This window comes from Phocoena phocoena, chromosome 10, assembly GCF_963924675.1.
Source record: "Phocoena phocoena chromosome 10, mPhoPho1.1, whole genome shotgun sequence".
Taxonomy (NCBI): domain Eukaryota; kingdom Metazoa; phylum Chordata; class Mammalia; order Artiodactyla; family Phocoenidae; genus Phocoena; species Phocoena phocoena.
In genome coordinates, this window is record NC_089228.1 from 76,451,795 (window position 1) to 76,595,973 (window position 144,179).

At 37.2% G+C, this 144,179-nt stretch overlaps 1 protein-coding gene across 1 annotated transcript; it reads left to right on the forward strand.

The window, feature by feature from the left end:
* The first annotated feature begins 10,200 nt into the window (after positions 1–10,200).
* On the forward strand, positions 10,201–114,024 carry CD2AP (CD2 associated protein). The gene is made up of 18 exons (XM_065885388.1): positions 10,201–10,264; positions 44,569–44,729; positions 52,026–52,179; positions 59,426–59,526; positions 62,599–62,719; positions 80,468–80,655; positions 82,818–82,896; positions 83,292–83,386; positions 86,127–86,231; positions 87,654–87,690; positions 88,828–88,890; positions 97,735–97,900; positions 98,486–98,628; positions 105,225–105,337; positions 106,074–106,175; positions 107,258–107,427; positions 110,001–110,064; positions 113,983–114,024. The coding sequence occupies exons 1-18, from the start codon at positions 10,261–10,263 to the stop codon at positions 114,022–114,024; spliced, it is 1,908 nt and encodes a 635-aa protein (XP_065741460.1). The 5' UTR covers positions 10,201–10,260.
* Positions 114,025–144,179: the final 30,155 nt, after the last annotated feature.

Genomic DNA, 144,179 nt, shown 5'->3' on the forward strand with positions numbered 1-144,179 from the left:
GGTGATAGTGTAAACTGTGGAAAATGAATCATTGGCACAACATTTTTGGATGACTTTTGATCTAGCAATTGCACTTCTATGAAAAATTTCACACTAGTGTACAAAGATTTACATACAAAGATGTTCACTGAGGCAGATTTATGGTACCAAAAAATACAAAAACCTGGAAGTAATTCAAATACTCATTAATATAAAATTGGTCGTGAATCAGTAAAACAATGGAATGCACCATTTGAAGCAATGACTTGATATGGAAATAAATACATTGGCATGGAGAGGCGTCCATTGATTAGATAGGAAAAGCACAGTTGCAGAGCAATATGTATAGTGTAGTTATAAGCAATTTACATGTAAGAAAATGAACAAAACTACTGGTTAATATAAACCGAACTGTTAATAGAGGTTGTTCTGAGACATGGGCTTCTTTGGGACTTGCCCCTTTCACTTTACACATTTCGGTTTGTTTGAATTTTGTACAGCAAGCATTTTTTACATAATCAGAAGAAAAGCATAAAAATGTGATTAATATATGGATTTAAGAATAGGCCAAGTTTTTATTTGTACCGGATAAATTTGATTTCAATTTATCACTTCATAAAAAAAGAAAAGCTCATCCTGAGTCATGACTAAAACATTCTCCTCCGAAAATGAATGGATGAATGAATGAAAGAATGAATAATTAAGAGAGATTTTCTCTCAGGCCTTTCATCGTCTGATATTTCTGTCTCTGTCTCTGTCTCTCAAGAAATTTGTTTAAAGAGTTCCTCTTTCTCAGGCTTCTTCCCCTATAAATGAAACTGTCCTCACTGGCTTTCAATTCCTGTCTCTACAAGGTGTCTGCCATGAAGATCCTTTCCCTTTCATTATGGTTTAAGTAATCTTCAAATAGACCCACTAACTAACACTTTCATTTGGGGAAGAGCGATCCTTAAGTGAACTTAACCAGAAATGGAAATTCCTCTGAGGCTGTTTCTCTTGGCATATCATTTCCCTGGGCCTTGGAAAACTGATGGTCTTTTAACACAACTCTGTTGTGTGGTGATCGCAACATCTTTCTGTTTTGTAAATGTTTTATTGAATTGTTTAATCGGCTTCTGAAACATGGAGTACGGCTCCCAATCCTGGGTTCTCGTTTCCACCTGATGTGAGGTGACATCGCACACGGGTGGTGACTAATTTCTTAATCAGCAGGGCATGACTCTTTAACATGTTTCGAGCATGACCTTGTAGTGTCGTAATATCTCGGATTTCTTCATCCTTTGTATACATTTTAGGGATGAGAGGTAAGGTTTGAAGAAGGTGATGATTGCACGTGGGAAAGGGAATACCGTATGCGTGTAAACACAAATATGCGTTTTGTGCAGAGGCGGGGCTGATGAAACCCAGACATCACCTGCGAGGAGTGGCTGCGCTGATGCAGACCACAGGGTAGATAAGATTTTTCCAGCATTTCTCTCACGTTACCAGCATTTATTTCACTCCTCCCTCCCTCCCCATAATTCTTAGAAAAAACTATGACCTCGTAATAAATAGAATGAATTTATCCTGAATATACATCTTCAGCTTTTTTGAAATAATATTTCTACCAAAATTCTGGTATGTAAAAATTAACTGAAAATTATGACAGTTTAACAGGAACTGTCTTCACTACAAAAGATAAGGGACCACTTAGTCAAGCATATACCTAAGTAATCACATCTTGGCTAATCATCTCCAGGAAAAGTTTGCCACAGAATGGCAAATAATCCATTTATAAGACAGCATTCATAAGAAGAATCTGACCAAATCAGTGAGGTCATAACTCCTTGATTTGAAATCTTCAGGATGTAGAGACATAATTTTATGATGTCTTTCTATTGTTGAACTTAGTACACAATTATTGAGAGCCTCCTTTGTGTTAGTGGTTGGCAAGAATGCAAAGATAGGGAGGACAGAGTCCCAGTCTCAAGGCCATCACCATCATAACAGGAAATGCAAGTTGTAGGATAATAGCTGTACTACAAAAGAAAATATACCAAATGTTCCAGGAGAGGTATAAGCACAGTGTTTCTGAGGAAGGAGAGAACACATTTAAGAAAGAAGGGGTCATGTGGGAGGTGGCACGTGAGAAATAATATAGATGATTTACATTGTGTACTTGGGCAATGCAACTTCTTCCCTTAGACCACAAGTTCCATGAGGGTAGGGCCCACGTCTCCTTTATCACTTCTCTACACCCATCTACACAAGCACCTTGTATACCTCCCAGCACAGAGTAGGTCCTCAATGAATGCATAAAGATGGGAAAAGAGATTAGCATCCAGTGCCTACTCTGTCCCAGGCTCTTTCCTGTTTGATCTTTATAACAAACCATGGAAGAAGGATTCCTTTATATCCTTTATATATTCCTTTATATTCTCTCTTTAAGCAAAAAAAGAAATTATGGCTTAAGGAGCAAACTGACTTGAGATAAACTGAAACATTAGCTGTGGAGTTAGCTCTGCGTTCAAGCGTAGGCTCTGCCATTTAATAGTTATGTGATCTTAGGCAAGGTAATTACTGGTCTCAGTTTCCTGCTCTTTAAAATGAGGATGATAATACCATGATTCATAGCATTGTAGTGAGGACCGTACGAGGTGAGGGATATGAAGTGTGTAGGTAGGTCAGTGCCCGAGACTTAAAAATGGTCAGATGCTGTTAGCTGTTATTAATGCTACTTTTGTTGCTAATATTGCAAAACAAGAAATAGCATCACCTAGTTTACTGATTTATTTTAAGGAATACATTGAGATTACGTGCTATTAATATGTAAAAACTTTGTTACCTTAAAACTGTAACAATAAGGTCTCAATAAGATCTAAGATTACTCTGCGAAAAGATATTTGGTGGCCAGGGAGGGTTAGGAGATCAGAAAGGCTACGTATGTAGAGTTTACTAGACCGGACAAACTGGATTGGCAATCAAAGGTCAGTGTTAAGAGAGAGATGGTATAAGATGGAAAGGGTGGGGAAGGAAGAGTGAAAAGGGAGGGGGATTTCATCTAGGAAATTAAGGGTAAAAAAAAGGTAGCTCAAATATAAAATTATGAGAGGGCACATCAGAGATATGACTGTTGAGAGAAAAGAAGGGGACAGAGTCCTGTTAAAGCATCAATTCTAGAATGAAGAAGGTAGGCATGGTGTGCAGGAGATCATTTAGAAAGACTCGGGTTCCCTTCTTATAAACTGGAGGTATTGATATAAGCCTCAGGAGTAAGGAGGCTGAGGTGTAGTATGTGTCACTGGAATTTACCCTCAGATATTTAAGCAGATGTGAGAAAAGGCAAATGCTGGGTGAGGAGGAGTGGGCTGACCAGGAGATGGAGGAGATCTCCTTAGGAGCCACATACAGGATGTGGTGCAGTTGTGGGAGTGGTGACGTGGCTCAGAAACCGGCAGAACGGTATGTGAATTCTCAGGAATATGCAGAGAGGAACGTCTTTTGCTTTGGCAGGTATTTAATCGTGGGTTTCAAAAGAATGTCAGAGGGCTTCCCTGATGGCGCAGTGGTCGAGAGTCCGCCTGCCGATGCAGGGGACACGGGTTCGTGCCCTTGTCTGGGAAGATCCCACATGCCGCGGAGCGGCTGGGCCCGTGAGCCATGGCCACTGAGCCTGCACGTCCGGAGCCTGTGCTCCGCAACGGGAGAGGCCACAACAGTGAGAGGCCTGCGTACCACCAAAAAAAAAAAGAGTGTCAAAGCAGGCAGTTTAAACACTCCAGTCTCAGATGGGACATAACCCTCGTTGCCATCTGTGCCCTTAAGGAAGTTAAGTAGGGATTTGAAATATAGTTTCCGCTTCTTGTTTCAGAAACAATTCATGGTAGATAAGCAGAAGCATAGACATGTAACAGTTTGATGAGTGCCTTTTAGTGTCACATTAGGCAGACACAGAAATGGTATTGCCCAAGGGATAATGATTACAGATGGAGTCTTCTTCTGGATGTTCCTTTGGGTTATTTAAAAAAATAATAATAATTCATTCTTTGTCATTTATAAAAGCTCACAAGTGAAGAAAACATAGATCACTAATATTTCTGTTTTCAAAAATCTCTTTTTTGAAACGTGGTACAGTAACTTGTGATAGGTATAAATATCTTCTTATTTGGGGGAAACAAGTTATTTGCATTTACTATTTAGAATTTGCAAAGAGATCTAAATAAGAATACTAATTCATTACTAAATTCATACTAAAACGAGAATGTACCCAGTTTATTCATTTGTGCCATGTCTGCAAAAAAGGCCAATTTTATTTAAATAAATGTAAGTTCAAAACAGTTAAGCATCTCTTAGCTGGAAATCAGTCCTTAAAGGCAGAGCTGCTGTTTTCACAGTGCCCAGCATAAATAGTGTCTTGTCTATTATGTTAGTTTAAATGTTTTTTTTTAATATTAGTGAAAAACATATTTATTTATTGGGTAGTGGGTAGAGGGTAGTGGGGCTTAATCAATGCTTATAGAACCAAATTTTTTTGTACCTAAATTTTTGAGACATGTGAAATTTTTCCTGTGGCTGAAAGAGCAAAGCAATTGCCTACTTAAAATCCTTCATTAACTACCTATAACTTCTAGGATAAGACCTCAAATCATTTCCATAACACATGAACTCTCTGTGTTTGACTATGGTTCTCCCGGCTTGACCCCCCGCCAAAGGTATCCCAGGCTTTCAATAGTATACCTGCCTGTTGTTCTCGCTGTCTAAATACACTTCCTTGTCCTTATTGAGCAACTCCAATGTACCCCCTAAAGCTCCCCAATACTTGCTCTTTTAAGAGCAGGAACTATTGTGGGATGGGGGTGGTGGGATGAATTGGGAGATTGCGATTGACATATATACACTAATATGTATAAAATAGATAACTAATAAGAACCTGCTGTATAAAAAATAAATAAAATAAAATTTAAAAAATATATGGAAGCAACCTAAGTGTAAAAAAAAAAAAGCAGGGACTATATTTTCTTTTTTTTTAGTATTTATTTATTTAGGCTGCACTGGGTCTTAGTTGCGGCATGCATGTGGGATCTAGTTTCCCCACCAGGGATCAAACCTGGGCCCCCTGCATTGGGAGCATGGATTCTTACCCACTGGCCCATCAGGGAAGTCCCTATATTTTCTATCTCTATATTTATGACAGAGCAGGTGCTGATCTATAATGGGTGGTCAGTAAATGTCCGTTGAGTTGAATAAATGTGTACTCAGGGCCAGAAATTCTTCACATGATATTGTGTATATAATTGAATTGCCTGATATTTGAAAAATGCAAATGTATTTGTCATTTGGAATTGCTTAAAATATCTGACCCTTCAAAGGAGACTAGCTTTAACATTTTGAAAAAGTAATGCTTCTTGAAAGAGACTCTCTTTGAGGACTTAGAACAAGGCTCTATGACTTACCTACCAACCACCAGCTCTGTAATGACACTACCATCCGAATAAAGTACAAATAACATTATTTAAAAGGTCCTTTCAGTTTGCAAAGTAGTGATTCATTTGGATGGGCTCATCATGTTTTTATTTTTTATTTATTTATTTATTGGTAATAGTGCCTATTTTTAAAATTAATTAATTAATTAATTTTGGCTGCATTGGGTCTTTGTTGCTTCGTGCGGGCTTTTTCTAGTTGCGGCGAGCGGGGGCTACTCTTCGTTGCGGGACGCGGGCTTCTCATTGCAGTGGCTTCTCTTGTTGCGGAGCACAGGCTCTAGGCACGTGGGCTTCAGTAGTTGTGGCAGACGGGCTCAGTAGTTGTGGCTCACGGGCTCTAGAGCGCGGGCTCAGTAGTTGTGGTGCATGGGCTTAGTTGCTACACGGCATGTGAGATCTTCCTGGACCAGGGCTTGAACCCATGTCCCCTGCACTGGCAGGCGGATTCTTAACCACTGCCACCAGGGAAGTCCCTCATCATGTTTTTAACTAAATTTTTTCTTATTTGCAATAATGAAAAGTGCTTAGAGAGACCATATGTTTGAGCACATGCCCCAAATTGCTAACAGAGTAGCAGGAGTTTGTTAGAAGCTGATGGGTCCAGTTTGAGCAGGGACATTTTCTAGCTTCACTAACCTCACAGTATAGGCATTGTATTTGAAAGTATTATTTCCTTCAATTATTTTCTAAAGAATGATTTTTAAAAATTCAGGTTATATATTGATGTAATTTGTGCTTAAGTATACAGTAAACTAGCCAAGGCAAAACAAAATAACAATAAGAATGCTGGCTAGGAAATCTAGCTCTGTGGAACTGAGAATAAAGAAAAGAATTAGTTGTCTCTAAGATTTGAGCTAAATCAGTGTTTTAAAAATAACACAATCAAGTTAATATTTAATTTTCTTTAGAATAATCTTCCTGGTTAGAATAGCTTTCACCAGAAGGAATGAAGGTAGATGGTTTTTTCAATATAGATATCTTCTGATAAATTCCTAAGAAAACATCAGGAAGACATGATGGCAGTCTAGAATGAATTAGATTGGTGGAAATTATGTCATTCTCACAGAAATTGTAATATTCTCTTTCATACCAGATCAATATTCAGCAGAAAAAAAAAGAAAGTGAGTCATTAGAATGGTATTAGTCAGGACTTCCCTGGTGGTCCAGTGGTTAGGACTCAGCAGTCTCACCGCCAAGGGCCTGGGTTCAATCCCTGGTCAGGGAACTAAGATCCCACAAGCCGCATGGCATGGCCAAAAAAAAAAGAAAAGAAAAAAAGAATGGTATTAGTTCATTTGTCTTAGAATACAAAGAAGGGTGAGGATATAGATGGATAAATAAATCCTAATTCATTATAAGATAAAGGAAATAAAGACTAAAAGAAAAGGTAATTTGTTTTTAGCTGAAAGGAATTTGAGGTTAAATCTAAATATATGATGAGATTATCATCTCACCATATTTTTTATCATCCAACTAATAGTTACTACTGAGGAAAGCAGTGTTTTGAGCTGAGCAATGTGCTAGTTACATAAAAATGTATAAAACATAGTGCCACACTTTAAAGGCCTCATTGAGGGGGTAAGACTTATAAGATGAAACGAGCTCCATGGAGTAATTAATAGCTAACATTTGCTCAGTACTCACAAATTTAGAACATAGTTTCACATACCATTTTGTAAGTTTAAAAAATATATTTCTAGATTTCATTCTTCCATTGGGATGTCCTTTGTCTTCACCTCTGAAAGACAGCATTAACTCCGGGATTGTGATTACTTCCTAGCTTTAGTTCAGTTTTCTCAACCTTTCTTATTGTCCTATTCCCTGATCTTTCCAATTTCTTTTATGATCCAATATGTCAACGTCACCTCAATGGGGTATTGCCCTCTGAATTTCCAAAGTGATTTTGCTTATTTTAATTTTCAGACTTCTAAAATACATGGTTTATGGTGGAAATAATACAGATCCTGAGATTTCTAGGCTATAACTGATTGTACTGATAGATACTTTATCTTTTCAGATTATGTGACCTGACTTTTGGTTAAAATAATATGTTTACCTTATCTACTTGTGGCCTCACTTTTTTTTTTTTTTTTTTTTTTTTGTCGTACGAGGGCCTCTCACTGTTGTGGCCTCTCCCGTTGCGGAGCACAGGCTCTGGACGCGCAGGGTCAGCTGCCATGGCTCACGGGCCCAGCCCCTCCGCGGCATGTGGTATCTTCCCGGACCGGGGCACGAACACGTGTCCCCTGCATCGGCAGGTGGACTCTCAACCATTGCGCCGCCAGGGAAACCCATGGCCTCACTTCTTAATCGCTCATTTAGTCACTGAAACCTTTAACTAACTTTTAACTTTTCTATTCTATATATTCTAAATATATGCAGCTATATATATTACACATTCTGTCACGTATATTCTGAAGTTATACTTTCAAAGGTAACCTTATTGTCAAATCCAGAGTTCTCTTTTCCCTTCTTCTGTTTGTTTTCCTTACCCTCTCTTCGTTTCTATTCATTGGCCTTTCTTCTTAAAATATCTAGGATCCTAGAGACCAAGGTATTTAGTTCTCTTCCAATATCTTATATTTTTCTTGACCTCCTTCCATGAATCCTCTTTTGCCTCCCATCAGCCTCATTTTTTCAAAGTTTAAATTGTTTGCTTTCTTATGGGTTGCAGGAGCCACACAGGTTTCAGGGATATTCCGTTTGCATTTCCACTTTCACTCCTTCTAGGATTCCTCCAGGTTGAAATTATTGCCTTCCTCCACGCTTTAGTTCAATTTATACCTTCCCCCTGAAGCTTGCCTTGCCAATAGTAATTTTCCTTTAAATTTTCAGGAATTTGACTCTCTCTACCTCATACTGTTAATAAACTATCTGTTCATGTCTCACTTCCTGGTTAGAATTCAAAATCTTTGAGGGTAAGGGCTGGACTTCAGCTTTTTTGGTTTGTTTATTTGTTTGCTTAGAAGGGGACAATTAACATAATAATAACTATTTGTTGACTGAAAAAAGTCACAATATGTTTCATGGTTTCAGTACAACATAGCCAATATGTACATCTTTTTGGGTGTGCATATTAAATATTTTTCTTTTATCCTTTTTGGTCTCTGATTGTAATGGACAATTCCTGTTAAAAAGGTACCCTATGTAATCTTTTTAGAAATAAAAGATTAAAGGATGGCAAATGCAGGCCTATAGGAGATAGTGGAAATGGATATTTACAAAGTTGCTACTATGTGCCAGACACTGTGCTTTGCACTATAAAGATTTCTTTCGACAGACTCAAGAAACTGAAATCCAGCAAGGTTAATTTATCCAAAGTCCCACAAAAAATAAATGGCTGTGCTGAGTTTCAGAAACCCGGGTTTGCCTGGATGTTTGTGAGAATTAAATGACAAAGCTTTAAAAAGCACCAACAAATGTTGCTCTCACACGCATCTGTCCGGGAACTGGGTTTGCTTGAACAGTAGAGGAAAAAAGTTGGCTGAACTTTTTTTTTTCTTTTTGAGCTGTTTGGCATGTGGGTTATTAGTTCCCCTACCGGGGATGGAACCCATGACCCCTGCAATGGAAGCACAGAGTCTTAACCACTGGACCGCCAGGGAAGTCCCTGGCTGAATTAATTATATATATTTCTAACTCTAAGAAAGTGTCATGTCTGATTACAATAATCCTATGCTCTTTTTCATATTCAGGCTAGAAAAAAATGCCAGGCAATCTCTCAAATCATGACTATCCCGATCTGCTCCCCCCTCCCCATCAGGTAACAATTTAAACTATACTTTCGAAGGAGAAAAGGGATTTAGAAAGTGGTCTTCAGCGGACAGAGACTAAAGGAACCCAATAATTTAATCCTGTAAAATAGAATTTACTCTGTGCCTAGGATTTTTTTCCGACTAAGAAATGCTTCTGATTCATGCGGAACTTTGCAAGGTAAGCCGCGGGTTCTGATTGCAGCTGGACCTCTAAAGTTCGAAAGCAAACGGCTTTTCTCTCTATTTCTGTCCTCTTGCATCTCTCTCTCGCGGTCTCTTTTCTTTTAGGTTCCCCAAAGCCTGCTGCAGCAACACTGCAAAGTGGGGCAACCCAGGCTCATTTGCCTATCAGCAAAAACTCTTTGTATCCATCTGAAGCGACAAACCACACAACACGCCTGTCCCAGCAGCTTCGAAGTTCAGGGAGGAGGACCTGTTGCAGCTTTGCCGCACGGCTACCCCATCCGCTCCGCGCACCTGGACGCGGGCGGCGAGCGACCCCTGGCCATGACGTCACCGCACCTGGCAGCCGCCGGGGGCAGGCGGTGAGCCGGAACGCGGCGGGGGCGGGGCAGGGAGGACCGAGGATTCTCGCGAGATTTTCCTCCTCCCGGCCCAGCTCCCGGCACCTTCCCGGCCTCTGTCCCGGTCTCCACCTCAGTCTCTGGCGTCGCGTTAGAGGACTGCAGGCGCCGAGGGAGCGGCGGGGGGGCGGGCTCCGGGGCTGGGCTGGCGCTCCGGGTTGGAGCCGGCGGCCACGACGAACCGGCAGGTCCCACCCCGTGGCGGGAGCGACCGGGGGTGGGGAAGCCGCCGGCTGGGCGGGCGGGGGAGGGCGCTCCAGCCGCCGCGAGTGAGGAGCGGCCGCCGCCTGTTCCTCACGGGTGGCGCGGACGGGACTGGCCAGGGAACGCCGCGGGCGGATGGAGGCGCCTTCTTGCCCCGTCTGAGCTCAGCCGGGCTAGAGCCGAGCGGAGGGCCCGCCTCCTGCCGCCGGAGCGGCCGCGCGAGCAGCCGGAGGAGGAGCGGCGGGCGCCGGGCTGCTCCCCGCGGGAGCCCCCAGCATGGGTAAGGGACTCGAGGACGCTCCCGATTTGGGGAGACGGTTCCCCTTCTCGATCTCGGCGGGGAGGGGGCGGGGGTCGGTCCCTGCGCGGCCACACTGCTCGCTCCCCGCCGCCCCTCCTCGCCCTGCCTTCCACCTTGCTCTTCTGGCGGAGAAGTGCACCATCTCGTACTTTCCTCTCTGCCTCTTTACCTGGTCCCGGGAAAGGTGAGGGGATGGGGGGGGCGCCCGATCACCTCGCCCCGCGCCTAGCTCCGCTCAGCCCCGAACCTTCCTTCTTCCCTAGCCCCTTCTTTCCTCCCCGATCCTGGTGGGATGGGGGAGGGTGATCGAAAAACTTGACAAACTAGCACTTTCAACTTCTTTATCTTCTGTGAACCTTTGTATAGATTGGCCTTTTAAAGCATTTTGTAGTTTGTTCGTTAGAAAAGGCAAAAAATTTTTTTTCCCTGCTAGAACTTCCAAGGGGTGCCTCAAGGGCAGGGAAGCTTGAGTATTTACTCCGTTTCTACCTGGGCAAGTGTGTTGGCACTTAAATATTAAATCTCTTCCTGAGAACTGGATTGGCGTTTGGTAGGATTTCTGCGTTGAGTCCTTTGAGAAGCAGTTTCCTGTTTGGAGTTAGACTTCCTCGCTAGAAGGGGAGAAAAGTACAAGGCCTTATATGTTATTTACTATGTGCTTTAAAGTTTTTGTTTGGAGCTAGAGAAAGAATGTGTTGCAGCCTGGTTTGAAAGGGAGTTTTGTTGAGTAGTGTAACAATGTTTTTGATAACAAAGTTCGGTGTGGGCTAGGCACTATCTCCCTGAATCCTTTAAAAATGAAAAGCAGTTTAAAAGAGAACTTTTTTTTTTTTAAATCAAATGTGTGCCACCGTAAGGCATATGCATGCTCTGTAAGAGTAATCCCAGTGTTGGTTTTGTAGAGCAATCAGAAGGACGCTATCACTTCTTGCAGCTGAGGAAAGAGTTGGTACTGCTTCATCTCAACAAACTATTAACTGAAATTAATAATTCATGAAACTAACAAATGATTTAGGAGCAGGACAAATACACAGTACTGCTGATGTGGCACCTACTGCCCACACACTGTTTTGTGGGAAATGCCTTAAGGATAGCACGTTTATAGACAGTCGCCTAGCTCTTCTTTGTTTTCTTAGACTTTCTACTTCTGTGCTCTCCTGTCTCCCTTTTGCTCTCAGGTAACTTTTGTACACATAGTGCTCTTAAACTTAGAAACAGTGAAACCTTTGCTACTTGGAACTTTCCAAGGAATTTCTTTCTAATTTATTAGTTGAGCTTACTGGGTAATTGAGGGTTTATCCTCTAAGCTTCAAATTATAAAACAACTTTGAGTGAAAATCATACTAAAATTAAATATGGTATTCTTTTCTGTTTTAAGTAGGATGCAGAATATAATTAAATCTTTTGATAACCTAGGGTCATCATTTGTGACCATCAGTTACTGTGGGCCGTGAGGATCTGTTGGATTGTATATAGGACTGTAGATCAGATTTCTTTGCGTTTTGAAGTTATTAAGTAAGCATTTTTCTGCTTCCCTATTGGATGTGCTTGTCACTGTGATCGGTGTCCCCCTTCACCTTCCCACTGGTAATTTTTCTACGCCATTTTTTCCTCCAGAAATCAAATTTGTAATTCTGCATAAGGGTAAAAATGAGTTGACCCTTATTTAGTTGTGAGATCCTCTTTTGAGAAAAGTGAGTATCAATACTTGGACATTGGAGTATTTATTTTGATTGTTCGGAGGCCTTTTCTCAGTGACTTTGCCGTGTTCTGGTTAGGTGAGTTGCCAGATTATCTTGGTCAAGTGTGATGTTTGTACACTCTCAACTTGACTACCCAGAATGTGTTTTAAAGGTTGATTACTTGGGTGCATTTGCAGTTAGTTTTTGAAAGGTATTTGTCAGATATTGTCATATGAGTGTGTACTTTAAATTTATTGGTCATGTATTCATAATAAAATTATCAAAATCATTTAAAGGGAGTTTTTTCTTTAATATTAATCTAACATACTTGGTTTTGCTGTCAGAAGTTTTTATTTCTTATGACTTAAGACGATAGCTTAAAATATTTACATGGTATTTTATCTGGTTCATCACGAAATGAAAAATCTTTAATTTCTTCATTTCAAAATAACTTGGATACCTATTAAGTGATGGTTCTTAACATTTAGGTGGTACAGCTAGAGAGTTAGAGCGTGCTTGGGCTCTGAACTGGGACAGTTTAAGGTCAAATCCTGGCTCTTCTACCTACTAGCTGTTGTGACTGAGCTTCAGTTTCTTAATCTACAAATGGGATAAAACTATCAACCTTATAGGTTGTTAGGAGGATTGAATGAGTTAATACTTGTAAAGTGCTTAGAACAGGCAATGTTGGTTGCTGTTATTTTCATTTTCAAATAAATTTCCCTAAATCTTGCATCAACTTGAAAAAACAATTCTCAATGTTTGCCCTTTGTTAGAAGCATGACATTGTCTTTGAGGGACCGGTGGGATGAGATGATTTTGTATCAATGCAGAAACAGGAAGATAACTTCCAAAGTTTGATATACTGTGAGAAAGTTCATTATTGGTAGTAAGTTTAGGAAAAACTAAGTGGGATGAGTGTTAGTAGAGACTTATTTGAATGTTGTCTTAAACTAAAGCACTGTTTTTAGTTTCTGCATTTATTAAATGTGGAAGAATGCTTATCATAAGGAAATTTGAGGCCTTCCGTGTGGAAGAATTGGGGAGAGCTTGAAAAAGATGGTAAGACAATACTTATATTTCTTATTCCAAAAGTACAGATCTACATTTTGGAGTGGAATAAGACAGAAAGCAAATGGCACGAAGTGTTACTATATATAAATTTTTATTTCTGAAAAAGTAAGCAGATTTTAAGGATTGAATTTCTCTTAATTTTAGATAAGGTTATGAACTTTTTAGTTTAAATTATTTTTTACCACCTCACATATAATAAGTCAACATGTTTAAATTATGAGGCAGTTAATGGGCAGAAATATATACTTGGTTTAGAGATAATATGTGTACTTCTGTAGTACAGTGATTTATTTCTTTTCTTTGATTCACTCTTTGGATAAAATCTTGATTCATACAAATAAGTAGTGGCAACTGGAAATTGCCTCCTGGCGGCTCACCTTTCAATTTCAGGATTTACTTCAATTAAACTAATCCTGAGCATGAAAGAGGAATATTAGGAAATTTTTGTTTCAAAGTTGGATTGGACTTTCCTGGTGGTGCAGTGGTTAAGAATCCATCTGCCAATGCAGGAGACACGGGTTTGAGCCCTGGTCCAGGAAGATCCCACATGCCGCGGAGCAACTAAGCCCGTGCTCCACAACTACCGAGCCTGCGTGCCATGTTTTCCGAAGCCCACGAGTCTAGAGTCCATGTCTTTGCAACAAGAGAAGACACCGCAATGAGAAGCCCCCGCTTGCTGCAACTAGAGAAAGTCCATGTGCAGCAACGAAGACCCAATGCAGCCAAAAAATTAATTAATTAATTTAAAAAAGAAACGAAGTTGGATCACTAGCAAATCTAATAATCAGTTGTGTTCCTTAATTAGTAAGTACTCGTGATCAGATTTTTCCAAGGGTTTTGAATAGTTATAATTCCATAAAATCACATTTAGGGTGAAAATTCACATTCATAATATTTTTTTTTTTTTTTTTTTTTTTTTTTTTTGGTACGCGGGCCTCTCACTGTTGTGGCCTCTCCCGTTGCAGAGCACAGGCTCCGGACGCGCAGGCTCAGTGGTCATGGCTCACGGGCGCAGCCGCTCCGCGGCATGTGGGATCTTCCCAGACCGGGGCATGAACCCGTGTCCCCTGCATCGGCAGGCGGACTCTCAACCACTGCGCCACCAGGGAAGCCCACATTCATAATATTTTATATTTTCCTATAGAAATTAGCCTGAAGTTTGCCATATATCTCTCATAAATGAGGGGTTAGCAAAGTAAAATGATGTCTTATTCACTTAATAAGATGATCTAAATTTTAAGGCATTTAAGATAAGAAAGTTAAGAAAAGCATGAAGTGCCTTCAGTTCATTCCATATTGCCAATTGAAAATACCTTCAGATTTTTATTTATAAGTAATCCAATCTGTGATTTTTTTTTCCCTCCTCTCCTGTGTCATGGAATATTTTCCTCCATTAAGTGTATTTTAAGTATGATACCATTTTCTAATGTATTTAAAAAGTGGTGTCATGTCAAGAGGTTGAAGATAGGCAAAGAAAGGTGTAATGATTCTTGATATGTGTGAGAACAGGACAGCTGCAGAAGCAGTTCCTAGGTAAACTGGTGTAAGTTGTGAAAGATGTGAAAGTTTTCAGAGTTTCTGTTCAGAAAAGAAAGAGGGAATAAAACCTGATATGATGTGATTGAAATTTAGGTAAATTGGTAATCATCATGATGGATCTGTGACTTGGTAGAATTTGATATCCAACTACTAGGTAGGTTTACCTCAAGCAGGATTAGCTCTTTCTAGATGGAGAGGCCAGAACACTGGCCTGGAAATCTGGATGGAGGTACTATGGTAAGCCTCTCAGCGTGAGGGATAAGAGTAGCAAAAGACAGTGTGCAGACAGGTGGAGTTGGCCAGGTTAGTGTGGGAGTGGGACGGTGGTGGGTAGCAGGTACTAGGTAGAGGTTCAGGCTGGCATCTTGGAAAAGGGAGGAAATGAGTTTTAGCAGTAGGCCTTGAAGACCTCGGAACCGGGAAGCAGAACCAGACAGGGTCCAGATTTCTTATGAGAGATACAAGGTAGCTATTTGTTTCCAGGAACAAAAGTGAGCTTGGTTATTGGAATTGTTTAGGATGTGGCAAGCAGTAATATTGACAAGATACTGAGCTCCTAAGCTGTAGAGCCTATATATTTTCTGCTTGGCACTGCGTTGGTAGCTGGATCTATATGTGTGTTACAAGTGGCCCTGGGTAACTGGGGTGAAAGGAGATTCTCTGTCTCAATGCTTGAGGATATTTCTTGCCCACAGTCTGGCGCTCCCTCTGTTTATTTGCTCTCAGGGATTTGATACATCTGCTCTTTGCAGCTATTTATTTTTCACCTGTTCTTCTCCTTTCACACCCAAGGCAAAGCAGATTACAAAGTTTCAGCATACCCTTCTGTTTCAGAAACAAGTGCACAATCCTTAACAGTGTTAAATAGTCATAACTGCCAATATAATAATAAATGGGCAAGTAAGGCATAAGAAACTTGAAAGTTCTACTAATTTTTGATCCCTGAACAATTTCACTGAAGTTGTGTTAGGCTAGTTAGTAGGCTGGTTATTAGAGAGAGCTTTCTTAGTTGTTTTTTTGTTCGTTTGTTTTTTGTATAGTATACCTGCCCTTTTCAGTCCTCCCACATACTCCCCCCACACCATACTACCCACAGCTTTCTTTTAGATTTATGTTCGATAGATGTTCTGTTAGATAGATGTTCAGACTAGTTCACAGGGTCATTTATTGCTACTATTAAGCGGATAGAATTCCCTTCATAATCTTACTAGGGCTTTTCAGACCCAAGATTGTGCTTCTCTCCCTCCCTCCCTCCCTCGGGTCTTCGTTGCTGCGTGCTTTGTTGTGGTGCGCAGGCTTCTCATTGCGGTGGCTTCTCTTGTTTCAGAGCACGGGCTCTAGAGCACGCGGGCTTCAGTAGCTGTGGTGCACGGGTGCACGGGCTTAGTTGCTCTGCGGCATGTGGGATCTTCCCGGACCAGGGCTCGAACCCGTGTCCCCTACATTGGCAGGTGGATTCTTAACCACTGTACCACTAGGGAAGTCCCTGTGCTGTACTTTCAATTTTCAGTTCTAACCTTGGTTTTAGCGCCAAGTGAGTTAGGTATTTTCTTTCTGGGCTCCTAAATGTTTCCTCCTTTGGGCTAAATTTAACTTTACCTCTTTTTTGTTTTTTGGTTTTTGTTTCATAGTTTCTGAAGACCTCAGTTGCCTGAATGTTCTATCCTCATACTTACTCTTTTCTTTCAACTGAAAGTGTATTTATTGGTTGTTTGTACTTAAAGGAGCTTTTATTCTAATAAGAAACTCTGCTTTTTAAAAATTCATTATTCTAAATTGATATCTAGCCTAAAATGTTGATCTAGTGTCAGATATGGCCATGTTATGGACTCTTTTTTTCCTAGAACCTCTTTATACCACATCATTCCTTTCCAGTGCCTCCATAGACTTACATTTTTTTTTTTAGACTTGCATTTTTAATCTTTAAAATTTTGTATACTTTATTCAGCTTTCCATCATGATCACATACTGTTTCTCTACTAATTTGCAAACCAGAGATGACTAACATGGGATCCTGAATTCCTGTATCTATTTTAGTGCCACATAGCTCAGGTTCTTTTTAGTTTTATTTATTTATGGCTGTGTTGGGTCTTCGTTGCTGCGTGTGGGCTTTCTCTAGTTATGGCGAGCAGGGGCTACTCTTTGTTGCCGTGCACGGGCTTCTCATTGAGGTGGCTTCTCTTGTCACAGAGCACAGGCTCTAGGAGCGCGGGCTTCAGTAGTTGTGGCACGTGGGCTCAGTAGTTGTGGCGCACGGGCTTAGTTGCTCTGCGGCATGTGGGATCTTCCCGGACCAGGGCTCAAACCCGTATTCCTTGCATTGGCAGGTGTATTCTTAACCACTGTGCCACCAGGGAAGTCCCTCAGGTTGTTTTTAATGATTCAGTGTCCAGGTAATTCTCAGAGGGTGACTGTGTGGCATCTAATCACTAGGAGTTTCTAGGAGAAAAATACTTTAAGTATGGTAACAATAACAGTTACCACCAACGTTAAGAGAAAGGTTCTATCACAAGGTCACATTGTCAAGGAAAGGAGCTCCGGATGAGAGATTAATCAAGAAGTATTTGCCTTAATGTGAGGAATGTGATTAATGCCATGCTAGGTGCTAGGAGAATTAGGACAAATATAAGTTTTGGTGCCTCAGATAGTTTACAGCAGTGTTGCAGGTTGGGCATATTATTAGAATCATCTGGATTTTTAAAAATTTCACACAGGAGATTCTGATGTAAATGCTCTCATGTCTCCTTACCTACAGTTGTTGATGAGTGTCATCAGAGTGTTGGGATGGCTAAGAGTGTTGTGATAGGAATAAGAATTAACATGGTAGGAATAAAACTTAACATGTGAATCATCAGAAATCCAAATAAGAAAAGGGAACATAGTACATTAAGAAAATATATTCCAGTGTCAGAAATGTTAAAATGTAATAAGAGAAGTATAAGGAAGATCAGGATATAGATTCCTGCATTGGAAGGCAAATAGGATTTGTTCATCTCTAAGTTTGACCAGTGACCTGGTGAGTACTTGGCAGTAGCCAAGATATTTTTTTCTCTGCTCCTGGTACTGTCTTTAGAGTGAAGCACACCTTCATTTGAACTGGTATCTTCAAGATCCTTTTACCTGAAATATTCAAAGTGTCCTAACCTTCTTAGTGTCTATCAGTGCCCCAGTACTGAGGAGGCCAGAACTTCACCCAACACCTAGACTGACCTTATTAACTATAAGAGTGCCATTCCTAGAGTATTTGCATTTATCATGATTATTGTAATAATCAAGTGCCAAATTGTTTGTTTTGGATTATAAGTACAGAAGTTCATATATTTGTAAAATTGAGACCATACAGTCTTGGCTAAAGTAGCATGTAATGTTTTTCGGAAACATATTTCAAGTTCGTCTTTCAAATGTATATTCTTCTGCATGTTTGTTTTTTCTAATTCTTTGTTACACTTTTAATTAGTTAGAAATGTGTTTTACTATCAAAGTTTTTTATTAGACTTTAATTAAAACTCCTACTCTGCTGCAGCAGAATGTACCCTGATGAGTATTTCGCCTTGCTCTTGTGGGGTGTGTGTATGTGTGTGCATATGTGCGTGTGTGCAAGCTATTTAAGATGAAGACTGCATTTTTACTTACTTACCAATTAGAACATTCTTGTCAAACACATTTTATGAAGCAGTTAAAAAAATTACCTTAGTACAGCAGAAACTAACACAACTTTGTAAATCAACTATACTCCAATAAAAATTTTTAAAATTACCTTAAATGATGACAGTAAATCTGTTGAGAGTTCAGAATTTTCAGAATGAATGTCAAATGGAAACCTAAAGGCTATACTTTAAATTTCAAGATAACCTCTTTCCCGCATAAATTTCTTGTATTCTTTATATTCTATACAACCCAACTGAACTTATGATTAAATCTCACAGTTTAAAGCCTAAATAAAAATTCCTTTGTTATTCTTTTTTTTCATATGTAATAACTTTACTTGCCCTGAGCTTATGGATGCCAGAGACCCCATCACTTATTTTATTCTAAAAAAGTTAACACTTTAGTAACTAGCAGAAAATTGGGAGCTTGCTGTGTGTCCACTAAGTCTGTGATTCAGTAATATTTTAATTTGGAGTAATTGGGGTGGATGAGGTCTAACTTTCTTTTTACAGGTACAGTTGACCATTGGATAACACAGGTTTGAACTTCACAGGTCCACCTATATGTGGATTTTTTTCAGTAGTAAATACCATAGTACTATAGGATCTGTGGTTGGTTGAATTTGTGAATGCAGAACCGCCCTGTCCGAAGGGCCGACTGTAAATTATATTTGAATTTTCAACTGTGAGGAGGGTTGGCGCCTCTAACCCCCACGTTGTTCAAGGGTCAACTGTGAACTCTTTAACCCTTTCTGTATGACTCATTGAGACTCTTAAGTCCCTTTAGTAGAGAATCAGTAATCTGGGATATTAAACATCTTGTCATGGGGATCTGCAGATTGCCTACTCCATGTATGTTACATTGATGTTACATACTTCTAATAAATAAAGGGGAAATTACTTATTTTGCATATGAGAGTTCTGTATGATTCTCCAATTTAATCCTGTTAAATAAATTTAGGCATAAAGGCTTAATTTGCTCCAGAAAGTTTGTTTAAAATAACTTGAACAATGTTGTTGAACTGTAAAATTATATAATATTAAATGGGTATCATGAAGCAAGTATACATATGGTCTTTGAGGCATACTAAATTGATAAATTACATGTATAATTAAAATGTTTCTATAGCCATGTTAAATATACAGCAAAGGTGAAATTAATTTGAATATTATGGGTATGTTGTTTTAAAGAAAATACATTATTTCAACATGTTCACTATAAAAACTTATTAGTATATATTTTTTTCTGTTTTTGGAATCTGGTGTGTATTTTACATATATATAAAACATCTTAGTTTGGACTAGCCGTAATTCACATGCTCTGTAGTCACCTGTGGCTGGTGGTTACCAGCTGGGAAATGCAATTTTAGAATGTAAATCTTAAGGGTTTTTGTGAATCTCACGAGAGTATATATTAAAATATTTTTAAAGTATTATGTAGTTAAAATTGTTACGTAAGGAATTGAACTATTTTAGGGTTTGTTAATGGTAAATAAACCATTTTTGGCCTTATCTGATTAGTTTTGTATTAGATATTTAATTATTTATCTTGGATAAATAATTTATTGTAATTAAATAACAAGTATATTTTCTCATGGAAAAAAATGCTCAGTTTAATAGATTGCGTGTAATAAGCTTGAAGTTTAGTTCTTCTTCTAAATAAACTGATTTTTTGGCAGTCGGCCTGTTGGTATATTGGAGAATTTGAAGCTTTTGAATGACATTTGGTTTGACATTTGAATGACTTGAGTGTATAATTTGGCCTTAGTAATAAGAGAGCTGTTCTTTCAGTTTATAATGCTTAACTTCAGAGATAAGTAAGATTTAAGTGTGACATTTCACAGACATGAATGCTGTTGGTAAGAGCTCAAAAGAAAAACACAGACATAATTATTGGGGAATAAGTTCTCAGAAATGACATGGGAAAAATATTTCAGAAGCCTGTCAGTTTTAAACATGTAAAATTTTGCAGGGACCTATGTGATGGCATTGTTCTGGGTAAAGTGTCTATATCTTTTGTTGGATTTTCAGTGAGGTCTGTGATCAGAAAAAAGTTCTGAAGGACTGTTAAATAGCTATTATGTGATTTTTTTACCCCCCTACATTCTAACGTTTCTAGTTTTTTAATCATATTCCACACTAATTGTTTTTTCCATAATAATAATAATTATAATTCTATCTTGTCAGTAAATACTTTGGTTTAAATTGGACAATGTTTCTTGAGATGTCTGTATCTATCAGCACAGACAGAAGCACTCAATAAGAAGGTGGGCAAGATCCTCACACTCCTGTTGCTTAATTGTTAGTTGGGAGATTGTAGTATATTATGACAGGTGTTAATATTTAGTGAATATTTATTAGGTACTTCTGTTTAAGGCACAGTTTTAGGCACTTTATAAGCATCATCTCATTTAATTCTCACAACAAATCTATATACATTTTTGTGTACTGTTATTTTTCTCATTTTACAGATTAGGAAGCAAGCACAGAAGTAGAAAGTAATAAATACTGAATCCAGGTACTCTTAATCACTATAAAATGTAGAACGAACTCCTAACTGCTCCTCTGAGAGATGTCCTTTGGGTTATGGAAAATAGGTATTTCTGATCCTCCTTATCCTGCCCTGCTGGTTTTTTTGGTGTATCCAGGTCCTAGAACAAGTGCCTTTTAGTAGCAGCCACTCCAGTATTTGCTGAATGAATTTTTTTTTTTTTTTTTTGGCTGCGTTGGGTCTTTGTTGCTGCGCGTGGGCTTTCTCTAGTTGCGGCGAGCGGGGGCTACTCTCCATTGCGGTGGGCGGGCTTCTCATTGCAGTGGCTTCTCTTGTTGCAGAGCATGGGCGCCAGGCGCGGGGGCTTCCATAGTTGCAGCACGTGGGCTCAGTAGTTGTGGCTCGCAGGCTTCAGAGTGCAGGCTCAGTAGTTGTGGCACAGGGGCTTAGTTGCTCCGCGGCATGTGGGATCTTCCCGGACCAGGGCTCGAACCTGTGTCCCCTGCATTGGCAGATGGATTCTTAACCACTGCACCACCAGGGAAGCCCTGAATGAATGTTGAGTATGATTATACTTGTGCCTAAATAAGAGGTTGTTTTTGTGCCTAAATAAGAGGTTGTTTTTTGAATATTTATTTATTTATTTGGGTGCACAAGGTCTTAGTTGCAGCATGCAGGATCTAGTTCCCTGACTAGGGATCGAACCCGTGCCCCCTAACATTGGGAGCACAGAGTCTTAACCACTGGACCACCAGGGAAGTCCCCAAATAAGAGTTTAAAATTTTAGACAATGTAATAGCTTTCATTTCAATGCTCCACATAGCTGTTGAGTGCATACTGTATGTCAGGCATTGTGATGGGGTTTGGGAATACAAAGATGAGTGAAACATAGTCCCCTGCTCTCAGTCCTGGCCAGATAGTGTTTGGGGATCATTTGCATTTAGCACTTCTTTGATTCTAAGAATTTAAATTATTGTTTTTTGTATGCATGCATTTATTTTTGGTGAATGCTTAGAAACATAAGATGCTTAGAGATTTTGGTGGATGCTTAGAGAAATTCAAATAATTACTTCATATTTTTTCTTGATTCTGATTATTCTTATAGGTTCTTGCAGTTGTCTGTATAACTTCATTATGTTTTTAAAGTCTGCTTAGAAAGTGAGTAAAATTGTCTTTTATAGCAACTTCCCACTTTTTGGTAAGCTTAATATTCCTTTTTAGCTGATATTTTGTTAATTATTATCATTTAGGAAATGCTTCCAATGCTAGACATTTTATTGAACATTTAATCCCACAAGAGCATTCTGGGGTAAAATATCATTATTCCCATTCTTCAGATTCAGAAATTAAAGTTAAAGAGATTGTTACTCACCCAAGGTCAGACAGGATATGGAGAAGGCAGAATCAAACTTGCATTGATCAAAGCATTTCCTCTTAATTATTTTTTAAAACGTTTTGGGAAAGGAGAAAAATGTTGAGCTAGACAGAGCAAGTAACATAAATTGAAATGATTATGTCTTAGTGTGGTTTAAAAATGAACCTTAAATATTTATTACCTGAAAATTGTGAGTTGGTGTTACACATTGTTCATGTATTGGGGCAACCATTTTCTCTTAAAAGACAACAAATTTTAACTGTGTGTTACACATTGGTCTTTTACTCATTTATCTAGTAGGGTATAATAGGATTCTTTTTTTTTTTTTTGGTGAGTTCTATAAAACTTCATGACAAATATTCATTGCTATTTTTAAAAATCTGGCTTGAAATGTGCTTAAAACTAAGTTCTAGTGTTTTTTCAGAGTTAATAGTGGATTAAAAATCTGAGGAATATTTAATTGAGTTTTCCAACTTATTTGCTTTTTAGATAGATTTTGTATGTTTGTTGGTTTTAGGATTTATTATTTGGGGAGGAGACATTAATCACATGTATATGGTAATTTCTTTGTTTTGGGCTAATTCTTAATCAGTTTTTGTGAGATTAAATCCTTTTTCATTTTTGAACTTTGCTTAAGGTATTTTTGTGGATATCTGTCACCTATTGATCTGATATAGTAATGTTTAAAGGAATGTAATACTGTGTAAAAACTTCCTCATACCACATTTGCTTTTCTTCTTTTTGAATATGTGGTAAGAGTATATGGTACTTTGCAAACTTTCACACTCTATTTGAAACACAGAAAGGAGGGGTGGGTTTTCTATATGATATCTTAAGAATGACTGGATTTACTTATCTCTGCTGAAAAACATAAGAAATGTTATGCTTATCAGTTCTGTGTTTAACAAGCTTGAGGAAGTAAATGACAGAAATTCTAATATTATACATATAGCTAAAAGAACTTTAGGGATGATCCTGTGCTTGTAATTAGTGTTTTGACTAATAGCTCTGGGTAACTGTAGGGGACCTAAATAATGAAATGTCTGGTTAATGACATTAAGCAATGCTCATCAGTTTTTCATTTCTCCATTTATGGTAAAGGTAGTCCTGGAAATAAATTTCTGGTAAAAATTTTTGGTTTATGGTAAAAAAATATTTAATCCTGAAAATAAAAATATTTTTAAAAAACCTTTTTTTAAATAGGAAATAAGAGGTGGAAGCATTAAAGTGTTTTTTATTATTATAACTACTTCTTTGGCAATAAAGCTTATATTGGAGTATATTTTTGTTAATTTTTGTATAACTTTCTATATTTTGACCTTTGCTATAATGAACACCAGTTAATTCTCAGTGGTCTAATGTAACCAGTGCTATAATAGAAATAAGGTGAATTTGACACACCCAATTAGATGCCATTGTGCTATTTATCTGTATTGTATTGACCCAAAACAAAGTAAACATTCCCTAGTGACTGCTCATACAACTCAAACCTATTTGGAATTTGTGTAAATTGTTTACATTATTTTTTCATTAGGTGATATTTCATTATCCAAAAAATATGTGTTTATGAAGGCAGAACAGTCAAAACTTTTATAGTACTGCCATTAATATTTTTGTGCATAATCTTTTTAAAAAATTCTGAATTTTAAGATTTTTAAGCCTGGTTTTCAGACATTTTTATTTTTTAGAAGATCACTATTTTTAAATTAAGTGTTTAACCATAATTCAAAAAGAGTCACCTACCACAATGTTCATTGTAGCACTGTTTACAGTAGCCAGCACATGGAAGCAACCTAAGTGTCCATCGACAGATGAATGGATACAGAAGATGTGGCACATATATACAATGGAATATTACTCAGCCATAAAAAGAAATGAAATTGAGTTATTTGTAGTGAGGTGGATGGACCTAGAGTCTGTCATACAGAATGAAGTAAGTCAGAAAGAGAAACACAAATACCGTATGCTAACACATATATATGGAATAAAAAAAAAAGGTTCTGATGAACCTAGGGGCAAGACAGGAATAAAGATGCAGACATAGAGAATGGACTTGAGGGCACGGGGAGGGGGAAGGGTAAGCTGGGACAAAGTGAGAGAGTAGCATTGACATATACACACTACCAAATGTAAAATAGACAGCTAGTGGGAAGCAGCTGCATAGCACAGGGAGATCAGCTCCATGCTTTGTGACCACTTACAGGGGTGGGATAGGGAGGGTGGGAGGGAGATGCAAGAGGGAGGGGATATGGGGATATATGTGTACCTATAGCTGATTCACTTTGTTATAAAGCAGAAACTAACCCACCATTGTAAAGCAATTACATTCCAATAAAGATGTTGAACAAAAAATTGTGTTTAAAAAAAATACTCCACGGGCACTACCCCCCATCCCTTCCTGCAGCCAATTTGTTAGGTAAAAATGTTTTTTTGTTTTGTTTTAAAGTGAGGGTTAAGTTCTTAGAGTGGCTTAGTGTACTTTTTAAATACTTCACTTTCTTTTACTTGTTTTTCATTCTAGGTTTTCATATTTTTCTTTTCGGTTCTGACAGATACTCTTAATTCTTTGTCTTGTTTGCTACAAATATTTATTCCCAGTTTTCAACTTGTTTGCTTTGAAATTTCGTTTGCTTTAGTTTAGAAATTTCTTTTTTCTCCATAATTTTGATATTCACTTTCATTTCCTTCCCTCCCTCCTGTCCACTTCCTTCCCTTTTGTTTGAAAGTGTGTGTGTGTTTGTGTGTGTGTGTACTGTGTTCTTTTTTATTCAATTAGAATTTGTGGGATATGGTATGAGATGAAAATCTGTATGTAGCATGTTCCCCTTTTACATAGCTTTTCAACACTGGCAGTTTTGTGTTGACATTTTGGGCCAGAAATTACTTGTTGTTGAGGGGCTGTCCTGTGTTTTCATTGGTGCTTAGCAGCATCCCCAGCCTCTACCCAGTAGATGCCAGTAGAATTCCCTGAGTTGTAACAACCAAAAATGTCTCCAGACATTCCAAAGTGTCCCCTATGGGGCAGGATTATCTTGGTTGAGAACCATTACCCTAATATAAATTAGTTCTGAATTTACATGTTCTAAATCTAGTTATCCTGAGAGAAACTGAATTGCTATTTTAGCCTCAAAGCTTATGTTTTCTAGGGCAAAGCTTGAGGTTAAGATCTCATGCTATATAGGCTTTTTACTGTGACGAGAGGGATCTGGTTCACACAGACACACACAAAGGTTAATTTTTATTGAATGCTTATTTTAGAATCTGTGGATCATGTGGTTTCTCGTATTACATCTATTTATATGATAAATTAGATTTTCCAAGATTAAACCTATCCCATGATAAACCTTGCTTAGTTGTGGTAGCTAATTAACTATGCATTTGAATTCCATTTGTTGACATTTTATTTAGAACATTATCTATTTGAGAGTACATTTCTGGGTGCAGTCTTTGGTCTTGATAATATTCAAATTGTTTCAAATACTGATTATTTTAAAATAGTGAACCTTTGTGGGCTTGTTTTGTGTTCTATAGTAGTTTTGAAAGAATTAACCTTTAAAACAAACTATTTTTGGTAACTTTTTTTGAGGTCATTTTTTTTAGATCACTCTCTGATTTTATTCCTGGGTTATTGATCTGTTGATTTTAAAAAATCTCTTGAGTAATTAGTTTTTCTTTAAAATAGAAATTTATCCATTTCATTGAGATTTTTAGGCTTGGAACTTTATAGCCTCTCCAAGAACCAGCCTAGTTTCGTAAGTTCTCACATGCCTCTGGGCTGCTGAGTCTGACCCGACTCTGCAGCATCTCTTTTTAGAATGTTGAATTGGCAGATCTCTTTGTGTATTCTGTAATCTCTTGTGGCTCCAGTTGATTTTTCATTGCTCATCCTGATGAGGCTTCTTTGAAGTATTAAATCTTTTGAGATGCTTTGGAAATGGATTGCTGGATGAGTTAACCATGCAAGTGCTAGTGCCGTTTGAGATCACTTAGCAGAACTGATCAGTTAAATATATAGTATTTCGGTCTTTGGTATTAGGACGGTTATTCATATATTGGCAAAAATAGCCCCAAATATCTAGGATGAATTTATTTTGAAGTTTACTGACTTCAGAAGGATCTGGTTTATTTAGCTCTAATAAGTGAGACGTTAGTGTTTTTTAAATATAGTTTGATTATCTGAGAAAAATTTAAAATAGAATGCTACTCTAACGTATATAAAATTAGCTCTTACAACAAACTGATTTTTAATGAATAAGTTAATTTTACTGGAAAAAACATGGACTGTGTTGAAATGAAAGTTGGACTTTCGAATAAAGGTTTCGTTAAAGTGGATAAAATATATGAAAGTTAACTCAGTATAATTCTGCAAGATGAGCAAAATAAAGAATAATTTAATTTTATTTAAGGAGGAATTCATTGTACTGAACTGATATTTACTGCTGGAACATATTTTTTGCCAAAACTTTTATAACTTACTCTAATATTTTGAGGAAGATTTTGTATAATTTATGTAGTATATATTGTGTATATTGTATATATGCATATTGTATGTGAAGATATTATAAAATACACTGAAGTACTTAACAATTCTTACATCTGAATATAGACATTATAATTAAATAGATGGCTAGGGGCAGATAGCACTTTTAAATTGAGCAAATAGTCAGGAACTTGAAAAACAGTGCATTTGTAAGTCAGGATTTCTTGTTCCGTATGACTTGTTTTATGGAATCTGTGGTTTCTAAGATAATAAGGTGATATTGGAAAATTGGTGTTAACTTTTTTGTATTGAGTTTGGTTTGGTAACAGAATTATAGAATTCTATCAGAGAGTAGGGCGGATGGGATTTATGACTTTTAAATGATTCCTTTATGGTTGAAACATATCCCACATGGCTCTGACTGACTCTACAACTAAGTGAAATGTTTTGGTGTGTATTGTGGGACAAAACATCAGATACCCTCCTGTATCACCTTGGAATGAAACCCTCACTGAGAAAGAGTGACATTACAATAAGGAACACTGTTTTGTATATTTGGGGTTCTGACACAGTAACATTCTGTATATACAGTCCACTATGGGATACTAACGTTAGTGACATCTTTCTGATTATAAAACTGTTCATCTTAGGAAGTTTAGAACATACAGGGAGGATAAAGAATGACAAAAATGACCCATAAACTTCTACAGAGTGAACAGTTATTTTGATGTGTTTTAGGTCTTAAAAAATAAATACATTTTACAGATTTGGTTCATACTTCACATATACAGTTGACTCTTGAACAGTGCGGGGGTTAGGGGCGCTGACCCCCTGCAAAGTTGAAAATCTGCATATAACTTTTGACTCCCCCCAAACTTTACTAATAGCTTGCTGTTGACTGGGAGCTCTACAAATAACATAAAGTTTATTTTCACATATTTTATATGTTATATGTACTACATACTGCATTTTTATAATAAAGTAAGCTAGGGAAAAGAAAATGTTATTAAGAAAATCATAAAGAAGAGAAAATACATTTATTAGTACTGTACTGTATTTATTGATATAAATTTATGTCATTGGCTTACAAGATGAATTGTCTATCAGTAGCTAAGTCAATATTGTCTTATATGATACAAAACACTGTAGATGTTATAGGTATTACTAACACTAGACATCAAAAATGAAAAGATAATGTGAAAAATGAATTCGTATTTATAGGTGTAATGATTCATACATTGATAATAAAGAAGCAGCAATATTAATGCTTTATGGTAGCCTAGTATAATTGATATGGTTGCTTCATGGTAGCCTAGCCTTTACACTAGTGAATGAATTGTTATAAAATGATGGCATACAATATTGCAGTCGTATTCACAATACAGTATGTAAATATTGTTACATTTAAAAAAAACACCTGTGATGATAGGCTAATATACAGTTTCTCCAATTATGAGAGAGATAGATGTACTGTATGGTAATGTAATTCTTTGAAAGCCAAGTTATAAAACAGTAAGAAGGGCTTCTCTGCTGGCGCAGTGGTTTAGAGTCCGCCTGCTGGTGCAGGGGACACGGGTTCATGCCCCGGTACGGGAGAATCCCACGTGCCGTGGAGCGGCTGGGCCCGTGAGCCATGGCCGCTGAGCCTGCGCGTCCGGAGCCTGTGCTCCGCAACGGGAGAGGCCACAGCAGTGAGAGGCCCGCGTACCGCAAAAAAAAAAAAAAAAAAAAAACAGTAAGAAAACTAAGACATTAGCTTTATATTAAATATCACCCATGCCTATGTAAGGACTGGCTCTCTACTTCAATACAAGTCTTGCACACGATGTTCTACATGATGAATACTTAGGTGATGATGATGATGAAACAGAAACGTCTCATACATTTCTTGCTGTACAGTTACGAGATTTTTCACATGAAGACACACACAACAGTTAAGTTTATTAACTGTAAGGCATGATGATTATTTACTGTTCATTAAGTGGAAGTGGATAGTCATAAAGGTCCTTATCCTTCTTTTCACGTTGGGTAGGCTGTGAGGAGGTGGAGGAAGAGCAGTTGATCTTGCTGGCTTGGGTGGCAGAGACGGAAGAGTTGGAAGGGGATGCAGGAGAGGCAGGAACGCTTGGTATAACATTACAGAAATTGTTTCTTTTTTTTTGCGGTACGCGGGCCTCTCACTGTTGTGGCCTCTCCCGTTGCGGAGCACAGGCTCTGGACGCGCAGGCTCAGCGGCCATGGCTCGCGGGCCCAGCCACTCCGTGGCATGTGGGATCTTCCCGGACCGGGGCACAAACCCGTGTCCCCTGCATCGGCAGGCAGACTCTCAACCACTGCGCAACCAGGGAAGCCCCAGAAATATAATTTTTGTGTGACTTTTTTTGCTTTTTCTAAAAATGTTTCTGTAGGTACCAATTGTTCTTCCACAGTTTGCTTTATTTTCAGTGCCTGTATCATAGAAGGATCCATCTTGTAAAAGAAGTCAAAAGCAGTTTTGAATAATCAGAACCCTTCTGCCAGATTATCAGTAAACAAATTGGTCAGTTTGTTTTCTGGCACTGCTGTTTTTATGTCATCTTTCTCATTGTTTCGTTTGGAAGCATTCATCTCCTTCAAGTCATCTTCTGTTAAATTCCTCTGGTGTGGTGTCTGTTAGCTCTTGAATTTCTCCAAGATCCATACCTTGAAACCCTTCACCCTCCACCTTTTCTTGCCAGATCTGTACTCTTTCATCATTTCCTTGACTGGCTCTGTTGTAAATGCTGTGAAGTCATGTACAACAACTGGACACAGTTTTCTCCAGTGGGAATTTATTGTTTTGGGCTTGATGGCTTTCACAGCTTTTTTTTTTTTTTTTTTTAATAACAACAATAGCATCTTCATTGGTGCCACTACAGACTTTCATGATCTCTCTATGGAGGTCCTCTTCGATAAGTATTGACAGTCTTTTCTGTCGAGTACTATGTGTGATGAGCCTTAAAGGTCCTTTGACTTCCTGATCTAGAGGCTGAATTGGAGCCATTGTGTTCAGGGGCAAGTAGGTAACTCTGATGCCTTTGTTGTTGAACTCATGGGGTTCTGGGTGGTCAGGGGACATTGTCTAATATCAAAAGAACTTTAAAAAGTAGTCCTTGCTTTGCACAGGGAGATCAGCTCAGTGCTTTGCCACCACCTAGAGGGGTGGGATAAGGAGAGTGGGAGGGAGACGCATGAGGGGGAGGGGACATGGGGATATACGTATGCATATATACGTATGTTAGTATATACGTTATTAACTAACACAACACTGTAATACTCCAATAAAGATGTTAAAAAAAAAAGTAGTCCTTTACTGACAAGATTGCTTTCTTGCTTTCTCCCTCCCTCCCTCCCTCCCTCCCTCCCTCTCTTTCCTCTTTGTTGCTGTGCCCCGGCTTTCTCTAGTTGCAGGGAGCAGGGGCTACTCTTCATTGCGATGCGCAGGCTTCTCATTGTGGTGGCTTCTCTCGTTGCGGAGCATGGGCTCTAGGCACGCAGGCTTCAGTAGTTGTGGCTTGCGGGCTCTAGAGTGCACGCTCAGTAGTTGTGGCGCACGGACTTAGCTGCTCCGCGGCATATGGGATCTTCCCGGATTAGGGCTCAAACCCATGTCTTCTGCATTGGCAGGTGGATTCTTAACCACTGCGCCACCAGGGAAGTCCCCAGTCCTTTTTCTGGATTGCAGTCTCATCCAGGCCTTCTTGTTTTATAACCAAAAGATTGGCAGCTTGTGTTTAATCTTTTTCCTCGAGGCTCGGGAGTTAGCAGCTTTATAGATGAGAGCAATCCTGACCATAAACCCGACTGCATTTGCACAAAACAGTAGTGTCAGCCTATCCCTTCCTGCCTTAAATCTTGGTGGTCGTTTCTCTCTCTCTTTTTTTTCACTAATAAATGTCCTCTGTGACTTTTTTTCCCCAGAATAGGGCACCTTTGTCTGCATTAAAAACCTTTTCAGACATATCCTTTCTCCTAAATTATTTTTTTTTTATTTTTATTTTTTGCAGTACGCGGACCTCTCACTGTTGTGGCCTCTCCCGTTGTGGAGCACAGGCTCCAGACGCGCAGGCTCAGCGGCCATGGCTCATGGGCCCAGCCGCTCCGCGGCATGTGGGATCTTCCCGGACCGGGGCATGAACCCGTGTCCCCTGCATTGGCAGGCGGACTCTCAACCACTGCACCACCAGGGAAGCCCCCTAAATTATTTTGTTAATGGCATTTGGGAACTCTTCTGCTGTCTCTTGGTCAACAGAAGCTGTTTCTCCTGTTATCTTGGCATTTTTAAAGGCAAACCTCTTTCTAAAATTAACAAACCATCCTTTGCTGGCATTAAATTCTCCAGCTTTCGATCCTTCACCTTCCTCTTGCTTTAAGTTGTCATGTAATGGCTTTGCTTTTTTTCTTGAATCTTATTAGAGTCTATAGGTATGCCTTTCTTATAGCAATCCTGAATTAAAACTTGTATTTTCAGTATGAAATAAAAAGTGCATGATTTTCGCTATGCTGGCACAGCTGCAGTGACAGCTTCACAAATTTCCTTTTTTTTTTTTTTAATTTAACAATAGTTCTTACCCTGGATTCAGTTATCTTGCAATGGCAGTCAACTGCAGCTGCAGACCTCAATCGGTGTATTGATACTTATCAAGCAATTCAGCCTTTTCTCTGTTTCTTGGGAGCATTTCCAGCATTACCAGAGGCACTTCGTATGGGTAGGATTGCATTGTATGACTGTACCAGGTTTTTTTTTTTTTTTAGTCCGTTTGTCCATTGAAGGGCATTGGGATTTTTCTAGTTTGTGGCAGTTAAGAACAGAGCTGCTGTAAACATTTGTGCCTAGGTTTTTATGTCAGCCTAAGTTTTACTTCTCCAGAGTATGTGTAGCTCGGAGTCATATCGTAAGTGTATGTTTAACTTTATGTGAAACTGCCAAACTCTTTTCCTGAGTGTCTATACCTGTTGTTGTTGTTTTTTATTGTCACTAGCAATATATTAGAGTGTCAGTTGCTTCACATCTTTGTGGTATTTTAGTCATTCTAATAGGTGTGTAGTATTATCTCACCATGTAGAATTGGCAGATTTCTTCTTTAAATGTTTGGTAGAATTTGCCAGGGAAAACATCTGGGCCTTGGGATTTCTTGTTTTGGAAGGTTTTTAAACTACAAACTCAATTTAAAAAATAGTTATTCAGATTATATCAAACTACCAAACTACCCAAACTTTGAGGTTTTCTTCATGTGTATCTTTTTTTTTTTTTTAATATTTACTTATTTGGTTGCACCAGGTCTTAGTTGCGGCACGTGGGCTCCTTAGCTGTGGCATGTGAACTCTTAGTCGCATCATGCATGTGGGATCTAGTTCCCTGACCAGGGATCGAACCCAGGCCCCCTGCATCGGGAGCGTGGAGTCTTATCCACTGCGCCACCAGGGGAGTCCCTATATCTTCTGGAATTGTTCGACAGTTCTTGGATGTTCTGTTTTGTTTTTTCAAAAATTATTATTTTTTGTATTTTAGTTCAAGAAGTTTCTGTTGACTTTTCTTCAAGCTTCTTGAATCTGTCCTTGGTGGTGTCTAGTTGGTAGATGAGCCCACCAATGGCATCCTTTATTTCTGTTACAGTGTGTTTTGATTTCTAGCATTTCCTTTTGATTGTTTATCTTAGAGTCTCTATCTGCTTACCTTATACATCTGTTCTTGCATGTTATCTGTTTTTTTCCATTATCACCCTTAACATATATTATAGTTATTTACAATTCCCTGTTTGATTTCAAAAATGCATGTATACTTGAGTCTGGCTCTGTGTTTTTCTTGCCTTCTAAAAGCATGACGTGTAATTTTTTGTTGAAAATTGGACATGATGTATTAGGTAAAAGGAGCTGAGATCAATAGGTCTTTAGTGTGAGGTTTTTTTAAAAATTTATTTATTTGGCTGCATTGGGTCTTAGTTGCAGCATGTGTGGGGTCTCTGTGGCATGCGGGCTTCTCTCTAGTTGTGGCGCGCGGGCTCAGTAGTTGCAGCGCACAGGCCCTCTAGTTGTGGCACACGGGCTCTAGAGCCTGTGGGCTTTGTTGCCCTGCAGCATGTGAGGTCTTAGTTCCCTGACCCAGGGATAGAACCTGCATTGGAAGGCAGATTCTTAGCCACTGTACCACCAGGGAAGTCCCTAGTGTGAGGTTTTATATTAATCTGGCTAGGAGTGTACTGTTTTTAATATTTGTTCTAGCTGTAGGTGCCAGAGGCATCAAATTTCTTTAGTGTCCTTGTTTTTGTCTCCCCTGCTGCCTTTTGGTTTACCTAAGAACTCCTTCTCAGATAGAATCTGCATTATGTAACTCTTTCAGTGGTAATTAACTTATTATAATGGAGCCCCATGGGTATGGTTGTAAGGTGCTGGGAAGAGGAAGCATCCTATAATCTTACAATTAAATCTCAAACTACTGGTGGGTCTGTGTCCTGGGACTGTGATGTCTTTCTTATTTCCCCACCCCTCCACCTCTCCATGTGAGACAGAAAGGTAAGAGGGGACTGGAATCAGAGAAATGCCCTTATACCCTTTCCACAGGTGGGATCAGGACCTGGTGAAGTCTTTTTCCTGGAGAGTAGGTCTGTGTTTTGTGTACTGGTTATTTCACAATGATTACTTTCCCTTTCTCTCTGCCAGAACCACAAGGAGATCTTTATAGGCTCTTCACTGTGAGAACCTGGTGGGGTTCCTGGAAGTAAAACCCACAAAAGGGTGGGGGCTCCCCTGAGACTGTGGTCCCCAGAAGTTTTCTACTCTCATGCTATTCCATACTTAGCCTCCAGCAATTCATCAAAGGTTTTGTTTTCAGTTTTTGTAGTAGATTGACTTTTTGCCCCCAAAATGTTATGTCTAAGTCCTAAGTCCTGGTACGTATGAATGTGACGTTATTTGGAAATAGAGTCTTTGCAGATGTAGCTAAGGATCTTAAAATGATATCCTAGATTTAGGATTGGCCATAAATCCAGTGACTGGTGTACTTATGAAGAGTAAGGAGAAGGAGGTTGGAGACAGAGACACAGAAGGGGAGGGCCATGGAGGCAGAGGTTGGAATTATGCAAGCCAAGGAATACCAGAGGTTGCTGGCAGCCCCTAGAAGCCAAGATAGAGGTGTGGAGCAATTCTATATCAGTCTTTAGAAAGATCCAACCCTGATGATACCTTGATTTTGTACTTTGGCCACCAAAGCTATAACTATGAGAGAATAAGATAGTTTTATTGTTTTAAGTCACCTAGTTTGTAATAGTTTGTTATGACAGCCCTGGGAAACTAGTACAGTGCTCTTACCAGTTTATGACTCCAGTGGTTTCTACTTGAGATGATCTAGTAGATCTTAGCTGTGACTCTCTGGATATGCCTGTCTCTCCGTATCTTGAGGTGGTGGTTTGCCCTGTGTCCTCAATTCTCTGATGCGTCCAAGGGAAGTCACTGATTTTCCATTTGTTTAACTTTCTTCTTGTAAGGGTGGGAGTGACAGTTTCCAAGCTTCTTCCATGTTGGAGCTGAAACTGCAAGTCAGGTTTGTTTGTTTGCTTGTTTGTGTCTAGCATTTTTATACTGTATTATTTTAGTGATTACCACATGCCTTTTTCACTTTTAAAAATCTGATATTAATTGCTACCTTTACTCTCCTTCTGTACCATACAGGGATCTTAGAATACTTTAACTCCTGATTTATATAGCTGTTGTTAATCTTCCTAATATTTAAAATTTCCACATCCTCCCCCTCCCTCTTCCTCCTCCTCCTTTTTCATCTTCTTATTTATGATTTTTTTGTTGTTGTTGTTGGGGTATAACTGTCATATAACAGTATATTAGTTTCAGGTGTACAACATAATGATTTGAAATTTATATGTTTTGAGAAATGATCACCACAGTAAGTCTAGTTAGCATCCGTCACCATACATAGTTACAATTTTTTGTGTGTGTGATGAGAACATTTAAAAGATTTACTGTCTTAGCAACTTTGCAGTATGCAATATAGTTTTATTAACTATAGTCGCCATGCTGTACATTACATCCCCAGGACTTATTTTATAGCTGGAAGTTTTGATTTTCATTTCCCTGATGATTAGTGATGTTAAGTATCTTTTCATGTACCAGTTGACTATCCGTATGAAATCTCTGGAAAAATGTTTATTCTGATTCTCTGTCCATTTTTAAATCAGACTGGTTTTTTTCTTTTTTTTCTTTTGCTATTAAGTTGTATGAGTTCTTACGAACCCCTTATAAGATATATGATTTGCAAATATATTCTCCCATTCTGTAGGTCGTCTTTTCATTTTGTTCATGGGTTCCTTTCTGTGCAGAAGTTTTTAGTTTGATGTAGTTCCGCTTGTTTATTTTTCCTTTTGTTGCCTTTCCTTTTGATGTCAAATCCAAAAAATCATCCCCAGGACCAATGACAAGGAGCTTACTGCCTATGTTTTCTTCTAGGAGTTTTGTGCTTTCAGGTTTTAAGTTTAAGTCTTTAATCCATCTTGAGTTAATTTTTTCTTATTTTACTCAGTGTTTATATATCTATATATTTACCACTCTTTTGCTACTTTCCTTTGTGCATCTCTTTCTGGATATTGGATGTGTTCCTCTTTTCCTGCTGTGCTCAGAAAACACCTTCAGAGTTTCTTTCAGTGTGGCAAACTCCGCTTTTTGTTTGTCTTTTTAAATTTAATTTAATTTAATTTTATTTATTTTGTATACAGCAGGTTCTTATTAGTTGTCTATTTTATACATGTTTGTGTATACATGTCAGTCCCAATCTCTCTGTTCATCTCACCACCACCCCCCCCACCGTCACTTTCCCCACTTGGTGTCCATGTTTGTTCTACATCTGTGTCTCTATTTCTGCCTTGCAAACTGGTTCATCTGTACCATTTTTCTAGATTCCACATATATACGTTAATATACGATATTTGTTTTTCTCTTTCTGACTTACTTCATTCTGTATGACAGTCTCTGGATCCATCCACATCTCTACAAATGACCCAATTTCGTTCCTTTTTATGGCCGAGTAATATTCCATTGTATATATGTACCACATCTTCTTTATCCATTTGTCTGTCAGTGGGCATTTAGGTTGCTTCCATGACCTGGCTATTGTAAATAATGCTGCAGTGAACATTGTGGTGCATGTGTCTTTTTGAATTATGGTTTCCTCTGGGTATATGCCCAGTAGTGGGATATCTGGGTCATATGGTAATTCTATTTTTAGTTTCTTAAGGAACTTCCATACTGTTCTCCATAGTGGCTGTATCAATTTACATTCTCATCAACAGTGCAAGAGGGTTCCCTTTCCTCCACACCCTCTCCAGCATTTGTTGTTTGTAGATTTTCTGATGATGCCCATGCTTATCTTTTTGCTTTTGTTTTGAAGGATATTTTCTCTGGTACAGACTTCACGATTTGCAGTTATTTTCTTTCTGCATTTTGAAAATACAAAACTGCTGCTTTCTGGCTCCTGCTGTTGCTGCTGAGAAGCCCATTTAAGTGTTGCTTCTTTGGTAACCTTTTAAGAATTTGTTTCCTTTTTGATATTTTGCAATTTTACTATGTTGAGTTGCAGATTTCTTTTTATTTATTCCATTTGGAATTGCTTAGACTTCTTGACTCCATGGATTGATGTCTTTTATCAGTTTGGTGAGTTCATAGCTATTAACTTTTCAGATAGTTTTTATTTTCTCCTTCTGGGACTCCAATTAAACATGGTAGACTGTTTTAGTATATCTTCTATGTCTGTTACATTCTCATCTATATTTTCTATATTTTTGTCCCTCTTGACTGCATTTTGGTTAGTTTCTGTTGATATTTACCTGTCTGCCCTTTAGCTAGTTTTCTGAAGCTGTATGTAATATACTTTTAAACTCATCCATTGAGTTTCTATTTTTGGTTATTGTCGTTCTTAGTTCTAGAATACCTGTGTGGTTCAAGTTTGTTTTCTCACTGTCTGTAGTACTGAGCTTTGTGTCAGTTTTTCAATCTGTAATTTATATCTTTGAACATGGTAAATGTTATTGTTTTAAAGTCTGTGTCTGATAAGTTCAGTATATGGAGTTCATTGAAATGTTTCTGTTGTTTCTTGTTTCTCTAGGTACTTATTTATGATGTTTTTGCATTTTACATGCCTGGTTATGTTTCCTTGTCTCTGGATGTTGTAGACTAAAAATATTTCTTGACATAATTTTATGTCTAGGTTATCTTCTCCCAGAGAGGATTCCGGTTACTTCTCTTTTGTCTTGAACCACTTGAATGGTATGAGGTTTCTTGAGTCATCCACATAACATTGGGCTACGGTGCTTGGGTGCAGTTATTTAGGGTCCTTTCCCAAAGTGTGCATGTAGATTCTCAGAGTTACCACCCTCGATAGTTCCTGAACTCCACTCTCAAATCCTAGAACGGCAAAGCTGCTGAAAGTGCCGCTTAGCCTCTGTCATGTCTTTAGAATTGGCAAATACCTTCCAGAGCGAAAGTAGCCTCAGTATCATAGTTACTTCTCTGGGTTCCAGTTCTCACTTCAGTTTCACCTGATAACATATATGTTTAGTAATTTAGTCTGTCTAAGAAGGTGATTTTTATATTGCATCCAGCTTTTTTAGTTGTCTTCCTGTGAGGGTTGGTCCAAATTATCTAGTGTTCTTTTATTTTGAGTCTTTTGATGCCATATTTTTAAATCTTTATTACTCTGCAGATCACATAAATCCTAAAATATGATATGTGATTAACTTGGGTTGCTTTCTTCACACTATAAAAATAAACTGTTAAGTAGCTAAAGTAATTTAAATTTTACTTTCTCTTTCATTGGTAGTCACATTTGAAATGAAAGATGAATAATCCACAAACAAAATGTGTAATCTTAAATGATGGGTTTCATAGAGAGTAGGTCAGGTAGAAAGAGCCATTAGTGATAGACAAGGGTCTGTATACCTTATACATCCTAGAGTGTTTTTCAGGATGTACACATTTTCTTTTTTTTCTTTTCCTCCCAAATGCTTTTCGTCAACATTTATTTCTTCACTTTAAGCAAGCACTTAAAGTGAAGAGAATTAGTCAGTCAAACACAATTGTTTTAAATGGTGGAAGAGTTTTGTTTAGTTTGAAATATAAAAGTTTAATTTGCTTTGCAATGTACCAGTTTTCAATGAAAGAATGAGTTTTTTGAGTTTGCACAATATGGAGGGTGCTGATTCTTGGAATGATGGCCTGCATGCTAGTTTGTATAGCAAACCCATGAATTAAATGAGTTTTTATTTAAACAGTTTTAACTTTTCTGTAAATACAATTTTTACATACTGTCTAGTGAGCATCAGTGTTTTTAGTAACTTATGTTTACCCAATTATTATATGTTTATTGTAGAAAAATGCCAAGGTGTGGGTTATTGTTTATAAGAATGCCCTTACTTCTGACAACTGCAGATTTGGGGGGTTCCCACGACTGCCCTCATGTTTGACAATTTGCTGGAAGGGCTTGCAGAACTCATTGAAAGCTGTTATACTCTTGGGTATGGTTTATTATAGTAAAAGGATACAGATTAAAATTGGCCAAGGGGGGCTTCCCTGGTGGCACAGTGGTTGAGGGTCCACCTGCTGATGCAGGGGACACGGGTTCGTGCCCTGGTCTGGGAGGATCCCACATGCTGCAGCGCGGCTGGGCCCGTGAGCGATGGCTGCTGAGCCTGCGCGTCTGGAGCCTGTGCTCCGCAATGGGGGAGGCCACAACAGTGAGGCCCGCGTACCGCAAATTGGCCAAGGGGAGAGAAGCATGAGACAGAGTCCAGGAAGGTTCCAGGTGTGATGTCATTCTCTCTCTCTGAAGTCTTGAACAGCATTAACTCCTGGTGATGATGTATGACAACATGCAGAGTATTGCCAACCAGAGAAGCTCACTTGAGTCTTGGTGTCCAGAGTTTTATAGAGAAGATGTAGTTGACTGCCCATGTGACTGACCTTTAGTGTCTAGCCCTTCCAGAGGTAGAACAGATGCTGCATGGTGTGAAGCCCCCAAGATAATGACCTTGTTTGGTAAAGTCCTCAGGTAAACAGAGGTGCCTAAGGAACTCCAGAGTCCTTAAATAAACAAAAACACTCTTCCTAGAGATCAGGATGGGGCCAATTCCTAACCTCTCTTTTGGCTGAGATTAATTCTTTTTTGTTTTAAATATTGGAGTATAGTTGATTAACAGTGTTGTGTTAGTTTCAGGTATACTGCAAAGTGATTCAGTATCAGTTCTTTTTCACATACTTACCTCATTTAGGTTATTACAGAATACCAAGCAGAGTTCCCTGCCTCTGTGCAGTGGTCCTTGTTGGTTATCTGTTTTAAATATAGCAGTGTATACGTGTCAATCCCAAACTCCCAATCTACCCACCCCTTTTAATTCTTTACTAAAGATGAAAGAAAAGGAGATAACAAACAGCATCTTAGATCCCTTCAGGCATCCATTAACATTTTGGAATGTAACTCTTTATATTTTTCTATGCATATTTTTGTTTCTTCCTTTTTTACAAAAATATGTTGTTACTATACCTATGTTTTATATCCTTTCTTATTTAACATTGTATTGCAAGCCTAATTATGAATGTTTAAAAGGGCAAGAATTTAACCTTATTTACCATATGGTGTTTTCTTTAGGAGAAATAAATTATCTTTGACTCAGTAAACTTTTAAATTATAACACATAGAATCATGAGTTATAAACATATTTGCAATAATATTGGACAAGCCACTTTAATACTTAGTGCTTTTTTTAAAAAAAATCTTATCCAAATAATATCTATATATGCTATAAAAATACAAAAGTATTAAAAGACTTATAATGAAAAAATAGGATTTCCTTGCCTCACTGTTCTCTACTTCTATTCCCATTCTTCAGAGGGAAACAACTTTGAACTATCTTATCTTTCAGTTTTAATTTTTTTGGCTTTTGTATTTCTAAATAACAAGTTTCCCAAGTTTCTATAGCTGTTTTTTGGTTTGATACTTTCATTTTTTAACTTTCTGATATGATAGGTAACGATTTAGCTTATTGTAATCTCACATCTGTTTTCCATTTATCTCAATATGGTTTTATTTCTCTCTTGGTTACCTTTCTAAATCCTGAGTATATAGTTCTACTCTTATTTTTCTTTTCAGCAAGTAAGATAGTATTTCTGGACTTAGCACTTTGTATGGTGAAGATATTAGTACCTCTATCCTTCTCTTTATCAACCTCCCTAATCTTTACTTTATACTATAATGTGAAGGCTTGTTAACATTTATATTTTCTTCTGTAACCATAATTTAGTCTTTTTATTTTGTTAGAGATTGATTTTCAATGTTAACTCAGAAGCTAGTTATTATTTTTATTATGACCACGTAAATACTTTTTACTCTGCAGCCAAATAGTATATATGATGATTATATTTTCAACATGGTATAGCTCTTTGCCTTTCCAGGAGTTTGTAATCACCTTTAGTTTTTCCTCTCCTTATCTAGCTGTATTGTCTCTTTGAGTTCCAGATTCTTCAGGATAGTATAAAACTTCACAGTCTGTCTCTCATTTTTTTTTTGCCACCAAATACCTCCTAGAACTTTCTGTCTCTTGCTTAATCTAGACTGTTCGTTCCTTAGATTTGTTGCACAATTGCTATCTTAGCACTTTTCTGACTCTAAGCCTGACTCCACTATTTCTTGAATTTTGTATCCTCCTCTGTTTTGGTCCTTACTGGATAACATCATGTAATTGCATATGTAGGAGTTAATTTTCTTTGTCCTTGTCTGTGTGAAAATGTTATAACCTATACTTGTCTGTTGATTTGACTGAGTATGGAATTCATTTTCCTTCAGTACTTAAGTGGCTTTGCCTTTTTATTTTTCTTCTTCTAGAATCTGGTATTGCCAATGAGAAGTCTCCTAATATGATTCTCATTCTTTTGTAGATGGAACTCTCTCAGAGAGCTTTCTAGGATATGTTTATCTTTGTTGTGAAATTTCACCTAGATGTGAGTACTTAGTTTTTTACTTGTTCATTGTACTGGACTCTCACCGACCTCTTTCTATTTGAAGATATGTTTCATATAGCTTTGGAATATTTTCTTGTATTATTTCATTGTCTATTCTCTATTTTTCTCTTTTTTTCCCCCCTAGAACTGTTAATTGGATGTTGAATTGTCTGGATTGATCATCTGTGTCACATTTGCTTTCATATTTTCTTTATGTCTCTTTCCTTTACCTTTTTTTGTAAAGGTTTTTGGGTTTGTCGCCACCTCTGCAAAAAAAAAAGACATTTTGGAAGATGCATTTTCAGATGCTTTTTATTTTCTCATTTCTTTTTTCATAGCATTCTATTCTGATTTTATGAACTTTATTACATCTCTTGAAGATAAAAATTTGTACATGTTTAAATCCTTTTTAATTTTTAAACATTAAGGTGTAGAAATGTTTAAAGTACAGTACAAAGAATTTTTTCCTGACTTATGCCTTTCTCCTGAATATTTTAGTATTTTCTACAAATCAGGATCTTCTCCTACTTAATCACAATTCAGTTATAAAATTTAAGAAGTTAACATTTGTTTATAGTTTCTTACTTTATTCAGTGGGGTATATTCTATTACAGTCATTATTTACTTTGATGCTCAGATTGTCCTGACTTGGTGAGTAGGAGCCCTTCTGATATCACTTCTCTGTGTCCTTTGGCATCACCTTATCTTTTTTTGAGAACTTCTTTGCTTTCTGCCACAACACCATGTTTCAGGCTTACTTTGTACTTTTCCTGCCTTAGCCCTGGAATTGCCTGTCTTCCCAAGGATTCCTGGTTCCTTTCAGTAGAAAATGGTTTTTAGAAGATCTCGGCATTAGGTTTGCTCATTGCCATTGGAATGTTGCGGTTTCAGGCCCTTTCAGTGGACAGAGCTTGTGTGTGGGGGGTGTGTGTGTGGGGTGTGTGTGTGTTTTATATATATGTGAATGTCTATATATTGAAAACCATGAGTTCATGATGATACTTCTCATTCCCATTTAATATCACAGGATCAAATGAAGCCTTTTCCCTTTATATTTGTAACTCCCTTTCATAGAGAAACTTGGCTTCCATTATTCTTAATATATTTACTTATTTGATTAATTCCCCTGGATGTAATCAGTCTTCCATCTCTGCTGTCACCCCACTCTTATATGGACACTCTTTTCTTCTGTGTGGGCTGTTAGTCCCCACTCTAGGTTGCCTCCACCCTCCCACATCTCGGCATGGAAGTCTGGCCCTACCCCCAACACCATTTGGCCTCTGATATTTCTCATTAAGCTGCCCTTCAGCTTGGATGCCCTCACCACTGTGATTGGTTGCTGGCACACCATATCATGTTGCCTCTGCATGAATGCCTTCCTCACCCTACCTTAGAGTTCTGATAGACTGCACTAGGGGAGCCTCCATAGATGGACACCCTTCTCACCCTACTTTGGCTCTGATAGCATCACTACCACCCCTCCCCCAGCTTTGGATACCTTCTTTGCTCTTTTTGGCCCCTGTCTTCTCACACCTTCTCAGACTCCTTCCCAACCTTGGCCTCCTCTCCCCGCACTATGCTTTTCTACACCTAATAACTTTAAGACTGAATAATTCTGGAAGGGGAGCAGTGGGTGTATATTTCATCCAGGAGTAATTTTTCAATTTATCATGGTCTTTCATGATTAACTATTGTGTACTATTCATATTTATGAATAAACAATAAATAAAAAGCCAATTGGGAACTCTGTTTATGTGGGTAGGACTTAAGTTTTATTTTAGAATTAGTAGGTTGGGAGCTGCCCATTGCTCTGGAGACCTCTAAATTCTGGAAATCAGTAGTCATTTTTCTAAGAAACCATCACTCATCCATAGTAGCTATACTAGTTTCCCCAAACTATTGTGTGTGTGTGTGTGTGTGTGTCTGTCTGTCTGTCTGAGATGAACCCTTTAGTTTTTTACCTTCGAAAAAAATACCTGCCTATATAGCATTATTGTCTCAGAGTTATTGTGGTTGATAATGGGTGTCAGCTCTTCCATACAGATATTAATTTCCCTGTTTTCAGTTCTACATTTCCTATGAGCACTCCTTTTCTGAATTTCTAGCCTTTCTGGGGTTCTGGAGAGCAGTTTGATGTCTCAGTTATAGTTTCCTTAAGTTCTCTGGGCTTCTGGCTTTATCAGTTATGGATACATTTTCACAAATTTAAAAAATTTCTCACTAGTTCCCTTCTCAGGTTGGGATGTTTTCAGCTGCAAATACAGTCCCATCTAGAATTTATTTAAAAGTTAAGAAAAAACTACTTCTATAACAAGAAATCTGGTATTGGAGATATAGGGTTGGTTAACTTAGCAGTTTAATGAATCTAGCAAAGATCCAGGCCATTTTCATCTTTCTTCTCTTCTAATCAGATCTGCTGTTTCTCTTGTCTCAACTAGTTGTAGCAGTTTTGTCCATTACATTCTCACTGAAGAATATCCAGAGTCTGCAGGAGTACATTCCTTCCTTGTGTTTTGTTTATAAGGTCAAATGAAACCTTCCCAGAACCCCTGCTTACATTGTATTGGTCAGTCGATCCATCGCATATGTATTAGAAAACCAGTCTGTGTGTGGGGGGGTGGGGGGGAGAGGGAGAGGGAGAGGGAATATGAATGGAATTAACTATAAATCAACTATCTTTAGACCTTTGCCTCTGACCAGCAGCGTTAGGTATCCTAGGACCTAGTTAGTCAGTCTGCATTTAAGCAAGATTCCCAAGTCAACAGGATGACTTGATTGTACATTAGTGTTTGAGAAGTGCTGGTCTAGAATAGTTAAGATTTAACCCCCTAGGACTGAGAGAGAAGCCTCATTTGTAAAAGTACAGGGTCTCCATATACCTGAACAAAATCAAGTTTCAGTGAGAAAGGACGAAGGAAGAGGAGTCAGTGTGGGAATGGCTGTTGGTTTGGCAGCCAGCAGTGTCTGCCCATACTCCCTTTCCTTTTTTTTTGGTTGTAGTGTGTGTGTGTGTGTGTGTGTGTGTGTGTGAGTGTTCTTTTTTCTTATCATTTTTATAGGAGGAAGAAAAGATGAATGGAGGTATGGCTTGTGAAAATGTTAATGCTATGTGTATATGATATCCTATTATAACCTAAAATCTTATACTTAAAAGAGGTGAAATGGATCCTTGAGAGTCTTCATTTCAGGGTGTATTCATTTTCTACTGTTCTGTGAAGAATATTGCCACAAACTTAGCAACTTAAAACAATATACATTTATTATCTCACAGTTTTTGTGATTCACCAGTCTGGGCATGGCTGAGTCCCTCACAAGGCTGCAGTCAGTGTATTGATCAGGGCTGGGTTCTCAACTGGGGAAGGCTCTGCTTCCAAGCTCACGTGGTTGTTGGCATCACTCAGTTCCCTGTGGGCTGTTGGACTGAGGGCCTCAGTTTTTTGCTGGCTGTCAGCCAGAGGCCTCCCCAGTTGCTTGCATGCCGTCCTCTCCATAGGCCAGCTCAATAAAGCATCTTGCATCTTCAGAGCCAGCAAGTGACAGAGTTTCCTAGCAAGGTAGACGTTACAATCTTATGTAATCACATACAGATCCATCCTCTTGGTCATATTCTGTTGGTTAGAAGTCAGTCATAGGTCATATCCACACTTAAGGAGAGAGAATTACATAAGGACACGAATATCAAGAGATGGGGATCATGGGAACCACTTTAGAGTATGTCACAAAGGATCTCTAGCTGACTGAAAACAAAGTGACGATGTAAATTGCACATTGTGTTGAGGTTCCTGCTTAAAACTGGTACTGTGCATTATACTCAGGCAATCAGGAGATTTGCTGATGTAGCCAAATATTTAAAACAGGTAAGCTTTGATGGTACCTTTGTAATATTAATGATCATTGCTAAACAGTTTCCTTAGTTTTAAGTTCATTAACATGGTTAATAGTATTTCATGAATTAAGCTTTAGATGTTTCTTTTTTTTTTAGTTGACTATATTGTGGAATATGACTATGATGCTGTACATGATGATGAGTTAACTATTCGAGTTGGGGAAATCATCAGGAACGTGAGAAAACTGCAGGAGGAAGGATGGCTAGAAGGAGAACTAAATGGGAGAAGAGGAATGTTTCCTGATAATTTTGTTAAGGTAAGCATTCTCAGTTAAATTCCTAGCTGTTGCTTCACAGGATTCATTCATTCATTCATTTATCTATCTATTTATTTATTTATGGCTGTGTTGGGTCGTTGGGTCTTCGTTGCTGTGCACGGGCTTTCTCTAGTTGCGGCGAGCGGGGGCTACTCTTCATTGCGGTGCGCGGGCTTCTCATTGTGGTGGCTTCTCTTGTTGCAGAGCACGGGCTCTAGGCACAGGGGCTTCAGTAGTTGAAGCATGTGGGCTCAGTAGTTGTGGCTTGCAGGCTGTCTACAGGCTCAGTAGTTGTGGTGCACGGGCTTAGTTATTCCGTGGCATGTGGGATCTTCCTGGACCAGGGCTCGAACCTGTGTCCCCCGCATTGGCAGGCAGATTCTTAACCACTGTGCCACCAGGGAAGCCCAGTGTTTGAGCTTTGAAGCAGCTTTTTTATGAGCTTCATACTGATTCTGGAGATGCTACAGGTTATTATATGATCTGTTATTGTTACAGTGTTTTTACTTTAGTGCTTTAAAAAATAAGTGAGTATGTTTACAGAAGATGTCTCAGGTGCTGGTAAGTGAATTGCTTTTCCTTATATTTTTAAATTTAAAGTGGAATTTTGGTCCCTTTTGAAGAGTTCTCGGAGCTTGATAATGTGTTTCAGGCTTTTTTTTTTTTTTTTTTTTGCGGTATGCGGGCCTCTCACTGTTGTGGCCTCTCCCGCTGTGGAGCACAGGCTCTGGACGCACAGGTTCAGCGGCCATGGCTTACGGGCCCAGCCGCTCCGTGGCATGTGGGATCTTCCCGGACCGGGGTACAAACCTGTGTCCCCTGCATCGGCAGGCGGACTCTCAACCACTGCGCCACCAGGGAAGCCCCTAGAAAATGTTTTAAACTGAATTATTTGTACCCCCTCCTCCCTTTACATCCTGTTTTTCATACCACAAATTTAAATTCGAGGCATTATTATATACATCATGTTAATGTTTACCTTGGACTTACCTGGAAAGTTAAATTTTAATTTTTGCCCTTAAAGAGTTAATAAATTTCTTTCTGCTAAGATATTTTAAGTTGTAGAAATAATTTAAACCAGGAAAGCTTGAGTGTCAGAAGCTAGACTGGTTTTGCTTTGTGGATCAGTACTCATTTCCTGCATGTCAGTGTCATCTGTGACCTCAAGGAGCCTAGCAGCTTTGAGAGAAGGGTCTCCATGTAGGCCTGATGTCTTTTGAGTCATAGGTACTCTAGCCCTCATTCCCTGCAGTTCTTATCCTAAAACTCTTTCATCCTAGGGCTGAAAGCTCAAATAACATTCTTGAATTACCAAAACTAGTATGAAAAGTATGACCATCATAAACTTTGGGGGCATTTTCAGTCCACTTCAGTAAGTGTTGTGTGTCTGAAAGAATATGGTTAAGAGAAGGGTTCTTTATTTAGTGTTTTCCCACTCTACTTCACTTGGCTCTCATTAACATTCTTGTGACAGAAAAAGGAAAGGAGTAGGATGCCATTGACAATGAATGTGCATAACTCCCCCCCCTTTCCTATTTTTGCCTTTTCCAAATTGGGGAGGGGCTGCTGAAATAGGGAGGCCCTTTGTTAAAATTAGAGAGACAGCAATTATGTGGAGAATAGCATATTTGAGGGAGAGAATAAGTTGAGAAACTTGCAAAATAGCCCTGGTATATTATATCTGTCATTGTTTTCCTTGCAAATTTTGATATGTTGGCACTCAGAAGGTACATATTGATTTCATATTATGGAGATTTTCTCCTGTTGGTCATTTTTCTTTAGACTTAAGGGTTTTTTGTGGATATCTATTTAATTTAATTGTAATGAAAATGAAAATCTAATGACTCAAGGTAGTTCCTCTGGATCATACCTTATATACTATCACTTATATTCCGAAAAACAAAATGAAAATTTTAGGAATGAGGTAAACCACTTTGTTATGTTGGAAACCTAATTTTTCAATTGTGGGTCTAATATTGACTCAATCAAAGCTAAAACAGTGGACATGTATCATATAAATATTTAATCCTGCTTATTTTTCTTTTCTTTAGTAATATCACTCTTCCATATCTTCTGATTTATGCTTCTGTAAAGTGGAAGCACTAGTTTTATATAACACTTCTGGAAATCCTGAATGTTAAATTAAAAATAAGTGTAGTCCCCCCCACTCATCCATGGTTTTGCTTTCCGAAGCCTCAGTTACCCACAGTCAACTGTGGCCTGAAAATATTAAAACAGAAAATTCCAGAAATAAACAATTCATAAGTTTTAAATTGCATGCCCTTCTGCCTAGGATGTGAATCATCCCTTTGTCCAGCATATCCTACCCATCACTTAGTAGTAGCCCTCTTGATTATCAGATCAACTGTCACAGTATTGCAGTGCTTACATTCAGGTAACCCTTATTTTACTTAATAATGGCCCCAAAGCTTAAGAATAGTGATGCTGACCTTTCAGGTATGTGAACGGAAGCTGTAAAGTGCTTCCTTTAAGTGAGAAGATGAAAGCTTAATAAGGAAAGAAAAAAAATCATGTGCTGAGGTTGCTAAGATCTGTGGTAAGAATGAATCTTCTGTCTGTGAAATTGTGAAGAAGAAAAAAGGAATTCATACTAGTTTTGCTGTCTCACCTCAAACTGGAAAAGTTATGGTCACGGTGTATGATAGATGCTTAGTTAAGATGGAAAAGGCATTATATTTGTAAGATTTTTTGAAAGACAGAAATGACATTCACATAACTTTTATTAGAGTATATTGTTATAATTGTTCTATTTTATTATCAGTTGTTAATCTCTTACTGTGTCTAATTTATAAATTAAACTTTATCTTAGGTATGTATATATAGGAAAAACCACAGTATATGTAAGACTCAGTACTGTCTGCATTTCCAGGCATCCACTGGGGGTCTTGGGAGCCTGTGGATAAGGAGGGACTACTGTATTCCTCAGATTTTAATTAGCATAAGCAGGACTGTAACTCTGTTTAGGGATTTGGTGATTAAGATATCTGTCTATTCCATTTGAGAAGTAAAAGGAAGCTCTTGCCATCTAATCTGGTTTTTATTATTCTTTGTGACCTTTGCTTCTAGGTTGTAGAGGGTAATTGCTTTCTATTTTCAGATCATGGTCATCTACTGTCCATGATCAAATAACCAAATTGTAAAATAGATATATTTCAACATGAAGTTAGTGAATCTTATTGATTAACCTTTTATCTGTTTTTGGTTAGTGTAATCAGAATTAAGTATATTTGATTACTTTAGTAGATGGAGAGTAACTATATCTTCTCCACCCTTTTTAAAGCTGCCCCTCATTTGCTTATATTTTTTGTCTTTTCCTTTAATTTGCTACTTCATACTCCTTATCCTACTTTCTTATCCTTATGAAACCAAGCAAATCAATATAGTACATTCTTATCTATATGGAGATTATCCACAATGTATTTTTTTCTTGGCCAATTTTGTATTGACATTACCTGTTGTGTAGGAGGCTTCCCTCATTTGTAGAATGAGATTTAGTTTTTTTGAGTTTGCTTTCTCAATACATGATACTTTCTCAAGTGAAGACACCTCTTTTACTGCATCTCCTGGAGTCATTTTCAAAGTCAGTAAAGGAAGCAAAGTTTGTAGGAAAGAGATGCTATAATGTTAATATGTATTTTATTTACTGGCTGACTAGGTAAAAGGAAACAAAAGGCAGAGGAAGGAAGAAACACTGGAAGCCTTAGTAACACTTCATAGGTACTCAATATAATTGCTATTTTAGATGATAGCCAAAGAGTAATTTGGAGGTACTATGCATCCAGGAATGAGGGAAGAGAATAGGTTGATGAGACAGAGAGAGAGAGAGAGAGAGAGAGAGAGAGAGTTCGTGTGTGTGTGTGTGTGTGTGTGTGTGTGTGTGTGTGTGTATCTGGTGGTAGAAGATTGTAGCAGGGAGAGGTTCCAGAGGCGGAGGGGGTGGAGCCTAAAGCAGACTTTACCTTATTTGTAATTTTGCTTAGAGCTGAAAGTCGCTTGATACTTTTGATAACATCTTAGTTGGCACAATGTATTTGGAAGGCTGTAAACCTGAGTTTTCCCTATTCAGTGTAGACTGTATATATTTTAATTTTGTTTTCCTTCCCCTTTTGTGTTTTTTGTCCTCAGAAGATTTATTATACCTAATATTCATGGATTTGATTGTGTCTCAGTGAATATTGAAGGTCCACAAAATGTTTCTAGATCTTGAGCAATACGTTGTAAATTAATATTTTTAGAAGCGGGAGACATTGTCATTGTATTAATATATCATACTTGTTTATGTGGTTAATTTTTATTAAAAAATAACACAAATATCTAGTTGTTTAGCTAGCCAACAGGATAGAACCAAGATTTATACCCAGGTCATCTTGTCTCTTGAACCTGTCTGCTGTCTCACATTTGGTCAGATTGGAATTCTTTTCCTAGAGGAATAAGATTTGAATATCAAGCCAAGTTCTTGGTCTCCTGTACCAATAGCTTTCAGCTTTTTTAGTTTTTATTTAATCTTTTTAAAATGTAGGTAGCCCAGTAGTGGGATTGCTGGGCCGTATGATAGTTCTATTTTTAGTTTTTTAAGGAACCTCCATACTGTTCTCCATGGTGGCTGTATCACTTTACATTCCCACCAAGAGTGCAAGAGGGCATATACCCTGAGAAAACCATAATTCAAAAAGAGTCAAGTATCACAATGTTCATTGCAGCTCTGTTTACAATAGCCAGGACATGGAAGCAACCTAAGTGTCCATTGACAGATGAATGGATAAAGAAGATGTGGCACATATATACAATGGAATATTACTCAGCCATAAAAAGAAATGGAATTGAGTCATTTGTAGTGAGGTGGATGGACCTAGAGTCTGTCATCAAAGTGAAGTAAGTCAGAAAGAGAGAAACAAATACTGTATGCTAACACACATATATAGAATCTAAAAAAAAAGTTTCTGAAGAACCTAGGGGCAGGACAGGAATAAAGACGCAGACATAGAGAATGGACTTGAGGACACGGGGAGGGGGAAGGGTAAACTAGGACGAAGTGAGAGAGTGGCATGGACATATATATACTACCAAATGTAAAACAGATAGCTAGTGGAAAACAGCCACATAGCACAGGGAGATCAGCTCCATGCTTTGTGACCACCTAGAGGGTTGGGATAGGGAGGGTGGGAGACACAAGAGGGAAGGGATTTGGGGATATATGTGTACATATAGCTGATTCACTTTGTTGTACGGCAGAAACTAACACAACATTGTAAAGCAATTATACTTCAATAAAGATGTTAAAAATAAATAAATAAAATGTAGGTGGCTCAGGAGATGTTCAGGAGAATCCAAAATGAATACTCCTTGGCATGTTGAGGTTTGTAACTACCAGTTTTTACATAGATTTCATATTTTCATTAGATTGAAAAATATTTAGTGCAGTCTGAAAACCGTGAGGTTTTCATATGGTGTGTCATGTATTAATAGCAAATTGAAGTGTTTTTCCTTAAGTACATTACCAATAAAAATGAAGCAGTCACTATAGTGTGAAATGTTTTGTGTATCTTCTATGATTTGTACTTTAATAATTTTCAGAATTTTTCACCAACTTAACAGTTTTCCCAAAATGGAAAACTTTTTTTTCTGTTTGCAAAATGATATGCCTTGTTAAAAAACACAAACAAAGCAAGCATCAAACACTTCTGAACAGTATAAAGAAGTCAAAGTAATCTGAAATCCTACCAGCTAGAGAGTAACAACTAGTTAACATTGCAGTAGACATAAACACCTGGAGATACAGATTCTTTGTTAACTTTTATGTGAAAAATACCTCCTGGTTAGTGATTTGCTTTATTTTCCATGGTTACTTTTAATGAACGGAAACTGTTAATTTTAATATCAAATGTGTGAAGTAGGAATCCAGTTTCACTCCCTACTCCCTAAATGTGGAGCATTATAAGCACCATGTGTTTTAAGATTCAGTTTTTTCGGGCTTCCCTGGTGGCGCAGTGGTTAAGAGTCCGCCTGCTGATGCGGGAGACGTGGGTTCGTGCCCCGGTCTGGGAAGATCCCACATGCCGCGGAGCGGCTGGGCCCGTGAGCCGTGGCCGCTGAGCCTGCGCGTCCGGAGTCTGTGCTCCGCAACGGGAGAGGCCACAACAGTGAGGAGCCCGCGTACCAAAAAAAAAAAAAAAAGATTCAGTTTTTTCCCCTCACTTTTTGCCTGTTGTAAATCAAGTTTGTCTGTTTATGGACTCTTTATTTTGTTTCATTATCAGTATGTCTGTTTATATGCCAGTACACACTAATTTATAGTATCATACAGTTTTTCTTTATATCTTGGTTAAAAGAAAAGTCCCCTCACTTTCTTTTCACTGAAGTATTTTGGGTGTTCTTGGTCTTTCGTTCTTCTCTACAAATTTAGAACCAGTTTTTTTAATTGCTCTCCCAAATCTGTGATATATTTATTCAGTTGCATTGTATCATTGCATCAGTTTTAAGGGAAAATGCTATCTTTATGATAATGAGTTTTCAGTCACTGAACATGGCATGACTTCTCTTTCATATGTCTTCTTTTATGTCTTCCAATAAAACTTCATACTTCTTTTCATGAAGATTCACCTATCTTCTGTTAGACCTATGACTTAGGGTTTATCAAACTACAGCCCATGGGCCAGATCTAAACACCACTTGTTTTTATAGTGTCCATGAGCTGAGAATGCTAGCTAAGAATTATACAAATAGTTGGAAAAATTTGAGTGAAGAACAGTATTTAATGACATGTGAAAAATTATATGAAATTGAAATTTTAGTGTTCATAAATAAAATTTTGTTGGAGCATAGCTCTGTTCATTCATTTAAGTATATGACTGCTTTTGCACTACAAATGGCAGAGTTCATTGTTGCAACAGAGATTGTATGGCTTGCAAATCCTAAAATATTTTACTATCTAGCCTATTATAGAAAAAGTTTGCCCAGTTCCCTGACTTAGAATTATTGTTTGTCTTATTGTTTGTTTATGATTGCAGGGTTTCTTTGTGTGTTGGGATAGAGGTGGTGTTTCAGCCTCACTTGGTTTACCTCTATCTCTAGTTCTGATAAGACTTAAACTCCTAATAAGTCATTGTTACCAAAGTGTGTTATATTCTTTAGATATGTGTGGGCAGAGAAAAAGGTTGAAAACTGTTGATATTATGTTTTATATAATAATCACTGTACCTGGTTTTGGTATTTTACATTTGAGAATTTAATAAAATACAACTTAATTTGCCTATTTGCTGATTTCCCCTTTTGTAGGAAATTAAGAGAGAGACAGAATCCAAGGATGACAATTTGCCCATCAAACGGGAAAGGCAAGGGAATGTAGCAAGTCTTGTACAACGAATAAGCACCTATGGACTTCTAGCCGGAGGAATTCAGCCACATCCACAAATCAAAAACATTAAGAAGAGTATGTAAATAATTTTTTTCCTGTTTATTTAAATCAAAAGAGAATGTTGTTTTATAACAGTCCATAAGTTATAGTAAGAAAAATTAGCTCAACCTTTTGTAACAGAGTACAAAAACTTCCTGCTTATTCTCATGTTACTACTTATTGGCCCATGTATTCAGTCTTCATCTGGTAATCCAGCATGAGCTGCCGACAGCCGTCTGTAGGGATTGGAAATTAAGATATAAGGCATTGTTTTCTTATTAGTCTTACACACTCTATTAAATAGTTAACACTTTGCCTTAAATTTACTTTAATATCATTTATTTAATGGGATGCTAAAATGCTCATCCTTAAGCAGTATAGATGTAAGCATTTGATAAAACGTTTTCTTTAGTGGTTAGACATCTGAACATGTACATTCAGTTTTCCAAGGTGGCTGGCCCAGCAGAGTGCGTTTTAAGTATTCAGTGTAAATATGTTAAGAGAACAGTTTAGCATAGAGAGAGAGCACCATGTTTAAAATCGGACATGAATTTGAGTCTGTCTTACAACCTTAGATCACTTAAACTCTTGAGTTTTATTTTACTGCTGGTGAGAAAGTTGTAAGAAAAAAAGACTGGTAATATTGCTGTTCTCAAAAACTTAGTCTTGGAAAGACTGTTACTCAAAAAAGCATTAAACATATACAAAGAAGTACTACATTTATGGGAGCGGATAGTGTTTTAACATAGTCAACCTGCAGCCCCTTGAGAGACTGAATACTGACTACTATGTTCAATTTGATTTAATATGTTATAAATGAGTATTTAACCACATTTATCTTCAATCAGTGTCTTTGATGTTGTGGTCCCTTGTGCTTGATGTTGGTACTAAAATGCCTTATGTGCCAAGTAGTCTATAATATAAAGAAATTTTGTTTACATATATTTCACAAATGTAAGACTATTTATGATTTTTATATTGTCCTCATATCTCAACCTGTTACTTTCTGTGCTACTGTCTATGAATTTGGGGAAACGTCCACTTTCTGGGTTATATCACCCTTTGATTATTTTCATAAAATGAAAACAGATTTTCATAAAAAACAGGTTTCATGACACTGAGACAGACCAATAAAGGGTTATAGGTGTTCTTTGTTTCCCAGTAAATGCAATGTACAAACAATATTTAGATATTACCCATACTGCTGTCAGCGTACTGCCTGAGGGTGGGCAGTTTACTAGTTCTAGTTGTCCTCGACTCTTTAACTCTGTTTGGGGATTGGGGGATAGATAACAGTATTTCCACATCCTACAGGTGAATCTCTATATAGAATTTCTATGCACAAGGAGAATTCTAGACCCACAAAAGGGTTATTTGTGACCTCTGTTGTAAAACTTATTTACTACTTTCTTTAGCTTTACTGAGCTATAAAGGGACAAATTTCATCTTAAGTAGAGGCTGGACAAAGGACATCAAGGTTATTTTGTCTCCTAATGGGAAAGGACTCTAAATTTTACCTTCCTTGAGAACCCTGGTCATAATTCATTTTCCTGTAAGAAAGAGAAACCATTATATAGTTGGTGCCAGGAGGCTTAGGCTTTTTCCTAAGGATCCTCCATAATTTGTTTTTAAGTACATGTGCTGCAAAGACTGAATTGGTCATTTGGTGCTAGCTAACATTTAAAACAGGATGCAGGTTGTTTTTGCTTTCAGATTACTTTTCCAGGAAAAGCAGCTAATGTTTTTTTTTTTCTTTATCAGATTTTTTTTTGTTGTTGTTACTGTTAGTTTGAATCATATCCTTAATTTATGGAATAGATCAGTTATTCAAAAGCCGTTCATTGTAATGTTAAATAATAGTATATACCCTTTTAATCAATACCATTAATATTTAAAAAAAAAACATTTTAAGGTTGGTAATGATAAAGCCTGCATTGTGAAGGTTCATTTCAAATCTTTGTGTGCCAAGACAGGTGAATCTGCATGTGTGTTGAATTTTGTCTAAGCAACTAAAAGGAGAAGTTCAAATAGATAGTATGATATCTGGAGACTGGAATTGTTAGCTATTTTTCTCTAGTCTCCAAAGCCAAAAAGTGTTGGCCTTTTTGCAAAGTCTAGTCACAAAACCATTGAAACTTTTGCTATTGTGTGTAAGTTAACTATGATATCCTCTTTAGTAAGACAGGTATTTTCTAGAGTGAGCACAGAAAATTTTTCAGGATAAAGTTGATTGCAATAAGTTGCTAAAGTTACAGAAAAGAACCTGTTTACACTTCTCATAGCAAAAACATGTACAAATGACATTACTGCTGAGACCCTTGTAAAATCAGGCACAAAGATAATGGTGTAGTTTACTTGCATTAATAAATGACATCTTTCAGCATCACAGTTCTATATAACATACAGTATGGAATATTAGTAGATATTTCACTTTACTTTTGGAAAAAAATTGATGCCAGATGTGAATCTACTTAAGGCATGTGTGAGGGAAGACATCAGTGCTTGTAACTTTGTATTCCTTATTAGTGGGAACTCATGCTACAGAAGTGATTTTTCACCTAGTTAATAATTGTTTTGAATGTAAAAGATACATTTAGATTGATACTGATAGATCACTAGTAGTTATACAGAAAAAAATGATACATGAAAAATTAGTTGACTAAAATGCTAATCTACACAGTGTTTCATTCTCAGAGAACAATTGGTAGCATGCCTCCCAATTCTGAGTCGTTTTTGAAGAAGATAATGAAAGTTCTGAATATCATCAAAATATGGCCACTGACTATACATCTTTACAGCATACATTACAAAAAGGGGGGGCATATTATTTCAGGCTCTGCTCTTTGACATTAAAATATTCTGACTTACAAGGGGAAAATGACTCACTCAAATGACTCCTCCCCAGCTGTGGCCTCTCAAATAAATGAATGGGGTAGGGTGTTTTGATTTTGTATTTTATTTTGAAAAACTTAAAATCTTACAGAAAAGTTGAAATAATAATTGTACAGTAAACATGGTATATTCTTCACCTAAGCTTGCTGTTAACATTTCGTTATATTGGCTTTATCTCTATATACATGTATAAATACATTTTTAAACTAAATCAGTTGAAAGTATATTGTAGACATGATACTTCATCCCTAAGCACATGAGTTTTTTTTTATTCGTGACTGTGACGATCATGTTTTCTAAGATTTTGATTATCTTAAGTGGTATATCAGCAGTATAGCTAGAATCTCGAATAGCTTGAATTTTTCACTTAATGGCCTAAGTAATATGATTTTTTTATTGCTGAGAATAAGAAAAAAATTTTAAAGAAGATTCAGCCATGTAGCAAATGGCTCAGTCTTAATGTTTCTTAACTCTTGATGATTATCTTTGCTTACTGGAGAAAAAATTGATTAAAAAAATATTTTTTTATATTAGAAAATTTTAAATGCTATAATAAAATCTGAAGATATACTTTCCAGAACCAAATGAAACCAAAAATGGATCAGAAATCTTTTTGTTGCTATCTCTGAAATTTTAGCATTCAACCTCCCAGCTTCTGAGTATGGTATGCTTTTTATTTTAGCATTTGCTGGAAAAATTAAAACTATTCTTCAATAAGAAATAGTTCCACAGTTTAAGAACTCTGTTTGATCTGAATATTTAGATCTATTTTTTAGAACCATGAAATACTTGCCATTTTTGATGACCTACATTTGAAAACACAGGATTTTCTGTTTTAGTAGAAACAACAAGGAAGGTCACTTTAGTGTGTAATTTCACACAATTTGGTTTTGTTTTTCAAAAAATATAAAATATTTCTAAAAGGTTTTTCTGAAGTTATTTGACATTTATGTGTTGAATACCATAATACCTGTGGGTATGAAGACCATAAGAGCAATGTTAGTATGGACAGTCAAATCTGCCAAATAAAGCTGGGTATGGATAATGATTCAAAACTCACAGTTTAACAGAGGAAAACATCAAGTTACTGTGATACAGGGGTGATAGTAATGATTATACCTCATAGGGTTTTAGAGGTATTAACACATTAAGTAAATATTATAAGAAGTGCTCGATAAATGTTTGTAATTATTATTATAGTGTTTTATACTATTAAGAACCATACTAGAGATATATATACTGTGCAGTTAAGATTCAAATGAAAGGGCAGTTCTATACTGGAGTCATTGAGCAAGGTGTATTTAAGCTCTTCTTTAGGTAGGACATATCATTTACGTAAAGATTGGGGAGTATGGCCTTCTATTCTAGTTAGAATTGCAGCCCTTGGAAGACCCATGGAGATAAGTAAGTCCATGGTATTTTCAGGGAGTAAGGATCCAACGTGACTAGAGTGCATGAGCTTTGTTAAAGCACTCTAATCTGTAAAGGAGACAGCCTGATACAGTGGGAAGATAAAAGGCTTAGGAGTCAGAAGTGAGTGTCTTCTAGTTTTGCCTCTTTCTTGCAGTCTTGGACAATTACTGCTGAGTTCCTGTTTCTCATTGGTAAAATGATATGTATAACAAGTTTTTATGACCTTTTGTGTGGGAGATGTTTGTGAAGGACTTGGAGTGGTACTGGTACATAAAAGATGAACATATGTCCCTGTCTTTGTTGTACTTTGTTTATCCTCTTCCTTATTAATGGGTTTATTTATAAAATACTGATTAAAAAAAAAACTTGAGGGCTTCCCTGGTGGCGCAGTGGTTGAAAGTCCGCCTGCCGATGCAGGGGACGCGGGTTCGTGCCCCGGTCCGGGAAGATCCCACATGCCGGGGAGAGGCTGGGCCCATGAGCCATGGCTGCTGAGCCTGTGCTCTGCAATGGGAGAGGCCACAACAGTGAGAGGCCCGCGTACCACAAAAAAACCCACAAAACTTTATCATTAATTTCTTTGTAGATCTGAAAAGCTATATGGAGTTTACTTAAGGAAATACTCGTTATAGTTATTTTAAAAAATTGAATTTTGCATATCCTTTTATTGACAGTTCTACTCTTACATGCATTTTCTTTTCTGCTTGGTAAAGGTTCTGATACATTTTAGAAATTCAGTGAATATTTATTGACCAATATGTATGGGTAGACCATTGTATGTGCCATTTGAAATGTGAAGAATCTCCATATTTCTTTAATTGTGTTGCCAATTAATAGATAAGTTTAATATAGGCACTCGCCTTAACTTATGAGTGAACCGTATAAAAATATGGAATCATATGAAAACTTTTTCTTTTTTAAATAAATGACTCACATTTTATAGCAATAGTAGGGGCTGTTGAGATGTTTTTATCCAATGTGGATTTTCCTTTGAAAAATGAAAAATTCCTTTTCAGATAATTTTGCACATTATTTTGGAAGAAGAGACTCTGGAGAATTATGCTAGTGTGAAAGGAAAAACAACAAAAACAAAGCTTTTGATTAGACTATAACTAGGTTTTAAGTGGAAAAGAGAGCATTGATAGGACATGACTGTTGGGACTGACCCCAAGATCTTTATTCTTTTTATACATCAGAAAGCACAGGTGCCCAAGTTTGTGTATGTCCCAGGTATAAACCGCCACCTAAATGAGAAGTAAACTCTGTTGTCAAGTGTTGTGTCCCGTGAGCAGGCGTGGATCACCCTCTGGCTGTCAGTTTCCTCATCTGTAAAATAAGACATTCAGCTCCTTGTGGGGCCTCACGGGGCCTCAGGGGCCCAGAGCGCTGCTGGGCGGGGTCAGGCCGCTGTCCTCTGGTGGGAGGACGCGGCATCCAGCCTGGACAGCTGCCAGGAGCGCATCCTTGCTGCTGCCGTGACTCCCGTTGGTTTAACTGGCAGGTGTCTGATTGGCACATGAAGTGTACGGGGAGTGATTTTCCTTTTTCTTGGCTAAATAGGGCAGGCTCTTTGGGGAAGTGTGAAGTTCTGGTGTCTTTGCTGGCAAAGGTTCTGATTCTGCAAAGCTCTTTTAAATGTCCTCATCCGGTGTCCATTTCTGTAGATACAGCTTTTGCTTCCACTGGTGGGGGGGCTTTGGCTCGGCGGCCAGGCCTCCTGAGCTGCCCTGGCTTTCCCTGAGATTGTTGGCCACCTGCAGTGTGTGCTCAGTTGTATTGTCTCTTTCATAAAACATTGCACATAATAACAGCAAGCAAAAGAGCTGCACAAATGTGTGTTGCCCACGTACAAATGGTGGGGGACCTGCTCTCAGAGAAGATTTAATACTGATTCTCTTGTGTGGTTCACTAACAGCTTAAATGAAAGTATTGGGCAGAGGAGGGTACATGTTTAAATTTCAATTTTCAGACATTTACATTTACTATTATTTGAAGTTCTGAAGAGCATTTTATAAGACATAGGACACTGGCTTGTGAAATGTAAACAATTACGAATTACTTTTTTTGTTCTGTAGTATAAATATGTACTGATTTCACGTTTTGGGGAAATTTCTGAAATGCATGGTAAAAATACTTTCGTCTCTATGCTTCTAAAATTGCTCACATACTTGGTAAATTTTGGTGTGAATGTCTTTTGCAGTATATCAATAAAATTTCAGTGTTTTCACAGAAAAAAATATAACTAGGTTGTTCAAAGCTAATTGATATATATGCTTGGGGGCGGGAGGCTAATTAATACTCTTTCTTCACTTTAACTCATTTAAAAAGATACTCATACTCATTAAAAAGAATCGTTACATTTTTTAAAGGCCTACATTTCCTAAACATTACTTGTCTGAATAAATAAAGCTTGTTTGAAAAGCTAAAGTAAAATTATTTTTACCTTCACCTGAGTTTGATTTTTATGTCAGAAAATAGAGCTTAAAGAAGATAAAATACATTTTGGATTTGTGCATTTTGTCTTTTTTTTTGACACAGCTACTCTTAAATTAGTGCATTTGAAGTATCTGTAGCTTTGATCAGGAAGTAGTCTGAAAATCACTGGCTTGGAGGACTTGACTGTGATAAATTTGTTGTGCCAACAGTGCCTTTTATTGTCTCTGTTTCCAGTCTCAAAATTAGCAGTGGGTATTTTACTTTTGTATAATCAGTGGGATCAGATACATAAATAGATTTCACTGCTGGGAGCCCACCTTATTTGTAGTCGGTGTGAATTTATTTTAGGATGAAGAGATAGTAACGTGGGGACAAGGTGGAAAGCCAGCCAGAGTAGATTGTGGTTAGCTGTTGAGAGTGCTTCCACGTACTGTTTTTATTCATACATGCAAATCCTATGACGATAAGCATAGTATGTAAATAAAGGTGCTACTGTTTGTTTTCATGATTTTTCTTAATTTTTTTGTGTTACCTCCTTTAGAGACCAAGAAGCGTCAGTGTAAAGTTCTCTTTGAATACATTCCACAAAATGAGGATGAACTGGAGCTGAAAGTGGGAGATACTATTGATATTAGTGAAGAGGTAAGGCAAAAACATGTTTTAGAGATAAAGCAGCAATTGGAATTGATGCTCTGGGGATTAGAAAAATGCTTTGTAAGAATATTAATTTGTTAAATTTATTTTTCCAGTTTCTTTTTTTTTTAATTTTAAGATACAGACTTTAAAATGGATCTTTAATGACTTAAAGTAAGGCTGTCTTATCTGTAGAAATAAAGCTTTATTCATCCTTGCTATGCCTGTATTTGTGTACTGAATTTGTATCTGTTGACTTTAAGAATAAAATAAGCTTTTTTTTAGCTCAAGTTAATATAATCTAAGTAGCTAAGAATATAAACCTTTTCTTTGATTCTTAATTCACTTTAGGTACAAGCCATAAAAATAGAAGGATTTTTTACTTTTTGCAAAGCAAAGGTATACGAAAGCAGAATGTTTTAAAAAGTTTTGTCTTGTTTGAATTATCACATTCAAATATTAACCCAAAAGCACTTTCCCTCATCTTAGTATCTTAGAATGAGATTTTAAAATATTAAAAAAAAATAACCTTTCATATCTCTGCTTTTACCATTAAAGAAATATTAAAGTTTTATTTAGCAGCTAAAGATGCCATTTTCAGAGTGTATGTTTTGATATCATGTATTGCCACTGAGATTGATTTTGTGTGCTAATATGTAATTTATCACTTGTTATGTTAAACTCCAATGTGTTTAGACAAAAGGCAGTTCTGGTTTATTTCTACCAGGTGGCAATAATAATAGTGTTTATCGAGCCTCTATTATGTCTGAAGCACCATTCTAAGTGTTTCACACTTATTATTTCCTTTAAGTTTCTAAACAACTTAAGGAGATAGGAATTTTTACCCCTATTTTACAAACAAGAGACTGAATCACAGAGATAAGTGATTGGCTTATCTACTGTTGCTGCATGACACGCCATTCCAAATTTTGTGGCAAAAAACAACTGTTTTGTTAGGTTTGTTAGTTGTGTGGGTCCAGAATTCAGATAGGGCACAGAGGGATGGCTTGTCTCTGTTCTGTGGTGTCTGGGGGCCTCAACTGGAAAGGTTCAAAGTTGGGTACAGGTAAAATCATAGGAAGGCTCCTTCACTGACATGTCTAGTGTCTAGAAGCCTCAAAGACCAGGACTCCCTATGGAAAGCCATTATGTAACCTCTCCATTTGGCTTGGCTTTCTCACTGTATTGGGCTCTCAGGTGTCTCAGGATAGTAGGACTTATTACATGGCAGTTCAGGGCTCTAAGTGTAAGCATTTCAGTGAACACAGTGATAGCCTTTTATAATCCAACCTTGAAAGTGATAGTATCACTTTCACCACATTCTGTTGGTTACAAGAAAGTCATAAGCCAGCAAGATTGAAGGGAGTGGGGACAAAGCCTGCCACTTAATCGGTGGGAGGACTGTCAAGATTACGTGTAGATGAGCATGTGGGTTAGGTGATCTTGTTTCAGGTATTTTTATGCAAGTTCATATGCCTGGCGTGCAGAGCACCAGAATCTGAACCCACACAATTTGTTTTTGAGTCGGTGCTCTTTACCACTATACTACCCTGCCTTGTAAGAATTCCTTAATTAATAGGAATTTTATAGAGTTATTTACCCTAACTACCCAATTGCTGTCAATTTGGGATTTCAGGTGTAGTTAACAGTTTGATGATGTTCCCTTAGTTGTACCCGTTCCAGTTTGTTCTACGTATTTCCATCACACCTGGTTTGAAGAACTCTCAATCCTTTGGTGCCTCCTTAAGTCTGCTAAAAATTCTAAACTCTTCATATTTACTGCCTTGTATTTCTCTCTTAAATAGCATGTATTCTAGGCACCTCGTATTTCAGCTATATATTCCATTAATAAGTCCTTTATTTTTATGGTACCACATTTTTCACATGCTTTGTGTCTGGTAAACTCTCATTTAGCCTTAACTGTCCAGCTCTTTTGCCATTTGCTTTTAGGGGAGCGTTTTTTTATTCGTATATGCCTTTCCTTTGTGCTCCTACAGCATTTTGTTCACACTTTTGCTATAACACCTCTCACATTATATTGTAACTATCTGCTCATTGTTTGTTTTCTTCTTTAGATTGTTTTTTTCAAGGACAGAGATTTCTCATGTGCAAATTTGAATATTTTCATATCAGTTAACACCATGACTTGTACATAGTGCCTGTTGGATGAATAACTTATTAAATTTTCCTTTGTAACTGTGATGAGATGAAAAATATTTTTTAAATATTTTAAACAGAAAAAAGAGCCTTTTCTAGCTATGATATTGCATGTACTGCTGTCAAGTAAATTTTGATAGTAAATAGTTTACTCTTTAAAAAATTATTTTTACTTATTAAGACCTCTTAGCATCCTTAGAAGAAATTATACATTTTAAAAGTTATTAATATCATTAAATAACTTCATAACTTATTATTATTAAATAATAATAAGCCTCATTATTTGTGAATGTAAACATTTTTCTAAGGAGTTTCGTTCCTGAGAATATTTCTGGTTGGGGTTGGGAGTGTTCAGTTGAGCCTGGCATCTGGACTTTTAAAAATAAGTGATTCTTTTTCATACTTGGGTTAAGACTCACTGTTCAAGTAAAATAGATAAATTACTTAGTAATTTTTTGTGCCATTTAGGAAGTTATATTCTTATATTCATAAAACTTTTTCCAAATCAGAAATTTTCAGATGCTTAAATAATGTATAACTACAGACAGAGGCTCCATAGTGTTTAAAACAGTGACATTCCAGAAGAGAGCTATCTCCTTGTTGCTGTTAATACATTATTCTTGGTTATCTGATACTTTCATGAAAATTACTTGCTTCATAGATTACAGTTGATCATAAATTCTCGTTGTTAAGTGTTGCAAAGTGCTATTGATATATGATTAATCCCATAGACGATTAATCCAATCCACACAGATTTAATCTACTCAAAATATATTTTTTCCCTTTGTGTTTTCTTGTAGATTTAAAGGGATTATTTTGCATCACTAACTTTGTGCTCATTCACTTCTATAGCTCAGTTTTTCTGTGGGGGAAGTGAAGACTTAAGAGAAATTTTTATTATCTTTGAGTTATGAACTCTTTCAGGTAGAAGAAGGCTGGTGGAGTGGAACCCTGAACAACAAGTTGGGACTGTTCCCCTCAAATTTTGTGAAAGAGTTAGAGGTAACAGATGATGGTGAAGCTCATGAAGCCCAGGATGATTCAGGTAGACTATTTAAAAAATTTGAATAGATTTAAATAAACTTTATATTTGATCTAGTGTTTATTTTGTATTTTTAAAAACTCTAGTCTTACTTTTGAACTAAGAGCTTTATCTTATCTACCTTAAAAAAAGCACTTTATGACAGGGACTTAAAGTGAGTATTTGCCTAAATATCTAGGCAAAGAATTTACTATTTTTCCTTCCAATGTCTGCTTCAACCTGAAGTAAATGTATAGTACCCTTATTATGAAACAATACTACTTATGTTATCTCATTTCTTTCCACTTAAGACCTACTTATATACAATTTTGCCCAGAGTTTGCAGATGGCTGAACTACTTCAGAAATAGTAGAAGTTTAAAAAAAATCTTCCTCTGGTTATTTTCTATATTCACACAATAGATTTTGTTTTCCATGTGCAGCCAGAATGTCATTTAAATTATTTTGTGATCTCTGTCATTTAGAGACTCACCTATAAATTAATCTTAAATTTGTTCACTATTCAAAAGTACGATTGAAAAAGATTTTATCCCAAAGCTAGATTTAATTTTTTTTACGTCTGTGAATTGCTGTGGGATTTAGGAGAATTTTTTTTTTTTTTTTAAGAGAAACTAAATTCATAAGTGGTAGTGTAGGGATAAGTAGATCTTTTTCTTTATGGAAAAGTATGTGTAATGAGAATGTTCAGGGTTTTGTACTTGCATTAACTAGTATTATTTGGCAGTTTTATAATGGTTAGATAGATTCAGATATTGAGGTATAGACATATAACCTTAGGGTTGCCAGTATCGCCTTTTTTTTCAAAGACAGTGTAATGTCAAGATATGAAGACTATTGTTTTAGTCCATTAGGGCGGCTATAACAAAACACCACAGACTGGGTAGCATAAACAACAGAAATTTATTTCTCACAGTTCTGGAGGCTGGGAAGTCCAAGATCAAGGCGAGCCAGCATAGTTGACTTCTAGTGACGCCCTCTTCCTGATGCATGGTTGGTGACTTCTCACTTTGTCCTCACATGGTGGAAGAGACAAGGGATCTCTCTGGAGCCTCTTTTGTAAGGCACTAATCCCATTCCTGAGGGTTCTGCCCTCATGACCTAATCACCTCTCAAAAGCCCCACCTCTTAATTTGTGGGGTTAGGATTTCAGCCTAGGAATTTTGCAGGGACACAAATTTGCAGACCATAGCAACTATATATCATTCAAAACAATGAGATGAAGTCTTAAGGTTGTCCAGACTGTTTCTGTACTTAGTACTTCATATTGCATTCCAGTGGACACTACTGTTTTTTAATCTGTCTAGGATGTTGGGCTCCATGATGGCATGGAGTGTGGTTTGGTCATCTTTGCTTAACTGTAGTTTCTTAGTGTGCAAAATGGGAATAATAATTTTTACCTAAGAGGACTGTTCTGTGAACTAGCAAGATAGTTTCTAAGCATAATGCTTGCAACATTGCAGATTGTTTTGAACCTAGTTTCTTTTGCTTCTTTTTGTCAGTACCTTCAGTATTTTGAAATTAAATAGGAAAGCATTATAAGGTTGTTATGTGTAGCAAATGCAATTTGTAAGTCTCACTGTCCTCAATGGTGAGGGAAAAAATTTTAGAGAAAAAAATTAAATCATTTTACATTTAATAGATGGTAATATTAAACATAATTTATAAAAGGTATCTAGAAATCATTGTTGAGATAATTCCTGAAGTTTTTGTGATGCATTTTTAGTTCTACCATTTTAAACCTTATAAAGAAAGTTCTCTGAAATTTTTATCCTCATCCATAATTATGGTTTGTTTGCACATGAAAGATTTATGCAGTTTTTTTCTCCTTCTGAAGAAAGTGTTGAGCTTTGAAAAGAGTCAAGTAATGAAGTGGTAGAATAGGGCATGAAATGATAGAGCAAGCTCACAGACATCTAGGTTTAGAGCTACAAAGTCCTAGTACCACCCTCTCATTCTGTAACAGAGAAACCTAAAACTTTTAGAAATTACCACTTAATATTACTCTACATACATATTCTTAGAAGACTCAAGACTTCTAAGAATTTTCTGTTTCTGATCTCATTCCTGTGTACTTTTGCGCACTACCTCTCACTTTATGGGTCCATCCTTTAAACTGCAGTACAGTGATTTTTTTTTTTGAAACTTTTTTTTTTTAACTTGGAGCAACATTGCAAAAATAGGGAGGTCCCATAGTACCCTTTATCCAGATTCACCACCAATTGTTAACATTTTGCCTCGTTTGCTAATTTATTACTCAATTTCTATTCAAAAATCTGGGGGGAGGCTTCCCTGGTGGCGCAGTGGTTGAGAGTCCGCCTGCCGATGCAGGGGACATGGGTTCGTGCCCCGGTCCGGGAAGATCCCACATGCCGCGGAGCGGCTGGGCCCGTGAGCCATGGCCGCTGAGCCTGCGCATCCGGAGCCTGTGCTCCGCAACGGGAGAGGCCACAACAGTGAGAGGCCCGCGTACCGCAAAAAAAAAAAAAAAATCTGGGGGTCTTTTTTCCTTTACCTTTAAGTACTTCAGTGTGTATTTCCTAAGAACAAGGGCAGTCTCTTATAACTACAGTACAGTTATCAAAATCAAGATATTTAATATTACCAGTACTGTTTAATTCACAGTCCGTATACAGAATTCTTAATTGTTCTAGTATACTTTACATAGCTATTTTTTTCTCCTAGACAAGACCATGCAGAGAATTTATTTAAGTTTCTTTTGTTTAGAATAGATCCCCAACCTTTCTGTTTTTCTTGACCTTGACATTTTTAAAGAGTTTAGGCTAGTTATTTTGTATAATGTATCCCAGTTTGGAGTTTCAGGTTATATTTTACTGATAGGGCTACAGAATGATGATGTCTCATTGTATTGTATGGAGGACACATGTGCTTTGTGTCTTTTATTCCTGGTGATGTTAAATTTGATTACTTGGTTAAAGCTGTGCTGCTCCTGTAAGTTTACTGTTTTTTTCCTTCTAATTGATAAGTGTCTTGTGGGGAGGTACTTTGAGACTATGTAAATATCTTATTCCTCATCAGACTCACTCAGCAGTTAAAGCATCCACAGATAAATTTTGCCTGAATCAGTTTTTACTGTGATAGTTGCAAAATGATGATTTTCTAATTCCATCATCCCATCTGTTTATTATTTGACATTCTTCTATAGAGAAGAATTTTGCTTTCTCCCCAGTTGTTTTTTTTTTTTTAAATCAGCGTGGACTCATCAGTTGTTTCTTTTTTATTCACTAGGTATTAATCTATTATTGCCATTATTATTTATTTTGATACTGCCAGGTTTGGCCAGTGAGAGAGCCTTCAAACTAGTTTCTGTGACATTTAAAAAAATTAACCTTATTGGAAATACAATTTACATACGGTAAACTGTGTATATGTAAAATATATAATTTGATGATTTTGACAACTGTATACATCCATGAAAACCACTACCACAATAAATGTACAGGACATTTCTATCATCTTTATGATGCCTTGTAAACTGAGCCCTTAAAATATGTACAAAATTTAAAGTCCATATGGAACCACTAGCAAAAGACAAATTTAAATTTGGATGTAGTTCATTACTTTCATAATTATAAAACTTTGGGCATTCCTTGCAGCATTCAGCCTTCTTTGAATTTTAGTAACCTTGCAGAATCATATCTGCTAAAAATGTACTTCCTTGCTTGCTTAACCCCTTTCCAATAGCAGTGCATTCTAAATGTGGAGCTTTGTGATTATGGGGTGGGAAGTCAGTGGTTGAAGTACACTGTAATTCCTTTTTTTTTTTAACTCTAATTTTTAGGCAGAAAGTTTTTGCATATTGATGTAAATGCCAGGAAGTGAGTACTTTATAAGGTCTTTAGAACTTTAGTGATAAAGGCATAGAGTCCTTTAAGTTTTAATGTAAGAGTTTGATATCTTATGCATTATGACTTAGAGAATTCATGTCCACTATTCCTGTGTCCTAACAAAATATAACATCTTCTATGTATAACTGGTGTTTTGATAGTCTTTTTTAGTCAGTAAAATGGTGTATGTTTCTGGTAACTGTTATAAGAATTACCAACTGTACATAATAAATTTTTAAATTTGTTTTTTGCTTATAGTATTAGAATGCCATATCCACTGCATTTGTTTATTTTACATAGTTTCTTCTTACACTCCTTTACATTTAGTAGAGCTCTTCTCTTCTTTTAATAAATAAACTGAAGTATATAGGATGATGTTCATGGTTTGACCAGTTAAATTCTAGCTGTTACTGCTAAGAAGATAATTCTGACTCTAGACAGTAGGTTGACAGTATTACCTGAGCCTTAGGGTAACTTATTTTTATGCCCTCAGTTTTCATTGAAGAACGGTGGTATAAAAGCTATAAAAAAAAAGCCCCTATTATATTTAGGAATGTGGTAAACTTATAATCTATTCTATTACTCAGTTGTTTCTATATAAAATCTCAAGATTAGTATCTTTTTAGTAGTCAATTTCAGGAAAAGCTTTGCTTCTCTAGGGAAGTGTGATGTTTCTGTTTTTATAATGAAATGACTGCCCTTTCATTTTGTCAAATATTCTTAGCTGTTCTTGTTTAGAGTGTCTTTTTGTCACCTTTCAGATTCCACTTATTTCCTAAGTAGGACTTGCTTTCAGTTTTCCTTCTTTTTAATAAAGCCAGTGACTATATCTACTGGTATTTTATCCCTTGTTAAGTCTTCTCCCCACATTAAGCCTATAAAAATCTCCATTTTTGGACTTCTGTGGTGGTGCAGTGGTTAAGAATCCGCCTGCCAATGCGGGGGACACGGGTTCAAGCCCTGGTCCGGGAAGATCCCACATGCCATGGAGCAACAAAGCCAGTGCACCACAACTACTGAGCCCACGTGCCACAACTACTAAAGCCTGTACGCCAGAGCCTGTGCTCCGCAACAAAGAGAAGCCACCACAATTAGAAGCCCGTGCACCACATCGAAGAGTAGCCCCTGCTCACCGCAAACAGAGAAACCTGCTCATAGCAACGAAGACCCAACGTGGCCAAAAATAAATAAATAAATTTATTTTTTAACAAAAATTTCCAGTTTGATGTCTAAACAGGCATCTTGAACTAAGATGGTCAAAACTGATCTTCTTTTCTCTGTACCCAACTTTGCTCTGTACAGTCTTCTTCATCTGAGCTAATGGCAACTCCATCCTTCTTTTACTTAGACCAAAGAATTGGATTCACCTTTTACTCTTTATAATACCACACTCTATACTTGATTCAGTAACAGATTTTGTCACCTACTAAATAAATGTACAGAATCTGTTTTCTTTTACCACCTCAACAGCTGCTACCCTGGTGTAAGTTATCTTTTCCTGTATAATTGCAAAATCTGTTATTTGCCATTACCTCCCTACTGAATGTTAAAGTGCTTACTTTCCAGTAGCTGTCCATTTTACTTAGAGTAAAAGCCAGTCTTCTTAAATTGGCTATAGAACCCTCCAAGATCTGGCACCACCAAATGTCTCACCCCCGCCTCTCTGACTTTATCTCCTACTTAACCATCCCCTTTGTTCTCATTAGTCTTCTTACTGTTTTTAAAGATGTCAGGAACATTTCTGTCTCACAGCCTTTGTACTTGCTGTATACATTTGCTCTGAATGTTCTTTGAGATATTCTTAATGGCTTTCAGTTTGATTTCAGGATTCTCCTCAGAAATCACCTTTTCAGTGAGGCCTTTCCTAATAACTCTGTATAAAACAGCAAAAAGCTTCTATCTTCCATTCTTTAATTCCCTTATCTTCTTTGATACATTCGTTATTATTTCTTATTTATTTTCTTATTGTCTGTCTACCCCCATAGTAGAATATAGATTTTGTTTTGATCACTGCTGCATACCTAGTTTCTAAAACAGTGTCGCAGTGTTGCTCAGTGGATGAATGAATGCATAGTGGTTTGAGGCGTACAGAGAACTTTTCAAATACTTTGTCATGTTAAATCCTCATAATTTTTGAAGTTAGTGTCACCTCCACTTTAAAGGTGAAGAAATTATAACTCAGATTATTTAACCACCGAGTGGTAAAATCACAACTGGAATTCTCTTCTTTGGATCTTTTTACTTTACTATTTTATTTAACATATAGGGGTGAGGCTGTTAGGTAATTCTCACTGTTTTAGCTCATGTGTTTGCATGTCAGTCATGCCTATAGAACTGTCTTTTCATGTACTTTCACCCCTGTGAGAAATAGAGCAGTAATATGTGGGTTCGATGGCATTTCCCATGGACTCAGTGCATTCCCAGATCTGAAATTTAAAAGTTGAAGTGAAATTCTAAATATAAATACTATTATTTAGTTAATTCAACATTCATATGTTTGTTCATTCAGTATATTGAGTGCTTATTGTTGAGCATATTGTGCATGTTTATGGGAATACAATGATGAGCAACATAGTCATGATTATTCCCCATTTTGAAGCTTTTGGTCCATGGAGAAAGAAAAGAATATTAGACAAGTGATTATAATTCAGCATGAGAAATATTTGTGGCAGGAAGATTCAGGGTGCTGTAGATGTGTAAAGAGCTAACTCAGACTGAGAAGGATGTAAGGGAATGCGCCCCATAGGAAGTTAAAGATTGAGATCTCAGAATGGGTAGGAGATCCCTAGGCAGGTTTGTGGCAGAGGGTAAAGAATGAGCAGAGCAGTTTCAAGATCCTGAAAGAGAGTCAATTCAGAGGGATTATAGAGTGTATAGTTGGATGTGGTAAGTTTTGAGGCTAGAGAAATTGTTGGGTCAGGCTTAAGAAGCCATTACAGGACTGGTAGTCAAGTCACAGAGAAGCCTTAGAGGGGAGAGAAATGATCAGATTACTTTATTTATATAAATTTATTTTATTTATTTTTTGGCTGCTTTGGGTCTTTGTTGCTGCGCATGGGCTTTTCTCTAGTTGTGGCGAGCGGGGGCTACTCTTCTTTGCAGTGGGCGGGCTTCTCATTGCAGTGGCTTCTTTTTTTGTGGAGCATGGGCTCTAGACATGTGGGCTCAGTAGTTGTGGCTCATGGGCTCTGGAGCACAGGCTCAGTAGTTGTGGCACACAGGTTTAGTTGCTCTGCAGCATGTGGCATCTTCCCAGACCAGGGCTCAAACCCATGTCCCCTGCATTGGCAGGCAGTTTCTCAACCACTGTGCCACCAGGGAAGCCCCAGATTACCTTTTAGATAGAGTGGTTTGGTTGCAGTGTCAAGAGTGGATTGGAGGAGAATAAGATTGGGGTAGCGAGACCAGTTGAGAATGTTTTGATAATTTAGGTAGAAATAGTATTAACCTAAACTAGAGGAGTGATCATGTGAATGGAGAAACATGGGTAGCATTCCTGTGCTAAATAGGCAGTATAAAGAACTGCACCTTGTGATGATGGGATGATGGGGAATAACTGAGAAAGAAGAGTCGAGGCTACCAGATCTTTGGTCAGTAAGCTGGGTAGATGATGTCATTTGCAGAGAAGGGATAAGTTTTGGGAGAAGATGATGAATTCACTTTTGGAGATGTTGACTTTGAGTCCTGTGGGGGTGTCAGGGCATCCAAGTGAAGATATTTGGTAGTCAGTTGTATGTGTGTGTCTGAAACCTTGAAAAGAAATTTGGGGTGGATGTCCAAAATTGGGGCTTGAAAGTATGTTAGGTGATACAAGAAACCATGGAGTTAGATGAGATTACCTAGGGAGGATGTCTAGGGTGAAAAAGGAATACAGCCTAAGATAGAATCCTGCGTAGCAACATTTATGGTCTAGGCCAAGACAGAGTAACTAAAAAGAAGACCAAGAAGGCACAGAGAGAGAGCCAGGAGGCAACCTGTGAGTGAGTGGTCCTCATGGGAAGGGAGTGTTTCAGGGAGGACATGGACAGTAGTGTCAGATGCTGCTGCAAGGTTAAATAAGATAAGTAAGGTAAGAAATAAAATGTAATCCTGATTTAGGGTTGAAGAAATCATTAATGACCTGGACAAAAGCAGTGAAGAGGTGATTGGTAAGTGTAAAGCAGTGTAGCAACATATACTCCAGAATGTTTTCCTTCTTTTCTTAAGAAGGAAGTCTTGATCATTTTCAGATGCTAATGGCAGAGGACAAGTAGAGAGGGAGAAGCTGAAGATGCAAATTCAGAAGAATGGGACTTATCAGCAGAACAGGATTTACTCAGGAGGTGGGAGGACATGAGATTTACATTATAGGTATCATGATTAGTTTCAATTTATTGGGGGTACTTCAGAGTTAGTGCCCAGAAGCTGAGGGCGAGATAACCTGACCTTTAATTTCTTCGATAAGAAAGGAGAGAAGAGAAGAATGAGGTGCAGAGTGGAGAGGTCAGAATTTTGAGGAGACTAAAAAGGTCCCAACAGGGATTGTTAAATGATTTGAGCCATGTATACCTCTGGGCTTTACCGGGCTACTAGAGGGATACATTGCACAAAATGTTTAAGAAACTCTGATAGATTGTTCTTTAGGAGTTCTCGTGTCTTATGTTCATTCTCTTCGGAGGAGTCAATCTGAGGTTTCATTTCATTATTCAGGCTCTGAAAAGGAAGATGATGCTTATTGCTAGTGGGGCACAGGATCCTTGTAGAATGGTGATGGACCCTGGGTGTGCTAAAGGTGGTGGATAGAAATTTGGTGATCTGCAGCCTAGTCTCCAGGAGTTAAGATGGTGCACAATTTACTTTGGTGTCTAATCTCACATTAGCTTTCACCTTGAACTCCTTCTCCTGGTGAGCAGCTTTGTAAGGAAGAATGTTCTGGGGCTTCAGTGCTTTTACTGGTAATATGTTATATGAGTCTTTACAAGTTGTTGTTAGAGCCAGATGCTCTTTCTAAATGATTCTTTTTAGGAACTAAGGAATACAGGTTTTAAGTCCATAACACACAAACACAACATTTTCTTAGGAAATGCAGGAGTATCATAAAAATCTTTGAATGTTGGTGAAAGATATTCTTCTCTGGAGTAAAAAGAGGGGGAATTTATGCCAGCAACTAAAGTAGATTCCAAGTTCTTCTACTTGGTTTACATGTTTTACCTTAATGTAAGACCCATTCACTTTAATAGTGAACTTGGATTGCTTCCATTAAGTGCTTTGTATTTTCATCAGGTTTCTTACTTTATATTATTTTTCTTTAGCACTCAGTGCAGTTCACATAATGATTCTTGTTTGTTTTTTCAAAAAGTAGTTGTATTTTGGGGCTCTTGGTGGTTTTAAGTCATTTTATATGGAGGTGCAAGTCATCAAGTAGTTTTTGCTGTAGAGATTTCATGAGAAAGGGAGGAAGGGAGAGTTTTAGGTTTAATAGGAAGATTTGCTGTTAGGTTTTATGACTGACAGTGCCATACATAAGATGCAAATATAATTTTTTTTAAAGCTTAGCAATGCAAGGACAATCTCTGATGGATAAAACATGGGCATAAAAATATTAGAAATACCTTATAGGGTAAGATTTCTGTTTTGTCTGATTATGAGACCTTCTGTTTACCCTTTCTCTCCATTCTTTTGTTCTTTTCTCCTCCTTTGTCCCTGCCTTCTCCCCCGACCCTCTGCTTTCTTCCTTCTAGTGTCTATGTTGCCCTTTTATTTTTTGCTCCTTCTATGTGATCATGCTCTTTCCCACTTGAATAGTTTTCAATAATACATCTTTAAACTTGTTGAAAGTAATAGGCCCTGAGCCAGGCACTGTTTTAAGTGCTTTATAGGAATCAACTGATTTAATTCTCATAACAATCCTATGAAGTATCCCATTTTGCAGGTGAAGAAACTGGGCATATACAGTGGAAGAAGTGAGCTATGGATCAAGAAGGTTTAACTCTAGAGTTCAAAAGCAATTAGCCTATCCATTAGTACTAGATAATTGAAATATCTATGCATTTATTTTAATGATACATGCTTTAATGACTGTAGTAAAGTTTAGAATCACTAGATCTAAAAGAAACTGTTTATTTTATGGCTATAATCAAATACTCAAACTGATAATTGCACCTTAGAATCATCTGCTGATTCATAATTGATTATCAAAAATCTTCACACAGGAGGTGTAGTCAAGATGGCATACTAGGAGGACGCGGAATTCGTGTCTCCTCACAACTAGGGCACCTACCAGGCACCTGTGGTAGACCACAGACACCTAAGGGTATGGGAGGAAACCCCAGTGACTGGTGATCTCTCCTTTTGGCTTGTTCTCCCCTCCCCCCCGCCTTTTTTCTGCTGTGGTTTTATTTTACCTTGTTGCAGTTGTTTCAATTATAGTTTTATTTTTCCTAATATATTCTTTACCTTTCTATTTTATTGTTTTTTATTCTTTGATATCGTACTGCTCCTTTTTTTCTTTCTTCCTTTTTTTTTTTTTTTTTTTTTTTAACGGCACAACGAAGCTTGCAGGATCTTGGTTCCCAGGCTAGAGGTCGGGCCCAAGCTCCTGTGGTGGGAGCTCTCCAAACCACTGGACTAACAGAGAACCTTAGATCCCAGGGAATACCAATTAGAGTGAGGTCTCCCAGAAGTCCTCATCTCAGCACCAAGACCCAGCTCTATCTAACTGCCTGTAAACTCCAGTGCTGGACGTCTCAGGCCAAACAACCAGTAAGACAGGAATATAGCACCACCCATCAAAAAAAAAAAAAAAAAAAAAAAAAAGAAACGACAAAAAAATATGTTACAGACAAAGGAGCAACATAAAAACCTACAAGACCAAATAAATGAAGACAAAATAGGCAACCTACCTGAAAAAGAATTCAGAGTAATGAGAGTAAAGATGATCCAAAATCTCAGAAAGAGAATGGAGAAAATACAAGAAACATTTAACGAGGATCTAGAAGAACTAAAGAGCAAACAGTGGTGAACAACACAATTACTGAAATTAAAAATACTCTAGAAGGAATCAATAACAGAATAATTGAAGCAGAAGAAAGAATAAGTGAGCTGGAAGATAAAATGGTAGAAATAACAGCCAGGGAGCAGAATAAATAAAAAAAGAATGAAAAGAATTGAGGATAGTTTCAGAGACCTCTGGGAAAACATTAAATGCACCAACATTTGAATTTTAGGGATCCCAGAAGAATAAGAGAAAAAAAAAGGGTCTCAGAAAATATTTGAAGAGATTATAGTCGAAAACTTCCCTAATGTGGGAAGGGAAAAAGTCAAGTCCAGGAAGCACAGAGAGTACCATACAGGATAAACCCAAAGAGAAACATGCTGAGACACATAGTAATCAAACTATCAAAAATTAAATACAAAGAAAAAATATTAAAAGCAGCAAGGGAAAAGCAACAAATAGCATACAAGGGAATCCCCATAAGGTTAACAGCTGATTTTTCAGCAGAAACTCTGCAAGCCAGAAGGGAGTGGCAGGACATATTTAAAGTGATGAAAGGGAAAAACCTACAACCAAGATTACTCTACCCAGCAAAGATCTTGTTCAGATTCAATGGAGAAATTTACAGATAAGCAAAAGTTAAGAGAATTCAGTACCACCAAACCAGCTTTACAACAAACGGTAAAGGAACTTCTCTAGGCAGGAAACACAAGAGAAGGAAAAGACCTACAAAAACAAACCCAGGGCTTCCCTGGTGGCGCAGTGCTTGAGAGTCCGCCTGCCGACGCAGGGGACGTGGGTTCGTGACCCGGTCCAAGAGGATCCCACATGCCACGGAGTGGCTAGGCCCGTGAGCCATGGCCGCTGAGCCTGCGCGTCCGGAGCCTGTGCTCTGCAGCGGGAGAGGCCACAGTGGTGAGAGGCCCACGTACCGCAAAAAAAAAAAAAAAAAAACCCAAAACAATTAAGAAAATGGTCATAGGAACATATATATTGATAATTACCTTAAATATATACAAAAACAAGACCCATACAACTGCTGTCTACAAGAGACCCACTTCAGACCTAGGGATGCATACAGACTGAAAGTGAGGGGATGGAAAAAGATATTCCATGCAAATGGAAATCAAAAGAAAGCTGGAGTAGCAATTCTCATATCAGACAAAATAGACTTTAAAGTAAAGAATATTACAAGAGACAAAGAAGGACACTACATAATGATCAAGGGGTCAATCCAAGAAGACGATATAACAATTGTAAATACTGATGCACCCAACATAGGAGCACCTCAATACATAAGGCAAATGCTAACAACCATAAAAGGGAAAATCGACAGTAACACAATCATAGTAGGGGACTTTAACACCCCACTTTCACCAATGGACAGATCAGCCAAAATGAAAATAAATAAGGAAACACAAGCTTTAAAAGACACATTAAACAAATGGGCTTAATTGATATTTATACGACATTCCATCCAAAAACAATAGAATACACTTTCTTCTCAGGTGCTCATGGAACATTGTCCAGGATAGATCATATCATGGATCACAAATCAAGCCTTGGTAAATTTAAGAAAATTGAAATCGTATCAAGTATCCTTTCCGACCACAATGCTATGAGACTACATACCAGTTATGGGGAAAAAATCTAAAAAATACAAACACATGGAGGCTAAACAATACACTACTAAATAACCAAGAGATCACTGAAGAAATAAAAAAATACCTAGAAACAAATGACAATGAAAACACGATGACCCAAAACCTGTGGGATGCAGCAAAAGCAGTTCTATGAGGGAAGTTTACAGCAATACAATCCTACCTCAAGAAACAAGGAACATCTCAAATAAATAACCTAACCTTAAACCTAAAGCAATTAGAGAAAGAAGAACCAAAAATCCCCAAAGTTGAGGAAGGAAAGAAATCATAAAGATCAGATCAGAAATAAATGTAAAAGAAATGAAGGAAACAGTAGCACAGATCAATAAAACTAAAAGCTAGTTCTTTGAGAAGATAAACAAAATTGATAAACTATTAGCCAGACTCACCAAGAAAAAAAGCAAGAGGAGTCAAATCACTAGAATTAGAAATGAAAAAGGAGAAGTAACAACTGACACTGCAGAAATACAAAGGATAATGAGAGATTACTACAAGCAATTATATGCTAATAAAATGGACAACCTGGAAGAAATGAACAAATTCTTAGAAAAGCACAACCTTCAGAGCCTGAATCAGGAAGAAATAGAAAATATAAACAGACCAATCACAAGCACTGAAATAGAAACTGTGATTAAAAATCTTCCAACAAACAAAAACCCAGGACAAGCTGGCTTCACAGGCGAATTCTATCAAACATTTAGAGAAGAGCTAACACCTATCCTACTCAAACTCTTCCAAAATATAGTAGAGGGAGGAACACTCCCAAACTCATTCTACAAGGCCACCATCACCCTGATACCAAAACCAGACAAAGATGTCACAAAAAAAGAAGACTACAGGTCAATATCTCTGATGAACATAGGTGCAAAAATCCTCAACAAAATACTAGCAAACAGAATCCAACAGCACATTAAAAGGATCATACACCATGATCAAATGGGGTTTATCCCAGGAATGCAAGGATTCTTCAATATAGGCAAATCAATTGATGTGATACACCATATAAACAAATTGAAGGAGAAAAATCATATGATAATCTAATAGATTCAGTAAAAGCTTTTGACAGAATTCAATACCCATTTATGATAAAAACTCTCCAGAAAGTAGGCATAGAGGGAACTTACCTCAACATAATAAAGGCCATATATGACAGACCCACAGCCAGCATCGTTCTCAATGGTGAAAAACTGAAACCATTTCCTCTAAGATCAGGAAGAAAACAAGGTTGCCCACTCTCATCACTGTTATTGAAGATAGTTTTGGAAGTTTTAGCCACAGCGATCAGAGAAGAAAAAGAAACGGAATCCAAATCGGAAAAGAAGAAATAAAACTGTCACTGTTTGCAGATGACATGATACTATACATAGAGAATCCTGACGATGCCACCAGAAAACTACTAGAGCTAATCAATAAATTTGGTAGAGTAGCAGGATACAAAATTAATGCACAGAAATCTCTTGCATTCCTATACACTAATGATGAAAAATCTTAAAGTGAAATTAAGGAAATACTCCCATTTACCATTGCAACAAAAAGAATAAAATACCTAGGAATAAACCTACCTAAGGAGACAAAAAAGACCTGTATGCAGAAAACTATAAGACACTGATGAAAGAAATTGAAGATGATACAAACAGATGGAGAAATATACCATGTTCTTGGATTGGAAGAATCAACACTGTAAAAATGACTATACCAACCAAAGCAATCTACAGATTCAGTGCAATCCCTATCAAACTACCAATGGCATTTTTCACAGAACTAGAACAAAAAATTTCACAATTTGTATGGAAACACAAAAGACACCTAATAGCCAAAACAGTCTTGAGAAAGAAAAACAGAACTGGAGGAATCAGGCTCCTGGACTTCAGACTATACTACAAAGCTACAGTAATCAAGGCACAGAAACAGAAATATAGATCAGTGGAACAGGATAGAAAGCCCAGAGATAACCCCATGCACATATGGTCACCTTATTTTTGTTAAAGGAGGCAAGAATATACAATGGAGAAAAGGCAGCCTCTTCAGTAAGTGGTGCTAGGAAAACTGGACAGCTACATGTAAAAGAACAAAATTACAATACTCCCTAACACCATACACAAAAATAAACTCAAAATGGATTAAAGACCTAAATGTAAGGCCAGGCACTGTAAAATTCTTAGAGGAAAGCATAGGCAGAACACTCTGACATAAATCCCAGCAAGGTCCTTTTTGACCCACCTCCTAGAGAAATGGAAATAAAAACAAAAATAAGCAAATGGGACCTAATGAAACTTAAAAGCTTTTGCACAGCAAAGGGCACCATAAAAAGACAAAAAAAAACCCTCAGAATGGGAGAAAATATTTGCAAACAAAGCAACTGACAAAGGATTAATCTCCAAAATATACAAGCAGCTCATGCAGCTCAATATCAAAAAAAACAAACAATACAACGCAAAAATGGGCAGAAGACCTAAATAGACATTTCTCTAAAGAAGATATACAGATTGCCAATAAACACATGGAAAGATGCTCAACATCACTCATCATTAGAGAAATGCAAATCAAAACTACAATGAGTTATCATCTCACAGTGGTCAGAATGGCCATCATCAAAAAATCTACAAACAATGAATGTTGGAGAGGGTGTGGAGAAAAGGGAACCCTCTTGCACTGTTGGTGGGAATGTAAATTGATAAAGCCACTATGGAGAACAGTATGGAGGTTCCTTACAAAACTAAAAATAGAACTACCGTATGACCCCGCAATCCCACTACTGGGCATATACGCTGAGAAAACCATAATTCAAGAAGAGTCATGTACCACAATGTTCTTTGCAGCACTATTTACGGTAGCCAGCACATGGAAGCAGCCTAAGTGTCTATCAACAGATGAATGGATAAAGAAGATGTGGTGCATATATACAATGGAATATTACTCAGCCATAAAAAGAAACGAAATTTAGTTATTTGTAGGGAGGTGGATGGACCTAGAGTCTTTCATATAGAGTTAAGTAAGTCCAGAAAGAGAAAAACAAATACCATATGCTAACATATAGTCGGAATCTAAAAAAAAAAAAATGTTCTGATGAATGTAGGGGCAGGATAGGAATAAAGACACAGACGTAGAGAATGAACTTGAGGACATGGGGAGGGGGAAGGGTAAGCTGGAATTAAGTGAGAGAGTAGCACTGACACATATACACTACCAAATGTAAAATAGATAGCTAGTGGGAAGCAGCTGCATGTCATAGGGAGATCAGCTTGGTGCTTTGCGACCACCTAGAGGAGTGGGATAAGGAGGATTTGAGGGAGGGGATATGGGGATATATGTATACGTATAGCTGATTCACTTTGTTATATAGCAGAAACTTAACACAACACTGTAAAGCAATTATACTCCAATAAAGATGTTAAAAAGAGAAAAAAAATCTTCACACAAAGAAAATTCCCTATGGTTTCACTCCTGAATTCTGTCAAGCATTTGATCTTCCACAAATTCTTTCAGATTTCTTAGGTCTGTATGACTTTAGGAATTATAACACTTTATGTCATGAAGATAAACACAGAAATCCTCAACAAAATATTAGCACATCAAATCTAGCAAAATATATAAATGTTAATACATTATGACTAATGTGGTTTAATCTATGCATTCAAAAGTTGATATAATCTAACATATTAAAAAGTTTAAAGGAGAAGAACCATATGGTCATCTCAGTAGATGCAGAAAGATTTTTACATATTCAACACTTATGATAAAAACTCTTCATAATAGCAACAGAAGGGAACGTTCTAAATTGGATAAAGTTCATCTATGAAGAGCCAGCTAACGTTCTTAATGGTAGGTAAATAGTGATATACCTGTCTGATGGAATACCTGTTAGTGATAAAAAGGAATGAAGTGTTGATGCATGGAACACATATTATACTTAGCAAAAGTAGGAGACACAAAAGACTTATGTGCTGTATGTTTAATTTATATGAAACTTTTAAAAGGACATATCTGTACTGACGGAATGAAGATCTGAAGTTTCTTGAGACTTGAGGGTAGTAAGAATTGACTGGGATCGTGTGTAAGTGTCCTTTTCAGGGTGACAGGGATATTCTGTATCTGGATTATTGTGGTTACATGGTGCATACATTTGTCAAAATTTATTGTAATATCCATTTAAAATGGGTTCATTTTACTGTATGTAAACTTTCCTTGAGTAAAATTTATTTAAAAATATATCACCAAAAATATATGTGGCTTGGGCTAATGTTGCAAGTGGTTAGGGTAGATCACTGTACTTGTTAGCATTACATTTCTTAAGTTCATAAAAGTAGTTTCTGTTAACTTATTCTCAGATAGTTTCAAATGTGTGATTAGAGGCTTTTGTTGTCTGAGTCATTATGTTAAAATATTTAGGACTGGTTTTGGGGTCATCTGGAATTCAGTTCAAATGTTGGCTTTGTTACTACTTGTATGGCCTTGGGAAAGTTCTGAATAACTGCCCATTTTACTTATTTTGAAAATGAGGAATAATAGTGCTTAATGTTAAGCCTGTAGGTGATTATGTAAATTAGATATAATTCATGTATAGTGCTCAGCAAATAGCTAGCACAGATTTAGCCCTGAATAAATGGTAACTACCATTTTTATTATTTCCTCTGTTGTTCTTAACCATTAAACTTCAACAGACTGCTTAATTAAATGAACTGAAATCATGTATTTTTCCCTACCCCTCAGCCCTCATTCTGAAATGTTTCTGGAATCTTCTTGGATGATTACTCTAGAACTTTTTTCTTAGATTATTAATTACTTCATCCCTGAGTTAAAATGACAGGCCTTGAACTGTGGACTTTTTAAAATAAAAACATGCTAATATTACCAGTTTTTATATTCAGAAAATCACCCTAATTTTGATCAGTTTGGGTCATGTAACTTTTTTAAATGATTAACTTTATCTCTTTAATGTTTCTGTCTTACATTACTTCATGTTTGTGCAAGAGCTGTAAATTTTGATATGCTCTTCTTAAGGACCTGGTGTACTATGCTTTCCTGGATTTCTGATTAGCATTTTACTAATTAGGAATACCTAAAATTGTTTTAAACAGCATTAAAAAAAATCAGTATAAAGTGCATCTTATTCTTTGGGATATTTTAATAGTCATTTTATTATTTTTATACCATTTTATACCATATTATGCCATTTTTTATTAGGAGGTATAAAATATAGATACTGTGGAAGGGGAATGTCAAGGTTTTTGTGATTTTAGGTGTCATTCTTTAAAAACAAATTATCCTTTCAGAAACTGTTTTGACTGGGTCTACCTCACCTTTACCTTCTCCGGGAAATGGGAACGAAACTGCACCTGGATCAGTTACCCAGCCAAAGAAAATCCGAGGAGTTGGATTTGGAGATATATTTAAAGAAGGCTCTGTGAAACTTAGGACAAGAACATCCAGTAGTGAAACAGAAGAGAAAAAACCAGAGAAGGTAGTAATGATGAGCTTTCCTTAGATTAACCCCATTCATTCTCTCATTAAGCTTTTCTTAAAATGTAAAAGGTAGTTTGCAACTCTGTTACCTTTTCTTTTTTGAGATTGCCAATAATAGATTATGAATGAGAAGACTGTGAGAAATTGTTTTCAAGTTTAAGTGACTTACTTTAATGTTTATGTTTGATTCTTATAAAATTGGATTTTGGGGGGTAAATTTTACACAAACTTTTCTTAGTGGAAACTTTAGAATTTTTAGTTATAGTGTAAAAATAGAAAAGGCAAGTTTTTGTTTTCCTTTTAAAGCTAAAATTATATGTTTTTCTTTCAATTTGAAGTAGGCTTTAAACGGGCCATTTTAAAGTGAATTCTCAGTGAGATATTAAGTTAATTAGGCACTGCTTAACTTTACTCTGGATTGTCAGCAATGGTGAAATCTAATCGCTAGCCCTAGATGTATGGAGAACATTATTTTTTATTAGCATTTCACTGGCGTTGTGAAGTAAATCAAAGTGAATGTACCATACTAATAAGAGATTTTAAAATAAACTGTTAAGTTTCTGTTTTGTGGGGGAAATAGCTACAATCTTTAGAGTATAGTCTTCCTGGTGTTAACACCTTGGAGATCAGATTGAGTACTTCACATAGGTGGCTTGTCCCTTGACTTTTAAAGCATTGTTTCCCTTGTAGTGCTCATTTGTATGTCTTATTTAACTCGTAAGATTTTAAAATATTTTAGTATTTACTTGCCTTTTTTAGTTACATTTCACTTAGAAGACTGTTTTGGTTGGTGAAATATATTCTGATGTTTTCTCCTAAAATGGTTAGTTTCAACATTTTTTTTTTTCCTTTCCCAGCTTGTTACATATTTTCTCATGTAATAATAATTTGGGTTCAGGAAAGAGAACTTGTACTTTCTGTCCTGCCCTCTCCTAGCTCTGTGACTGTCTGGCATTAAGATTATTAATTAATTCTTGGTTTTAAAGGTAGAGATTAGAGTTATTGTTGTTGGAATAGTGCTGTATAGTCATGTAATAGCTAGGAATGTCTAGAAGCAATGTCTGCATTATGAGGGACATTAAGCTAGATGATCTGGGGTCGCTTTCTAACTCTGAAGCTTATGGTTATATTGAATAACTTTATTTGATTAATGATTACACCAGTAATCTTTCATTTGCCATTTTTAATGTCCACTAAAGAGTTGTTGTTAATGAGAGTAGTCTCAGGGTTACCGTATAGGATGGCCTTGGAAGGCTTTCTTTGATCACTGATGTAGGAATTGATAAAGTAGGGAGCACATTTGCTATGTTTGTAGGGCCAGATTGGAAGATATGATGGTTAAAATTAGGAGAAATTAAAGTGAGCATCTTAAAAGATAACTAGAACACAGAATGATCGGTAAATTAGCAGTATGTTCAGATTTTTAACTAATGAAATCCAGGGTCAAATGTAGTGTTACTTCTAAGGACAGAACTCAAGGAAACACTAGTACAAGATGAAGGGCTTCCTGTAGTCAATTACAATGGAAAATTGCCTACTAGACTATATATTGTTAAAAAGGGTTGTAACATTACCTAAATGTTTTCATTCTGATAGCAGCAGTAAGTATAAAGACTTTATTTTATACTCTGTCTCATTGTAAGGAAGTTTAATGCAGTTGTTTTAAGAGTCCACCTTCTGGAGTCAGACTTCTAGGTTCAAATCTGGGCTCCACTACTAAATTATTTTTATTGTGGGCAAGTTACCTAACTGCCTCCTAACCCATGAAAGGAGTGGATGATAGTGCCTACTTTATGCAGATTGTTCTAAGGATTAAGTTACAATGTATGTAAAGTGCTTATTAGCTCAGAGCTTGGTACATGGTAAATTTTCAAATGCTATTTTTATTTATTTTAGAGGTTCTAAAATAAATCACAGTATTATGGGTATCAGAGTATGTTTATTATCCTTAAGATAAGGAGTTTTAAAAACTAGACGTTCTGGGCTATCATTTAAGTAGCTTTTCAGATATTTATATTTTTCATGGCAGTTTTCAGTCACATTACTAACCTGGCTATAAGTACCATTAGGGAGAGCTAGATAACTGTTAGTGGAAATTTTGTTTAACATTATTAGCTTTGTTCTAACTTAAAATAATTGACACCATCCTTTCTATTCTAGCCCTTAATCACACAGTCACTAGGTTCCAAAACTCAGAGTGTGGAGGTAACAAAAACAGACACTGAAAGTAAAATTAAAGGTAAGTGTTTGAATGAAATTTTCATATTAAGAATGAAGCATGCTCAAATATATTATTAGATTTGTTGAAGACATTAGTTACATTGTACTACTTCATCGGAGTGTTAAATCCTCCTAGATGTAAGCACCATGAGGTCAAGGATTTTTGCATGCTTTGAACACTGATGTATCTGATACAGTTAGAACTGTGCCTAGAACATAGTAGGCATGTAGTAACTATTTGAATGAATGATTAATGAAATTGTTACTTAATTCAACATATAGTATTGGCCAAAATTATTGAAATCATCTCTAGAAGCTTCTGGTGTACATTTCTTTAGACAAAGTAGAGGCTTAAAAGTATTTGCTGAAAGAACCAATTTATAGAAGCTTCATTATTTACATTTTTCATTTTAGCTAAAGAATATTGTAGAACGTTGTTTGCCTATGTGGGTACTAATGAAGATGAACTTACTTTTAAAGAAGGGGAGATAATACAGTTGATAAGTAAGGTAAGACTTTTCTCAGTTTTCAGTGAATCACTTAATTTATTCATAGAAATATTTTTCAGTAGTCTCGCATTCCCACTAGAATGTAAGCTCTAGAAAGGCTGTGACTTTGTCTTGTTTATTTCTGTGACCTGAGAACCTGGCACGTAGTAAGTGATCAGAAAGGTTTTTTTAAGCAAATGTTTATTGTCTGTCTTTGTTATAATTGATGTATTGGAAATTATTTTTACCATCAAGTTGTGTTTTTTTCTCTAACCATATCACCCCCCGCCCCCGCCAGGGTTCTGTTCTCATTTCCTGTTTTACCTCATTGCATTTTTTTGCCCCATCTAATGTTCATTGTAGTGTTTGTAATATAAAAAGAAAAAGAAGAAAAATAGGGAAACAACTTAAATGTCCATCAATATATAAATGTTTATAAAATGTCATACTATGGAAAATGATGCAGCTATTTCAAAGAATGAGGTAGTTTTATAACTTGGAATAAATTAAGGAAAAAGAAAACCCTACAGTATTGGGGTGTGGGCAGAGTCCTGTAATAACTGTAATAGAGAAATATTAAAGTATTTGTTTTTGCTATATCCCTTTAAAGTAATTTTTGAAATTTCTCCCATTGTTTTAAATTGACTTAACAGATTGTTTAGTGTATGTAATTAAAAGAAGTTTTTTCATTGAAGTATAATTGACCTACCACACTATGTTAGTTCCAAGTGTACAACATAGTGGTTTGATATTTCTATACATCTGTTATTTCTAGTTACCATCTGTCACCAGACAAAGTTATTGCAGTATTATTGACTATGCTCCCAATGTTGTACATTTCATCCCTGTGACTCATTTATTTTGTAACTGGAAATTTGTACCTCTTAAGCTCCCTCACCTCTTTTACTCATCCCTCCCAACCTCTTCTCCTCTGCCAACCACCGGTATGTTTTCTGTATCTGTGAGCCTGTTTCTGTTTTATTATGTTTGTTCATTCCTTTTGTTTTATAGATTCCACCTATAAGTGAGATGGTATTTGTCTTTCTGTCTTATTTCACTTAGCATAATACCCTTGAGGTCCATGCATGTTGTCACAAATGGCAACATTTTATTCATTTTTGTGTCAGTCATATTACATTGTAATATACATTATATACATATAAAACATATATATAGGGCTTCCCTGGTGGCGCAGTGGTTGAGAGTCCGCCTGCCAATGCAGGGGACACGGGTTCGTGCCCCGGTCTGGGAAGATCCCACATGCCACAGAGCGGCTGGGCCCGTGAGCCATGGCTGCTGAGCCTGCACGTCCGGAGCCTGTGCTCCGCCACGGGAGAGGCCACAACAGTGAGAGGCCCATGTACCACATAAATAAATAAATAAATAAATTATATATATATATATATACGCATATATACATGGTAATGTACATTTTATATATATATATATATATATATATGAAACACATCTTTATTTAAGATGCTTACTGATGGATATTTAAGTTGCTTACATATTACATATCTGGGCTATTGTAAAGAATGTTGCCGTGAACATAAAGGTGCATATCTTTTCAAATTAGTGGGGTTTTTTTTTGGAAAAATACGAAGAATTAGAGTTGCTGGATCATATGATAGTTCTATTTTTAATTTTTGAGAGGTCTCCATTCTGTTTTACACAGCAGCTGCACAAATTTACATTCCTACCAAAAGTGCACGAGGGTTCTCTTTTCTCCACATCTTCCCCAACACTTGTTATGTGTTGCAGTTGTGATTATCCTGACCTTTGTGCATGACCTCCCCAGGGGTGTGGGTCTTGATTATACTGTCTCTCTGCCCCTCCAGCCTGTTTCATTGTGGTTCCTTCTTTATATCTTTAATTGTGGAAATTTTTTTCTGCTAGTCATTCGCATTGATAGTTGCTCTACTGTAAATAGTTTTAATTTTGGAGAGGGTGAGCTCAGGGTCTGCTTACTCTGTCATCTTGACTAGCCCCCCCCAGTGCATATAATTTTTAATACACATGGAGATTGGATTGATAACAACTAATTTCTCATGGAAGGGTATTTGGAAGGAATTGTAGAAGATTCTGTTAACTTCTAAAGCAAATGAATAATGTGATTAATTTTTGGTGTATAAAGTGTTGAAAAGAATGTTAAGATACAGTTTGGAAATTTATATTCTGTCACCACCCTCCTCTTCTACTTCCTTTTCCTTTCTCTTCCCTCTCTTTTTTATCCTTGTAAAGTGAATTTTTTAAAAAATTATTTGTTTATTTATTTATTTATGGCTGCCCTGGGTCTTAGTTGTGGCACACAGGATCTTCATTGCAGCATGCAGGATCTTCATTGTGGCACGTGGGATCTTTAGTTGTGGCATGCAGTCTTCTGAGTTGCGACATGCGGATTTCTTAGTTGAGGCATGCAGACTCTTAGTTGCAGCATGCTTGCAGGATCTAGTTCTCTGACCAGGGATCGAACCCAGGCCCCCTGCATTGGGAGTGTGGAGTCTTACCGACTGACCCACTGGGGAAGTCCCCTGAATTTTTAAATTATTTGACTAATTAAGAAATTAAACTTAATTTTATAACTGCTGCTTGAAGTAATGTGTGGGCAATATATTTTTTTAGGAGGACCTCAAAGTCTGTTAGGTCTTTATTTTTCCTTGTAGCAACAATGAAATTCAGTATTTTCCTATTTTGTTGCTAACTTTTTTCTTATTTAGAGATAACTCCTATTATCTTTATTCTTCATTTTGCGGTTTAGGAGACTGGAGAAGCTGGCTGGTGGAAGGGTGAACTTAATGGTAAAGAAGGAGTATTTCCAGACAATTTTGCTGTTCAGATAAATGAACTGGATAAGGACTTTCCTGTAAGCTTTTCTTTTTCAGTGATGATAATAATTTTAAAAAACCTTTTGCCAATATTTCTTAAAAAACAAGTTTTTTACATAGTAACAATAATTTTCTGAGGGGATTTCAGATTTATATAATCAGGTGAAAGTTATCTGAATTATGGTAAAACAAAACAATGTATCAGTTCTGTGCTTTATTCCTGTTTTCCTTTCCCCCTAACTAAAAATTAACCTAGTCTTTATTACTTTATTATAATTAAAAGAAAAAAGGCTGCCCATACTATTTAGACAAATTAGCACTTGACTGTAAGAAAAATTATATTTTTATTTAATTTTGTTGAAAATTTTTATTTTAAGGTCCTATTGATTACTATTACTCTGTCACTGCATTTTTGGGAGAGTGAGAAGGCTTTGCCTGCTTACAGGATTTAATGTATCTATCTCATGTCTCACAGTGAATAAAGTGACACTGAGTCATTCATCAGTGATCTTTTGCTTTTCTACAGCTTGATCACCTATGGAGGGATGAATCTAATTGAGTTTTTAAATTAGAGGGAAAGAGTTATACAGAGAACAGACACACCCCAGCAAGACAGTCTACTATATTTGATTTAAGTCAATGCAGAAATCTCTAACCTTTGCAGTCTTTCATTTAAAGTAAATTACAAGAGGATAATGTAAGAAGGCTTACACTCTCTGAGATTCTTCCTTTGCTAGATTTTGTTCAGTATTAATTCAACAGCCTTCGGGTGTGCTTTATTTTTATATTCTTGTTAATGAACACATTTTCTTTTTTTGGTTTTTATTAGGTGTTTATGCAGTATTGATTATCAGTTATTTTTTAATTTGGAAAAACGAAATTCACATACTTAGAAATGTGTCTCAAGTTTTTTAAGGCAAAAATGAGTGAATGAGTAAACCCAAGAGAATTTTAATAAACTGAAAAACAGACCTTTGCCTTTAATCTTCTTTTTGAGAGTGCTGAGTAACCAAGGGTGAAAGCTAGATATATTTATTAGCTACTCCTATTCTTTTTAAACAAAGTCTCTTTCTCTCTCCCTTTCCCTGCCACCCCTCCTTCCCCCCAACAAAAAAACTCAGCTGTTAAAGAGTGGTAAAATGGTGCATAGGAATCTTAAAATAGGGAAGGCAGGAGAGAATATTTTTGCTCATCATTAAGATTTTTTTTAATTTATCTAACTCAGTGATATTTTTGAAATATTTGAATTTTATCAAAGAGGCATTTGTTCTAATAGAATATATTTTTCATCTGTGACCTTTTGTGGAGTTGTTTGAATCTTATGATTTTATAATTTTTGACAGGGATGGGATGAGGAGAGATGTTTATGTAACTTAGATCATTTATGATCAGAGTTTACTTTAACTATAAATATTTAATATGTAAGTGTTTTACTGTTTTCACAATTATTATTTTAATAGAAACCAAAGAAACCACCACCACCTGCAAAGGGTCCAGGTAAGTACGAAACAAATTATTCAGATGGCTATTTTTCATATTTTTAATTTCTAAAATAGTGAAATTGGGTCTCCTGTAAATCATTTATTTTCTTTTAGCAAAAATTAAGGTGCTATATATAATTTTAAAAAATATATAAAAATTGAATGTTCACGTGTATTAATATCTGTCAGTATTTTTTTTTAAAGTACAAACTGTATAAAATAGGAATCTTGAAAATAATTTGGATATTTTTGTTATATGGCATTTTGAGTTAAGAAAATTGACTAAGCTTAAATCTATGGAAAACAATATATTAAAAAAGAAGACAATATATTTACCTAGTTAATAAGTTATTCTGCCTTTTCAGATGCAATCCATTTTTTAATGCCGCAAACAAATACTGATTTTTTTATATACTCTTCCTTCAGAGAGTGTGATAAGGCTTAAGCAAACTAGAAGAGTTTAGTTTTTCCTTTTTAAACAGTGGAATAAATGATGGAGTCCCTAGAAGAGTTTTCCAGAGTCAGAGTTTTGTCATCTGACTCTATTTCTATAAGTTCTAGCCCTTAATTTCTGATTTTTAAATGTGCTGTCCAATTTTTGTTTTCCTTGAAAGATTTGCTCTTGTTTTAGAATAATGCAAGTCCTTCCCTCCTCCATAGTTTCAGCTTTGTGTTTGCTAACCTTATCTGAGAGCAAGGATAAGTTAAAAGTAATTTTTATGGAAGTTGGAATTGGAGCCTTTTTAGCCACTAGTCATACTGGGCTTTTAAAATTAATTAAAATTAAATAAAATTAAAAAGTTAATTCTGTAGTTGCAGTAGCAGCATTTCAAGTCTCAATGGACAGTATTGAACCACACAAAAACAATATTTCCATCATCACAGCAAGTTCTACTGGACAGCGGTATTGTAGAGAATGTGAACTCCTTCATTTGGTAAGGAAGGAACTGAGACCACAGAGCTATCACTTACTAAGGTGATCGTGGCAGGTGCAAGATTATATGTTGAGCTCAGTGATTCTGGTATATTGTTCATTCTTTTAAACCATATTTTCATCTGATGTTATTTTTTAAACCTTTGCTTTTTAGGAGTATAATTATCTTTGTGCTCTAAAACTTTTTTTTTTAATGTATTAACGTTTTTTTCCCCTCAGCTCCAAAGCCTGAGCTGACAGGTGCAGAGAAGAAGTATTTTCCTACAAAGCCTGAAGAAAAAGGTGAGGCAGATTCTTCTACTGTCAGAAAAATAATTCCTTTCATTGTCAGTGTAAAGAAAAACATATCTCCACACTGAGTCATTCACGCTGATTTTTAACAAGTGTTCATTATTTACTATGTAGTGCTTGGGGATTTCAAAGAGGGAGTTTGTCAAGATCAATAGGAAATTAAGATTTTTATTCAAACTGATACCAGTTTACATTCATGAAAAAGTTACACCATCACCTCAGTAAGGATGTAGTATTTAATGTTATTTCAAATAATGTGTAAGAAAACTAAGCATTAAACAGTTATACTCTTATTATTTTCATAGTGTCCAAGTTGAAATACATTTAAAATTTTTTTCTTAGGTATAAGAGTGAGTTCTTACTTAAAACATGTAAGTGATTTATTATGTATTATTTAATTTTCACTGCATATATTTGTCATATAAACTTGGAAAGGTATTCCAACATATGTATTTTGTTTGAAAACATTACTTGTTATTGTTAACACCTCCTTCTCTTTGTACACAAAGATCTGCAGTGGCTGTATCTAATAGATTAGGTTATATATTCCTGTAAAAACTTGAATACTGTTGCAGAATACTTTTGTTTCTACTGCCTTTGTTGTTTCTACTTCCTATCCTTGTCTCTTGCTTAAAGTGTTACTGTATTCTCTCATTTTAGTTCCCTGTCTGGCTTCTATTTCAGATTCATTTTTTAGAAACTGTTTTTCAGAAGTTTCAGATTCACAGCAAAACTGAGCGGAAAGTACAGAGTTCCCGTATTCTTGCTGCCCCACACATGCACAGCCTCCCCCACCGTCAGCATCCTGCATGATAGTGGTGCACTTGTTACAGTCAGCGCACCTCCATTGACGCACCATTACCATTCAGAGTCCATAGTGTACATTAGGGGTCACTTATGGGGTTGTACATTTCATGAGTTTGGACAAATGTATAATTGTAATATCATACAGAATAGTCTCATCTCTTTAAAATTCCTGTGTTCTGTGCTTTCATCCCTCTCTTCCCCCAACCCCTGACAGCCACTGATCTTTTTATTTTCTCCATAGTTTTGCTTTTTCAGAATGTCATAGAGTTGGAGTCATACACTATGTAGCTTTTACACATTGTCTTCTTTCACTTTGTAATATGCATTTAAGGTTTATCCATGTATTTTCATGGCTTAATAGCTCATTTCTTTTCAGTGTTGATTAATATTGCAGTGTCCAGATGTATCACAGTTTATCCATTCACTTACTGAAGGACATCTTGGTTGCTTTCAGGCTTTGGCAGTTATGAATAATGCTGCTATAAACCTTGCATACTTTTTGTGTGTACTAAGTTTTCAGTTCACTTGGGTAAATACCAAGGAATGTAATTGCTTGTTCATATGGTAAGAGTATGTTTAGTTTTGTAAGAAATTGATAAATTGTCTTCCAAAGTGTCTGCACCATTTTGCATTCCCACCAGCAAAGAATGAGAGTTCCTGTTGCTCCACATCCTGGTCAGCATTTGGTGTTGGCAGGAACTGATCCCAAATTAGTCGGTACATTTTTGGTATCATCTTCTACTCTTTTCATTCACTAAATGTAGCAACCACACTCTTGACTCTGAATATCATACACCTTCATAGCTTTATCTCTCATGATCTGTGCTCAGCATGGAAAGTTTTTATATCCCCAACTCCCCTTGTTTTTGCATTTGAGATTTTTAAATTTAGATGCAAAAACAATTTATATTTAATAAAGGTATTTCTTGATCTCAGATTAGTCCTTTGTGATATAGCTGTTGTTAGGTCCAAGTCTTGGATCAGTTTATTTTGGTACTTGGTTATAATATCTCCTACATGAAAAACTCATCATACAAAGATACATAGAACCAAATGTAAGAAGTATGTTACTGGCTTTATTATCTTCATTATGATATTTCTTTTATAGTCCCCTTCATCAAATAGGTAAGGGTTTTGTTAAAATTAAGAATATGGCTTCTTATATCCCCTGAAATCAGTCAGTTGATCTTATAAATAAAATGGAAGGTAATGCATTTGTATTACATTTATTTGCTCAAAATCCTGGTCATGATGAAGCGTCAGGGACTGAATTTGTCCCCCTGAGTTAGACAATTAGAAAACTGGACAAAATACATACAACAGTGGTTTTAGACATCAGACAACAGGTAGCATAGGACTGTTATCACTGAAATCAATGAGGCAAACCCTAAAATTACCCCTAGCTTATTGTCTAGAAGCAGTTTTCAGGCAGCAGAAAGGAGAAAGCCAAACAGAGCCCAGTATTCATAGAGAGTTGAGGTAATAGGAGTTTAGGGAGGCCAAGGCAGCTATAGTTTGTGGGACAGAGTGCCAGAATGGAAGGAACTGCATAGAGCACTGAGAGAGCTCTACAGGGCTTACCATGAGGCTTTGGCCGAGTACTGAATTACATACCTGTGAAAGGAAATTTTCCATAGCTGGAGAAATAACTGCTGGAAGACATTTGCTGAAACAGTTTCTGGAACTCACAAATAGTTCATGTTCCCATGAGCCACAAGACCTCATAATGCATTGAAGTCCATAAAAGGGTGTATCAGCTTAGACTAAAGGCCTACCTTGGAAACAGATCAGTCTAATTCCAGAATGCTTTACATTATAATATAACAAAATCTAGCACCCAAGAGGATAGAATTCACAATGCCCATTATCTGATCAAAAATTATCAGACATGGAAAGAAGCAAGAAAATAGCAACCAAAAGAGAAGTCAGTCAATTTAAACAGACCCAGAAATATCAAGAAATGATGGAAATAGAAAGAACATTAAAATAGCTATTATAAATGTAGCCCATGTGTTCAGTAAAGTAGAAGAAAACGCAAACATGATGGTGAAAGAAATGGAAAATATAAAAAAGACCCAAATGGAAATTTTGCAGACAAAGAATACAGCATCTGAAATGAAAGACACTGGATGGAATTACCAGCAGTTTGGAGACTACAGAAGGAAATACTAGTGAACTGGAAGACATAGCAATAGAAGCTATCTAAAAATATATAGAAAAAAGACTAGAAAAAAATGAACAACGCATCAGTGACCTCAGTAACAATATCAAGCGGTTTTACGTGTAAATGGAGTCCCTGAGGAAATGAAGAGAGGAGACAGAAAAACTATGTGAAGAAATAATGGTTGAAAAATCTTTAGATTTGGTGCAGATTTTAAGCCCACAGATCCAAGGAGCTCAGTGAACTCCAAGCAGAAAAAACATAAAGGAAATCGCCTTAAGGCACATCATCATAAATTCTATGAAAAGCAGTGATAAAGAAAAAAACATAAAGTCTGCAAGAAAATAATCGTCAACCTTGAATTCTCTACCTGGCAAAAATACTTTTCAGGCAATGGAGGCAAAACGAAAACTTTCAGACAAAATCGGAGAGAATTCTTTGCTAGTAGACCTGTATGTACTACACAGGGAATGTTAACAGAGGTTCCTTTTGGCAGAAGGAAAATGATGCTGTTTTGGCATTTGGATGTATACAAAGTAATGAAGAATGCCAGAAGTGGTAAATATGTGAGTAAATAGAAAAGACCTTTTTCCCCTTATTTCTAAATCTTAACACCACCACCAAAACTCTTCACTTGAAAGATTTTAAAACTTACTATAAAGTGTTGATTTCAAAGTTTAGGTGTGCAAATGTAAGCAGTTTTTAAATAAGTGAAACAAGACAAATATAACAAGGGAAGCAATTCTTAATATTGTCAAAATGTTCTCATTAACCTGACATGGCTTTAATAGATCTGGTGCAAGAAATAAGAAAAGTGTCAGGCATTGCCTATTAATGGGCATTGGGGGAGAGAGCCACTGTCAGTTCAGGGTCAGAGGGTCTGAATATTATTGGCATAGATTAAGTTACTTCTTTAAAAATAAACATAAGTTTATCTCTCTCTTGTTCCAGAGTCAACAGAGCTTTTTCAAACCATGGCTAGGGCCACCTTGAGGAGCCTTAAGCCTTCTTACAGGAGAAACGGTGTATGCCGCCAGTGTGTGCGTTCATTACTTTTCTCTCTCTTTTGATCTCAGTTTCACAGAGTATGTCCTTTGAAAAGCCCTGCCATATTGAGGAGGATTAAAAAAGAGCTAGTAGAAAACATGAAACGAATCACCCTATTGCCCTTGATTCTTAGGTGACGCCCCATTATTTCATGGGATACTTTCCCAAGTCATAAGAATGGAGTTTAAATCCTCACTGTCTACTCGCTGTCCAAGCCACCGCATGGGTTTTCTCAAATCTGCTTAGCAGTGTCATTCTCACTGTTTCCTCAGAGGTACCTCGAGTGCTTGCCATGCATGTTGCCCCTCAGGAGAGTAATGACAGCAACAGTTTGGAGCACAAGTTTTTCTCCTGCTTTTGGGGAAGACTTTCTTGGACATACCTTTCAGTAGCCTGCTTCATTCTTACCAATGTATGTAAAAGTTATTCAAATTCATTACTCAGCAAGGGAATATAATTTTAAACCAAAGTAAGATTCTCACCAAAATGGGTGAAATTTTTAAAAAGACTAACAATACGAAATGTTGGTGAGGATACAGATTCTCAGAACTCTTATACACTGTAGGTGGGAATGTAAACTGTTTTATCTACTCTTGAGAACTAAAGTTGAATAAATCTATATACCCTGTTACCCAGCACTTTTACTCCTAATTATATACTCACAAGAAATGTGTGTTCCATATGTACACCAAAAGACTCAAATAAGTTTATCATAGTATTATTTACACTGACCGTCAATTGGAAACAACACAAACGTCCATCAGTAGTTAAATGGATAAAAAAATTGAAGTATATTCATATGCCAGCATACTATATATATAGCGTAGCAACAAATGAATGAGATAGAGTTTCACACAGCAGCATATTATGGTTTCAGTGGTGTAAAATTAAAATATTCAAAAGTGATCTATAGTGTTAGAAGATACCTTTGGATTGGGAGCATTGAGGTAGTGACTGGGAAGAGGCATGAGGGGAAGGAACTTAATGTGGCTAAGGTTCAGTTCTTGGCCGGAGTGGTGGTTACTCAGTTGTGTTCCTGTGATGATAACTTCTTGAACTTTGTACTTAGGCTTTTGAAAATACATTATATTACAGTTTAAGTCACTTCAGTGAGATAAATATGGGTAGATTTTGTTTTGTCCTGAATTTTTCTAAAATATTAGGAAAATAGATTCAGTTAAGAACATACTTGCTACTTTTTGCATAGTACTGTGTTTTTCTCTAATGTATCTCCAAACAACGAGTGATAAAGAATGGAATATTTGACTTTTTAGTCAGAATTTATGGACTTGTAATCATTCATGCTTTAGTACCAGTATTATTACTTATTTTTAAATTCTTATTCATGCAGCAGGGAACTAACCCTAATCTGAATTAATGAATGGATTAACCTAGTATGTATAGTGTTAGTAATGTATTGCTATATTTTGTAGTAAATAAGATAGGGCATATTTGTTATTTTGCTGTATTTTGTTAACTGTCATATATTTTTGTTGTTTTAATAAAAAATTTCTTTATATGCTTATAATTTTATGTATGTTAAGTTATCATAACATCTGTGTCTTACATATGTCTTCTTTTGGGCATTTGGATAGCTAACATAAGAATGGTTTCCTTAAATCCAAATTTCCTTTTGTTTTTTTGGCCAGTCTCTAGCTAAACTTAAATTCTATGCACAGTTGGATATCCACATGTAAAAGAAAAAAGTTGAACCCCTGCCTCATACCATATACAAAATTTTACTAAAAACTGATCATTCACCTAAATATAAGAGGTATAAAACTAAAACTTTTAGGAAAAAATATAGGGGTAATTCTTCGTGGTCTTGGGTTTGGCAGTGGGTTCTTAGCTATGACACCAAAAGCACAGAAACAAAAGAAAAATAGTTAAATTGGATTTTATTAAAAATTAAAAACTTTTGTACAGCAAAGGATATTATCAAGGAAGTAAAAAGACAAACTACAGAATGGGAGAAAATATTTACAAGCCCTATATCCAATATCTGAAGTATGAAAAGGGTCCAGTATCTGGAATATATAAAGAACTATTATAGCTCACCAACAGAAAGATAAACAGTCCAATCAAAAAATGTGCAAAGAACTGAAATAGAATTTTTCTAAATGACTACCAAGCATATGGCAAGATGTTCATCATCAGTCATTAGAAATGCAAACCAGGGCTTCCCTGGTGGCGCAGTGGTTGAGAGTCTGCCTGCCGATGCAGGGGACACAGGTTCGTGCCCCGGTCTGGGAAGGTCCCACGTGCCGCGGAGTGGCTGGGCCCGTGGGCCATGGCCGCTGAGCCTGCACATCCAGAGCCTGTGCTCCACAATGGGAGAGGCCACAACGGTGAGAGGCCCGCGTACCGCAGAAAAAAAAAAAAAAAAAAAAAAAATGCAAACCAGGACCACATTGAGCTACCACTTCATACCCACTAGGATGTCTGTAATAACAATAAAAACTGAAAATAACAAGTATTGGCAAGAATGTGGAGAAATTGGACCCCTTGTGGCCCTGGTAGAGGAGGGAATGGGGAGTAGCTGATTAATGGGAACAGAATTTTCTTTCAGGGTGATTAAAGGGTTTTGGAACTAGATAGAGGTGGTGGTTGCATAACATTGTGAATGTACTAAATGGCACTGAGTTGTTCACTTTAAAATGGTTAATTTTACGTTAGGTAAATGTAACCTCAATAAAAATAAATAAATTTGGTACTCAAACACACTGCCATCATATATTAGTTATATAATAAATCAACATATAGTAGTAGTTGGTTTAGTTATGGATATACCTGGAATGGTGAATCTTATTTTTGTCACCTTTGATTTCCAGCAGTATTGAATGTGTTCTTTTGTTTTAGACTAACCTATAGGAATCGAATTGATTTCAAGCTGTTATTTATTTATTTATTTGGCTGCGACTCACAGTATGCCGGATCTTAATTCCCAGACCAGGGATCGAACCCTTGCCCTCTGCAGTGGAAAACAGAGTCCTAACCATTGGCCCACCAGGGAATTCCACAAGCTGTTATTTACATATCTGTTAAAGAAGTATATTCATTTAATCAGTGAACTTCTATTTATCATTTAACATTTTCCCTGATTTATCTAAAATATCTTTTAATATTTTCTAGAAATAAGTTTGGTTAACTGTTATAATTCTGATAATGATGGCTCTGTCGGCTTATAGTTAGAATTGGGGAGTTGGCTTTCACTTCTGGTGGTGTAATTACGTGATGTGCTTGTACAGTTTGAAGCCATATAGAGATGGATTTTTGTACCAAATGATGATGAGGGTTTAAAAGACTAAGCTATGTTTTCAAACGATCCAAGGAAGCTGTACATAAATGATAAAACTGAAACAACAGCATTTTATATTTTCATTGTTGTTAGATAAAATCAGATATTTTTAACAAGGGGCTTACCACTGGCCTTCAGTGTTTTTTTGTTTTGTTTTGTTTTGTTTTAAATTTGGCCTTTTATCAATTTTGACTGCTGTTTGGTTTTTGCCAAGTACTTTCTTTTTTTAAAATTTATTTTATTTATTCATTTGGCTGCTATTGGGTCTTGGTTGCTGTGCGCGGGCTTTCTCTAGTTGCAGCAAGCAGGGGCTACTCTTTGTTGCGATGCTCAGGCTTCTCATTGTGGTGGCCTCTCTTGTTGTGGAGCACGGGCTCTAGACACATGGGCTTCATTAGTTGCACGCAGGCTCAGTTAGTTGTGACTCACGGGCTCTAGAGCACAGACTCAGTAGTTGTGGCACATGGGCTCAGTTGCTCCTTGGCATGTGAGATCTTCCCAGACCAGAGCTCGAACCTGTGTCCCCTGCATTGGCAGGTGGATTCTTAACCACTGTGCCACCAGGGAAGCCCCTGGCCTTCAGTGTTTGTTCAAGATTCATAATTACTGGTTTCTGATTGATAAGAAATCTCATGAAATTATTTGTGGTCCTGTGATAGACATTCTTTTCAAAGACCTAGTAAATCTTGAAAAGCACTCAGTATTGCTCTTGGGAGCTTTCTTATTTTTGCATATATGCCTTATAATATATTTTTGCTGACTGCTGTATCATGAATATCTCATATGTGTGCACACGTGTCAAATTTAATACCCATTCTTAGTACCTGAAAGATCAGGAACTAAGTATGTCGTTATGTATAGAACTATGCCTTTTTGGTGATAAAATTGTTTTTATTAACATGGCATGACATTGTCCTTAATGTTTTTTCCCAGCATATTTTCTTATCTATTTCATAGAATTATTAAATGAAATGGTACTAATAAAATTCCTAATACAATGATAAGAGTTATAAATATAAGCCTGTAATTTTTTCATCTGTGACTAATCAATCTAGCCTCAGTTTCTCTTAAAAAATTTTTTTTGTCATCATGATTATTTTTAAATAAGTACATTAAATGGCACTAGAGTTCCTACTCATTTTTAGTTCTCTATACTTCAGTTTCAGAAAATGATCTAGATATAAGTCTAGATAATATTGTTCTCTGCTTAGAGTAAAATCATACATGATTATATTTGAGTAGAATACCAGCCCTAAAAGCAAAGGGGGTGGTGGGAAGACAGTAAGAAGTAGGCATTATTTGTTGATCAGAAGCTTATTAGTGGTCCTCCTTCCCACCAAAGTAGAGTTTTTTTTAAAGGATAGTTAAGATTATTAAATTATAATTTTAAAACAGTGCACATATACACGAATAGTGTCTCTTTCTGTTTCACACCTTTCCAGCCTGACATTAGCTTTAAGAAATAGGAAAACCTAAACAGTTCTGATTGTTAGTAACCTAGTAAATATTTTTAAATAATCAGATGAAAAGTCAGTGCTGGAACAGAAGCCTTCTAAACCAGCTGCTCCACAAGTCCCACCCAAGAAGCCTACTCCACCTGCCAAAGCCAATAATTTACTGCGATCTCCTGGAACAGTGTACCCAAAGCGACCTGAAAAACCGGTTCCTCCACCACCTCCTGTAGCCAAGTAAGTTTTATCTAATTTGAAGTTAGTTTATTGATTTACCTGCCTTTGACATAATTGGCCCTACTGCCTTTCTAAATGTCAAAGTAATTTTTAAAGTATTTGCTTTTCATATTTTTTTGTAGAGACTGTAATCTGTGTTAAATGTTAATCTTATATTCATGCTAGGTGAATATACTCATGTTAAGCTGTTTTACATTTTGTATTTTATTATGATTAGTCTTAGGGTAGAGGTTTATGTTTATGGAAATAATTTTATAGACAAGAAAGAAAATCAGTATTATGGTATAACATCTTTAGTGTCATTATTATTTTATTTTTAAATTATTTATTTATTTGGCTGTGCCAGGTCTTAGTTGCGGCATGTGGGATCTTTTAGTGGCGGCATGCAGGCTCTTAGTTGCGGCATGTGGGATCTAGCTCCCTGACCAGGGATCGAACCCGGGCCCCCTGCATTGGGAATGTGGAGTCTTAACCACTGGACCACCAGGGAAGTCCCTCTTTAGTGTCATTAAATCACAGTGTTAAAAGATGGTCATGCTTTACATACGAATGATTTTTGCATGTGTTTGATTTTTCTCATTTTAGGATTAATGGAGACGTTTCTACCATTTTATCAAAATTTGAAACTGAGCCAGTATCAAAACCAAAGCTAGATTCTGAACAGTTACCACTTAGACCAAAATCAGTAGACCTAGATACATTTACAGTTAGAAGCTCTAAAGAAACAGGTAAGTTAACATGTGGAAAGGTGGTGCATAAAAAGAAGTTGCAAATGTAGTTTTCAGAAACTATTTAAAATAAGAAAGTTGTGCATGTAATTTGTGTGTGGATAGATACAGTGGAAATTTATTAAAATTTTAAAAAATCTCTGAAGTTGAAATAGAAAAATGAAACTGAAAGAATATAAATGGGCAAGGTATTTATGGTTCACATAAACTTTCTCACTGGTCAGAGAACTGAGATGGATATTAAAAGATCAGTCATTTATCATTCTATCCCTTTATAATGGAATGACCATCTAACTTAAGCATCTAACTTAAGCAGATGTGAGTGACATAGACTTTCAGTGCCAACACTAGATTATATTTAAGAAGACTATTTTTATTTTCCCACTTAAATCTCAAGATACTTTTGTTTCCAATTCTGGAAAATAGGCTTTCTTATGACTCTCTCTCTCTGTATATATCTATCTCAGCAGGCTTTACTTCTTTAGCTAAATATTATTCCTTAAGTTTTAGGACTGATTTTTCAGCCCATTAATCATCTTTGTCTCCTGGTTTTTTATACTTCTCAGTTGTAAAATGGAATACGTGAAACAGAAAAGTCTCTTTTTTTTTTGCTTCAGAGAAGTCTTGATACAAGGTCTCACTGCTAAAGGCATTGCACCATCATTACTTTGTGGTAATGCTTATTTTATAGCACTTTGCATTCGTTTTTAGTTTTTTAACATTTTAAAAGCATTTTCTCATATATATTCTTATTTTAACACTGACTCTAAGAGGTAGATGCCATTTTCCCCTATTTTGCATCTAAACAAAGTAAGCTAAAGACACAGCAAGTGTTCAAGATCATGTAAACAAGAAGAGAACTCTTTAAATCCCCTTTATATAAAGTTCTCTGTGATTTTCTTAAAAAAAAAAAATTAATGTCTACGTACTTTTTAGCTTCAAGTTAACAGTTCTTTACATTTAAACTTGAAGGCCAGTTACACTAAGATTTTTTTTTGTCACTCTGTTGTAAAATGTGCTACGTATTACCTTTCAAATTTTTTAGGTGATTTTTTCTTCGTTCTCTTTAGTTTGTCAGTACAAAAGCTCTAACCTAAGCATAGTCTCCTTCAGTTTTTTAATTGGAACGTCTTATAGATCTTTCATCATGTATTTGGAGCCTACCTGATCTGGATGAAGCCATAGTCATCAATAATTTCTGGAAATTGAGATGTTGATTGTATTTTAGAGACAGTCACTCAAATATATCCAGTATGTTTTTGGTGAAAATTGTTCTAATTTACTGTTAGTTAAATAAAAAACAAAAAAAAACTTAGTGTTTTTAAAAAATATCCTTTAATTTTTTTAAATTGAGGTTGCTGGTAAAAAATGTAATTCTATTAGTTCTTACTGTTTTCTGTTTGATTTAAAATGTAGCTAGAAATGTGTTTTCAAAAGTAATAGAGAAAATAATTTAAGCACACACCTTTAACTCTGGATATCAAAAATCCATAGGTATTATCTTTTGAATTTCCACAATTTTCTGCAGTCTTTATTTATCAGAAGTCTTAAATTTTGATGAGTCTCTTTGGTAATATTTAGAGCTTATTATTTTTTTTCTGTATTTTTTGTTACTTTGTATCATTCTTCAACATTTGCTTTATTTAGTTTTCTCAAAGTCATGAAAATTACCAAAATAATCTAAGTCAGTTAAAACAAATTTTCACTTTTTTTCCCAAACTTTATCTATATAGGATTACCAGCAAGCTTTATTTCCTTTGGTACATTTCTAAATACCATGTAACAATGTCAGACTATTGGTGGTTGAAAAGTTCTTTTTCCTTTGTATTTTAGTCCCATTTCTTGTCTTATATCCATAGCTATTATTTATTCTTCATTAAAAATGTGAGGCTTTGTGGAACAGAGTTTGAAAATTTCTAACTTCTAGTTTGCTTTTTTGTTTAAATAAATAAGGAAGTAATTTAGAGGTGCCGAGACACATACACGATCAAAAAACTAACAGCTGACTTCCAAGTTTCAGTCTTTATATCTTCCACTATCACACTGCCTTTGGTGTACTGCACTTACACCCTATAAAGTTCAGAAAATATAAATTTTGGAAATTGAGTTCATATTAAGTAGCAAATATTTACTGAGCAGCTGTGTATTTGCAGTAGTGTTTTGGGCACAAATAGTTCGCTAAGATAAAAGGCATGGCTGCTGATAGCAAGTAGCTTATGTCTCCAACCTCAACTCAGACTATTCCTTATTTCCTTTTTTTAAAATTAGAATATCATGTCCTTAGTACTTGTAGTATAAAAGTGTTTTACCTCTTCTTTGAGTTGTTGGCACCTTATAAAAAAAACTGTGTTCTGTATTAGATACAGCCTCAAATTTGGCATTAGACTGAGGCATGTTTTAATTTACATATATGGCCCAGTTTGAAGTTTTAAATTTTTTAAATGACATATGAAACTAGCCCTTTAACGTAAGTTTCAGAAAGTTTAAAACATACATGAAAATCTCCTTAGAGTTTAATTATTTTGTAAAAGAATAATTTGAGGCGAAATGATATAGTAGAATTTGCTGTTAAAAAAATGTGAGTTTTAAATTATTAGCTAATTGGTCATTGGCATGTTTTGCTTATTTTCTCACTTAACTAACAATTGAATGATCCATCATATCTATGATACCTATTAGAAAACCTGACATGGAAGTTGTTATAAAATGTAATTTCCCTTCTTCCCCTCCTCTACTGTTAATCACTTCTTAACTCTGTTTCTGCTCTTATCTATTAAGGATGTAAATTCCTTTCGTTACTCTCTGATATGATTGTATACAAACCCATATATAAACATATATATTCATGTGTATAAATACAGTCTTTTTGTTCATAAGAAAAACGTTCCTAGAATACTCAGTTTGTTTCATTTTTTTAAGATTTTTCATAAATATTCTCATATATGATACAAGATAGTACTATAAATTGCAGAGCTATCAGACCATGCTTTAATTTTTTTCTCTTTTTCCAACACTTCATCAAAAATTGGTTTAAGATAGTCTCATTGCTACTACAGGTTAATTGTAAAGTTCACATAGTCTAAGTATTTCTAAAATAGTAAATTTTCCAGGAAGTAAAATTGGTTTACAATTAGTTTTAAACTACAAGACAGAAAACTTAGTGGAAACATAGCTATTTCATTAAGAAAGCACAGTTGATGAAGTATTCTTAGAGTGTAGTATCTTATCCTTTCTCATTATCTTTTGTGATAAATTCTTCTTGGATTAAAGGAAATTTTTAGAGATACGTTATTTGATCTGAAAACCTTCATTGTTAAATAGGGCAACATTCTTTCTCTTCATTTCTATTTAATAATTGATCTATTTTGTTTGAATTAATTTCCCGATATTTATTCATTTATTTCTTCCAGAAAGAATTTATGGTGAGATTTTTTGAATACAGGGTTTACCTGTTGAGTGGTAGACACTATAAAAAGCGAGCCTGTATCTAAACTACTATTAAAACAAAACAAAATACCATACCCCAAAAGGTAGAATTTACCTGGGAAATAAGAGCAGTAATTAAAATTTTTATTTTCTAATAATAATTTCCTTGATAATATCATTATAGAGAGTATCATTTAAGGCACTACTGTATTTTTATAGTGGGATATTTAAAAATAATATTTGGCATATTTTTTTTCCTATTATACCATACCAGAATTAAAATTGCCTCTTTTATTGTAACTACTATCATGTGCTGAGGACCAAAACTTTGAATGAAGGTGGTTTAATTTCAGTTATAACTATATCAATGAGTTGTTAATATGTTGATTTATTACTCTGACCTCTAATTTTAGTACTAAAACATTCTTTTAGAAGTTGTCTTGGTGTTCAGTGAGTAATTTAAAAAAGACTTCTTTCTAGTTTAATGTATATTGAAATTAATACTAATCATAATTTTTCCTTTTGAAAGACAAAAGAATAAATCTAAAATCTAATACACATCTTAATGTAAGTTTAGATAAACTGCAATATCTGCTAAACATTAAAATGGTTCTATTCATTCTACAACTGTTCCTTTTTCCTGCTTTGTAAAATAATTTTTTTGGTTTAGTCTTTTTTCTAGACATTCCTATCCTTGACTTTTCTTTCCAGATTTTGTTTCCTAGCCTGTTTGCCATGTTTCCCTTCTTACGTGTCAGGAAATTATCCTACCTTTCTCCATTTTGGTAAGATGACAATTTATAAAAGAAATAAAAATAATATAGTCAATATGAATAGGTGGTGCACATTGATTTTTCTTTGTAATTTTACTAAAGTGTACGTGTTTGTCTGTCTATTCTAACCCTTTTGGTTTTCCATTTTAAAATAAAATGAAATTCATATTGGAAATTTTTTCTTGATAGTTTAAAATATTCTTTTGATACAAGGTTATTTTAGTTGACAACCATAAAAGTCAGGTTTTTTCTCCCAAAATTTTATATTTACTTTGATATTTAAAAATTCCATGTCTTAGGCAATGTGTAGACATGTAAATGGCTGGCAGAGTGACAATGTGATGGCAAGAGTTAAGTGATTGTCATGCCTTTTATGCCGTGTGTAAAATATAAATCCACTGATACCACTCATAGGTAAATTTAAAAGCATTCAAGTATATCATGAGTCAGAAATGTGCACTATTTCATTTTACTAACCTAATGACTTAAGTGGAGGACCTGAGAGAGTTTTAGAATAGTAAAATTACTTGTCTTGGTGTTGTGGCCCAAAACTGGACATACAGAAGACATTTTTACATGAGCATGGTGTATAATTTTGTAAATCTTCCTTTTATTTACCCTTTTAATTTATCTTCATCTCTTCCTTTGTTTTTGTTTGTTTCTTTTTCTTTTTAAAAGTTGCTTAAATATGCATTTGAAAATAATCTCCACAGGCCAAAATGGACTGTACTTTTCAAGGTTTTTTTTGTAGGTTGTCAATACATATTTATCGATGTAAAAACAATTTTTAACCCTTCAAACTATAGCATATTTTTAACATCTTTTAAAATGTTGTTTTCTTTGTTTATGAAATTAACAAATGAGATATTTAAATATATGTTTAAGCTCAAGGTCTTTCACATTATATAATGCTTTCTCCATTAAAGCCACTGTGTTTCTTATTGTGGTTTGTTGTATATTATAATTATTTATAGACAATTATTGAACAATTTTTTGAACAAAAATTAATCCAAGCCCATTAGATTGCCTGTTGTGGTATATTAGCCTAGTGACTACATCCAAGATAGAACGTACAAAGTAATCCCAGAATGTGAAGATGGAAAAGAATTAACAGAGGTCAACAAATACTTACAGTTGTTACAAAATGTATATTGCCAGTTAGTGGTAACCTCTTCCTGTTTTACCTTTGTGTCCTCCATCCCTTTAAAAAAAATTCTCTAAATAAATTACTTCGAATATGAAATTTGATGAGTAAGCTTTAAGGGCAGTAATGATAAGGATCTTTAGATTTCTTTTAAGAAAGAACAATTCTCTGAGTTTGGACATCTAAATATTTGACAGAAAGCATTATAAACTTCCAAGCAATGGCAACGTGAAGAATGATTCCATACCTGGAAGACAAGGCAAAAGATACCTGCTGCCATAATGAGTGACAGCATATTGACTGTGATTAATAATCTTAGTTTGGAACCTGGGCCAAAGGAAAATTATAATGATAGTGGAAGTGCCAGGAATTAACCTTAGGGTTCTTATTACCACTTATAGATATCTGGGCTTCAAAATTAAAGACCAGCTCCTTCAGCAAGGTTTTCTGGACCATCTAGAAAAAGGGAAGGTATTATATACTATTGTTTCAGAGATAGAAATTACCTAGATTTGTCCTTAAACTCAAGTTATTGGATCAAAGGTCAACCAGCCTTTGATGGTGGGGAAGCAAATGGATGATTTATGTAGCATTTTCCCTTGGTATTTAATTTGCCTTAGATTTATAACTATCGTCTGATTCCTACACATGATAATGTCTAAGCAGAGGTACAGTGAACTATAAACAGGTCGAGTCCCAGCTACAGTATACTATGCACATACATATATGAAGACACATTAAATTACACTTTCACTTTACATTAAGAAATGCAATTGGAAAGCAGCAGGGTCCCAGATAAAATTGAGTTTAAAAAATTCTAATATTAGGATATTACTCGAACTTTAAAACACATTTCATAAGTTAGTTTTTTGATATGTTGTAATTAATTTTGAGTTGAAGAAGTAGATCATGTTTTTTTTTATAAGCAAGAACTTAAGATGACTGCTTTTTCATACTACTACAACTTGTGGTACAGATTTATATCTTTCAGTAAGAACTTTTGTTGAGGTCTAAGTCTCTGTTAAAAACATGAACTTTATATTGTTAATATATAAAATGTATCAGGTAAAGAGGATGTTAGTTTTTGAGGGTGAGTGTTGTTTTCCAAATGCATATGAAAAGCACAGGTCAACTTGTGAGTCTTGGTGGTGTTCTTTTTAATTTTATAGTTTGTTAAAAATCAGAGACGTTCTTTTTTGCCTTTTAAAATGTGCAGTTATCTCTTAATAGATATGTTTACTTTTATTCTCCAGATCTTGTAAATTTTGATGATATAGCTTCATCAGAAAACTTGCTACATCTCACTGCAAATAGACCGAAGATGCCTGGAAGAAGATTGCCTGGCCGCTTCAATGGTGGACATTCTGTGAGTTACATTTAGTATTATAAAACACAGAGAATTTAGTAAATCCAGAGTCCTTCCGAAGATAAGAATGAGGGAGGATTTATAGCTCCACTGAAGTTTAAAAATCAGGAAGGTAACTATACTCAAGTGGCCAAGGGTTGTATTTAAGAGATATGGGGAAGAGACCTGTTCATTTCCACAGGACGTGGAATGGAAGGTTACAGAATCAGAAGCAGAGTTGTCCTAAGACCATAACCACAGAGCACAGTGTCGAGAGGGGACAGGGGACCTGTGCAATATACTTGTCCACAAGCAGTAATTAGAATTGAGTTGTACATATTCACTTCAAGAAAGAATGAGAACATTTTTTTTCCCCCTGAAATAGTCAGTGTTTTTTTGTAGTACTAATCCTGGTCTCTAAATGTGTAACTTCTTTTTATGCTCTCAGTATATTGCCTGGGATACTGGTAGTACTTCAGTGTTAATACATTAGCTCTTAAGTACTATTGTGCTTTTAAATTACCTAAGTAGGGAAAATTTTTGTTGCTAATAGGCAAGCTGTTTTTCCGCCCTCAAGATATGCAAGTGTGTTATTCAGCATGAAATTATGTAAAATCCTGTTAACAATAATGGGATATCTGGAACAGTATCTGCTGAAAACAGTGATAAAAGTTACTTACTTTATTATCTAGATGCTTACTGCCTTTTCTTTCTTTGGTGTTTTCTGTTTCTTGATTTAAAAAAAAAAATCATTCAGCCAACTCAAAGCCCAGAAAAAATCCTGAAGTTACCAAAAGAAGATGATAGTGCCAACCTAAAGCCATCTGAATTTAAGAAGGATTCATGCTACTCTCCAAAGGTAAGGTGCATTTTGGTCTAAGATTTGTATAATTTGTAGCGTTCTTTGTGAACATCAAAATTGTGGAATTTAACATGTCCTTCAGGAAGAATTATTTCTTCTGCCAGGAAATAAAATAATTCCTACTAAAACTAAATAAAATAATTACTATTAAACTTAAGTTACATTATTCTCTGTAGATCTTTTTTAGGAGAGTCACATTATTTTAAATGAGTAATACAAATGTTACATGTTTCATATTTTTTAAGGCATAGATCGATATACATTTGTTTCATTTCCCGTTAAACATGCACTCCTTAGGCAGAAGCCATCACTCTTTTACTCCTTATGTAACTTGGTGCTTGGCACCATAATAAGCACTGAATACACACTGGAAGGAATGGTAGAATACATGGATTCTTCCGTCTGTTACGTGGTGTTAAGAGTCTTTGCTAAGCCCTTGCCATTTTAATTTAAGATAGTATTACCACAACTGACACACATCTTATATTTGAGAAGATCATGCCTGTTCCTCAAATTCATTTCAAGGCATTTGACTGCTATTCATTTTATCAGATACACTTAATCTGAATTCTCTCAGCTGTTAGCAGTCTATTGAAATTTTACTTGCTGTTACCTAAGTGAAATGTTAAAAGAATGTCAGGCCATGGATCCATTTTAATGCCTCTTCTATGGACTTACTAAATCCTTCATAATTGCTTTTAATTGGAGCTCTCTGGATATTCTAAATAATAACTATTTAATATGAAGGATCAAAGCAGTACCTTAATAATGCTTTTATATTCTTGCTTCTAGATGTTCCACTAGGTAAACCATAAGATAAATCTAATGGATCTTCTTTTCTCTCTTTTTTTTTTTAAAATAAAGCCCGTGACATTTCTCACAAAAACCCTTAGTAATTACAAGTTTATTCTTTGGTCGTTTAGTGGTTTTTCCAGTTATGAACGTCAAACTGCTTTTTGGATTTTGAATTTTTTTATTTATCTTGGAAGTATTACTTTATCTCCTTGCAGTAAAAATCTTTTGAATTTATAATGTAATATTAAATGTAAATATTAATTTTCTGTTTATTATGTTTTCAGCCGTCTGTTTACCTTTCAACACCTTCAAGTGCTTCTAAACCAAATACAGCTGCTTTTCTAACTCCATTAGAAATCAAAGCTAAGCTAGAAACAGAAAATTCTTTGGATGAACTTAAAGCTCAGATTGTTGAATTGCTGTGTGTTGTGGAAGCACTAAAAAAGGATCATGGGTAAGTGTAGCCCTTATTTTCTTCTCTGAGCACTACTTAATACATGTGTAAAGAATTCTTTCAAATTATATCAAGTAAAGAAGTAATCTGCCAAGTTTCTAGTATGAGCAAGTTTGTTTTCAAAGAAATTTTTATTGATAGTGTCTCTCTAGGCAAAAAAGCTTGAATTAGAAAACATAATAATTAGAAACTCTATTAATTCTAGTTATTCTAATTAGGAATTGGAAAGCTTGGATAAGAAAACCCAGCCCAATTATGAAAAAGGCAAACCAGGTAAATCAGAAAGTAGTAGCTCGATTATAGAATTGGTTCTAGTAGCTTGATTATAGAAAAATGGCTAATAGGCACATGAAAAGATGTTCAACATCATTAGTCATTAGCACATGCAAATCAAAACCACAATGAAATACTACTTCGCACCCACTAGGATGGCTATAATAAAAAATACGAACAATACAAGTGTTGGCAAGGATGTGAGAAATTGGAACCCTCGTGCCTTGCTGGTGGGCATGTAAAATGGTACAGCTACTCTGGAAAACAGTCTGGCAGTTACTCCAAAAGTTAAATCTCATGTTCTCATATGACCCAGCAATTCCTCGCCAAGGTACAGTACTGCCCAAGAGAATTGAAAACAAGTGTTCAAACAAAAACTTGTACACAGATGTTTATAGTATTATTCATAATAGCCAAAAAGTTCAAACAACCCAACTGTCCATCAACTGATGAATAGATAAACAAGATGTGGTACATCCATACAATAGAATGTTATTCAGCCGTAAAAAGAAATGAAATACTAATACATGTTATATCATAGATGAACCTTAAACACATAATTTGAGGCTAGAAATGTCAAACATGGGTTAATTGGTCTTAAAAGTATTAGGAAAAGCCATTTTATTTTGGATCTGTGGTGTATCTATATATACATTTGGTTTTCTTCTCAGAGGACTTTGATCACTGTTTCTGCTGGGGTTGAGTTGGATATTTATAAAACAAATGGGTTGGGATAGGTGATTTGTAAGGCCTTTCTCTTAACTCTGAAAGTTTTTGATAATGGTATATGGTGAGGCATGCCTAAGTAAAAGTTAGGGACTTTTTAGAGCTAAAATAAATTTAAAAGATCACCTGCTATAGTCCCCTCCCTTCTTTTAGATGAAGAAATAAAAGTTTAGAGAGGTAAAGCTAATTATGTAAGATCACACAGCTCTTAAGTGGTAGAGCTAGAACTCAAACTTGGATCTTCTATTGATTTAGAGATCTTTTCTTATAAACGTTATTATGTGAATTTTAAAATGTGTTAACATTTTAAACATACTTCCGCAAAAGCCCAGTAGGTAAAATAGATCAAAGATCAGCTAATCTAACTAAACTGAGGGTGAGGGTTCAGGTGCTCCTCCCCTACTCCAGCTTCTTCTCTGGCCTCTAAGAGTACCTCATGGAATATGGAATCTGGTATAATACTCATCGCCAGAGACCGTGTTACCACTGATTTTGAATTCACTGTTTCTCCTCCAATTCTTTGTTGACATTGGATTATTTATTTAAAAAAATATTGAGATTAACAACATGATGTATTTGTAGTTCGCAGAGCACTTCTACAAACATCTCTTAGATAGAAACATAAAGTTATCTTGAATGCCTACTTAAAAAACATATATTGTGCACATTTATATCATATAGAGAGAGGAAATTTGATACATGATATTTCTTGAATTCTTCAGTTTACCTTGGTTTAGGTTTGGCAGATTTATCCACAGTTTCTGCAGTAAGCACATTATAAACTATAAGTTCATTTATCTAGTAAATATTTATTGAGCATCTCTCAGGTACCAGTTAGAGAACAATCTGATTTGTTAATTTTGACATTTTGCATTTTTGATACCAAGTGTGCTATAATGAAAGAATAAATCCACATACAGATTGCCCATAGGTGCTCTTAAATAAGCTGTAGAATGAGTAAGGATATTAATGACTTACATATATTATTTATCAGATATTTTAGAATTCTTTCCAAAGAGTATTTTAAAAGTCTTGAGTTCCTCTTGGAAAATGAAATGGAGGGGAAAATGACTATATAAAAATATACAAGGGAACCTAGAAAAATGAAAACATGAGTTACAGAAGAGGGATTGTTGGCTGCAGTTTTTTGTTTATTGGTTTGGATTTTAATGTAATAGTTAATTAAAAAAACAGAGAAAGATATGTAAAGTCCAGGTTATTGTATTAAAAATTATAATTTGCCTTGCATTGTGACATATTTTCACATTCATTTTCCCAAATTATTTGGGCTGTGTGTCCTGCCTTGGAAATGGATGATAACTGAATATGGAAAATTACCTGTATTCACTTAAAAATTTCTTTATCTCAGGTTTGCCATGATTTTGCCATGTTTTTTAACTGTTGTATTGAATCATTTCAACTAGAGAATTTGAATTTTTTCTCAGTCAATATGGCTATTTCCTTTCAAAGTTTTCCCTATGTTCTGGGATATCAGGCAACAGATTCTATTAACCTTAGTCAAATATATATTGTTTAATCAAAAGACTTAACAATAATAAATACTTTGTTTTTAGGAAAGAACTGGAAAAACTACGAAAAGATTTGGAAGAAGAGAAGGCAATGAGAAGTAATCTAGAGGTAATTCATTTCTTCCAGCACTGAGATTGTAGTCAGCATAAACTAGACATGTTTTTTCCAACCCAACTGGGTGATTGGTTCTGCCACAAATTATGCTATCCTGCTTTAGGTGGACACTCCCTACCGCTTTGTCGCCATTTAATTAATCTCTTGTTGACTCCCTGCCACATTCCATTCATTCATTCGGCAAATGTTTTTTGAGCACTCACTCTCATAGACACGGGGCACAAGGTATATACGCTCATGAATAAAGCAAACATGGTTCTTGCCTCTTAAAAGTGTCTAGTTTTAGATCTTTTGCACTCAACACTCCTTCTTTCTTGAGCTATAGTTCTCTTTTCTTCACAGTTCAACTTTTTTTTTCTTTTTTTTTGCCTGGGGGCAGGGGTGGTGATGGTACTGGGATGGCTATAGATTTGCTGGCTTTAATTTCTCACTGAATTGAGTTTACTTTGTAGCTAATGTCATCGTCTTCACTCTCTGCTGTTGACTGACAGTTTCAGAGTGAGGAAACTAGGGTTTAGAATGATTAAGTCAGCAGTGGAGCTAACATTTTTAATAAAAGCAGCCAGACTCCAGAACCTTTGCTCTTAGGGATTAAGTTACACCATTTGAACGAAGAAGTCACTTAACCTCGTTTAGCTTTAGTTGTTGAGATAATATGTGTGAAGGTATTTGGCAGATTATCTAAACTCCATTTTTATTCTTATACCTGACACATAACCTTTATTGGCACTCTCCTTTCTTTCTCTGAAAATACTCAATTTTCCCCTTTATTCAAAAAATAAAAAGCCCCCTTTTAGGTCTAGCTGCCCTCTTGATCTGTATTCTCTTTTCATTTGCAGTTCATTTGTTGCAAAAAAGAAAACAAAACAAAACAAACAAAAAACAAGAAAAGCATACATTTACAGTCACTAATTCTTCACTTTTAGTTCAGTCCTTAACCCCTTGCATTTTGGGTTTACTGATGGCAACTCCTATGTCTCTTTGGTTTCTACAGCACTTCACGTTTTTACCATCGCCACCTTTTCAAAGTATGTCTTGGTTTACGTGACCCTGCATTCTTCTGTCTGACTTCTCCATCTCTTCTCACCTAAGTGAGGTGTTCCTTCAGTGTTGTGCTTAGGCCTCTTCTCTGTGCATCCACTCTTTGCTCACCTGTGTCCAGGAGTATCATAATTAGCTCTGGTGTATTTGCCATTGAAATCTAGTTCTTTTCCCAGCTTCTGTCCTGAGTTTCCAGCTATTAGACTCCCTGGATGTTCCACTGTGAACTTAGACTTAGCATGTCCCCTGTCACACGTAGCACCTTTTCAGATTCTGATTTTCTGTATGTGTTGAAAGTTTGTTGCGCTTCTGGTCATGCAGATGTGGGACTTCTGTCTCTTCTAATTCCACTAACTTTTAGGCCTGGCTGTACTCCCTAACCTTAGTACTGGCTGTACTCCCTAACCTTTTTCTCTTTATTCTCACTGTTTCTGTCCTTTTCTTATGCTCTTATCTTCTGTTTAGCTTGTTTGTTTCTCTCATTCGTATCTTGTCTTCCCTTGCTCAGTACTTTCGAAAACTTTCTATTACTTGCTGAATGAAGTTCAAACTTCTTGACTTGGCAAATGAGGTCTCTTATGTCCTGGTCCTAGTTTATCTTTCTTTCCTCACTTGCTAATCCTCAATTGTCCCTTACAGTTAATTTGTCTGAATTTTTACTCTTACTGTATTTTCATGGATTTTCCTTTTGTCTCACTTATCATGCCCAAGTTCTGTAGATTCTCAAGGCCCTGCTCCATCACATTCACTGAGTTGGCCACCAGTCTTCTGATTAATTCAAATTCATGTTGTTTAGTTTTGTAAGAGATGAATAAGTAATAATTTTCTGTCATATCACTATTCACATTATGTACTTATTTTGCCCATCTTCTATACTGTTGGAGGTGGGATCTTTTTCTGTTTCATCTTTGCGCATAGCTCCTAGCACAGTGCTATATATATATTAGATTGCTAACAAATTTTTGTCAAACTAATAAATGTTAGAAGATAGATATTAAAAATATATTTTCTAAATATATGTTAAATTCCCAGTGTGCAACATGGTAGAAATTGAAAAATTAAAAACAAATGTTTCTTGACTTTCATTCCTTATATTTTATACATAACACATATTCATATATGAAAATAAAGTAATAAGGTTAGCAAGAGGAACTAATACAATACTAAATTTGTATATATGACTTAATTTGTCATAAAAATCATGGAAAGAGTCAAATGAATTATTTGTTTCTTTTTTGAAGAATTTCATTTGATTATATTTTCCCAGCAAGACCAGCTGTTACTTAGCCTCTCACTGACCTGTATTATAAATTTTTTTTTTGGTGGGAAATGTTCGATACTTAATACACTTAATAAGGCATTAGAGTCTTAGGATCATATGTTTAAAAGAGAAATTATATTTCCCCCCAAATTAAAAGTAATACTTTGAACTACTATAACATTAACATTATATAGTATTATATTATACTGAGGAGTGGTACAGAGGACTAATGATGAACAATGAACATAAACATGCTAGAAGAGAAACTCCAGCAATGCAAGTATTTGCCAAATTTATGTGGCCAGCAGCAGTCTGTGAGGAGTATTACTGACTGCGTGCAGGGTTATTCTCCACCCTGACCTTCATCCCGCCCGCACTCCCTCTTCTACCAATTTTTTTTTCTTTCTGTTCTCTGTGCATCCTTGCGCACTAAAATTCATGCAGTGGTTAATGTATTTGGAATAGAGATGATAATAGCACATCACGCTGAAGATTGAAGGTATTTTGTCTCAATCCAATGCTACTAACATGTTTGGCTAATAATCATATTAGTCAAAGAATAATATTAGGAAAGATCCTGGAATTAGCAAACCATTCTTGAATGGTTAGGATCCCTTAGGAGATTGTGAGCTTATTGAAATTATACTTTTTGACTGTAGCAAAATGCTCATCATTTAGTAGTGATCTATTTGTCAGAAGTTAGCCATAACACGTATTATTTGTATGCATTGTTGGGGAGAGGGATGATGCTATCAGGAGAAGGTAAAGCCTAAATGTTTCTACATGTAATTCAAGGTCAGAGATGATCAAAATACCATATAATTGGGAAGAGAGTACAAAAACTGTGGCCTTTAAAGCCTTAGACCTTACCAGTACAAGTTCGGCATGGAACCACTAGCATGGTGTTTAATCTCTTTGATCCTCAACTTAGTTATTTGTAATATGTCAAAGTTAAATAACTCTGTAGTTATTGTGAAAATTTAATGAATTTTTCTAATTTTCTTCTAACGTTTCTTAAATTGTGAACTTCTGTTAAGTGAAGAATGTCTTCTACCTAACAGTGGAACTATTTTTCACACATTGACTGCATTTTATATATATTCCTGGGCTTTAAAGGCAATTTAATCTAGAACATACTGTTTACAGTTGAGAAAGTTGAGACCAAGTGAGGTTAAGTGGCTTACTGATATCACCTAAGCAGTAAGTGAAAAACATAGAACTAAACTGGTCCTTTTAAAAAAAAACAACATTCTGTGTTGCCCCGTTTGTTTAATTATAGGTACGGGTACATTTCTTATTTTGGTTTCAAGGATACTCTTGTTTTTTGTAGGGCTGATTTTCTCACAGATCTTTCAAATGCTCACGTTATTTAATATTGTTCTGGGTGAAACAACTGTAGCTGCTTTTTTGTTGTTGTCACCTGTCATTTAGGAACTTGCATTGTGACATTTTCATCTGTTGAACTTTTTAAATATTTATTACACCATTGGAAATTGGATTTTAGAATGGAAATCAAAATCTGGAGGCTTGAAATTATGATCAGATCTTCATGACATAGGATAAAATAAATAAACTTCTAAAGTAAAGATATTTTATCTGTTGCCATTTAGGTGGAAATAGAGAAGCTGAAAATAGCAATCATGTCTTCTTGAAGTGACGTGCACCCAGTGTTCTCAGTGTTCCAGGGATTCAGAAGCAACACTATGAACTTCAACTGACTTGTTACTTAAAAATAACAAATGCTGATGTCGTGATAAAGAAATATGCGTATATGAACTATTATATCTATAGAAAAATGTAGGGGGAGGGTGAATTTTTTTTTATATATTTTGTTTTGCCAATATGAAAAAAAAGAGGCCTTATTTCTTATGTGCTGGGATTGCAAACTCTTTTGTTTAGTTTGCTTGAAAATACTACTGAATCTGTATAAAAAGGAAAGAAAATTCACAATAGTTTTTTTTTATTGAAACTTGTAGTATTATTTTTAAAGAGATCTATACTATAAATATGGTGATATCTTTACGAATAATCTGTAAAATATACCATTTGAGAGGGACAGTTTAGCTTTATAGTAACTATAGTCACTACTTTTCCCATAAAACATAAGGGATATAAACTTTGTATATATATATTTTTTATGTTTAGCTTCTTACCCAGGATTACACTGATGTGCCTGTTTGTTTGCAGTTTGTGATACTCTGGGTGATGAAATAGGAGTTTCCTAGCTACAAACCAGATTACTCACCCGTGCATATAGTAATAACTGTAATGAACTAATCAAAATAATTTCTTCAACTTTTGGAATATTTTTTTATTGCTTGCACTATAGGATTCATAAAGGAATTTAGTTAAAATGTATTGGATTGTTAAATGTATTGGGGAAAATATGAGCTATATTTTAAATTCATTAGGTCTAAGGAACTAAAAATGTCAATTTAACCCTTAACTTGTTGTGCCTAGAAACTACAGCACATATAATATGCAAACACCAGCCTTATTGCTGTACTTTTCTGTTTATTTTACAGGCTCAAATATTACTCATTTCATAATCTTGTGATTTAATTCTTCATGCCCCTCCATTTGATTTTTAATAATGGTAATGTTAGAAAAACAAAACTCCAGAACTTTCAGAACTTCAGTATGCAGTTTCATACTTTGACAAGTTATCATTATGTAAATACTCAGGTTTTACATTGTGTAATTTACCTACTAGACTAAACTAACTGGTGGAGATATTTGGGGCTGTCATTTAGGTAACCAGCTTTATAAAGAGTGTTTAGTAGGTCACAAAACGTAACATCACAGCTTATTTAAAACCAAATAGTTGGCCATATTCAAAATGCATTTTCACAAAGTGGGTGAATAGCAGTTTCATCACGGCCGCTTATGAACAATTGAACTTTTTAAAATGTTATCTATAGATAATATGTCTCAAAATATGTGGGTTTATATTGAAAGTAGAAAATTTGATCTTTTTTTGAAAAAAAAAATTAGATTTTAAGCTTTATTATAGCAAATGGCTTTCAGATTTTGAGTGCCACCTATCATGCTTCTATTTGTGTTCTTTAAACCCCCAAACCAATATTTTTCCTTTAAATTTTAGTTTTAAAATACTGAAATCTTGTGTTAATGAAATTTTGTCATATTGTTTCAAATAAAAGTGAAATAGAAAATAATAGAAACTCCAATACATAATTACTTAATGGTAAATTCACAACTTAAATTAGTGCTTTTGGGGAAATCTGTGCATTAAGTATGTACATTCTAACTTCTTAAAGTCCTTGGGCTCTTCTGATGAGGTCACTGCTGAACCAAATTGTTTATTCCGGTTCTACTGTTTTTAAATGACTTGTCAAATGAATGATTTCTTTCTTCTTAAATAAATTAGGTCTTATTTTAACATGAAAGTCTTCAGGTAGAAATAAAAACAATGTACCCTGGAAATCACCCTCCAGCTTTATGACTGGAAGATCTGATTAAGTGCTCCCTCCTCACCCTAATAACAGGGTAGGGGAGTTACCAGCAGATTTCAGGCTGTTCTTAAAGTTTTTGTTGGTCATTTTCTCACCAGTGCATAAAATCAAGATGGTCATGAGTACTGAGAGACATTTAAAGTGTTTGCTTGTATACTCCTCAGTCAGAATTGAAAAGTAATTCAAGTACTGTGTCTCTATTTTCTTGCCCTTGACCAAATAGTAAAGAAAACCAAAATCAAAGGGAAAAATGATTACTTTAGCAATTTACCAGTATTTGCTCTTGATATAGGAATTTTATTAATTCCTGTTTATAAAGTTCATATCATAAAATGCTATGTAATTATATAGCTTTTACTTGGGGGTAAATCTTTTTTTTTTTTTTTTTAGTGAATGAGTATAAATTACAGAGTAGAGGTGAACAGCATGGCATCTGTCATTGCCAAATTGGTAGTGAATGTTTGCTATTCTTTGAAAAACATAATATTACTAATTTTCCTAATTATATTTCAATATTAGGAGTACTGTGTGTGTGTGCGTGCGACCACCAAGCTTTGGTGATACTATAAAGCTGTTACCTCCTTACAAAATCTAAGTCTGAAGATAGGAAGAGAGAATGGGCCTGGTGTAACAGAGGATTCTCTTTTTATGCTTCTTACTGTGATGACAGAAAAAAATAAACCCAAGTGCTCTCTAGATGTGTTGGTAAACATTTTATGCTTGCATTTAAACTTGAAATGTATGAAAAGAATGAGACAATCAGTTCAAATCAGAAATGAGAAGTGTTAAAATTTAATGGCCTTGTTTTGCTGTAGCAATAAAATGACCAAGTGCAATGACTTGATTTAATAAAATCATCTTTTAAAAGTTGCTGCTATGAATATTTTTAGCCATAAAATTTTATCCTTGTTGTAGCCTGACTTGCCTTCAGTAACTGTTCTGTAATGCAGTTGGTGTTGTGGTATTCTAACATTCCAAAAAAATAATAATATATATTTATGGAGAAACTCAAAATAGTATACTTCACTGACTTGTTTACAGGTGCTGTAAAGCATGCTTCTCCCTCAAAAAGAAAATAAAGAATAGTATTGCCAGTTGTGTCAGTCTTTATTGGTTATTTTTCATTAACTTCAGCATATGCTGATTGCAGAGTATGATGAAAATTATTTTATATTACTTTGAGTTTTCCAAATAAAAGAAACAATGTAAATAGTAAAATAAAAGCATTCGAAGTTCTAGACCTATGTGACATTTACTGAACCTTTGTGAGTCTTTTCTTTCTACCTGGAACTGTGAGATGATAATTCCCACCTCACAGGATTATCAGGAGAATTTGAAATGATTTATATAAAGTACCTTATCTTGCCATAGAGTCGATTTTTTTTTAATGGAAGCTGCTGATTTACTTTTCTCAAAAGCACCTTGTGGTGATGGATATGATGTAAATTAGGCACGTGAGATTAAGAGAAAAGGCATAGTATGTCCTCTCCCCTTGGTTTTGAATACAGCATCCCTTTCTTTGGAGGAGATACTGCTTTCATTTGTATGATATTCGAAATGGAGCTGAGAGTACTTTGTGCAAATTGAATTATTGACTCAGAGACTGAGATTTTAAACATTTGAAACAAAGAGCTAGTCTCAGCATGGGAGCTCTCCACAGTTACATTTTTCTGTCATCTGGAAAAAGCTGATTTGGAAGAACTAAATAGAGTATAAAGATATGGAGACAGAATTCAGAAGGATTTTAAGACTGATGACAGTCATTCCTGAAGCCCCACTACCCACCCATTGCTTGGTTCCTTAAGCATAAACTTGCACATAAACTTTTTGGTTTCTGAACTTGCGACTGGATGTCCTGGTAAATATAATACAAAAAACAAGATACAGTCATCCCCCCTTATCCACGGCAGGTACATTCCAAGACCCCCAGAGGATGCCCGGAACCGCAGACATAATACTGAACCTCACATAATACTATGTTTTCTCCTATACATACCTGTGATAAAGTTTATAAATAAGACACAGATTAACAACTAATAACAAAATAGAACAATTATAACAAATACTCTAGTAAAAGTTATGTGAATGTGGTTTCTCTCAAAGTATCTTACAAATATAATGCTTTCTCCATCCTAACTAAGCACTTGCCACACACCGTGGCCCTAACTTTTGCAGCTTGAGGTGCGACAGCGCAACTAGCCCAAATTTGTTTTCTTCCCAATTTCGTGGATAGAAGATTCTTGCCATAGGTCTTAGCAACCTCAGCATGTGATTTTTTTTCTTATTGTCGAGAGCTTTCACTTTTTCACTTAAAGGAAGCACTGTTTGTCATACCTGAATTGCCAACATCACTACTCTTGTGCTCTGGGACCATTATTAAGTAAAACAAGGGTTACTTAACACAAGCACTGTGATTCTGCTAGTCTCCTAAGTGGCTAATGGGCGGGACACGCTGGACAAAGGGGTGATTCACATCCAGAGCTGGACGGCGTGGGATCATGCTACTCCAAGCGGCGTGCACTTTAAAGGTTATGAGTTGTTTATTTCTGGAACATTTCATTTCATACTTTTGGACTGCAATTGACTGTACGTAACTGGAATGGCAGAAAGCAAGACCGCGCATAAGGGGGCACCACTGTAGAGTCTGGAAGACATCAAGGCCCATGTACTCTTGCTGAGCACATACATGACTCCAGGCTTTCTAGAAATCGGGAAGATTTGAATCATGGAAAGGAATAAGACAGCACTATGGAAAATAAGTGTGGCAAGTCGTTTAAGTTAAAAAAAATGTAGTTTGAAAATTTCTACTTGCTTTTTATTGGCTTTTACAAACACTGGGCATAAATTAAGCCTTGCAGGCAAATGATGGTAAAGTTTTGGATTGTAGAGTTTTAGTGTTTGAGGGACTTTAGAGATTGTCTAATGCCTGTGCAGATGGTTTTGTCTGAAGGAACAATTTTCAGATTTAGCCCCATTGTAGGAAGTAAAAGCTGAACTCACATGGGTCTATTCGACTTGCCAATCAAGGTTCAAGAGACTAGACTGTGTTGGGGTGTGAAAATGTTTTTCTGAATCCTAACAATTATTGCTTTTATTTTTACCACTGACACCTTTATTGTGAATATGCTTGTATAAAAGGAAAATAAATTTAGAAATAGGCAACAATATTTTTTGTATAGAGCCAATAATTTTTTTTGTTATCACAGAATGTGTTGTGGTTTTCATTTTGCGACTATTGGGTGGTATTCTTTTCTATCAGCTTGTAAGTGGTCTTTATTAGCTACATTTCAGTTCCTAGAAAATTGTGTGAATAAAGTTATGAAAAGTAAAACTATATTTTAAGTGCACTGAGTAACTCAATTCTTTAATAAGGGCAATTGTTAACATTTCATGGTATAGTGCATTTTTAGAAATATTACTAAACATTAACAGAATGCAAATACAATCTGACATGACATTTTTACTCTTATCCTCTCCCTTGAAACTGACTATAAAGACAATAAATAGAATGAAAAATCGACTTGATAGATTGAAAGAGATTTAAGGAAATCTGTTTCTCAAATAAGGAAACAACAACAATTTATAATAAAAATACCTCCCAAATGCTTTGAGATTTGGAACAAAATGAGGACAGCCTGAAGTCTGACATAAGGCTCCCCAGACCTCATTCCAGATGCTGATTCTCTGAAATGTCCATCTGATGGTCTTAGACCCGAATCCTCTACAACAGAATGGAGCTGTGGCACTGAAAAGGAAGCCACACCAGCTGTAAGCCCTACTAACTTGAAGGCTGAAAACCGAGGGGCTCCCAGGAAAGTAACAGGTTTGATGACAGGGTGTTTTAGGTAACGGTCCTGAATTAAAGCTATCGTTATCTCCTGCTCCTCTGCTCTAGTCAGCAAATAACTGACACCAGTCAAAGGTGAGCGATCAGGCACCACACACAAGCATCTTTATAGGTGCGTGTGTTATAGTTAAATGTATTTTTAAAAAATTGTCCTGGGGCTTCCCTGGTGACGCAGTGGTTGTGAGTCCGCCTGCCGATGCAGGGGACACGGGTTCGTGCCCCGGTCCGGGAAGATCCCACATGCCGCGGAGCGGCTGGGCCTGTGCTCCACAACCGGAGAGGACACAACAGTGAGAGGCCCATGTACCGCAAAAAAAAAAAAAAAAAAAATTGTCCTGAAACGAAGGCTTGATTTTGCAAACAAAAATCCCTATGTCCTGCGGCGGGGAGGGAGGATTGACAAGATTTATAACACCAAGACACATTTTTGTTAAGTTACGAAACTTTAGGATAAAGAATGAATATTTGCCCAAAAAGAAATAGAAATTTTAATTGACTAATTCCACCATAAATAGGAAATGTTATTAAGGCTCTACCACGAAAAAAGACAGCAAGGCCAGAGGGGATCATAGCTGTGTTTTAACTGCTTGATTTAAACTAGTCAAAACTGTAGGTGGAAACTTCCCCAATTTATTTTATGAATCTAGTGTAACTTTAATATCTAAACCCGATCACCACAGACCAATCTCACTTGTAAAGATTTGGTGTGAGGAGATTTATCAACCTTAATGCATTACATGAAATGATGAGTTAAAAATGGTCATACTGGGACTTCCCTGGTTGGGACTCTGTGCTCCCAATGCAGGGGGTCCTGGTCAGGGAAGATCCCACATGCATGCCACAGTTAGGGAGCTGACGCAACAAAATAAAATAAATTAATTTTAAAAAAAGTGGTCATACTGACAGAGCAGGGTGGGGTAGGGCCGAGCATGTCCTTTGCTGGGAGTGCGGTGCAGGGAATACAAAGATAGTTCGGTACCACTCACTCTTCCTGCCTTTTCTTTCTTCTTCAACTATTTAAGGATTCAAGTTGAAATAGCTTCCCAGGACTAACCACTATCACGTCAATTATTATGAAATAGCCATGCTTCCAGAGGCTCTGTATTATGCTCTTAAAATGCTTTTAACACATTTGTTATACTGGGCTTTAAGTAGTCAGTTTAATTACCCTAAGGTTTATAATAAACTTATCTTTAGTCTAAAAATAGGCATGTATGTATTGTGCTTACCATGTACCAAGCACTGTTGCATGTAATCTCCATCTAAATCTACCTGTGTATCTATATATCTAACTATCTCAACAATTTGATGTCATAGATACTATTATTATCTCTTGTTACTGAGTCCAAGCTTGTACTGCTCCCCACAAAACAGGCCAATAAATCAGGAGAGATGAGGTGTTGGGACAAGGAATAGAGACTTTATTCAGAAAACCAGCAGACAGAGAAGATGGTGGACTAGTGTCCCAAAGAACCATCTTACCTGAGTTAGAATTCAGGCTTCTTTTATACTAAAAGGGGAGGGGGTGTGGCTGGTAGCTGCAAACTTCTTGGTGCTGGAATCCTTTGTTCTAGCAGCTGTGCACATAGGTCTGGTCATAATGTTCCTATAAACCTCCAACAGGACAAATATTATTCTCTGTTCTGCAAATGTTTAATGGAAAAGTGTTATAACTTTAAAGGTCAGAGCCCTGAGACTAGGCTATCCTGTATATTTCAGGCTATAGGCAACATTCTTTTACAAAAGGTGCAAAGCCAACAACATGAGTAAGCACAGGCTACAGAGCACAAGGGTTAGAGCTAAAGGAATAGATCCAGTATGGAGTCAGGTTTGTTTTTCTCTGTTACCCTTTCACATATGAGGAAACAGGCTCAGAGAGGTTAAGCAACTTGGCCAAGGCCACCCAGCTAATAAGGGATGGAGCTAAACCTAGGCAGGCCAATTCTGAAGCCTGTGCTTTTGATCATATGCTCTCTTTACATAGATAATGTGTAGAGAACATTCTTTGTAATCCTTTATATTTCTTTTGAGTATCAAATTTTCCTATCAGTAAAGAGTTAGACTAAATAATTTACAAAGTTCATTTTCAGTGATCTCATAGTCTGTTTAGATGTCTCTGTGTGACATAAGATTTGGGGGAACATTCTTTGTTTCTTGATGTACATCTTTGCAAATTTAAATGATTTTCATGGCTCTTCAGCAGACATGAGAAACAAAAACTCTACTTAGATTCCCTACAGAGATTAAATGACCACTAGATGGCAGTCAGATGAAGTTCAGCTTCTCCTGAGCAGCTTGAGTAAACCTCAAATACAGGTAGAAGCGGCAAATAACAATTGCAGAAGGTTCCAACCCACTGAATTCACCCGGAACTGGGACACAGCCACTGCACTCCCCTAGCTCCCTCCCCGCTAAGTTCCACATGACAGACTGAAAAGGGTTGATGCTTTGGAATCCGACAGATCTGGCTTTGAAAACTGGCTCTTAGAGTCAGTAGCCATGTGAACTTGGCAAGCCACTCAAATCTTGTCACTTCCCTTATCTATAAGAGATCTAAAAAAAAAAAAAAAAAAATCATTGCTACAGTTTAAAGCCTTTCTCGTGACTTCCCTGGTGGCGCAGTGGATAAGACTCCATGCTCCCAACACAGGGGACCCAGGTTCGATCCCTGGTCAGGGAACTAGATCCCACATGCATGCCGCGACTAAGAGTTCGCACGCCATGACTAAAGAGTCCACCTGCTGCAACTAAGGAGCCCACGTGCTGCAACTAAGGAGCCCGCCTGCCACAACTAAGCCCCGGCACAACCAAATAAATAAATAAAGCCTTTCCCTCTGATCGTGTACTCAGAGAAGAGAGAGAAAGGGGGCACCAGGTGCTTCACATTTTTTTCCTCTAAGAGAATAACCACGTCACAACAGCAGCAACAAAACCATTCTGCTCTGTTTGTCATTCCTTGTTGGATGGTGATGCTCCTTTGACTCCTGGTTGCTGCCATATCCTTGGCCCTTCCTCAAACCTGATTGGTCATTTCCTGCCCTTGGTTCTCTGGGAACTGCTCCTGTTGCTCCATTTTTTCCTGCAATGTGTTCTGATATCTACCAGATCAAATTCCCTCCAGGGTCACTTATGTAACAAGCTCACAAAATAGTGAGCTTGTGCTGTGGGCTTCTTAAAGATATTATGGTACAATCTCTCTCATTTTGCCATCTGTCTTCGCCCCAAGGGCCTCGTACAATTCACACAGAGTTGGGGTCCGACATGACAGCCCAGAGCAGGTGGTCAGTGGGGAGTCCATGGTGCCATGACCCTGACTGAAAAAGCAAATCCAGATTCAACTCGAATTCTAAGCAGAAGATGACTTTTCTCTCCAAAAGGGGGTCAAAATGTCCATCTTGTGGTTGATGACATGACTACAGGGTCACAGAAGCAGGGAACAGTACTACCCCAGAAAGGGCATAGTCACCTGAAGGACTTGAAGATGTAGAACATGCAGTGTAGGAGGCCAGGGTGCGACAGCATCACACAGCTCTTCCCACCAACAAGTCACAGAACAGCCAGGCCCCTGCAGTGGGCTTTCGGGAGAAGCAAAACGTTCCACATTGGCTGGTATCAGCTGGGAAAGGCTCAGGGCTTATTTTGAGCAGGTGAGAACTAGTGATTATCTATGATTCTTAATGGCAACAAAGGTCCTGGATTATGAGAAAAAAACAACCCCCTGGGGGCCTGAATGGCACTAAATTGAATTAATAAGAACTGTCTTCTTTTTCTTATAAAATAAGTTTTTGTAAGAGAGGGTCTATAGACAATGCAAAGGGCAAAGGAAAGTTGAATTTCAGTATTTTTATTCACTATTGAGTAGTTTTTTCCACTCTTGAACTAGGGGAAAAGAGTTGAGATTTGGATTCTAACCTGGGCTTGTATTCCCCCACTCAGGAAACTTGGGTAAATTTCATCACATCTTTGGGTCTGTTTTTTCAACTGAAAAATTAGGATCTTGAATTTTAATAGCAGTTCTAACGTTCTAGATACAGATTACAAAAGCAGTGTGTTTAGTGTTACACCTTCTTGTCCTTGGTGCCATGTACATGAACAGTTGGTACTTTCTCCTCTATAGGGGGTTACTGTTGTCTAAGCTTGAAGAGGGCTTCCACAGTCAGTGATGTCTACCTACGAGGCCACCAGCTCTTGCAAAGGCAGGGAAGTAGGTGCGTCTAGAGCCCTTCACCTGAGACCAAAAACCACAGGGCTCCAGGAAAACAATAGCATCCACACTGAATAAAGGTGCTGGGACATAAGTCCGGAAGTGAAACAGAATTGGAGCAGCCAGTAAATTTTTTAAAATTAATTTTATTGGAGTATAGTTGATTTTCAATGTTGTGTTAGTTTCTGGTGTACAGCAAAGTGGATCAGTTATACACATACATATATCCACTCTTTTTTAGATTCTTTTCCCATATAGGTCATTATAGAGTATTGAGTAGAGTTCCCTGGGCTACACAGTAGGTTCTTATTAGTTACCTATTTTATATACTGTAGTGTATATATGTCAATACCAATCTCCCAATTTATCCCTCCCCTCTTGCCCCCTTGATAACCATGTTTGTTTTCTACATCTGTGACTCTGTTTCTGTTTTGTAAATAAGTTCTTTTGTGCCACTTTTAGATTCCACATATAAACGATATCATATGATATTTGTCTTTGTCTGACTTACTTCACTCAGTATGACGATCTCCAGGTCCATCCATGTTGCTGCAAATGGCATTATTTCGTTCTTTTTTATGGCCAAGTAATATTCCATTGTATATATGTACCACATCTTCCTTATCCATTCCTCTGTTGATGGGCATTTAGGTTGCTTCCATGACCTGGCTACTGTAAATAGTGATGCAATGAACATTGGGATGCATATGTCTTTTCGAATTATGGTTTTCTTCCAGATACATGCCCAGGAGTGGGATTGCTGAGTTATGTGGTAGTTCTTTTTTTATTATTTTAAGGAACCTCCATACTGTTCTCCATAGTGGCTGTATCAATTTACATTCCCACCAACAGTGTAGGAGGTTCCCTTTTTCTCCACAGGAGGGGCCAATAAATATTAAACCACACAGTGGTGGAAGAAATGTTCATATATTGAGATAAGGAGAAGTCATTCTGGCTTACACATGATTTGACTTGAATTTTATGTAAATTAGAACAGCCTGTCTTATGGCCTGTTAAACCATATGCATTGTACATCTGCTTTAACCATTCAAGAAGACAATACATTGAAAAATCAAAATGGACTAACTATGGTTCAGGCATTCAAAATGGAGCTGGATGGCCTTTGTGGATGTGATTTCAGACACATTCCTGCATCACTGAGAACTTGAATTTTCTGAACTGTTTCAGAATCAAGGACACCACCAGCCATTCTGGAAACAATGTCTGCTAGCAGCTGCCAGCTACAATCTTATGGTCTCAAGATCTCCCCTTGTAACTACACAACCATTTTGGACTCCAACCAATCCTTACTTTACAAGCATCTTGTCAGTTCCAGTCCTAATTCTTGACAAACAATTTATGTAACCTTGTGGTTTTTGCGTATATACGCCTCTGCTGTTTTGTAGTCCAGCGGAACACAATTCAAGTGCTTCTTGAATCTGTGTCTCCTGGGCTGTAGTCCCCAGTTTGGCTTGAATAAAATTCTTTTCTATTCTTATTATAGATTGTTTATTGTTTATTTCCCATCAACCACAGGAACTGAGCTGAAAGGACTAGTCCTTTAAAAAAGAAAGCAGGAAGTGGCTTTGAGGTAAATTGATGAATACAATGAAAAGGAAATAATTTGCTCCTGGGAGTAATTCACCATCACAGTCTGTTCCAGCAATCAGACTCTTAGAGTTAGCCAGCAGGCTTATTCTGGGATGGAGAATAACACTGGAAGAGAAAGATAACAAGATCGCCTGCAGATCAAATTTGAGCCTAAAAGCCTATTTAGTGATTAAGATGGGAAATGAAGTTGTTGACTACTTAAATGACGGAATTGAGCAAAGGTGAGGGGTGGGCAAGGAAGAGGGGATGTAAGTGAAAACTGGGAGGGTGAGATTTAGAACTTTACAAGTAAGTTTTTTGTTGTGGTTTTTGGTTTTGGCCACACTGTGCAGCTTGTGGGACTTTAGTTCCCCGACCGGGGATTGAACCTGGTCCCCTGCAATGAAAACGTGGAATCCTAACCACTGGACTGCCAGGGAATCCCCAGATGACTGAGAATTCAAAGCAATGTACCTTCCCATGTTAAACAGTACTGGAACTGAGCATTCTTTCCTGTCCTGATGTGAAATAACTCAGAAAATACACAAAAATAGATTAAGACCTTGCTCTCCAGGAAATATTTATTCCTGGAAGATAAGCCCTGAACCTTGTAAAAGAGCTTTTTATCAAGAGTAACCTCTTGCTCTTCAAGACTTGCTGAAGACTTTGGTCTTGTCCACCTAGCCAAGCCATTGGACTACAAACTGTGCCCACTCTCAACCAGTTCCTAAATTTTTTAAAGACCTAACAACCCTATAAATATCCTCCCCTGACTTCCTTCTTTTGACACCTATGAAGGCCATCAAAGTGGTGTTCTCCTACTATGTATAATGGGTGTAATTGTCTTAGCACTGCTCGATCAATGGAGTTTTCTGGTGGTCTTTTGGGCAGTTGTCAAAAATGAAGTGTTGCTCTAAGCTATGAAACAAAGGTTTTATTATAACTTGTCAGAAATGAGGCCGCTATGTCATACCAAATTGCCTTTACATTTTGAATCTTGTGTTAATTGTCAAGATTTCTTTGGATCCTTCCAAAAATTTTGGATCTAGTAATACTTGAATTCTTTTCAGCCTTGAAAATTCAAAAAGCTCAGAAGCTTTATTTCCCATATCAGTCCTGTGGCAACTCTTACCCTCCTTCCTTCTTCCCTCTCCTCCCACCCCCAGAAGGCAGAAGAAGGTGACCAGGGACCAATTTGAATTTGAGGCCATGCACCTTCAAGGATGGTTGAAGTACCTATGGCTATTAAATGCATTCAAAACCAAACATTTACTGTGTATTGTTGTTGAAAACAAGCACAGTGCTTGTTTTCCTGGAAAAGGAGGAACAGACAACCTCCAAATCAATGAATAGATAGATATAGATAATTATAATGGTATAATTGTATACAATTATACTATTGTATAATTATAATTGTAGATAATTAGAAATTGGAAAGAAATGAACCGAGAGATACAAACAAGGGGCATTAATTTAAGATGATGGGGTTGGTAGGTAGAAGGATGAAGGGACTTATTTAGAGAAGATGGTCAAAGAAGCCCTCCCTGAAAGGCTTACTGGAGCTAAGACCTCAGAGAGGGCAAGGCTGGACAAAGGTGAAACAGGAGAGTAGTCTAGGACACAAAATTTGAGACCCTCCTTCTCAGGTTTATGTAAGTGTAGGTTCGACACTTTCATGGCCCTGAGATCGAGAGCCTCCTTAAGATTTACTCCCAGGTGCCTCTCTTTCCTCACCTTGGGGGAGGAGAAATAGCCAGTCTCACAGGGACCGGTGTGTGTGTGTGTGTGTGTGTGTGTGTGTGTGTGTGTGTGTGTGTTGAAGAAGGCAGTGGGGTGAGGGGCTGGGGAGAAAGAGTCACAGAAGAGTGAGCCTAGGCAGAAGAAACAGGATACACAGTGGCCCAGAGGTGGAAAAGAGGTTGGTCTGTTTCTGGAGCTGAAAGGATGCCCTTACATCTGGATCAGAGTGGACAGAGGGAGGAGAGCCCCAAGGTGAGGCTCGAGAAGCAGGAGGTCCCAGGTGAGCTGGGCCTCGTAGGCCCCTTGGGGTACATAGCCCTCATTCTCAGTGCAATGATAAGAGGTTTGAATCTGGGAAATAGTACGAATGAACATATGTTTGAGCAGATTTCTGCAAAACTGATTGGAAGGGAGCGAGGGTGAAATCAGGGAGACATTAAGAAAGTGTTTGTATTTCTGCAGGCAAGAGAAGATGACCTGGCCCGGATGGAGGTAGATAGAAATGGACAGAGTTGGGATCTCCTTTGAGGAAGAAGTTGTAGGACTTGCTGACATGTGAATGTGGAGCTTAGGAAAGAAACGTGGCTGGAGATCTAAGCTGTGGAACTGGATGAGCTCCTCTAGGGAAAGAGAAAGAGGAAGGGAGGGAGGAGAGGAAGTGAAGCAGAGAGAAGAGGAGCTGGCTTGGGTAACTCCACACGCAGAAGTTGCTAGAGAAGAGACCAGAGAGGAAATCAGAAGGTGAGGACACACAACCCACTGTCCGTTGACAGATGAATGGACAGACGTGTAGTAATACACACACAGTGGAATATTATTCAGCGACAATGTGGATGAACCATGAGGAATTATGCTAAGTGAAAGAAGCCAGTCACAAAAAGACAAATATTGTATGATTCCACATATACGAGATATCGAAAGAAGTCAAACTCATAGAAACAGAAAGTAGAAGGTTGGTTACCAGGGGAGGGGGTGCAAATAATGGGGTGTAATTGTTCAATGGGTATAGAGTTTTGGTTTTGCAAGGTAAAAACGTTCTAGAGATCTACGGCATAAATATGTGAATATAGTTAACACTACCAATTTTTTTAAGTGGTTACAATGGTAAATTTTATGTTATATATTTCTTTGGATTGCATAAAAATGTGAATATACTTAACACTAGCAATTTTTTTTCAGTGTTTACAAATGGTAACCCTTCTTTATTGCAATTAAAGAAAAGCAATTTTAAAAAAGAATGGTGTTTCTATAAACAGCCTCACAGACATAGAGAACAGACTTGTGGTTGCCAAGAGGGAGGGGAGTGGGGGAGGGATGGAGTGGGAGTTTGGGATTAGCAGATGCAAACTATATGTAGAATGGATAAACAACAAGGTCCTCCTGTATAGCACAGGGAACTATATTCAATGTCCTGTAATAAACCATAATGGAAAAGAATACGAAAAAGAATATATATGTGTCTAACTGAATTACTTTTCTGTACAGCAGAAATTAACACAACATTGCAAATCAACTACACTTTAATTTAAAAAAATTTTTTTAAAAAGGGTCAGCTACAAAACAAAACAAAAAGAATGGTGTTTCTATAAAGGGAGAAGTGGTCAACTGAGTTGAGAGTTGCCAAGAGAGCAAGCAAGAAGAGAACACAGAGTTAATACATAGGTTCACCAAGATGGAGAACAAACGCCGGTGACCTTTGTACAGATGGCTGCAGTGGCATGAGAGAGGAAGCAAAATTGAGAGAGAACTGAAGGTTAGGAAGTGGACACAGCCCTTGTGGACAGTTCTCAGGAGAAGGTTAGCTAAGAAGGAAGTCGTGGGGCAGAGTGAGTAGGAGGGAGAGCTAGTCTTTTAGGAAAGAAGAGACTTGAGTATATGTGAAGGTTAATGGGATGATCCATTGTAGAGGGAGAGGTTGATGAGGCAGGAAATAGGAAATTTAGTGGAATGTCACCCTAGAGAAAATCTGAGGAGATGGGGACAGAGGTCCCGGGAAGAGACAAGTGTTGACAGGAAGACAGATGCTTCTTCTAACATGACAGGAGGGAAGGATGAGAAGGTGGGGCTGCGTGAAGGTGGGTTTGTGGGTTTGGAGGTGAGAAGTTTCTATTTTCTTTGTAAAACGTGAGATGAGATTGATGGTGTGAGGACTGGGGGGAAGTTACATCAGCGGTTTGAAGAGAGCGAATGTATCTCATCAGTCATCCAGGATCATGGCAGAATGAGCCTGATAGAGAATCACAGCAAGACTGACCAACCCATGAAGGGGCTGTGGAATTCTGCATTCGTTATTTTAAAGTGATAAATATAAATATATTTTCTATTTTATCAATTGTAAGTCACACCTCTGAAATTGAGATACACTCTGGTATTGTTCCATGGTTTCCTAGCATTGATTCAGAGTTTAATTACCTGCATTGTTGTTTCTGAGAGGTCCACAAAGCAATGGGCATCTTTTAATCAATGGCATCTTAGAAGCAGTGAAATATGGTAATTTTATTCCTGCCAGGTTCAGCTGCTAGTGTGTAGATGTGGAGAAGGCCTTTCTTTCAGGGCTTCAAAGACAAGACAATAGCTGTCAGTCACAAAGAGACCTATTTGAGTCCACTCGAGGAATAATATAATTGCAATGTGATTGTAAGCACTGACTTCTGAGGAGATCAGCTCTTCATTACTAGAAGTGTTTCATCGGAAGTTAGGTCTATGAGGCCAATCTCTAAAATCTTTTGCCAGGTTAAGACTCATAAAATTCTCTTGTAAGCTTAACTGCCATGAGATGACAGCTCAAGATCCCTTCACCAAGGTGTCCTATATTAGATGCTCAGGAGCTGTGTCCTACGTGGAGGTATGGTTATTGAAGAAAGGGTCCAAAATCATGTCTCCATCCATCAAATATTTATTAATTACCTACTGTATGCCAAGCAGTCTTTTACTTTGGGAGGAAATAAAAAAAAATCTAGGTCTCTGATCTAAAGGAGTTTATAATCTGCTATAAGAGACAGTTAACAAACAAAGAATTGTCACCAGAGGTGTTCATTCATCCAACCACTTGTGTAACACGTATTCATTGAGCTCCTACAAAGCACCAGGCACAGTTCTAGGTGTGGAAATACAGCAGTGATAAAATTCACCAGGTTCCTGCCCCCATGGTCTTTACCTTCTAGTGGAGGAAGACGATTAACCAAAATATTCCAATAAGTGTGATCATTTGCACTAGTGATATGTATGAAGAAAATATTGGAATATGATAGAGAATGACTGGGGTGCTACAATCAGAGTATCAGTTTGGCTATAAGTAATAGAAAACCTAATTGTCACAGCAGTCCTAGGAGCATTGATTATTTATTTTAAAAGTCCAGTGGTTATTGATCCCAGAGTGGGTTCAGTAATTTAGTGGTGTCATTAAGGACCAAGGCTTTTTCCATCCTTCTATTCCTCCATCCTCAACATATTGACATTTCCCTCAGGCTTGTTGCCTCATGGTTGCAAGATAGCTGCCATAGCTGCAGACATTACATCCTCCTACAGTTTCCAAAGCCAGAAGGGAGAAAGGGGTAGGTGAAGAGGGGCAAGATAACTAATTTTTTTCCTAGTGTAGCTCCCGTATTTTGTCAAGAAAAATCTCTCCTAGAAGCTCTCTTTTCTTCCAATAGACTTCCCCTAAGGCTCATAGAACACAAATGGTCATCTGCCTACAGTGACCAGCAAAGAGGACCTGTATTGCCACAGTTGGTTCAAAATAATGATGAGTTATCAAATCTAGATTTTTGGCAAGAAAGAAGACAGAATGACCTTGGGTAAGTAAATAATGACTACCAAATCAGCGGATGCTTCTCTGAGGAGATGACATTTGAACCGAAACCTCAGTGATGAGGTGGTGCCGGTCTTGTGTACCATGTACCATGGTGGTGTAGAGGCAGGACCTGGGCCAGGCTAGTTGGTCATGGAAGTTTCGACAGCAGAGGAGACACCTGAGGACAAGAATGAGTCACCAGGTGAAGCTCTGGGTGGAGATGGGCAGAGGCCTTTCAGGCTGCTGGAGGGGCTAATGGAAAGGAGAAGGAATGTGACCCAATTTGTAAGCGAGAGCGAGACAAGACGGGTTAGGTCGCAGCCCTGGTGAAGATGCCTTCAGATGGGAACATTCTGATGCCAACACTACAAAAGTAGGGATAAGGTGACGGTATGCAAAAGGAGGATACTCAGCTTCACTTCAGGCTGTGGAGGAGACTTCCTCAAGAAAGAGACAGTTGATTTGGAGTTTCAGAGACTTGAAACAACACGATGAAAAAGCTTCAACAAGGCATTACCAGTGTGTAATGTGTGAGTCAGGGAGCGACTGATGATGAGGTTGGAGCGACTGGTGATGAGATTGGAGCCACGCTGGGGAGCTCTGCTTTATTTAATTTGGGCCAGTACTTGTCTTTTCAAAAGTTGAGAGTCCCTGGTAAAAATAAATGAGCTGGTTTTCTCCTTTGTGCTGTGTGAAGTTGGGCTTGGATGATCTCCAAGAACACCTCCGTCATTTATATTCCGGGTCTCTAGTAGATGCTCAAGAAAAGTTTACCGAGCAAATGAACTATGAACAAGCCTCAGTCTTTCCTGTTGGCAAAACTTTGCCCATCAGGGTAAATTGGACTTGTCCTTCCAGACCTGACCTGGCCCTGCAGGCTCCATGAAATGGCCCTGGGCCAGCCTCCATCAACCCTTCCCTGCTTTGGACTTACTGCTTCCACTCTTAGCTGAGGAGGCCTTGTACATTCCCCACATTTATGTTTCTTTTCTTCCCAACTAGACTGTGAGCTCTGAGAAGTCAGGAGTGATATTTACATAAATCAATATATCCACAAACATATGGGATACTGGGTATATGGCATATACACAACGAAAATATTGAATTTTTCCATCTGATGAATGGACTTGAGTGGATTTCAACCCCAAAGGGGATTCTCAAATCTCTGGTTGTTCCCTAGAAGATTCAGAGCAATCCAGGAAGCAAAATGAGGATGAGGGAGCTCAGCAGTTGACAATGAGGAGCACATCTCACTGTGTTACAAGAACTCCTTAATGTGGGTTTTGAAAATTACCATGCCTTAGTTAAATGTGAGTGTGGTTTTTGAAACATGGCCTTCAGTGAGCTAGAAAGTCCATGAATGCTAAAAAAATTTGGAAATGATCTGTGAGTGTTTCAAAGTTAGAAAGACACATCACTCTGCATGTTGTCTTCCAAGAGCCTTGGTCCTTGTGTCTGTCAGTAGAGGCTAGGTTATGCTGAAGTAACAAATAGCCCCCAAATTTCAACAGCTAGAAACAATCAAGGGTCACATGTTGCTCATGCCCATCACAGGTCAGCAGGGCCCATGCTTATTCCTCAGGAACCCAGGATGGAGTGGCTACCATTTTGAATTGCTGGTCACCATGGCAGAGCAACTTGCCTGACCCCTCCAACCACAAGGAGGTTAGGAATGGCAATGCCACCTGGTACCTGAACTAGGGACATCCAGAAACAATTAGAGAACCATGCTACCATAATCCTAGTTACCAGAAAGCCAGCCAGAGACAGAGCTCCAAGCACAGACACTTGAGTTTTCTATATCCCATTTTCAGGCTTAGGCTTAGGCATGAGGACGTTAGTAGCTATGGCCAAGTACCACAGATCTTGTGCCACCTCTATAGTCCTGGATCTCTTGCCAGAAAGGGAAGCCTTGGCTATTTGTGAGGGTCTGCGTGTGTCACCCAGTGTGTGACTCATCCATTCTCTGGTACTCTGTCCCTCCCACCTCAGGAGCTACTCCCAAGCAGGATTTGCCTGTCAGGCTGCAGGGCCCCTGCGTATGGGGCTGGCTGCCTGTGCCAGAGCAAGGCCAGCCTGAATGCCTCAGCCTGGGGAGCCACCATTCAGGGCTAAATTGACAGCTCAGAGATACAGGAGTTCAGCCTGCTAATTTGCTGTAAGATACGGCAAAGGAAAGCCACTGACACCTGCGTCTCCAGCTGCCAGGGAGTGGGGCGAATTTGCCAGTGACTTTGTCGTTGGCTAGCCACAGTGAGTAGTCCCATGTTCCTCCTCCTCCAAGGACTTCCTTGGGAGAATTTCAGAGGTGAGCAGCCAATTATGATTCTACACTTTCGAGGCTTTGTAATTTGGACTTTCGTTAATAACATAGGGAATAAGTATTCAAAAGGAATTTGGTAGCCTGGGGGCACTTGACATAATTCAATAAGAGCTCTAGTCCGTATGAAAATATTTTTGCTTTTACTGATTGCTCTCTGCTTCTCTGATCCCATGCAAATATCAGAGTCCAGGAAACTGGAATCTTTAAAGGAATTATTTTCTTCTTCTCATGACCTGAAAGTGATTAAGTACAACTACAGAAGCTAATTCACTTTTCTAACCATTATTTTCCCTCATCACACTTTGTAATGTTTTATCTATAATTTTGACTTATTATCAAGTCATCACCAGCTTTAAAGTCTCCTTGAATACAGAGGAATATTTTTACACCTTCACATACACAGATACACAAATCCTGCACTTCCAATACTAACCTATGGCATTAAGAATTCCTGATCTTGGACATTATTTTCCTCAGATCAGACTTTCTCAGGAGGAATATAAACTTTGGAGAGATTTTTCTTGGCTCATAAGCTTGTCTGCCTTGCGTTGTTCTTTGCACGGGGAGGGTGGGGGAGGACACATAGACGTCTCCCTGTCCATTTCCTTCCATGTCCTTCCTTAAAATATTGCTGGAATTGATGCTTATCTCTATCCCTTCCTTTCTTCTGAAGGATTCTTTGTCAGTATTTGTTGAGTGTGAATTTTGAAAGTTTAGTTCTGCTTAGAAACTTTTATCCTTTGAATTTTGAGCTTTTCCCCTCTAAAGTAAACTTGCAGATTAAAGAGTGAGGCTTGAATGGACCTCACCTTATTTGGATTTATTAAATTTTCCCTACAGAGTTCATGCATATTCTTACAGTTTGGAAAAATCAGCTTATTTGTAGCTCGCAGAAATGATTTCAGGTACATTTCTGGGCAAACGTTTAGTCTTAAAAATTGCAAAACTTAAAAGACAGCAAAAACTATTTTCTGTCTTTAGGGATTGTATCCTAAGATCATACAGACCCAAATCCCTTTCCAAAAGTATTTACATGATAAAGAGTTATGGCATCATTGTCTTTTTACCCAATAAATGAAAATTTTAAACAGAAACCAAGACTCTTATTCAAATATGATGAGATCAGGGGACAGCTCTAAGCCTGGTGACTGCCTGGTGTTTCTAGAATTGGACAGGGGAGCAGAGGCACAGGGGTTGGGAGTGGAAGTGTTTTGCCTGGGTCCAGGCAATAACCAATAACAGGGAGTAGTGTCTATAGATAATCATATTTCTAAATATGTCTAAAAAAATAGAAGTAACTTATAGTCAGTCTACTTCTATTGTGAGCAAGTTCTGGTGATTCTAAACCACATCAGTAATAAAATACTCCTCCCCACTGGGGCAAACCAATCTCATCCCTCCCCACCCCAATCCCCTGGTAAGGCGCCTGCTTTGTGCAGGATTTGACTTAATTCACCAGTGGCAAAACAATCTACGTTAGAACACAGTGGCTACACGCTTCCACAAAGCCACAGTTTAACATATGGTCTACTTTCTTGAATCCCACTCTCTTGGGAATGCATGGCTTCTGTTTTTTTAAAAATATATTCCTCTTAATGTAATCTTCATCTCTCAAGTCAATAAACCCTCTGTTGTAGTTTTTAATTTAGGGATGAGGTTATAGAATTTTATCACCTCTGCATATTATTCCTGAATCTTTTGACTGCAGTAAACAAACTCCTAAGTCACACTACTTTAAGCCCTGAAGGTGATTTTATGATGATGATACTGGGGTATCTCATAGAACCCAGGGCATGAAATACAGGATCTTATAAATACAGGATTATAAAGAGTACCACCAGGATGCTCTTTATAACCTTTGTTTTTCTTGGTGTTTCTACTCCATTTGGTGCTATTTTTCTTTCTGTAGTTGGGTTGTTCTCAGTACCATTATAGTAATATCACTTGAGAGTTTAATAAAAAAGCCCACTTATCCCTAAATGTTAACAAGTAGTGCAGTCTAGGTGAGGGGTATGTAGGGTTCACAGTACTATTCTTTCAACTTTTCAGTAGCAATGAAATTATTCAAAATTAAAAGTTTGGGGAAAATATTAGTGTCTGAGCCTTACTGCCAGAAATTCTGATTCAGTGGCTCTGGACATGGACAACCAGACCTTGGTTGTGTAAAGTTGGAAATTACTGCTGTGGGCTGCTGTCTTTTTCAGCTTCTCTAGAAGACAGTGAGTCCCATTTCTTTCCTGAAAATTCCTGGGATGACGACGGGTCAACCCAGCTTGGGTCAGCTGCCTTCCCCTAACCCAGTCAGCTCCGGACAGGCCCATCGTTCAGCATCGCTGCATGCATGGTAAACCTGGAAGATGTAGGCAGTTTGCAGAAAAGCGTGGGCAGGGTAAGGGGTCAGCTAGGCAAAATGATTAATGATAGTAATAGTAATAGTAGTAGTAGTAATAGGTGTCCAGTGTATTCCTCCAATAGAAATGCAAATTGAGTCCTTAACCGCTACATTTGAGAATATCTGACTGTTGATAAGCCAAAGCCATTATTTCCTATTTTAGCTATTTTTCAAATTATGTCATTGTGTTCAAAGAATGGAATGATGGAGACTTATTCTTCGTTAGTTTGAAGGTTTTGTATAGCAAAATGCAAATGGAATATACTTGATAACAAAACCCAAAACTTTGTCCGTATTGAAGTAGCCCTTACAAGTTGCTATGCATTAAATCATGTATAGGAATAAATACCATTCATGACGGTCATGTCCAGGCATAATGTTCCGGTTGTAGCAGGTATACATTTTCCACCATCATAAACATCCGGTCTTTAAAATTTCACATTTCCATAAAGAAATTCTCTAAATCAGCGAGTAGGCTCTGAGTCATACCTCCGCGCACAATTGTCTTGTAGGAAATTCTATCTCAGTCTTCTGTTTGAAGGGACTGCTTCTTGCCAAGGATCTGGCAAGAATTCTGAGTCTTACGCAGTCACAAATTGTCTTATAGCTGGAAGAGAGTGGCACCATCGCTGTTGTGCCAGCTCGGGCATGGTCACCTATTGTGATGGTCCCTCATGCTGTGGACCTCCTATTTCAGCCTTCCTTGCACCCTGAGCCACCCACAGGAGGTCCTGTCCCCTCTACGGGCATTGGGTCACCAATGACTGGGCAGTCTGTGCTCCGGGGCACGGGGGGACTGTATTGGTGAGGGGAAGCAGGGATGCGTGACGCTGATACAAAACAGCTGCATGATGACATGTTCCAGCTGGTTCCAAGAAGAGAGCTGGGCTTCCTCGAGCAAGAACTGGACTTTAAGAGAGAGGAAGACTGTGATTTCTGAACGAACCAGAGCAGGAAGAGAGAGGAGGAAGAACACGCGGAGAAGAAGGGGCAGTTTCCCATGCCCCCGTGAAGTTGCAGGCATGAGGCATGATCGGGACAGTCTTTGGCCCTTGAGAAAAGAGTCAGTGTGATATCTGTGGACCTGGCTACTGGAGAGGAGAGTGGGACACAGATGTTTCAGTGTGGGCCAAGCGGGGCTGAGCACAGACGTCCAAAGACGTGGTTGTGCATCTCTGGCGTGGCTGGTGTCACATCCTTGCATGCCTCTCTCCTGATGCCAGGATATCATCCCTGAGGCGGAAGGAAGAAGAGAAGGAGCAAGTGACGAATTGATTGAAAGAGACCTAGCTTAGGGGCTTCCCTGGTGGCGCAGTGGTTGAGAGTCCGCCTGCCGATGCAGGGGACACGGGTTCGTGCCCCGGTCCGGGAGGATCTCGCGAGCCATGGCCGCTGAGCCTGCGCGGCCGGAGCCTGTGCTCCGCAACGGGAGAGGCCACCACAGGGAGAGGCCCGCGTACCGCAAAAAAAAAAAAAAAAAAGAACCACTGGTCTGGGTTCTAGGCAAATTTGTCCTAACTTCTTGCAATCCTTCCTTCACTCTGTCCACTAGCTGTAGCCATTGCAAGTCAGTGTTTTTAGCCCTACTCAGAGGAAGCAGGCTATCATCTCTCTTCTCCTCTCCTACTTTGTAGGTCTCCATCTCCTACAGTCCAGATTTAACTCTTTCTCCTTGGGGTGCCTGCCTGGGAAGTGTCATTCCCAGTTCCCCAAAGCTAGGATAATAAACGTACTTGTCTGCGTTCATTTTATATCCGATGTGATAAATAAATCTATGCTCACGTGGTAATAATTCCTTCAGTGAGTTAATATATTTCCAATCCACAGCATAGACCTGAAACACAAGGATACTTTAGACCCAGGGGCATCACAAAGGGATGATGGTACTGTTGAGAATTTCAAGGACTAGGAGTCCTTTTCCTGTTTCTCTCTCTCTCCATGGTACTCAACTGCCTTCTCCCCACCTCCCTCCCAATCTAGAGACTCCTTCAGGAGAGGGATCCAGGCTCTGCCAGGGAAGAGGAGGATCTCTCACACCAGCCTGTTCCCATGTGGTCAGTGGTTCTAAAATAAAAAAGGAGAAGGATGAAGTAAAAGCGTGAAATAAACTGCTGTAGGTCACAATTCTCCATATGCTTTTTTAAAAAAATTGAGATATAGTTGATATACAATACCATGTTTCAGGTGTATAGCAGAGTGATTCAGTATTTTTATAGATCACACCCCCATTTAAAGTTATTACAGGGACTTCCCTGGCGGTGCAGTGGTTAAGACTCTGCGCTCCCAATGCGGGGGGCCCGGGTTCAATCCCTGGTCAGGGAACTAGATCCCACATGCATGCTGCAACTAAGAGTTCGCATGCCACAACTAAGGAGCCAGCCTGCAACTAAGACCCAGTGCAACCAAATAAATAAATAAATATTTTAAAAAGTTAAAAAAAAAAAAAAAGTTATTACAAAATAATGGCTATATTCCTCTTGCTGTACAATATATTCTCATAGCTTATTTTATACCCAGTAGTTTGTACCTCTTAATTCCCTACCCCTATCTTGCCCCTCCCCCCACTGGTAACTACTAGTTTCTTCTCTATATCTGTGAGTCTGTTTCTTTTTCGTTATATTCACTGATTTGTCTTTATTTTTTAGACTCCACATATAAGTGATAACATACAGCATTTGTCTTTCTCTGTCTGACTTTTTTCACGAAGCCTATATGCTGTGCTTAGCGAAATAATTCTCCATGTGCTTTGAGTAATTGTGATCATCGAAAACAGACTACTAGCGACAAATCCAGTTATCCTTTTGTCTTCCACAGGACATTTCTTCTGATTTTTCTCGTCACCCCACCAAAGGGCCAATCTAGCAAACCAGGCTATACTCCTAACTTGGGAGGTTGAGTACAAAGCAAAGGCGACCCCATATACATGACCTGTATGTGATATTTCTTTCAAAAAAATCACAATTTGATTAATTCTAATCAGAAATGATTTTTTCTTGGTTGAAAGGATTCTTCTCATGCAACCTACTCTCACCTAGCTCCGGTTAGAGATATATTCACACTTCTAATTCTTGGACTTCTGAAATTTTTATCGTCCCTGCAAAACAGTCAGGCCTGTCCGAGGATGCGTGTAAATCAGCCTGAGTGTATTTGAGAGGGGAGTGAGCAGATGAGCTAGCGCTACCCAGCTGCTCCCTCTTTTCCTCCCCTTAAGTTCTCCATCCCCAGGACATCCTCCATGATATCAACAACATCCCCACATTTCCCACTGTTGCCCCCTCTCTTCCCCAGTGTTAAAAGATCAAGGAATTATGCTACACACTATCCATGTGAGACCTTGGAGATACTGTAGAAGTTAATTTACATTTGCAGGAGGGTCTGAGACAGAGAGAAACAGAGGGAAGGGAACCACAGGGTGAAACAGACAGGGGCACTTAGCGGCATGGCATGGCAACTCAGAGTTGGAAGAGAGCCACCAGATTCCCAGACATGCGTAGCCAAGTCTTCCAATCCTCTATCTCCATTTCCCTCTAGATCTAGAGAGAGAAGACCAGACAGGGAGATGGAGACACCCACGCTGGGACCTCTACCTTCACAGTGAGACAGAGAGATGCAGAGAGAGGCTGAGGGTTACAGAGAGAGACCCAGAGAAATACAGAAAGAAACAGAGAGAGCAACACACACAGAGACACATAGAGTGACAGAGACAGAGAGCTGTAGAGAAAACCTTCCTCCCCGACCCCAGTACATCCGGCTCCAGCAGCCTCTGTGGCTGAGACCTTCTGCAGCAACCCTTGTACAAAAAAGGGCCTTGTACAAAAAAGAGGTCTTTTTCCAAGAGGAAAGGACGCGGTCCAGCTTGCAGAGAGACAAGGTTTGTAACTCAGCATTTGCGGATGAGAGAACAAAGCTGTTCCCTGGATTCCAAAGTGACTTAAAGGGAAGGGACTCACCATTTGCCAAGGGGGTTCTACCCAAAGGGGCTTATTGTTCAAGAAAGAGTGAATCCACGATGCAGTTGTCATGAGGCTTTTGGATCTTTCTGCTTGTACATTAAAGCTGTGATTGTCTGTTCTTGACCAGGTCATACATTTCAGGAGCGCAGGGACCCCGGGAGAAATGCACAGATTCCTGTCTTCTTGTCTCTGGGGAGCATGAAGGAAGCTTCCCTCTCAGTGGTGCTGATGGAGGAGGGCATGAAGTGTGGAGAGGATGGAAGCCCCCCATCTAAGCTGTTCTGTGCTGCTAATGTTTCTCCCCTACCCACTGTCAACATCTATATATGCCATGCTGGGTTTCCACAGGGGGACAGCAGAACCTTGGTCTTGTCAGGGTTTCTAGCTCCATTGCTGTTGGAATCACGTTTATCCCCAGGAAGAGAGCTCTGGCTCAGCTTGGCAGTGGTGGCCTGGGATGTCAGCTGGCTGGATTCTGTGGGTTGCTGAGGGAAGGCCCTCATGAATAGTCACCGACAGTTGGGCCGACTCTAAGTAGGTCATTGCTGGTTCTTCTGGCAAAAGGAATCCAAGAGCCAGTATGTTAAACTCTTCCAAATTTGAATTGATTGCATGGTCAGCCTGGCTTGGGCTTAGATGCAACTTCTTTGGCTGTGAGTCAAGCAAAAAGCACAGAGCTTTTGAGCCAGAAGTGTGTTTATTTTAAGTTAAGGAGTGATGGGTAACAGCTAATCAAGACTTGAGCCAGAGATAGAAACCCAAGTCTGCTGGCTTCCAGTCCTGGACTTTCACCTCAAGACCAAGGAGCCACCAAGGCTGACTATGTAAGATTAACCCCTACCAACAATATGGTGTTTTGAAACCTGTGATGAGGAAGGAGAAATATTATATTTCCAGTAGAGAGCTACTCATTTCCTTAACATTGTATGTGAACAAGTTCAACATTCAAATCAGGAGCCACCTGATAGGAAAGCAGTATTATAGGTAAAAACCCTTCCAGAAAAAAAACAGAAGAAGAAGCTCCTTTATCAAGCCAACACACAGGCAGATGTAACAGAAGAAAATTAGTAGATAAAGGAAAAGGGGCAATGGGTAGCCCCTAATTATCCTACCAAGAACCCAGTATTAATGATGTAATATTACAAATGGGAAAGGGAGACTCACTTTGTGAATGAGTAGGGTCTCTCTCTCACTTTTTTAACGACAAAAAACTTCCTCTAAGTAGGAAAGTTTGAGAAAGCAAAAGTATAATTATCAGCAGGTAGAAAAATATACAAACCGGGAGAATGAGTCATCTTAAGTGGATTGCTCATCTTGGGACAACAATTGTACCCTTTTCAAACCAAGTCAGAAAGAAGTTTTAATTTGACATTTCCCAGTATCTCCATAGGGTCTCTTCAAGGGAAGAGAATGGGACGGGCACAGTCCTGGTTTTCTCAATGCAGAGATTTCAGTATGAAGAAATGTCATTTATCCTGAGTCAACATATTGAAATGAAGATGGAATCCCATGGAGCTAAATGGTTACAGGATTTTAACTCTGAAAAAACTTTAGAAAAGACTGAGTCCAATTGCCTTGTTTTACAGATGGGAACACTGAACACGAGACAGACAGAGAGAGAGGTAGAGAGAGGGGTTGGCCTTTCATCTGTATTGTGCATTGAGTGATCACATCTAGTATGAAAACATACTCTGCTCAGACGTACTCACCCTTAAGAGAAGATGGGGGGAAAGACGCTCTCTCTTGGGATTATTATTAATTAAGCAAGGCTCATGGATGCTAACAGAGAAACTCTGGAATCATCTGGGAATCCCTTGAAGAAGCTGAGCCTTCTCTCCTGCTACCCACAGCCCAGTCTGCCCCATCCTGAAAGGTGTCAAGGAACTGCACGGATCAGGCTGACCATGGAAGACCCAGGGTGGAGACAGATGCAATGTCCCGTTCACACCTCACCAAGGGAGTGACTTGGTCAGGTGGCTCAAGGAGAAACTGGTGGTAACAGTGTCTAAGGCAGATTCTTGGGTAGAGCACCTAGTACTTGATAATCCTCGGGAGAGTTATTTCAATTTCTGGGACTTTGGTTTTCCCAACCAGAAACTGAGGATAATGGAGCTTACCTCACAGGGTTGCTGTAAAGATTAAATGAATAAGTGTAGGTAAAATACTTAGACTAGTACTTGGCAAATAATAATTGGCCATTAAAATGTTAGCTGTTTTTATTAGAGTACCTGTGAATTCAAGCACACACCCACAAACACACACACACGCACACACACACACACAACCAAACACACAGCCATGACCTTTGGCCTGAGTTTGGATGAGACACTCTCATGGAGCTGTTCATTGACAGCTAAATGAAAGTGTTAAGTGTTGGATTCAGTCTCTTTCATCAGGGCTACCCGCCAGCAAAATGTGTAGAAGGATCTCTTCATTCAATGTTTCCAGAGTTGTGATATATGGTTCCCTGCCCTGGAAACAGTGTATGTCAGAGAGTGTACATATATTCAGGGCACTCCGAGCTCTGCATCACTTTTTGCCTTCTCTGTGAAGTCTTCCCTGACCTGTCCAACCAGAAGTGTTGATTCTCCCCACTGATTTCCTGCAATATTTATCATCTGTGCCATTCACTGTATAGTCAGTATTTACTGTGTAATATTATTTACTTTTAGCTTTTTTGTGTGCATGTATTTTCTTTCCCAGATAAGACTGTAAACCCTTGGGGACAGAATTACTCTTGTTACTCACTATGTCACTCACTTTTGTATGTCCAAAGAGCAGAGCAAGGTGCTTTGCACGTAGAATATGTTTAATAAAGTCCTTTGATGACACAACCAAAGGTCTGATGATACTGGCTTTTTAAATTTCCAAATGACACAGTACTTAACTAGTGACCAAAATGGAATGACCTATTTCCACAACATCGCCTCCTCTAGCCTCATGGCTACAAAAGACGTAACAAAACTCCTTTCACTTATTTCTCCTTCATGCCAACATCTCTGGTAATATTCAAATGGAGGTTTGCCTTGGAATTTGGGGGGCCAGGAAGGTAGGTAGTAAAGGGCAGACACTAGAATTGGGATGTGTGGGACTATGTGGGGGTGAGAAGGACAATACAACTGGCTACCCTGTCCCAAGTCAGATCGAGGGAAGTTTCCCTCAAGTGGAATTCCATATCTGAATTCCCCACGGCTGTGCACCAACGTAGAGGCTCAGTAAGAACTCCTTGGGCCAGTCATTAAAAAATAAAACAAAAATACCTTTGGTGATAAGGTAGGGATTGGATCACGATGTACTGATCAGTATCCTAGTCGGTGTTTTCCAAGTTCAACGTCAGTACAGGCAAAAATGCGGTCGCCTTTTAAAATCAACAAGTGACACAACCTGGCATTTTACCCCCTGCGTTCTAATTACCCCAGTGCAGTAGGTGCAGTAGTCTCACGTGGTCGTCTGAGATAAAGAGGAGGGATGAAAAGACAAACGAGTGACTCATTTTAATGAATTTGCTTCAGATGAGAGAAACCTGTAATTTCTCTTAGACTTGTTTGACGGACCCACTGTGCAGTGAATCACAGACTTACACAAGCCTTGAAACTCAGGGCAGGTTTACAGTTCTCCCATCGGCTTCTCACCACGGCGGCTGGTTTACACTGGGGCCTCCTGGACCTCCTTTCAAATATGGACAAGACAGATCCCAGCCACTGACGGGAACCTTGGGAAGTTCCAGAGCCAGCACCAGTGATGGTGGGACACAGTGGTGGGGAGCCCAGCGCCGACCCTCCTGCAGGGCTGCTGGATCTCCTGAGTGCTGTGAGTACACACGCCATGCCAACGCCTTTTCCTGCTGAAGGCAGGATTGTTGTTAGACATATTCCAGAATGGGGAAAATGTGTGATTTATGATGCTACTTTCTGGAATGCTTGCTTCTGCAGGAACCTTCCCTACCATTATTTAGAGATTGGCTAACTCAAGTTTGGAGTATTTCCTCAGTCTCTTTTACATTTGTTTTTCTCTAAAAAGTCATTTGTCAGGCTCTAAACTGCTCACTTCTAGGGGTGAAAATGCAAAGCACTTTGTTAGGCAGTTAGATTCTCTGTTCTCCAATAGTCCCACTTACTCGATAAATTGCATGAGCAACTAGTTTTCAATCCCTTCCTTCAGGCTGAGTGTAAAGCTAGATTTTTTTTTTTTTTTTTATGAAGCGTGCTTTAATAGTCTCTTCTTTTAGTGGGGTTGACAAAGCTGTCCTTATATCAACGTAAAGGGAAACATTTCCTCCACTTACTGCTGAAACCTATCTCCTCTCATTTTTAGTAGCCAATATTATGCCATTTGACGGTCTATGTTCCTTAAACTCTGAGGACAATTGTGGGAGCTCTAAAATGGGCGTCTTAAGATGCTATTTTTTTTTTAGTGTCGGCCCTCCAGAGAGCTCTCTTCATGGAGCAGGGCAATTGCTCATCCTATCAATTTCTTTAACATCATATGAGTA

Coding starts and splice junctions, on each gene's coding strand:
- CD2AP (XM_065885388.1), top strand. Junction 105,338..106,073: donor GCTTCAATGGTGGACATTCT/GTGAGTTACATT, acceptor AAAATCATTCAG/CCAACTCAAAGCCCAGAAAA. Junction 110,065..113,982: donor CAATGAGAAGTAATCTAGAG/GTAATTCATTTC, acceptor GTTGCCATTTAG/GTGGAAATAGAGAAGCTGAA.